Below are 122212 nucleotides of genomic sequence, written 5' to 3' on the forward strand. Positions count from 1 at the left end.
CAAGAATGTCTAAAAACCTGTTTTTGCTTTGTCATTATGGAGTATTGTGTGTAGATTGCAGATATTTGAAATATTTCATCAATTTTAGAATAAGGCTGTAATGTAACAAAATGTGGAAAAGTCAAGGGGTCTGAATACTTTCAGAAGGCACTGTACAAATATTCGATCATAAACTGGGTGGGGTCGAGCCCTGAAAGCTGATTGGCTGGAAGCCGTGGTATATCAGACTGTATACCATGGGTATGACAAAACATTTATTTTTACTGCTCTAATTACATTGGTAACCAGCTTATAATAGCAATAAGGCACCTCTGGGTATTGTGATATATGGCCAATATACCACAGCTAAGGGTTGTGTCCTAGCACTCTGTGTTGCGTCGTGCATAAGAACAGCCCTTAGCCATGGTATATTGGCCATATACCACACCCCCTCGGGCCTTATTGTTTAATTATAGTATGCTTTATGGGGAAATTGAGAAGAGTTCAAAGTTAAGAGACCATTTTCAAGTAATTTTTTATTTATTTCAAACAACTGGATGATGCGTCAATACAGCTATTACTGTCACTCATAACCATTATTGCTATTTGCTGTTATTACTACTGACATCACAACCAGCTACGTAGTCATTAGAGGCATATTATGATCGTTATGTCAAATGAAACCAGTGACACTCAACACATTGGCACACAACCATAAAAAAAAATAAAAAAAACATATTTTAAAAAAACAATTGTCCAAACCGCTAACCACTAGGGGTGTCCCCGGAAATAAAGGGGCAAAAAAATAATACTCTTATTATCGTCATTAATATACCATCATCTCTAAAACAATAAATGTCAAAAAAAGGAAGCAAGTGGAAATTCAGTTCATGTTAGGGGGCAGTGAAATCCCAAGAGGAATAAAAAGCGCTTGTAGTTTCCATGGGAGCAGTGATGTCAGATAGTGTGTGAAGAAGAAGAGTTCAGTTGTGGGTTGAAGGGAGTAAAGCACTGGCGCCTGTGTGCGTCTAGATTGCACAGATTAAGCACATTTTTCCAGTCAGTTTTTAAGTATCATCAAACACAAAATAAACTCCACACGGTCTCTTCCTCCTTTTGTCTAACTTATTGTGTTTGTACTGTAACTTTAAGGCAATAGAGGTTTCAAAACCTTGTCTCTTCCCTATATTGCTCTGTCGGTCTCCTTTTAAGAAGGACTTTTCTGGTCTGGAAGAGAATTGATCAGCTTGTTACAAGAAACATAGATATACATTCTATTACATATTAGGATGTATTTCTAGGTCTCTGTTACCTATCCACGCAACGTCGCCCCTCCCCACCTGTATCACTGAAGGCACTATTAAACAAATGTCTCACTCGTCCTCTCTTTCTCCCTCCCATTACACCCTTCCCAGCTTTATCTGTTCTCCGTGTCCGCCTGTCTCTTTCCCCTGGCTCTTTGGCCCAATTTAAAATATTTTATAAGAGTGCGCAGCGTTTCTTGGGCTTGGTCTCTGGCGGCTCCAGCGCGGCCAAGATGGCCTCATCAAACACGTTCTTCAGACCTCGCTGAGAGAGAGAGAGAGAGAGAGAGAAGTCAATTTACTCATTGATCCACTATTCTAGTTTCACAATATCCACAGTTGCACTATGAAAGGCTGTCGACAGTCGCCATCATCCGCTAGTAGTTCCTAGTGAGAAAGTATGACATCAAGACAACGAAGGACAGAGGTCGACAGAGTGAGAGGAAGTTACTTTTCAGAAACCATTCAAGTCACTTACACCTACCATTTCCTGTTTTGCCTGAATGAGGGCCAGAGACTTAGTAGATAGAGATTGTGTCTCTTGCCCACGTGTTTACACACACACACACACACACACACACCTGGGTGAGGGCGGAGCACTCGACGTATTTGACGGCCCGGAGGTCCCGGCACAGCTTGTCTCCGCTCTCAGGGGCCAGGGGCCGCTGCTTGTTCTTAGCCAGCTTCTCCACTGTGTTGCTGTCGTCCCTCAGGTCCATCTGGGTGCCCACCAGCAGGAAGGGTGTACGCGGACAGTGGTGGGAGATCTCTGGGACCCACTGTGGGAGAGGGGGGAGGGCATATTTGGGTCACACCCAGGTTTTGATCTTGGGATATATTATGTCCATTGAGTATGGGAGGGTTTCATGTTATATACAAAACCAAGAAAAACGACAGCATGACACATGAAGGTCAGTCAATCTAGAAAATGTCAAGAACTTTGAAAGTTTCTTCAAGTGTAGTCGCAAAAACCATCAAGCACTGATGAAACTGGCTCTCTTTCCACAGGAAAGGAAGACCCAGAGTTACCTCTGCTGCAGAGATACCAGCCTTAGAAATCGGCAATTAACTGCACCTCAGATTGCAGCCCAAATAAATAAATGCTTCACAGAGTTCAAGTAAAAGACATATCAACATCAACTGTTCCGAGGAGACTGCGTGAATCAGGCTTTCGAATTGCTGCAAAGACCCGCTGTGTCTTTGTGAGATGCGGAGTTGGTGAACGGATGATCTCCACATGTGTGGTTCCCACCTTGAAGCATGGAGGAGGTGATGTGATGGTGCTTTGCTGGTGACACTGTCAATGATTTATTTAGAATTCAAGGCACACTTAACCAGTATGGCTACCACAGCATTCTGCAGCGATACGCCATCCCATCTGGTTTGCTCTTAGTGGGACTATCATTTGTTTTTCAACAGGACAATGACACAACACACCTCCAGGCTGTGTAAGGGCTATTTGACCAAGAAGGAGACTGATGGAGTGCTGCATCAGATGACCTGGCTTCCACAATCACCCGACCTCAACCCAATTGAGATGGTCTGGGATGAGTTGGACTGAAGAGTGAAGGAAAAGCAGCCAACAAATACTAAGCATATATGGGAACTCCTTCAAGACTGTTAGAAAAGCATTCCAGGTGACTACCTCATGAAGCTGGTTGAGAGAATGCCAAGTGTGCACAAAGCTGTCATCAAGGCAAAGGGGAGAAAAAGAACATTAACCTCAACTAACAAAACACACACAATGCTATGTTTACAGAGAAACCTAGGTGTAAAGACATGGGCTTGAAAACAGAAGTCACACGTGTGTGTGTGTTGTGTTTTGGGGGTGTTGGGAAGGGCAGAAAACTAATTTATGTTCTAGCAAATGGACAATAAAGTTGTATTCCACACACACCTTCTCACGGACGTTCTCAAAAGAGGAAGGTGATACGACAGAGAAGCACACCAGGAAGACATCTGTCTGAGGGTAGCTGAGTGGTCGCAGTCTGTCATAGTCCTCCTGACCTGGGGAGGGCGACAGAGAGAGACAGCAACATTATTTGGGATTTTACATCAAGGATACCTTTCATATGCAAGGAAAAGTCTACATGATCTAGTTTATATTTGAGCTTGGTAGACTAACACAAGTAACCCAGACTAACCCACAAACACAAAAACTTGTTTAGACACGATGGTAAATGCTATAACTACATAGGCTAGTTACCCATGCAATGTTAAATGCTTAGATGCCTGGAGAGAAACACGATCCGTAAGCACCGTGTGAAAGTAAAACAGGCAGACCATGGTGAGTGAGAAGAAGGTATTACAAGTCGAGGCTCAAGACACTGTAGTTAGGAAGCGCTCACGTAGAGAGAGAGAGAGAGAGACAGAGAGCGGCCATTTTGTTTTACCTGCTGTATCGAACAGCCCTAGAGTGTAGGGCTCCCCTCCGATCATCACTGTCACTGCATAGTTATCAAACACCTGAGGAAGAGACAGATAGAGGATCAATCATTAGGGATTTCATAACATGTAGAGTTTTGATTTAAAATGTATTTGAGTATTTATTTATTTGAGTATTTATTTTCCAGTAAAAAATATATTTTTAAATCATACACAGCATAAAGTGACAGGGATATCACAAAAAAGTCAGACTTATTTCCATTGTAGTCCCTAAAAATATATATATGTATATTTTTAAAGGCGAATGAAAAGTCTCTCTAGTAGTCAGTTCCGGATAATGGTAAGGGAGTTGAGGCAGTGGGCTGGAAAGGCAGTATAGCTTGAGTGGAGGGCATGGATGGGCTATTTACAGATGAGCTATGTACAGGTGCAGTGATCTGTGAGCTGCTCTGACAGCTGGTGCTTACAGCTAGTGAGGGAGATATGAGTCTCCAGTTTCAGTGATTTTTGCAGGTCGTTCCAGTCATTGGCAGCAGAGTACTGGAAGGAAGGTGGCCGAAGGAGGAATTGGCTTTGGGGGTGACCAGTGAAATATACCTGCTGGAGCGCGTGCTACGAGTGGGTGCTGCTATGGTGACCAGTGAGCTGAGATAAGGCAGGGCTTTACCTAGAAACAACTTATTCATGACCTGGAGCCAGTGGGTTTGGTAACGGATATGAAGCGAGGGCCAGCCAACGAGAGCATACAGGTCGCAAAGGTGGGTAGGATATGGGGCTTTGGTGAAAAAACGGATGGGACTGTGATAGACTGCATCCAATTTGCTGGGTAGAGTAGATCGGTAGGATAGTCAGTTTTACGAGGGTATGTTTGGCAGCATGAGTGAAGGAAGCTTTGTTGCGAAATAGGAAGCCGATTCTAGATTTCATTTTGTATTGGAGATGCTTAATGTCAGTCTGGAAGGAGAGTTTACAGTCTAACCAGACACCTAGGTATTTGTAGTTGTCCACATATTCTAAGTCAGAACAGTCCAGAGTAGTGATGCTGGACGGGCAGGCAGGTGTGGGCAGCGATCGGTTGAAGAGCATGCATTTAGTTTAACTTGCATTTAAGAGCAGTTGGAGGTCACGGAAAGAGAGTTGTATGGCATTGAAGCTCGTCTGGAGGTTAGTTAACACAGTGTCCAAAAAAGGGCCAGAAGTGTACAGACTGGTGTCGTCTGTGTAGAGGTGGATCAGAGAATCACCTGCAGCAAGAGTGACATCATTGATGTATACAGAGAAGAGTCGGCCCGAGGATTGAACCCTGTGGCACCCCCATAGAGACTTAAATTAAAGAGCACAACTCTCCAGCGTGCCAGTGGCCATCGAAGGTGAGCATTTGCCCACTGAAGTTGCTTACGAAGTCGAACTGCAGTCAGGTCAAGACAATGAGCACGCAGATGAGCTTCCTTAAGACGGTTTCTGATAGTTTGTGCCAAAATTCATCGGTTGTGCAAACCCATAGTTTCATCAGCTGTCTGGGTGGCTGGTCTCAGACGATCCCGCAGGTGAAGAAGCCAGATGTGGAGGTCCTAGGCTGGCATGGTTAGATATGGTCTGCGGTTGTGAGGGCCGGTTGGACGTACTTCCAAATTCTCTAAAAAGACGTTGAAGGTGGCTTATGGTAGAGAAATGAACATTCAATTATCTGGCAACAGCTCTGGTGGACATTCCTGTAGTCAGCATGCCAATTGCACACTCCCTCAAAACTTGAGACATCTGTGGAATTGTGTTGTGTGACAAAACTGCAAATTTTATAGTGGCTTTTTATTGTCCCCAGGACAAGGTGCACCTGTGTAATGATCATGCTGTTTTAAATCAGCTTCTTGATATGCCACACCTGTCAGATGGTTGGACTCACAGTAGGCCTACATCAATTAATTGATTAGGATCTCCATTAGCTGACATAACGAAAAATACATTACCATCCCTGTACTTTAGATTTGTGTGTGCTTTTGTGAAATTGTTAGATATTACTGCACTGTTGGAGATATACACAAGCATTTCGCTACACCCGCAATAACATTTGCTAAACACGTGTATGTGACCATTTCAATTTGAATACAGACAAAAGACTTTACAATTTAAATACATTTACATGTAGTGTGTATGTATGTGTGTGTGTGTGTATATGTGTGTGTGTTGGTTTGGTTTACATCAAATCAAATTTTATTGGTCACATACACATGGTTAGCAGATGTTAATGCGAGTGTAGCGAAATGCTTGTGCTTCTAGTTCCGACCGAGCAGCAATATCTAACAAGTAATCTAACAATTTCACAACAACTACCTTACACACACGTGTGTAAAATAATGAATAAGAATATGAACATAATATATGGATGAGCGATGTGTGTGTGTGCATCCATCAGTTACAAATACATACACACAAGTAGGTCACATGGGGGAGAGGCGTTGTGCCATGAGGTGTTACTTTATTTGTTTCTTTTTAAAAACAGGTTTGCAGTTCACTTAAAATACTGTACGTTTCCTTGAATTTGTTCTGGGACTGGGGACTTTGAAAAGACCCCTGGTGGCATGTCTGGTGGGGTAAGTGTGTGAGTTAGTGCTGTGTGTAAGTTGACTATGCAAACAATTAGGAATTTCCAACACATTAATGTTTCTTATAAAAACCAGGAAGTCACGCAGTCAGTCGTTCCTCAACTCTCAGCCAAGAGAGACTGGCAGGCGTAGTATTTATATTAACCCTCTGATTACAATGAAGAGCAAGACGTTCTGGGCCAGCTGGAGCTTAACTATGTCTTTCTTTGTTGCACTTGACCATATGACTGGACAATAATCACGTTAAGACAAAACTAGAGCCTGCAGGACTTGCTTTTTGGAGTGTGGTGTCAAAAAAGCAGAGCACCTCTTTATTACGGACAGACCTCTCCCCATCTTTACAACTACTGAATCTATATGGCACAGGTGTGGATACAGGAATATGGTTATGCTGTTTCATAACCTATTTTCATAACTTATATCCCACTCACCCATGTCCTCTGGTCTGATGAAACAAAAATAGAAATGTTTGGCCATAATGACCATTGTTATGTTTGGAGGAAAAAGGGGGAGGCTTCCAAGCCGAAGAACACCATCCCAACCATGAAGCGCAGTGGTGGCAGCATCATATCGTGGGGGTGCTTTGCTGCAGGAGAGACTGGTGCACTTCACTAAAGAGACGGCATCATGAGAAAGGACAATTATGTGGATATATCTCATCTCAAGACATCAGTCAGCTTGGACGCAAATGGGTCTTCCCAAATGGACAATGACCCCAAGCATACTTCCAAAGTTGTGGCAAAATGGCTTAAGGACAACAAAGTCAAGGTATTGGGGTGGCCATCACAAAGCCCTGACCTCAATCCCATAGAAAATGTGTGGGCAGAACTGAAAAAGTGTGTGCATTCAAGGAGGCCTACAAACCTGACTCAGTTACACCAGCTCTGTCAGGAGGAATGGGCCAAAATTCACCAAACTTATTGTGGGAAGCTTGTGGAAGGCTACCTGAAACTTTTGACCCAAGTTAAACAATTTAAAGGCAATGCTACCAAATACTAATTAAGTGTATGTAAACTTCTGACTCACTGGGAATGTGATGAAAGAAATAAAATATGAAATAAATCATTCTCTCTACTATTACTCTGACATTTCACATTCTTAAAATAAAGTGGTGATCCTATCTGACCTAAGACAGTGAATTTTACTAGGATTAAATGTCAGGAATTGTGGAAAAACTGAGTTTAAATGTATTTGGCTGTGTATGTAAACTTCCGACATCAACTGTATGTACATACATACACATGAAAACCCCTCACTTTGGTTCCCTTGACAGAACAGTGTGTGGTACTTACAGTGGTAGGTGGTCAAAGGGAACCATGTCGTCAACTAAGTAAGCCCTGATTTATACCACATGTACGCATGGAAGAACTACAAGTAGCTGCACAACATGGTATTGCGTAGAGAAACTACTTAGACTCGTGCAGCCCAGTCATTCATAACTTGACACAATAATGCCGTTTTGCGTAGCGTGCTTGCGTACGTAGGGTATCAGAATGTTTCACAGCGATCTTGTTCCTCTTTAGGGGACTCCCCGTATAGACCAAGAAGCCACATACTGTTCAGTAAAAATGAGGAACTGTCTGACTCAGCTAATCTATAATGTGCTGATGAAACCACTGTGCTTCGTGCTGAATTGCATTGCCATTTCTCGTTTTTTTTGTCTCCGTCGCACAATTCTGCGTAGACAGTGACTACCGAAGGGCAGGTTCACGGGCGGTATCATTTTCAAGCTTTTTTTGTAGGTCAGAAAACTTTGAAGAAAAATTGTAACTCTGTGCTCAAAACACATCGTCTCTTTATCCCAACCGGTGTTTCTCCCACCATTACATAGGTGGGTTCAAGAAAGTGACAAATTGCTGTAGGGAGTTCTTGACGTTGCTTTGGAAAATGTAGAATAGCGTGAAACACTAAATCACTACTGCCATTTTTAGGTGTTCTATTTGAAAGGAGTCTCATGGCTGTCACCTGGGAATTAATAACGGTGTTAACTACTATTACTTTAGTGTACATGTTTGTCTTTGTAGTGTGGAGCTTGAGGGTCATTCCCTCATTTTGGGTGGGAGATTCCTGACATTCCTGCCTTGTGTAGTCACGAAACCACCAATTTACCTTCTTCCCTGGCTGTCCACTCCCTGTTTCATCTCAGGCCTCATCCTAGTCCATTCTTACCCTTGAGTTTGAGCCTCCCCGGGCAGCAAGGAGAGGAAGCTATTTCAGACCATTGAGATGCACCCACAAGTAGGGGTGTAATGGTTCACCAAACCCACCTGTTGCTGTTTTGGGGTCACGGTTCAGTTTTCGGTACAGCAGTAAAATAAAATTCCAACAGTTACTTTAGTTAGCAAAATTCAAAAGCACCCTATTTGTGGCACAGTTTCTGTGACATCATTCACAATGTTCCTGGCATTGTCTTTTAGCCATCAAGTAGAGGTCTAAAAAGTTGGACACGTTCCGAAATGGACCTGGGGCATTCCCACCAAGACAAATGTGCATAAATATATTTTTCAATACAGAGATCTTTTCCGAACAGACCCGAGGATGACCAGTTCTGTATAGACGTGGTCGGATCAGAGTGAGGGAAGCAGCAGAAAAGTCCACCTGTAAGCTATTTTATTAACCAGAGCTGATACAGCGTGAAGGAGAGTAGGCGGAGGACAGACCATGCGGTGTGTGTCCTGTGATCGGGAGCAAGGAAGTGAAACGGGAGCAAGGAAGGAGGGAGAGGCAGCAACCAACCGTGCTGACTTGCGCGAGTAGACCAACTTCTAGCTTGTCATAGATAGGTTATTTATCATCCAATATAATTACGAAGTACCTCTCGACTGCATCAAACCGAGAGAAGCTAGTTGGCTAAAATAGCTAGCTAAGAGCTAGCTAGGCTAATTGAGTCTGGAAGCACTTTCTTCCTGTCCTACAGTTAGTTACAAATAACACATAGCATATACTTCTCATTTAAACTAATTCCATCTTTCATTGATTAGATCATCTCCTAACTTGCTTTGCCACACACGGAGGCTCTATGACTTGGCGCTTTGATGACTTGTGATTGGCCGACAAAAGCAAGCTACACGCCCCACTCTGCATAGGCTATTCTCGTTGAGCAGTGGAGAACATAATATTAGCTTTTTATCCACAACTCTCTGTCCATCGCCATTGTAGTTGACTGTAAAGCCAACATGTTCCTAAACTGCAGATTTAAATTCTGGTTAATCGTTCCCACCACTCACCATACACAGAGTTCCCGGCTAAGATTAAAATTTTAATTACAACGTGCGCATAGGCTGTAGTTGTTTTAATGGAATTCCATACATTTTTCCCACTCAGATTTACTCACAAGTCAATGGCATACAACGCAGCATAGGCATAACCTAGAGTTTTAAAAAAATGATTTTAAGTTGGAATGCATTAATTCGGGTTCACAGTGCGTACCGAACAGAGGTCCCGGTACCTAACGGTTCGGTAGGAATATGTGTACCCTTACAGCCCTACCCACAAGTCATGCTTGCTAGAGTTGGGGTGCATCTCAATGGTCTAATATGTCTTTCTCTCCTTGTCACCTTTCCTTTAACTGCACTGAATATGATTGAACACTAGTGCTACACTGTATACCGAAACCTTTGTACTTTTTTGATACTAGAACATGAAAAGAGGTTCTACTGATTGAGAGAGGATCAAGTCTGTCTATCAGCGAAGCTGATGTCACCTTCTAGCGCGAGCGCACCGTGTCTGCTCCACTTAGTCATTGCTAGCTCTAGCCTGTCCTGAGGAATCCTTGCACTCGCTGGGAGTCTGGGCTGCATCATGTTAACTTCTGTGCAGCAAGTGTGTGGAGCTAACACACTTCAATAAAGCAACACGGCATGTAGAAATCTTGCAACTGTTAATTACTGTTCGCAAAACAAAGTTCATTCCAGGCTAGAACACGTCACAATGCAAGAAGATACCGGTAGCTTCCAGCTATTCAGAGCAACTTTTCTTGCTAGCTTACAGCTGAAGCTCACATCAATTCACTACCCTAGAACTTTGTTTGTGATATTACGCAAACCATAACACACAATATGCTTATTTCAAAGCTGATTGTCACCAAAAACCATACAGTCATATCCAAAAAACGTTATTCATTGGGCAAGTTTTTTTTGCATGGCCCGGTGCCCCGGGTTGGTGGAGATTTCTCCTCAGGATCAATGGGATGGTCGAAATGAGCAAACCTTGCCGAGCCAGGGCACCGGATGAAGTAAAAAAACAAAAATAAAAAAACGATTTACCCCTTCACTTCGTCTTCCTCGCCTCAGTCACTCTCTCTCACTGTTTGTGTGTGAATGATGTCATTAGGTCTTAAAGAGCACACTTTGATAAAATAAGAGATTGCTTCTTTTATGCCAATGTTGTTGATCAGTACAATATAAGTCCCAAATGGAAAGAAAACAGATTGTTTTTCCATCTGTGCACTTTGGCTAATATGCCGTCTCTTTTTGCTGTGGTATCGTTTTGGTATCGAGTATCGTGATGGTATTGATTATCGTGATACTGAACCTGGAATCGAAGTCAAATTTCTGGTATCGTGACAACACTATCGAATACTGCCTGAATATGAAAGAATTGGAGAGGTGAAAGCAATCTATCATAGGCTTATTTCTTTCACCTCTCGTGTGTTTTTATACACCAGCGCTGAAAGACGAAAGCGAGGAAGCCCCCTTCGACTATTAAGATGCAACCATGGACTTCAGTCTGCCACACACCATTGGTCTGCTTATCCGTTATTGGGTTGAGAAACCATGGGAGGCCGCGCTTTTAACGGGAAGTTCAAGTTTAGACATAAAAACAGTGAGGCGTTGGGGCATGCAGTGGAAAGGCGCGGCAGGCAGCACACATTGAAGAGCAACCAAGCAAAGTCAGAAACACATCTCTGATCACCATGACGATAATGTGTTTGGACAGAGCCAGGCCTAACACCACAGAGAATGGTGGGTAAAAAAAAAGAAAAGTAACTGCCTCTACAAGGGTGACTGTCCACACTACACCCATATTCAGATGTTTCAACTCCCAAATGCAGTAGTACAAGGACTGTATTCACCAATAAATGAAAGGTTCTAAGAATGCACTACATGGATCTAATATAAGAATACACTAGGCCATTGTAGGTCATCTCAGCCTATTTCTGTACATGTAAGATGTGTAAGAGTATTTCAATACCTACCAAATCAACCAGTAGCATTGTTTGAGTATGTTGAGTCATCTGCTTATAATTTTTTTTTAATTAAATTGCCACGTGATTCTTATGAGAAGAGTGCACTGTAGTGAGTATAGAAGGACGGAGAAACGTCACAGAGACAATTGGGTCTGTTTTACAGGCCAACATGAGGGGGCGTGCTTAGTCGAAGTTTCAACTTAATGTTGAGTTAGAATAGTAGAACACACAGGGTGCAATTTCTAAATTTGTTTGTGCATCAGCAGTTTATCTTGTTATGTCAGTCACTGATAGCTGATATGTGCTAATTGACTGACTAAAATGTTTTCGATTACTAAGTAACTTCGATTACTAAGTAACTTCCTCACCATTTTAGATAAGCATGCTCCGTTCAAAAAATGCAGAATTAAGAACAGATATAGCCCTTGGTTCACTCCAGACCTGACTGCCCTCGACCAGCACAAAAACATCCTGTGGCGGACTGCAATAGCATCGAATAGTCTCCACGATATGCAACTGTTCAGGGAAGTCAGGAACCAATACACACAGTCAGTCAGGAAAGCTAAGGCCAGCTTTTTCAGGCAGCAATTTGCATCCTGTAGCTCCAACTCCAAAAAGTTCTGGGACACTGTGAAGTCCATAGAGAACAAGCACCTCCTCCCAGCTGCCCACTGCACTGAGGCTAGGTAACACGGTCACCACCGATAAATCCATGATTATCGAAAACTTCAACAAGCATTTCTCAATGGCTGGCCATGCCTTCTGCCTGGCTACTCCAACCTCGGCCAACAGCTCCCCCCCCCCCCCCCCCCCCGCAACTACTCGCCCAAGCCTCTCCAGGTTCTCCTTTACCCAAATCCAGATAGCAGATGTTCTGAAAGAGCTGCAAACCCTGGACCCGTACAAATCAGCTGGGCTTGACAATCTGGACCCTCTATTTCTGAAACTATCTGCCGCCATTGTCGCAACCCCTATTACCAGCCTGTTCAACCTCTCTTTCATATCGTCTGAGATCCCCAAGGATTGGAAAGCTGCCGCAGTCATCCCCCTCTTCAAAGGGGGAGACACCCTGGACCCAAACTGTTACAGACCTATATCCATCCTGCCCTGCCTATCTAAGGTCTTCGAAAGCCAAGTCAACAAACAGGTCACTGACCATCTCGAATCCCACCGTACCTTCTCCGCTGTGCAATCTGGTTTCCGAGCCGGTCACGGGTGCACATCAGCCACGCTCAAGGTACTAAACAATATCATAACCGCCATCGATAAAAGACTACTGTGCAGCCGTCTTCATCGACCTTGCCAAGGCTTTCGACTCTGTCAATCACCATATTCTTATCGGCAGACTCAGTAGACAGAGTTCAGTGTGTCAGATCGGAGGGCATGCTGTCCGGTCCTCTGGCAGTCTCTATGGGGGTGCCACAGGGTTCAATTCTCGGGCCGACTCTTTTCTCTGTATATATCAATGATGTTGCTCTTGCTGCGGGCGATTCCCTGATCCACCTCTACGCAGACGACACCATTCTATATACTTCCGGCCCGTCCTTGGACACTGTGCTATCTAACCTCCAAACGAGCTTCAATGCCATACAACACTCCTTCCGTGACCTCCAACTGCTCTTAAACGCTAGTAAAACCAAATGCATGCTTTTCAACCGTTCGCTGCCTGCACCCGCACGCCTGACTAGCATCACCACCCTGGATGGTTCCGACCTTGAATATGTGGACATCTATAAGTACCTAGGTGTCTGGCTAGACTGTAAACTCTCCTTCCAGACTCATATCAAACATCTCCAATCGAAAATCAAATCTAGAGTCGGCTTTCTATTCCGCAACAAAGCCTCCTTCACTCACGCCGCCAAACTTACCCTAGTAAAACTGACTATCCTACCGATCCTCGACTTCGGCGATGTCATCTACAAAATTGCTTCCAACACTCTACTCAACAAACTGGATGCAGTTTATCACAGTGCCATCCGTTTTGTCACTAAAGCACCTTATACCACCCACCACTGCGACCTGTATGCTCTAGTCGGCTGGCCCTCGCTACATATTCGTCGCCAGACCCACTGGCTCCAGGTCATCTACAAGTCCATGCTAGGTAAAGCTCCGCCTTATCTGAGTTCACTGGTCACGATGGCAACACCCACCCGTAACACGCGCTCCAGCAGGTGTATCTCACTGATCATCCCTAAAGCCAACACCTCATTTGGCCGCCTTTTGTTCCGGTTCTCTGCTGCCTGTGACTGGAACGAATTGCAAAAATCGCTGAAGTTGGAGACTTTTATCTCCCTCACCAACTTCAAACATCTGCTATCTGAGCAGCTAACCGATCGCTGCAGCTGTACATAGTCTATCGGTAAATAGCCCACCCATTTTTACCTACCTCATCCCCATACTGTTTTTATTTATTTACTTTTCTGCTCTTTTGCACACCAATATCTCTACCTGTACATGACCATCTGATCATTTATCACTCCAGTGTTAATCTGCAAAATTCTTATTATTCGCCTACCTCCTCATGCCTTTTGCACACAATGTCTATAGACTTTCCTTTTTTTCTACTGTGTTATTGACTTGTTAATTGTTTACTCCATGTGTAACTCTGTGTTGTCTGTTCACACTGCTATGCTTTATCTTGGCCAGGTCGCAGTTGCAAATGAGAACTTGTTCTCAACTAGCCTACCTGGTTAAATAAAGGTGAAATAAAAAATAAATAAAATAAAAAAGTCAGTTTAGCGGCCAGCTACCTGGTTGCAAGTTCGAATCCCCGAGCTGACGAGGTACAAATCTGTCGTTCTGCCCCTGAACAAGGCAGTTGACCCGCTGTTCCTAGGCCGTCATTGAAAATACAAATTTGTTCTTAACGGACTTGCCTAGTTAAATAAAGCTAAAATAAAGGTGAAAAGGCTTGTAGCCCGACTGCTTTTTGGTCCATAACCTCTTCCATAAGAGTCTGGCTCTTCATCAAAGAGCTACTTTTCAGCTACAAAACAAATACCTTCTCTTATCAAAACCCATTCTATATGTGATTCTTTATGTGAGATTCTGCACAGATCAATAATTACAGACAGTGTGTGGAGGCTTTTGCTCCCGCCCAGCACTACACACACTGGATTCATTCAATAGCGGTTTAAATTTGATTAGTTGAAACAGAAATGTGTTAGAAAATGGTCTGGAAAAAAACGGCACAAACTGCAGCGGCTCCTGTTGCACACCCCCTAGTCTAGACACTTGACAAACCCTGACACTTGGCCATGCCCCGCTCAAAGACCTTTCTTGACAACACTCCAATCAGTGCCACTCACCGTGGGGACGTATTCCGAGGGGAACTTGTTGGTGGTGTAGGAGATCAACAGGCAGGTCTTTCCCACTGCACCGTCACCCACTACCACACACTTTATGGTCTGCATCTGGATGGATGGAGGGAGACAGACAGACAGAAACAGGGTTGAATGTACTGATTGATGCTGGTGAAACTTCAGACCAATCGGGGAAGACAAAAAATCTGCAAATGTCTTTTTGGCAGCTGTAGTCATAATTTAGATTAGAGGTATGTGTCATTGGTTTATCTCACTAAGTATAAAATATATTGAGAGAGAGAGAGGCAAGATAATACATCATGAGCGGGTGGGCACAAGAGTGAGAGCAGACACAACCATTGTATGACTCATTGGCCACAGACCCAATAACAAGTGGTAAGAATTCCAACCATCTAGATCGCTCAAGTGCACACAATAGGCTGTCAGACAGTAATACACCGTTCACAGCACAAGGCCCTGTGACCAGTATGTTGCTGAGCAACGACTCATATTGTTAAATGCGCTACATGGTCAATACGCTTTCTGCAATGGCCGTATAGCATTTACTTTAATGCGGCCTCCGCAGAAGTCAGGCCAAACATATTTTTTTGCGCGTCATGGAGCAGCGCAGAGCTGTTGTCAAGGAGGTGACTTTGTATTGATACAGGACCTCCCGCCCTCACCTAATCATGTCAATGCGGAGCAATACCGAGCCCTCCGCATTGTTACACAATTTGAGAGGCCAAGGCGATGCGGAACAGAGTGCCTCCAGAGGCCCAGGAATTGCGTCACACCACCCATACGGCTCCGCCGACCACACTTTCAGGACAAGCATAAATTGTCTCTTAGAGCAGAGACAAGACCATCTCGTCATTATATAGAGTATCTCTTATTTACATCACCATTTCATCAATGAGGGTCTTGTGATTATTTTGACGGTTGGGAGTATGACATAAGTAATTAACAACAATTCTAGTTCTAAATGCTTTCCAAAAAAAACATACGAAACAAAAAAAATGTAACAATGTATCAGACTTAACGTTAACTATCACACGAGGATTGCAGGCAAGCAAACACTGGGGAATAGGCTAACCAACCTCTAACGTTAAAGAAGCAAGTTATTTCCTAAAAAAATGTTATTTACTGTACCATAACATGCATGGATAATATGGGCACAATTATAGCTAGCTTACTAACCAACTTTTTTGTAGCACTTTCAAACCTTGCTAATTGCCACATTGTTGCTTACTAGCTACTGTTAGCTAGCTAACGTTAAGGTTACTGGCTGTCACTTCCGCATACAATGTTCGAGGTAAGGTGAAGGTAGCAAGCGAACTAGCCAATAAAAAAGGGGGGGGGGGACATGTAAAGTTTTGAATCATACTAAATCTCAACTAGAGCTTACCAAACCGACTAAACAGAGCGTTTTATATCTGGATAACGTTACCTATCATAGGTCGCTAGGCTAACGTTAGCTTGTTAGCTAGCTAAATCCCAGACGAGGCCTGTAAAACCGTTTCGCCTCAATCATTTTCAGTGCCATGTCATTTTTTTTAAAACAATGAAGTAAAAGTAAACAAAAACGAATGCTATTTTCCCAAGCTGCTATGTAGACACATAGCACGTAACGTTAACTAGTTAAAAACAACAAACAAAAGATAGCTAACGTTCTTAGCAGCTAACAAGCTAACAACACTTCTTAGCAAGCTGGTTAGCTAGGTGTCAACTGCTAATGCCGTTGTTTAAAAATAAATACATACACTAAGTTGTTCCAAATGTAAATATGTACTCTTTCTACATAATATACATTTCACGATTTATCTCAAATCAGACTTAGATTGCAAAAGTTTCGCTACCGTATCAATCCAACACAGGCGTTGTCACATCCGGGATTCATACACATGATCACTGTAAAGGAGGCGTTTCATTCAACACAGCCTCCAATATTCTTGAGGTTCATCTGTGGCTCATCATATGGCATTTAGTGAGTATATCTTCTACATTTGATCTACCCTCCCGTTTAGTTATATAAGAAAATCTAGAGAGCCAAAGAGAGAGACATCCTCCAAAGAGACTACATACATTGTCCTTGGCAAGTGGTGAGACAACCTTGAAAATCTTTTATTAGGGCAGGTAGGTGATCTTCAATGGAGAGGGATTGACATTGGCAAAACGTTTTTCACTAAACATAATTAATCAATCTGCAGTATTGATTTACTGATCAGTGCACATTGAGAGTCTGTAAACGTTCAGGTTCAGAGCAAGCCCGGAACTGAGTCATGCCACAGGAGATTTGAGCTAGGTGAGGCGAGTAAGCACGACTGAATGTTATTCTAGCAGAAGTGAATAACGCATTTTTTTAAACAGTGGGTTACTTGTGAGCATAGTGAATTTTGGGGAGGATCGCTTGCCTGGCAATCCAGATTCCTTGTTCCGGCCAAATGCTAGGCCACACCCACACAAGTAGTTTGGATCTCCCATAGAGATAGTTCATAGAGATAGATAGAGGACACATTTTTGTATCTGTGACATTATAGCATCTGTGACAGCATGGGCAGTGGCCGTTGAGGCTATCTCCATTTTAAAGTAGTTATTTTTCTTCTTAACTATTGGACCAACAAATCTTATTGGTCACATACACATGATTAGCAGATGTTATTGCGAGTGTAGCGAAATGCTTCTGCTTCTAGTTCCGACAGTGCAGTAACATCTAATAAGTAATATCTAACAATAACACAACAAATCTAAGTAAAGGAATGGAATAAGAATATATAAATATATGGATGAGCAATGATAGAGCGGCATAGGCTAAGATGTAATATAATACAGTATATACATATGAGATGAATAATGCAAGATAAGTAAACATTATTAAAGTGGCATTATTAAAGTGACTAGTGTTCCATTTATTAAAGTGGCCAATGATTTCAAATCTGTATGTAGGCAGCAGCATCTCTGTGTTTAGTGATGGCTGTTTATCAGTCTGATGGCCTTGAGATAGAAGCTGTTTTTCAGTCTCTCGGTCCCAGCTGTGATGCACCTGTACTGACCTCGCCTTCTGGATGGTAGCGGGGTTAATAGGCAGAGGCTCGGGTGGTTGTTGTCCTTGATGATCTTTTTGGCCTTCCTGTGACATCGGGTGCACTAGGTGTCCTGGAGGGCAGGTAGTTTGCCCCTGGTGATGCGTTGTGCAGACCGCACCACCCTCTGGAGAGCCCTGCGGTTGTGGGTGGTGCAGTTGACATACCTAGCGGTGATACAGCCCGACAGGATGCTCTCAATTGTGCATCTGTAAAAGTTTGTGAGGGTTTTAGGTGACAAGCCACATTTTTTCAGCCTCCTGAGGATGAAGAGGTGCTGTTGCGCCTTCTTCACCACACTGTCTGTGTGGGTGGACCATTTCAGTTTGTCTGTGATGTGTACGCAGAGGAACTTAACTTTCCACCTTCTCCACTGCTGTCCCATCGGTGTGGATAGGGGGGTGGTTCCTCTGCTGTTTCCTGAAATCCACGATCATCTCCTTTGTTTTGTGACATTGAGTGAGAGGTTATTTTCCTGACACCATACTCCGAGAGCCTCCACCACCTCCCTGTAGGCTGACTCGTCGTTGTTGGTAATCAAGCCTACTACTGTTGTGTCATCTGCAAACTTGATGATTGAGTTGGAGGTGTGCATGGCCACGCAGTCATGGGTGAAGAGGGAGTACAGGAGGGGGCTGAGCACGCACCCTTGTGGGGCCCCAGTGTCGAGGATCAAGCGAGGTGGAGATGTTGTTTCCTACCTTAACCACCTGGGGGGCAGCCCGTCAGAAAGTCCAGGACCCAATTGCACAGGGCGGGGTTGAGACCCAGGGCCTCAAGCTTAATGATGAGCTTGAAGGGTACTATGGTGTTGAATGCTGAGCTATGCAATGAACAGCATTCTTACATAGGTATTCCTATTGTCCAGATGGGATAGGGCAGTGTGTAGTGTGGTGTCGATTGCAAAGTCTGTGGACCTATTGGGGTGGTAAGCAAATTGAAGTGGGTCTAGGGTGACAGGTAAGGTGGAGGTGATATGATCATTGACTAGTCTCTAAAAGCACTAAATGATGACAGAAGTGAGTGCTACAGGACGATAGTCATTTAGTTCAGTTACCTTTGCATTCTTGGGTACAGGAACAATGATGGCCATCTTGAAGCATGTGGGGACAACAGACTGGGATAGGGAGAGATTGAATATGTCTGTAAACACACCAGCCAGCTGGTCTGCGCATGCTCTGAGGATGCGGCTGGGGATGCCATCTGGGCCGGCAGCCTTGTGAGGGTTAACACGTTTAAATGTCATACTCATGTCAGCCACGGAGAAAGAGAGCCCACAGTCCTTGGTAGCGGGCCGCGCTGGTGGCACTGTATTATCCTCAAAGCGGGCAAAGAAGGTGTTTAGTTTGTCTGGATGCAAGATGTCGGTGTCAATGACGTGGCTGGTTTTCCTTTTGTAGTCTGTGATTGTCTGTAGACCCTGCCACATAAGTAAATAATACATAAAAAAAGAAAAATACTGCAAAGTACTAGAAGGACTAGAAGCAAGGCAGCCCTCTCTGTCGGCGCCATCTTGAGCATGATGACCCGATTGGACATGATTCCAACCGGGTCATCTGGAGGGATCAGCCAATGAAGCTAGAAGTCCCACTCAGTTGACTACATTAAAATGGTGGAAGCCCTCAATGGCGCTGCTCTTACTAAAATAGCTTTTTGGCTACTAGAGGCCTCTATCATTCTCTATGGTAACCCCCAACACTTCACCAGAGGGGAAGAGGTGAAGTGAGAGGGATAAATGGACCCAAAATCTGTCTTTTGTTGGTCTTCTCCAGCAGGTGGGTTATTTTTTTTCGCTCACCATGCAAGGAGTTTTTGTATTGCAGTTGATGAGAGTCGAATTTGATCAACAACATGTTTTTTTCCTATACCCCGACTATTTCTACAATTTATCTTAAAGGTGCATTCGCCGTTTCCTGGTGGCTAAAATTCTAAGTTTGCCTAATTTCAGTTTTTGACAAAACAACCAATGTGTAGACAGTCATTGTACCATCTAAACCGCTCTAAAATATATTTTCAGTAACCAAAAATATTGTATTTCCAGCTGTTTGAAGATGACAAAATTGAATCTCAAGCGCAGGAAGCATAGAAATAGTGCACATAGAACAGCTCTACCGTGTCTTAGACTTGCTTTCAATGAGAATAACTCACATATCTATGTGTATTTGGTTGGTCACACCCAAAAAGTTACATATTGCAGCTTTAGAATGTGTTTTTAAACCTTACCCTAAACTTAACCACACTGCTAACCTTTTGCCTAACCCCAACCTTAAATTAAGATCATAAAGCACATTTTTGTTTTCATGAATTACTGAGATATAGCCCATTTTGGGACTTTGTGGCTGTGCTATCTAGTGGAAACCGGGTAAAGCGGCAGTATGAAAATTTGTCATAGGCTTTGATACTCTGATTGGTTAGAGACAATCCAATCTCTGATGACTTTGTTTTCTTACAACACCCTTCGTTCCCTTTCTCACCACCAACAACTTCAACGATGGCAGTCTCTGACTAAAGTATGTAGCGAACAAATTTAGTGTGAGTCATCAGGAGAATAGCAGGGATGGGGCATGAACTTGCAGCTACAAGACCTGTCCTGTACCTACCATAACATTCAGACCTCTTGATGCATTATAGAATAGATCTTTATTGTGCATTTTCTCAAGGGCACAATGGCAGTAGGTGGCACCTGAGGTCTAAATGCCATCTCTCTCTCTCTCTCCACTTTTTTTCTTGTCAGCCCTAGGATTCAAACCGGCAAGCCTTCGGGTACTGGCCCGACTTTCTAAGCTTGAGGCTACCCATGCCAACCCATACAGGATTGCTGACATACAGGGACGCTACATTAGGTTGGACTCTCTCAGGCAGCAATGGGAAGATGACCATAAGAGGGCACTGAAGTATGGGAAGCTGTGTGGTAGCAGCAAAGGGTGGGTACAACAGTCTCCAGACTACACACTGTCCAATAGTCAATAGTCTCTAAAGTGGTGTCCTAAGCTCTCCTTGTCACCTTTCCTACAGTGCCTTCGGAAAGTATTCAGACTCCTTGTTCTTTTCCACATTTTGTTACGTTACAGCTTTATTCTAAAATTGATTTAAAAAAAAAAATCCTTAGCAATCTACACACAATACCCCATTATGACAAAGTGAAAATAAGTTTTTAGAACTTTTTTACAAATGTATTACAAATAAAAAATATAAATACCTTATTTACAAAAGTATTAGGACCATTTGCTATGAGACTTGAAATTGAGCTCAGGTGCGTCCTGTTTCCATTGATCACCCTTGAGTTGTTTCTACAACTTGATTGGAGTCCACCAGTGGTAAATTCAATTGATTGGACATGATTTGGAAAGGCACACACCAGTCTATATAAGGTCCCACAGTTGACAGTCTATGTCAGAGCAAAAACCAAGCCATTATGTTGAAGGAATTGTCCGTAGCGCCCCGAGACAGGATTGTGTCGAGGCACAGATCTGGGGAAGGGCACCAAAACCTTTCTGCAGCATTGAAGGTCCCCAAGGACACAGTGGCCTCCATCGTTTTTAAATGGAAAAAGTTTGAAACCACCAAGACTCTTCCTAGAGCTGTCCGCCCGGCCAAAATGAACAATCGGGGAAGAAGGGCCTCGGTCAGGGAGGTGACCAAGAACCCGATGGTCACTCTGACAGAGCTCCAGAGTTCCTCTGTGGAGATGGGAGAACCTTCCAGAAGGACAACCATCTCTACAGCACTCCACCAATCAGGCCTTTATGGTAGAGTGGCCAGATGGAAGCCACTCTTCAGTAAAAGCCACATGACAGCCCGCTTGGAGATTGCCAAAAAGCAACTACAGGACTCTGACCATGAGAAACCACATTCAAACAACAAGATTCTTTGGTCTGATGAAATCAAGATTGAACTCTTTGGCCTGAATGTCAAGTGTCACGTCTGGAGGAAACCCGGCACCATCCCTACGGTGAAGCATGGTGGTGGCAGCATCATGCTGTGGGGATGTTTTTCAGCTGCATGGACTTGGAGACTAGTCAGGATCGAGTGAATGATGAACGGAGCAAAGTACAGAGATCCTTGATGAAAACCAGAGCGCTCAGGACTTCAGACTGGGCCGAAGATTCACCTTCCAACAGGACAACGACCCTAAGTACACAGCCAAAACAATGCAGGAGTGGCTTCGGGACAAGTCTCTGAATGTCCTTGAGTGGCCCAGCCAGAGCCCGGACTTGAGCCTGATCGAACATCACTGGAGAGACCTGAAAATAGCTGTGCAGCAACGCTCCCCATCCTACTTGACAGAGCTTGAGAGGATCTGCAGAGAGGAATGGGAGAAACTCCCCAAATACAGGTGTGCTAAGCTTGTAGCGTCATACCCAAGAAGACTCAAGGCTGTAATTGTTGCCAAAGGTGCTTCAACAAAGTACTGAGTAAATTGTCTGAATACAGAATTTCAGTTTTTTTTTTTTATAAATTAGCTAAAATTTCTAAAAACCTGGAGTGCTTGCTTTGTCATTATGGGGTATTGTGTGTAGACAAACACACCAAGACAGTCGTGAAGCTTTCAACAAAGCTTATCCTCGAAAAGTTGTACAGCTGCACCATCGAGAGCATCCTGACGGGTTGCATCACTGCCTGTTATGGCAACTGCTCGGCCTCCGACCGCAAGGCACTACAGAGGGTAGTGCGTACGGCCCAGTACTTCACTGGGGCCAAGCTTCCTGCCATCCAGGACCTCTATACCAGGCAGTGTCAGAGGAAGGCCCTAAAAATTGTCAAAGACTCCAGCCACCCTAGTCATAGACTGTTCTCTCTGCTACCGCACGGCAAGCGGTACCAGAGTGCCAAGTCTAGGTCCAAAAGGCTTCTTAACAGCTTCTACCCCCAAGCCATAAGACTGCTGAACAGCTAATCAAATGGCTACCCAGACTATTTGCATTGCCCCCCCCCCCCCCCCTTTACACTGCTGCTACTCTCTTTAATTATTTGTTACTTTTATTTTTTACTTACCTATCTTTTACTGAACACATATTTTTCTTAACTGCACTGTTGGTTAAGGGGCTCGTAAATAAGCATTTCACTGTAAGGTTTACACCTGTTGTATTCGGCGCATGTGACAGATAAACTTTGATTTGATGTGGGGGAAAAAAACTATTCAATCAATTATAGAATAAGGCTGTAACTTAACAAAATGTGGAAAAAGTCAAGGGGTCTGAATACTTTCCCGAAGGCACTGTATATCTGAACTGATTTAAAAGAACTAGACAAGCGACAGCCATTGGCTCATAGACCACATCCACCATATTGCTTTTATCAATCCAATTTCCAGATCACAACGAAGGATACAGAGACAGGAGGAGCAGGAAGCCGCTTTAGACCCCTGATATGAAGGCACAGTTCAAGACAGAAAACAAACGAGAAGGACATAAGACATCTGGACAATGTGGAGCTAGTGTAGTGTATCTGATAAATGAGGTAGTATAGGAATTCTGCAGTCCACACATTTTTCGATACACCTGCAACCAAATCTACCCATGCATAGGCCTACACACTGAACAGCTGTTGGCACACCCCTCTCGTCATCCAGAATCCACCTATAGAAAGTAATGTGTTCGTGAATCTCGACATGAATCTGGAAACGATAGAGGATGGTTAGAAGCTAGAGCGTTAAAACGCCAATGCATTAACACACACACACACACAATGCCCAAGGAGAGGAGTCCATGCAGACTCCCCTCACTGACACACTGGTTCTCTGTCCACTGGCCTCCCATACATCCCTGTGCCTCACCTGACATCTGCACCTACTCTGGCTCCCTCTCTCCTCACAAATGACAGACACACACACATACAGAACAACCCCACCCTCACATTCACACTCCCCACACAAACATTGCAATAGGAAATGAGAGGAAGGAGGATGGGACAGGAGCAGCTGTGTGGACTGAAACAGAGGTTGAAGAACCAGAGGTGTGACCAGAGGGCGGAGGAAATGTTGTCAATCAACCATGATTAAAATAGCAGTTGGATAGAGGCACTTTCCCTGTACAGTTCTCTCTCTTTCTGAGTGAGATGGGTGTCAAGGACATTGTTGTTGTTGTATTGCAAAGATAATCCCATTTTTACTTGGCCATTTAATTATATAATTATATATCTCTCACTCTCCTCTGTCTAGGCATACACACCCACACCACACCACACACACACACACACATATGCATGCACAGGAATGCACACACACACAAATGCACATACACAGGAATGCGCACACACGCACGTGCTCCCTAGTGGCGCAGCGGTCTAAAGCACTGCATCTCAGTGCAATAGGCATCACTACAGTCCCTGGTTCGATTCCAGGCTGTATCACATCCGGCCGGGATTGGGAGTTCCATAGGGCGACGGACAAGTCTGGCCGGGGTAGGCTGCCATTGTAAATAAGAATTTGTTCTTAATAGCTGACTTGGCTTGTTAAGTAAAGGTTTGATTAAAAAAAAAGAGTAAAAATAAATAAATACATGTGCACACAAACACCCACACTGCCTGTCTGTCTGTATAACCATCATGCAGTCCTAAAACATTCAACTCTTCCAGTACTCAACAAATTGCCATTTTGAAGGGCATTACTTTTCATGGATGGTTTTGAGTATAGGCACATCTTAAAGCAAAATACATTTGAAATGCGTTGGTATTTCTTACGTGTAATTGTTCTCTTACAGTTTACAAACATTTTTCAAACAACAAGATAATAGTAGTAATTTCGATATATGCTATAGAATGGGGAATACATTCAATGTTTCCAAATCCACTTTGATGCTGTAACAGTGCAACATTACCGTTCACTGTTTAGTGCCTATACAGTTAGTCATATATAAGGAGTGGTATATGCTGTAGGTGCATCATTGCTGAGCCAGTGTTTAGTATAGATGATGCAATGGTGTACAGTATATGAACGGTGCCTTGTATACCGACTACACAGCCTTTACAGCATCATGAAAGAAAGAGACAGATGAGAGGTAATGAGAGAGAGAGGTGAGAGGGACAGAGGGAAAGAGATATGAGAGTGGGAAAGAGAGATGAGAGAGACAGGTAGAGAGGAAAGAGAGATTAGAGGGAAAGAGACAGGTAGAGAGGAAAGAGATGAGAGCAGGAAAGAGAGCGAGAAGGGGGTAGACAGACCACTTCTTCCTTCCCCTCTATTTTTTACAGCTGATTTGCAGTTCAAAAGGCAGCACCCCATCTTTTTCTCTCCAATCCACCTCTCCTCCGTCCCTCTTTCTGTCTAATGAATCAACCCTCCCCACTCTCTTCCCTCTTTCTGTCTAATGAATCAACCCTCCCCACTCTCTTCCCTCTTTCTGTCTAATGAATCAACCCTCCCCACTCTCTTCCCTCTGTCTAATGAATCAATCCTCCACACTCTCTTCCCTCTTTCTGTCTAATGAATCAACCCTCCCCACTCTCTTCCCTCTTTCTGTCTAATGAATCAACCCTCCCCACTCTCTTCCCTCTTTCTGTCTAATGAATCGACCCTCCCCACTCTCTTCCCTCTGTCTAATGAATCAATCCTCCCCACTCTCTTCCCTCTTTCTGTCTAATGAATCAACCCTCCCCACTCTCTTCCCTCTTTCTGTCTAATGAATCAACCCTCCCCACTCTCTTCCCTCTTTCTGTCTAATGAATCAACCCTCCCCACTCTCTTCCCTCTTTCACTCCTCTTTTCTCAGCGTCTTTTTATGAGTCATCACGTCATCCCGTCATCCCCTCCCCCTTCTGTCACACATTTGACCCCCACCCTCTGTTTTCCTCCTCTCTCTTTCTCCCCCTCCCTCGCTCTGTTTCTCTCCCTCTCTCATCCGTCTCTCCAGTATTTTCTGGCTTTCCCTATTAGGCGGAAACACACAAAAGGCAGGTAAACGATGGAACATCCTCATTCTCTTCTATCCCTCTTCCACTCTCTTTTCTTCATTCTCCAGGCTGTCATCCCCTGTTTTATTATTCCTGCATCTTGTATTGATTGCCTCCCAGTAGCAGAGATGTGCTGGGTTGGAGTAGGTGGCGGTGATGATGATGGTGATGATGCTGCTCGCTTAGTTCTGTATGTGAGGCATTACGGTTGTGTATGCTAACTAATGTGCCAGCCCTGTCTGGCTCTGGGTTCGAGGTGTTATATTGATTCACTGTGAGTGTGTGTGTCAGTTTTGTATTAGAGCATTTGTGTCTGGGTTCTATGAAGTTGCCTCAGTGCATGATCTGTGTGTGTGTATGGAGAAAATGTGATTGTGTTTGAGCTAGTGTGTGTGTGTGTGAGTGTGAGAGGAAAAGAGAATGTATGTGTGCCCGAGAGACGGTGAAGGGGAGGGAGAGAACCTTGAATGTCTGTATCAGTATGTGTACAAATGTGTGTGTGTATATATGTACAGTGAATGTGTGAGAGAGAGGAAGAGGGATAGTGTCAGTGGGTCTGCAAAAGTGTGTGTGCCATGCGTTAGACTGCTCTCCATGCGTCTGTGTTGGCATGTGTGCAATCGGTGCCACTCCTGCGAAAATGATCCTTCTGCGTCCCTCTCTCTCTCCCCCTTCCTGCTCTCCTTTTTACTCAACCGTCCCTCTCTCCTCCTCCATCCCTCCATCTCCGAATCTCCTCTCTTCTTCAGCCAAAAGGAGGGATTTAAACCTCACCCCTCCCTCCCTCCCTCTTATCACGCTGTCCCTGGGTATTTGTGCTGAGCGCTGCAATCTTCAGGAGGTGCGGTGTGGACATGGGTGTCCTCATGCTGCACACTACTGGGAGGGAGGGGTTATATAACTTACAGCTGCATTCATATATATGAGCCACGATAACGGATGGTGCTGATTGGTTGAAAGTGGATAGGGATTTATGCATATTGTGGCACCATTAAATCACAAGCATTTAAATGAAGAACACAAGGTTAAATACATTCATAGTCGCTGAAAAGTACGGGGCTGAAAGGTACGTATACCACAAACACCACAAACATTTCAGTGCAAAACATACAGCGACATTCATACATTTTTTACACAGTAATGGCTGACAGAATGAGGGGGGTTGTCATGGAATAGAGCTGTAAGTGTACAAGGGCTTATTATTCAGTGCACAATATTTCAGTTGCCATTTCAGTTGCTGTAACATTTCAGTCTTTCAGGAAAGACCAGAGATTATATAGCTGTGCAGTTCTGTAGGGATCCATGTTATTTTGTTAAGTCAAATAAGTGAGCAATTAGCAACAAGGACTGTCAGAGACCTTGGACTATTAATAAGGGACATTATAATGACATCATATGGTACAGCATAGGGCAGGGATGGGCACTCGTCATGAGGAGTCGCGGGTCTGCGTACCCACATCCATACCAACACATAAATCCTGGCCTTTTAGCCTGTGGATTTCTGGGTAATGCTTGACACGGTGGGCGCCGACAGTCCAATCTTGACCAATGGCGGTGACGAATTCCCTGTGTCTCGTGGAGTCGTGGGCCAAGTGACTAGGAACCATGTCGTCGTTTTGCTCGAGTCACCGACCGTCCACAGATTCCACACCCGATAGCGACATAGTGTCTGAGTGAGCCATGTTTTAGCATCATGGGACTTAGTCTGGTCCTTTTATCGTGGTAATAGCTCCATCTGACCTCCTGGTACATGAAGCATTGTAAGATCTATTCAATTCCAACTTCACATGGGGAAACTCTTTCATATATCATGATGGTTTATAGCAACCGTAATGTCACTCTGCACACTTCGTTTGCACTCACATTATGCACTTCCTTACTGTATGTACAAATGCAATGGAAAAAATAGAGGCACTTGATCTCTCTCGCTTTCTCTCCCCCCCTTCTCTTTCTCTCCCCCTTCCCTCTCTCTCCCCCCTTCTCTCTCTCTCCCCCCTTCTCTCTCTCTCTCTCTCTCTTTCACAGGATGTCGATTGTCAGCATCGTTGCGAGGGAGATCCTAGACTCCCGGGGAAACCCCACTGTGGAGGTGGACCTGTGCACAGAGAAAGGTGACCCCTCTCAAGCCTGTCTACAAAGCGTAGTATCGCACTGTACAAAGAGCCTTAAGATTAGCCAAAAGCTACAATAAAATTCTTAAGAGCGTCGCCGTCCAAGGCCTCGTACGATTTCCCGGATCATTCCCCTCTAACGTCACTCTCTCTGTTGCCATCTCTTACACCTCCCTCCCTCCCTCCCTCTCTCTCTGTCTCTCTCAGGTCTTTTCAGGGCTGCAGTGCCCAGTGGAGCGTCCACAGGCATCTATGAGGCTCTAGAGCTGAGGGATGGAGACAAGAGCCGCTACAGGGGCAAAGGTTTGTTTGTGTGTGTGCGCACGTGCATCTAATGCTGGAGTAAACAGAATGATGTTTGTCCCTCCTTCCCCTTCTTCTCTCCCATCTGCCTTCTTTCTCTGCTCTAGGTGTGCTCAAGGCAGTGGGCCACATCAATGACACTCTGGCTCCTGCTCTCATAGCATCGGTGAGTTGGGGACTGTGATTTGGACGTGTTTTGTCAGCTAGGGTGACAGTCATCATGTTTTCGTGTGAGTGCATATTGATTTGCAGATGAGAGAGACATTGGGCTGCGGCTGTAGAACGTAGATATAGAAATAAGCTGGACATCTTGCAACTCAATGATGTTGTACCTCTGGTTCTATACAATCCAATTGGTTATATCTATGATATGTACTTTTGAGGGTTTGGCTCATAGGTGGCTGCAAATATGAGATATTTCTTGTGTGCAGATATGTCGCGGGTCATCCATCCATTTGTTGAATTAGAGAATTGGTCCTCGATGACTTACCAATATAATGAACGTTTTAATATGCTTATAAATGAGTTGTGTAAAAATGACGTGTCCCATAGGGTATCAGTGTTGTGGAGCAGGAGCAACTGGACAACACGATGATTGAAATGGATGGCACAGAGAACAAGTGTGAGTCTCCCGGTTCCTACCAAAGAAACAGATCAGATGTGTCAAGATGTATCCCCCCAATCAATTCAGGTCCACCATCAACTGAGAGAATGGGCTTTTGTCTGAACCCGGATTTTGGTAGACCTTTTTGAAATTTGTCACATTTCCTTCCTCGTCAACAGCTCAGTTTGGTGCTAATGCTATCCTGGGAGTCTCCCTGGCCATTTGCAAGGCTGGTGCAGCAGAAAAAGAGGTCCCCCTGTACCGTCACATCGCTGACCTGGCAGGAAACACAGAGCTGGTGCTGCCAGTTCCAGTAAGATACTACTTATATAACGGTTATACCAGAGAAGGTGTAGCAGTAGCATAATAACAATGATTCAACACTGAAACAGTCATTGTGTGAATGGTTTTACCATAATGGTATGTATGATAAAAATAACATATACTGTATATGGAAAATATATGGGAAATTAGAAACTGTACCAGTATCTGCCGAACATGGGTATTGGCCTAACTGCTAATTCCCCTTATCTCCTTCCCAGGCGTTCAACGTGATCAACGGAGGCTCCCACGCGGGCAACAAGCTAGCCATGCAGGAGTTCATGGTACTTCCTGTCGGGGCGGAGTCTTTCAGGGATGCGCTTCGGGTGGGCTCCGAGCTGTACCACACGCTCAGGGGGGTGATCCAGGAGAAGTACGGCCAGGACGCTACCAACGTGGGCGACGAGGGGGGGTTCGCCCCCAATATCCTGGAGAACAGTGAGGGTAAGTGCAGCAGAGTTCATTTAGAAACACAGTCTTGTGATCTGTAAGAGCAGTTGTCACCCTCGGTCTACAGGGATTTTATAGTTGATTTAATGGTTAAGCAAGACATCTCCGGTACAAATCCAACCATAGGATATCCATGGCACTTTACCTCTATCTTGGGTCATGTTCATTACGTACCAAACACAAGAAAGCAGTATGGACTACTCCGTTTTTGTTTTCTGTTTCAAAACATTTTGCTGTGTGCCCCATTGAACACGACTCTGGTAACACTTTAACCAGGGTTTAAATGATACATGCTCTTGGGGGTAGGACTGTTGCACCGTTTAGTCACGGTAATTAGGCATCTCCAAGCTCTAATGCTGTTGATGGTCATTAGTAACCCACCAAACTTGCTAACTGCCTGGTACTCAGCACTCTACTGTCCCTCTAATCACTCTGACATCAATGCAAATGTCATCGACTATCTAATCAAACACTTAATGAGAGCTCATGTTGCTCAACATTTCTATAGACTATGCAATTGCGCGAGTGATGGCCTCTATTAAAAAGAGGAGGATCCAATCAGCTAGGCCTACTATGTTTATTTCTCAACTTTCCTAATACTAAGCACCATTGCTTATCTTTACAACAGGAGTATAGCCTACCTAGATGGCATGAAAATGAATCAAGGCAAAAGCGGTCCTCCATTTGCTATTTAACAAAATTCACATATATATTATTTAGTATATGTAAAGACAAGATTAAATCAATAATATTCTGATGGGTGATATTAGCCTATCACTTGCGAATTACTGTAATAATTATATATTATCACTTGTGAATGATGCCCAGCGTAAGGCAAGAGACAATGCCCTTTTTTGTGCATCTTTTTAGAATCATAGTTGCACACCTCTTGTAACCTAGCCTATATGTTTTGACAAGGTTTGTATCACAACTAAAGTGGCCAAATAACTTCTTAAAATGAAGCACATTGATCTGCTTTATAAGGGGTGTAGAGCCTAACTGGCATACACGTAAGCAGCACGTGAGTTTCAAGTTTGGGGAAGATAATTTTCACCATAAAAATGCACCTTTATAATAAAAGCATTACATGCATAATCACATTTTGATAATGCTGTTTTCCCGCTAATGCTTATAGCCTACTGTCGTGTACACATTGCTGCGCTTATAATGTGAAGAAATAGCCAAATGTTTTTTATTTTATTTAACCTTTATTTAACTAGGCAACTCGGATAAGAACAAATTCTTATTTACAATGACGGCCTATCCAGGCCAAACTCGGACGACGCTGGGCCAATTGTGCGCTGCCCTATGGGACTCCCGATCACGGCCGGATGTGATTCAGCTGTGACCGCTGTTTATCAACATTTTAAGCTAAACGCTCTGATCTGTTGCATCAGCTACGAAGCTTAATTTTGGGGGGATATGCTAGTAGTTGTATAAATTTGTGATCTATCACATCCCACAACTATCGCAGACTATGTTTGGAATATTTATTACTCGCACAGAATAGAATAGGTCAACTTTTGTACTATGGGGGATAGTAGATTGACATAGGCTAGTGCTTTTGCTGTTCATTAGGCCTACTCATCTTGTTGGCTGATGAAAAGTAAATGTGGACAGTTCTACCAGTATCTTCAATATGCACCTCGGAATTGGATAAGGATGTGCACAGTTGCGTCTCCGATGTGTCTGTCTTCACTTGTAGCCTGTGAGAAACACTCGATCACATGATGGAGAGCCATGTGAGTGAGAGGTGCTTCGGAGTGTGCAGCACTCAGGGAGAAAGGCACAACACAGCACTCCGGGCCAAGGGCACAACGGCCACACAAAGGTGAGCTGTCGTGAAATTTGAGGCATTATCAAGTGCTTGTCAAATTGTGAATGAGAGACTTTACAGCCTGCGCAAAAAAAAGCAGAGCTCATATCTTTCAAGCGACTTTTTTCAAATCATAATTAGAGTCTCATCATGCAGTCTTACAATGTATTACCAATCAAAATGTTGGTAGACCAATTAAAGATACATTAATAACTCTAAATTAAGCATATAGGAGTACCTATTTCTTTGTTAACCGCTCAACAAAGAATAGTCGCGTCTGCGCACTCCCTCAAATCGTTTGGAGAAAATATCTTCCTCTTTTATTCAGCTTTGTTCAATTGTATTCTTCATACCATAACATAATGCCATGGAATTCTAAGAAAATCTTGTCTGCTAAATGAACTAATGTAGCCCACAGCCATTTGGCATAGCCAGATGAGGACCTAACATAAGGACAACTGCTATGCTATTCTGTTCTTCTGAAATAGATGAAATTGTCTTCATATTATGTTTCTTTAGACCTGTCTAAAGTGAATAATGGATTTATTGTGAAGGTGTAAGCTATATTACATGGCTTTATTAGACTTTTTAAAATGTAGATGTTCCAAACGTCTGCATCAGTGGCTTGTGGAAGCCAGGAGATAGTAAATGTGTTTATGTTAATTAACGGTCAATTACAGCGAAACCGACAGTTATTTCCTTGACAATCACCGGCTGACGAAATTCCGTGGCCACCACAGCCATAGTTGGGGGCACTGAAAATAGTGGACTGTACCAATATTAATATTTTGGTTGCCCACATTCTTGTATGGGCATTTACACCAATAGACAAATCGTTTCACCCACAATCTAGTCTTTGCTGCGATGTCTATGGGACAACAGCAGCCATAAATCTAAAATAGTGTTAGAGATAAAATCATAAATCCAAGGTGGTATGCTTTAATGAGTTTCCAACCTGCCTCTGGTACAGTGTCTGCCCATCTGTATGTTTGTCACAACGTGTCCTCCTCAAGGCTTTCTTCTCTCACATTTCCCAACAGCCAAGGCAATGTGTATCAGCTGATCTTTGAACTAAGTGTGTGTGTGTGTGTGTGTGTGTGTGAGCGTGTGAGCGTGTGAGCGAGTGAGCGTGTGAGTGAGCGTGTGAGTGAGCGTGTGAGTGAGCGTGTGAGTGAGCGAGTGAGGAGCGTGTGAGTGAGCGTGTGAGTGAGCGAGTGAGGAGCGTGTGAGTGAGCGAGTGAGGAGCGTGTGAGTGAGCGAGCGAGCGTGTGAGAGAAAAGAGATAACCCTGGGCCTTGGGGAAAAAGCGATGCCGCGATCCCACTATTGAAAAGGTAGCTAGGTGTGACAGTAAGTCGAAACCCTGGAAGATCAAAAAGAAGTGTGAAAAGCCTAAAGGACTGTCAGCTGTAGGCTCTTAGAATAGATTTTGCTCTGTAGTATCTCTCAAGCATCGAGAACAGAATGGTGTGTGTAGTCTTGCAACCTTTCTGACTCACTCTCGACCAACACTCTAGACTGGATACTTGACTATTTCTGCATTCAGCAACACAGCAGTATCATGTCACCAAACAAGCAACAAGACAAGTAGGCCAGAGCAGAAACAGTGGTTCACAGGCTAGGTAGAGTTTACCCGTACAGCCTTCGTCTCTCGTTCTCTACCTCCGCCCAACACTTATCATATTTCTTTCCTCCCATCTCTCCCCTCCCTCTTTCCGTCTCTCCCCTCAGCGTTGGAGCTGATAAAGACAGCCATCGAGAAAGCGGGCTTCACGGATAAGGTGGTGATCGGGATGGATGTGGCGGCGTCCGAGTTCTACCGCGAGGGGAAGTACGACCTGGACTTCAAGTCTCCTCCGGACTCTGACAGGCACATCAGCGGAGAGGAGCTGTCAGACATCTACCAAGGCTTCGTTAACGACTACCCAGGTAGGCAAACAGTCACTTGACATTAGGAACACCTATTGGATTCCTAATTCAATCTGACATGAATTTGATTTATTGATTCATTTTATTTGAGATACTAAAAAATACACAGAGTGCATAATTTTTAAAAAACTAGACAGGGATACCACAAAAAAAAGTAAATCGGGTCCCTCGACTGATTCAATTAATTTGTTTCAATTCAAATCCATTCAATTCAATTCAATTATAGAGGCAACTCTGTCACAGACGGACGCGACTGGGAGGTCCGTGGGGCGACGCACAATTGGCCTAGCGTCGTCCGGGTTAGGAAGGGTTTGGCCGGTAGGGATATCCTTGTCTCATCGCGCACCAGCGACTCCTGTGGCGGACCGGGTGCAGTGCACGCTAACCAAGGTCGCCAGGTGCACAGTGTTTCCTCTGACACATTGGTGCGGCTGGCTTCCGGGTTGGATGCGCGCTGTGTAAAGAAGCAGTGCGGCTTGGTTGGTTTGTGTTTCGGAGGACGCATGACTTTCGACCTTCGTCTCTCCCGAGCCCGTACGGGAGTTGTAGCGATGAGACAAGATAGTAACTACTAATAACTACTAATAATTGGATACTACGAAATTGGGGAGAAAAAGGGGGTGGGTGTATGGTTTATACCTGCGTATAGCCTACACTCACCAGTGTGGGCTATATAATTTCTATTTAAATTTTTTTCCCATAAATAGTGGGTATATTGTCCATACCTGCTACAATATACCCACTATTTATGGGATTTTTTTTAAAATAAAAATTATAGAGGCAACAGGCTGATCCTACATTTACATTCAAAAGAGAAGTTCAAGGTCATATCTACCTTCACGTTGAAAGATCCCACGACACATTTCCTCTTACAACACTATGGCTGTCTACGACTTTGCTCCCTATAGAAAAACCGTTCCAAACCACGACTGAGTACACGTCCTAACTGAGTGTGCACTCCACTAAACCCTTCTCTCCTTGTCCTCTTTGTAGTGGTGTCCATCGAGGACCCGTTTGATCAGGATGACTGGGCCGCCTGGTCCCGCCTCACGGCTTCCGTGGGCATCCAGGTTGTCGGGGACGACCTGACGGTGACCAATCCCAAGAGGATAGAGAAGGCTGCCGAGAAGAGGGCCTGCAACTGCCTACTGCTCAAAGTCAACCAGATCGGCTCTGTCACTGAAGCCATCCAGGCGTAAGTGACCCACATCACATGACCGGTCAATAAATCACTTTGATATATAGATGTCAATCATCAAGCCAATCTGTCAATCTCAGTCACTAGGCCAGGCTAAGTTGTCCTTGAAAAAGAGATTACCTGGTAATATATAGGAGAAACACTACGATGATCTATAACAAGGTTATGTAGCCCTTATGACGTAGGTAGGGTTCAAGTAAAGTGTGACGTCAGTCAGGCACATTTATGTAGCCGTCAGTCATCAAGTCTGTCTCTTGGCCAGGTTGGGAGTCCTTGAAAAAGAGATGCCAATCTCAATGGCAGTTACCTACTTAAATAAAAGATAATTGAATTAAGAAAATAATTAGCTTTATTTTTACATTCGTATAATCATCAATCAGCCATATTGAATATAGCTAACACTTTACTTCCATCTACAGTGGGGCAAAAAAGTATTTAGTCAGCCACCAATTGTGCAAGTTCTCCCACTTAAAAAGATGAGAGAGGCCTGTAATTTTCATCATAGGTACACTTCAACTATGACAGACAAAATGAGGAAAAAAAATCCAGAAAATCACATTGTAGGATTTTTTAATGAATTTATTTGCAAATTATGGTGGAAAATAAGTATTTGATCACCTACAAACAAGCAAGATTTCTGGTTCTCACAGACCTGTAACTTCTTCTTTAAGGGGCTCCTCTGTCCTCCACTCGTTACCTGTATTAATGGCACCTGTTTGAACTTGTTATCAGTATAAAAGACACCTGTCCACAACCTCAAACACTCACACTCCAAACTCCACTATGGCCAAGACCAAAGAGCTGTCAAAGGACACCAGAAACAAAATTGTAGACCTGCACCAGGCTGGGAAGACTGAATCTGCAATAGGTAAGCAGCTTGGTTTGAAGAAATCAACTGTGGGAGCAATTATTAGGAAATGGAAGACATACAAGACCACTGATAATCTCCCTCGATTTGGGGCTCCACGCAAGATCTCACCCCGTGGGGTCAAAATGATCACAAGAACTGTGAGCAAAAATCCCAGAACCACACGGGGGGACCTAGTGAATGACCTGCAGAGTGCTGGGACCAAAGTAACAAAGCCTACCATCAGCAAGGGCATTGAAGATGAAATGTGGCTGGGTCTTTCAGCATGACAATGATCCCAAACACACCGCCCGGGCAACGATCCAAAACTTTGGATCACTGCTATTCTAACTTCTGCGACGCATATAAGGCCCTGCCCCGCCCTCCTTTCGGAAAAGCTGACCACGAGTCCATTTTGTTGATCCCTGCCTACAGACAGAAACTAAAACAAGAAGCTCCCGCGCTGAGGTCTGTTCAACGCTGGTCCGACCAATCTGACTCCACACTCCAAGACTGCTTCCATCACGTGGACTGGGATATGTTTCGTATTGCGTCAGACAACAACATTGACGAATACGCTGATTCGGTGAGCGAGTTCATTAGAACGTGCGTTGAAGATGTCGTTCCCATAGCAATGATTAAAACATTCCCAAACCAGAAACCGTGGATTGATGGCAGCATTCGGGTGAAACAGAAAGCCGAACCACTGCTTTTAATCAGGGCAAGGTGACCGGAAACAGGACCGAATACAAACAGTGTAACTATTCCCTCCGCAAGGCAATCAAACAAGCTAAGCGTCAGTATAGAGACAAAGTAGAATCTCAATTCAACGGCTCAGACACAAGAGGTATGTGGCAGGGTCTACAGTCAATCACGGATTACAAAAAGAAAACCGGCCCGTCACGGACCACGATTGGTCTTGCTCCCAGGCAGACTAAATAACTTTTTTGCCCGCTTTGAGGACAATACAGTGCCACTGACACGGACCGCAACTAAAACATGCGGACTCTCCTTCACTGCAGCCGACATTTAAACGTGTCAACCCTCGCAAGGCTGCAGGCCCAGACGGCATCCCCAGCCGCGCCCTCAGAGCATGCGCAGACCAGCTGGCTGGTGTGTTTACGGACATATTCAATCAATCCCTAGTCTGTTGTTCCCACATGCTTCAAGAGGGCCACCATTGTTCCTGTTCCCAAGAAAGCTAAGGTAACTGAGCTAAATGACTGCCGCCCCGTAGCACTCACTTCCGTCATCATGAAGTGCTTTGAGAGACTAGTCAAGGACCATATCACCTCCACCCTACCTGACACCTTAGACCCACTCCAATTTGCTTACCGCCCAAATAGGTCCACAGACGATGCAATCTCAACCACACTGCACACTGCCCTAACCCATCTGGACAAGAGGAATACCTATGTGAGAATGCTGTTCATCGACTACAGCTCGGCATTTAACACCATAGTGCCCTCCAAGCTCGTCATCAAGCTCGAGACCCTGGGTCTCGACCCCGCCCTGTGCAACTGGGTACTGGACTTCTTGACGGGCCGCCCCCAGGTGGTGAGGGTAGGCAACAACATTTCCACCCCGCTGATCCTCAACACTGGGGCCCCACAAGGGTGCGTTCTGAGCCCTCTCCTGTACTCCCTGTTCACCCACGACTGCGTGGCCACGCACGCCTCCAACTCAATCATCAAGTTTGCGGACGACACAACAGTGGTAGGCTTGATTACCAACAACGACGAGACGGCCTACAGGGTGAGGGCCCTCGGAGTGTGGTGTCAGGAAAATAACCTCACACTCAACGTCAACAAAACTAAGGAGATGATTGTGGACTTCAGGAAACAGCAGAGGGAACACCCCCCTATCCACATCGATGGAACAGTAGTGGAGAGGGTAGTAAGTTTTAAGTTCCTCGGCGTACACATCACAAACTGAATTGGTCCACACACACAGACAGCATTGTGAAGAAGGCGCAGCAGCGCCTCTTCAACCTCAGGAGGCTGAAGAAATTTGGCTTGTCACCAAAAGCACTCACAAACTTCTACAGATGCACAATCGAGAGCATCCTGTCGGGCTGTATCACCGCCTGGTACGGCAACTGCTCCGCCCACAACCGTAAGGCTCTCCAGAGAGTAGTGAGGTCTGCACAACGCATCACCGGGGGCAAACTACCTGCCCTCCAGGACACCTACACCACACGATGTCACAGGAAGGCCATAAAGATCATCAAGGACAACAACCACCCGAGCCACTGCCTGTTCACCCCGCTATCATCCAGAAGGCGAGGTCAGTACAGGTGCATCAAAGCTGGGACCGAGAGACTGAAAAACAGCTTCTATCTCAAGGCCATCAGACTGTTAAACAGCCACCACTAACATTGAGTGGCTGCTGCCAACACACTGACTCAACTCCAGCCACTTTAATAATGGGAATTGATGGGAAATTATGTAAAATATATCACTAGCCACTTTACTGTATCTTGCCTATGCCGCTCTGTACCATCACTCATTCATATATCTTTATGTACATATTCTTTATCCCCTTACACTTGTCTATAAGGTAGTAGTTTTGGAATTGTTAGCTAGATTACTTGTTGATTATTACTGCATTGTCGGAACTAGAAGCACAAGCATTTCGCTACACTCGCATTAACATCTGCTAACCATGTGTATGTGACAAATAAAATTTGATTTGATTTGAAGGAGTGGCTTCGTAAGAAGCATTTCAAGGTCCTGGAGTGGCCTAGCCAGTCTCCAGATCTCAACCCCATAGAAAATCTTTGGAGGGAGTTGAAAGTCTGTGTTGCCCAGCAACAGCCCCAAAACATCACTCCTCTAGAGGAGATCTGCATGGAGGAATGGGCCAAAATACCAGCAACAGTGTGTGAAAACCTTGTGAAGACTTACAGAAAATGTTTGACCTCTGTCATTGCCAACAAAGGGTATATAACAAAGTATTGAGATAAACTTTTGTTATTGACCAAATACTTATTTTCCACCATAATTTACAAATAAATTAATTAAAAATCCTACAATGTGATTTTCTGGATTTTTATTCTAATTCTGTCTGTCATAGTTCAAGTGTACCTATGATTAAAATTACAGGCCTCTCATCTTTTTAAGTGGGAGAACTTGCACAATTGGTGGCTGACTAAATACTTTTTTGCCCCACTGTATATACTTGTCAAATGTTACCACACTCATAGCCATCAATCATTGACATTTTACAGCTATCCATCATCTATAACTGTTGTCATCAATCTTGGCCGTAAGTACAGCCAACAGTCATTCAAAGTCGTTCAATTAAAATGTATTAATATAGCCATCAACCATACATTTACTTTAATCTCCTTTTAGCACCCTCATGCTTATTCCACTCTCTCTCTCTCTCTCTCTCACTCACTCACTCACTCACTCACTCACTCACTCACTCACTCACTCACTCACTCACTCACTCACTCACACTCTCTCTCTCTCTCTCTCTCTCTCTCTCTCTCTCTCTCTCACTCACTCACTCAGGTGTAAGCTAGCCCAGGCCAATGGCTGGGGGGTGATGGTCAGTCACCGTTCAGGAGAGACAGAGGACACTTTCATCGCTGACCTGGTGGTGGGGCTCTGCACTGGACAGGTACACACTCACTCGCTCACTCAAAAAGACATGCGGAGCATCCCATACAGAAGACCCCAACCATTATACAAATCTGACCACAACATTGTATTGCTTTCACTAAATCTGTTCTAATTATGTCTCTCTCTCTCAGATTAAGACAGGAGCCCCATGTAGATCTGAAAGGCTGGCCAAGTACAACCAGCTCATGAGGTCAGTGGTCAAACATGATCCTCTTTAGCTATCCCTCCGAATTGTACTCAGTGGCTTCTATTGCTTCTTGTGAAAGCATACTGCACCTCAAAACCATAAATCATCATCTTTCCATAATAAATACTGCAACGGAAAGGAATGATAAAATATGTATTATTGCATGTACAGTTGAAGTCTGAAGTTTACATACACCTTAGCCAAATACATTTGAACTCGGTTTTTCACAATTCCTGACATTTAATCCTAGTAAAAATTCCCTGTCTTAGGTCAGTTAGGATCACCGCTTTATTTTAAGAATGTGAAATGTCAGAATATAAGTAGAGAGAATGATTTATTTAATATTTTATTTATTTCATCACATTCCCAGTGGGTAAGAAGTTTTACATATACAATTAGTATTTAGTAGCATTGCTTTTAAATGTTTTAACTTGGGTCAAACGTTTCGGGTAGCTTTCCACAAGCTTCTCACAAGTTGGGTGAATTTTGGCCCATTCCTCATGACAGAGCTGGTGTAACTGAGTCAGGTTTGTAGGCCTCCTTGCTCGCACACGCTTTTTAAGTTCTGCCCATAAATTGTCTATGGGATTGAGGTCAGGGCTTTGTGATGGCCACTCCAATACCTTGACTTTGTTGTCCTTAAGCCATTTTGCCACAACTTTGGAAGTATGCTTGGGGTCATTGTCCATTTGGAAGACCCATTTGCGACCAAGCAATTTACATTTTTTATTTAACCTTTATTTAACCAGGAAGGGCTAATTGAGATTTCAAATCTCTTTTTCAAGAGCGTCCTGGCCAAGATAGGTAGCACCAAGTCATTACAAAAATGACAGACGAACAACATGAAAAACTAGTATAAACCATAGAATGGGATCTTGAGATGTTAATTCAATATATCCACATAGTTTCCTGCCTCATGATGCCATCTATTTTGTGAAGTGCACCAGTCCCTCCTGCAGCAAAGCACCCCACAACATGATGCTGTCACCCCTGTGCTTCGCGGTTGGGATGATGTTCTTCGCCTTGCAAGCCGCCCCCTTTTTCCTCCAAATATAACGATGGTCATTATGGGCAAACCATTCTATTTTTGTTTCATCAGACCAGAGGACATTTCTCCAAAAAGTACGATCTTTGTCCCCATGTGCAGTTGCAAACCATAGTCTGGCTTTTTTATGGCGGTTTTGAAGCAGTGGCTTCTTCCTTGCTGAGCGGACTTTCAGGTTATGTCAATATAGGACTTGTTTTTACTGTGGATATAGATACTTTTGTACCTGTTTCCTCCAGCATCTTCACAAGATCTTTTGCTGTTGTTCTGGGATTGATTTGCATTTTCTGCACCAAAGTACGTTCATCTCTAGGAGACAGAACGCATCTCCTTCCTGAGCAGTATGATGGCCTGCTTGGTCCCATGGTGTTTATATTTGCGTACTATTGTTTGTACAGATGAACCTGGTACCTTCAGGCGTTTGGAAATTGCTCCCAAGGATGAACCAGATGTGTGGAGGTCTACAATTATTTTGAGGTCTTGGCTGATTTCTTTTCATTTTCCCATGATGTCAAGCAAAGAGGCACTGAGTTTGAAGGTAGACCTTGAACTACATCCACAGGTACATCTCCAATTGACTCAAATGATGTCAATTAGCCTATCAGAAGCTTCTAAAGCCATGACATCATTTTCTGGAATTTTCCAAGCCGTTTAAAGGCACAGTCAACTTAGTGTATGTAAACTTCTGAACTACTGGAATTGTGATACAGTGAAGTGAAATAATCTGTCTGTAAACAATTGTTGGAAAAATGACTTGTGTCATACACAAAGTAGATGTCCTAACCGACTTGCCAAAACTATAGTTTGTTAACAAGAAATTTGTGGAGTGGTTGAGAAACTAGTTTTAAGGACTCCAACCTAAGTGTATGTAAACTTCCGACTTCAACTGTAAGTGTAAAGGACGTCACTCTGCTTGCTTCGAGAGTACCACTTCCTCCCGATTCGGCCCATACCTGGCACGAACTCGGGACCTCTGCCTCACAAACACACGTGACCGTCCTCCCTCCAGCGTCTTAACGGATTGCTAAGGCGGCGCAAGCAGGACAGTTCAGACTGAGGAGTAGGTTTCACACATCCCCACATGCTACACAAGCATGCATGAACATGTACTATAGCTGTACTATGTAGAGACCAACGAGCTCCTGGTCAACAATCCTTAAAAGGAAGAATAGGAGTAGGACAACGTTGCCCCTAGACACTGATCTAAGATCAGTTTCACTTTCCACCCTCAATGGTTCAAGGTTAGTACTCAGTTACAGTAAACTGAATCTAGTCCTGTATCTACATACACTGCTCAAAAAAATAAAGGGAACACTAAAATAACACATCCTAGATCTGAATGAATGAAATATTCTTGTTAAATACTTTTTTCTTTACATAGTTGAATGTGCTGACAACAAAATCACACAAAAATGATCAATGGAAATCAAATTTATCAACCCACGGAGGTCTGGATTTGGAGTCACACTCAAAATTAAAGTGGTGAACCACACTACAGGCTTATCCAACTTTGATGTAATGTCCTTAAAACAAGTCAAAATGAGGCTCAGTAGTGTGTGTGGCCTCCACGTGCCTGTATGACCTCCCTACAACACCTGGGCATGCTCCTGATGAGGTGGCGGATGGTCTCCTGAGGGTCTCCTCCCAGACCTGGACTAAAGCATCAGCCAACTCCTGGACAGTCTGTGGTGCAACGTGGCGTTGGTGGATGGAGCGAGACATGATGTCCCAGATGTGCTCAATTGGATTCAGGTCTGGGGAACGGGCGGGCCAGTCCATAGCATCAATGCCTTTCTCTTGCAGGAACTGCTGTCATACTCCAGCCACATAAGGTCTAGCATTGTCTCGCAATGGGAGGAACCCAGGGCCAACCACACCAGCATATGGTCTCACAAGGGGTCTGAGGATCTCATCTCGGTGCCTAATGGCAGTCAAGCTACTTCTGGCGAGCCCAAAGAAATGCCACCCCACACCATGACTGACCCACCGCCAAACCGGTCATGCTGGAGGATGTTGCAGGCAGCCGAACGTTCTCCACGGCGTCTCCAGACTGTCACGTCTGTCACATGTGCTCAGTGTGAACCTGCTTTCATCTGTGAAGAGCACCGGGCGCCAGTGGCGAATTTGCCAATCTTGGTGTTCCCTGGCAAATGCCAAACGTCCTGCACGGTGTTGGGCTGTAAGCACAACCCCCACCTGTGGATGTCGGGCCCTCATACCACCCTCATGGAGTCTGTTTCTGACCGTTTCAGCAGACACATGCACATTTGTGGCCTGCTGGAGGTCATTTTGCAGGGCTCTGGCTACCACTAGAGTGAAAGCACCGCCAGCATTAAAAAGTGACCAAAACATCAGCCAGGAAGCATAGGAACTGAGAAGTGGTCTGTGGTCCCCACCTGCAGAACCACTCCTTTATTGGGGTGTCTTGTTAAATGCCTATAATTTCCACCTGTTGTCTATTCCATTTGCACAACAGCATGTGACATTTATTGTCAATCAGTGTTGCTTCCTAAGTGGACAGTTTGATTTCACAGAAGTGTGATTGACTTGGAGTTACATTGTGTTGTTTAAGTGTTCCCTTTATTTTTTTGAGCAGTGTATAAGACCCTAGCCCAGAGCGTAGCCAAGAGCATATTCCCACATATCCCATTCTAAACAAGCGTCGCCAAGCTAATTGCTGTGACGCGCATGCCACCCCATGTGTGAGAGCCAGTCCGAGCACGGAGAGCACCTGGGATCCGCTCAGTGTAATCCCATTGGGCTCTTAGCAGGACAGGGGAGGGAGGGCCTCTTACCCAATCACAGCACCATTAGCAGCCATTATAACACCCTGACCACTGGGTTAATGGTTCCAGTTAGGAGTTACAGATCTAGAATCAGATTGCATGACCCCCTAATAACAGCTCCCATAACCCATGATGATCACTGGGTTAATAGTTGCGGGTGGAGGTGTATGTAACCACAGATCTAGGATCTGATTGCCCACCCACAGCAGCATTAACAGCTACTATAACTCCTTGATCACTGGGTTTATAGCTGCAGGTAGAAGTCACCCCCTAACCTAACCACAGATCTAGGATCAGATTGCCTGGGCTTTTACCTTGAGCAAATGGATGTCAGATTCAAATTCTGTTCACATGCATTTACCTGTTTTTTCTTTTCCCTCCTTGTACATTCTGTTGGTCTCTTTAGGATTGAGGAGGAGTTGGGGGATCAAGCTCGCTTTGCAGGCTATAACTTCAGAAACCCCACTGCCCTGTGAGACCAGACAGACAGACACATCGCCGCCAACCAGATGCACAGTTACTTTGAGACACAAAGACAGATCAAGATATAAAGAGACCGACCGACACACTCAAACGTGCACATAGAGACACACAAGTGTAGATATGAAGCCTGAAGGGCACCTAAGAAAGACAGGTATGAGCTTCAAAGAGAAAATGAAACACAACACTGTATACAAAAAAAAAGCAACACTCTGACTGATGGCTGACAAGGACACACTAACTACAGGCTGACTGAGAATAAAAAGAACACACGTTGTATTTTGCAAGTTGTTTGCTCTCATTCACCCATGACAACACAAAACTGCGCTCTCCCTCCTTCCTCTTCTCCACTTTCCTTTCCTGGCTCTGCAGTCATCCCTCGTTTTTGTTTCTTGGTTACTTCAAAAGGCTCTCCTGGTGTTGCTATGTTTGCAGGAATTGGCCTGTTCCTCCATGCTTGTCCCCGTTTCCTCTTTGCCTACTTTCCTTTGGTTACCCTGGCAACAGAATTGCTGTGTTGAAAGACAGATCGCCTGTCACGAAAGGACATATGTGAAATAAAATGTTAATTTTCAGTTTCAACCACACTGACACTCTTTTTTTTGTATTAATATCAAAGTGTTTAACAAATTTACGATCGGCTTACAACCGCCCCCGCTTTTGTTATACAAAAATGACAGATCAGCATTTGGGGGCAATCTCTTCCTACATAATTACCTACACACAAATGTAAATTACTGATGTTAAAACCTTTTCTGGTTCTACAACCAATGCACATCTGTGTGCTGCACGTGTAGTTCCCAATTTACGTCGATGGATGCCACAGTATGCTCCCACTATCCCATACACACACAACATTTCCATGTAAATACAGAACAGATGACAAACACTTCCTGTAACACTATTTCATGTTTGGCAAGTGAATTGATTATACCATTTTGTAAACTATTTAGCTAGTGTAAAGTTACTGTAGCTTAGCTAACAATTCAAAAATATCAAGAAGGGATATTGCTGGATGTTGGCAATGAAGCCCTTTGTCATCTACTTCCCCAGTCAGATAAAAATGGTATCCACCAGTGTATGTCTCTGTATCCAGTTTGAAGGGAGTTTGGGCTGCCTGTGTAAATGCAGCCATGAGAGGTAGTTTCATGAGCTAATGCTAACTAGCGTTAGCGCAATGACGAAGTCTACAGGAACAGCTAGTGGTTCCCCAAAGACTTCCAGTCATTGCGCTAACCCTAGTTAGCAATTGTGCTACACTAGTTAGCAGCTTCCTTCAATCTGATTGAAAGAGACATAAAAATGGTATCCACGAGTTCACCTCTTTGGGGAAGTCGACAAAATTCTCAAAGTATCCCTTTAAAATTCGGTTGAATACACTTTCAGGATTACAAGACAACTTGCTAGTTACCTTGGAGGTTTCTCTGAGGAAGATATTTAACTTGTTACTCTGATCTTAAATGCAGCACACTGCTGATAAATGAACAGGGGAAACATTAAAATCCTGATTGTTTAGAATGGAAAGAAGTAGAGAGTGCTCAACCAGGTGAGTAGAGGTGCAGACAAAACGCAATCATTGTAAAGGTTCTGGAGGCCATTGATGGCTGAAACATCAAGCTTTTAAATTGTTTAAACAACAGAAATACATCTTAATAGTGAGTGATTGTTCCACCTTTTCCTTTTCAATCGTTTTGTTTATAAGAAAGTATTATCCAGTGTGCTTTTGGTGGATGGAAGGAGTCATTTCTACTAGAGTCATGCAGTAACTGGAGAGACTTCAGTTGGCTCTAATAAATTATGCAATGCCTCAAGGTCGACAACATGACAAAAATCCACAGAAACGGAAGACAGACTCAAAGGAGGGAGAACACAGGCAAGTTCACAGCACAGACTAAACCATTTATTCAAGTAGTCTTCAGCCTTGTGGGTTTGTCTTGACAGTCTTTTGCTGGAAAAAGTTATTGACATGTGCTTCAACCAATAGGAGAGAAAGGGCAGGACTAAACCAAGCGCGTGCATGACTGGGCTTCTAAGTTACAGTCACTAGCAATACACTAAGTACTGGTCCCTCTACAGTTGTGAGTGAACACATATCCAGTGTGGAACATCAAGTGCAGTGCTTATTAATATATCAGAAAAATATATTTTAGAATGTATACTGATATAGCAGTTGTTAGGAACTTGCATCCAAAGGGCCGTTCCAATGTAAAAAGTCCCACCCTCAACACATAGAATACCATCTGCATCAACCAATGGAGACTTTTACTGTGGCGGGCCCCTAAACTACAGTGTAGTACAAAGTGAGTCAAATAGTCCCTTGTTGACAGACACAAAAACACAGGTAAGACATTGTCACACAGAGACTCTGGGAAGAGGGACAGTCACAGGACACTACTAGCAGCAGGTTAGGTTGCTCTTATGCGCTCTAGGCACGCGCGTTGATGATGTCAACAAACTCTGGCTTGAGGGAGGCTCCGCCAACCAGGAAGCCGTCCACGTCATTTTGGGAGCCCAGCTCTTTGCAGTTGGCCCCTGTAACTGAGCCTGGAGGAGAAGGGAGGGACTTTGGTTAAACAAAATAACTTCACAAGCATGTGTCTGCACATATATTATAAAAAACTGATAATTCTTGCATATCAAAGGTTTAGGAACACCAATTAATATCATTCTCAAGATACCAATGTACATACCTACCAAAGTAATGTTATACATGCTCTAAACTGCATTTTATTGTCAGTGTTAACTGGCCCCAACTCTACTCAGCCTAATACATACTTGTTTACATTTCCATTAGGAACAGTGTCTCTGGGGATTGTCTCTTAGCTATCAGCAGCCTTGTAGAGAATGGAAAAGACCCTCTGATAAGATAAGGTTCCCAGCGCTGGGTTCAGGGTGTCCCCTACTGACCTCCGTAGATGATGCGGACGGAGTCGGCCACGGCCTCAGAGACGTTGGCCCTGATCCACTCCCTCAGTTTCTCATGCACCTCCTGGGCCTGGGGCGAGACGAGAAGTACACACACACACACACACAAATTTACAGTGTTTTTGGAAAGTATTCAGACCCCTGGACTTTTTCCACATTTTGTTACGTTACATTCTTATTCTAAAATCTATGACATGTTTTTCCTCATCAATCTACACACAATACCTCAATGACAAAGCAAAAGCAACATTTATTAAACATAAAAAACAAATAACCTATTTACATAAGTATTCAGACCCTTTGCTATGAGACTTGAAATTAAGCTCAGGTGCGTCCCGTTTCTATTGATCATCCTTGAGATGTTTCTACAACTTGATTGGAGTCCACCTGTGGTAAATTCAATTGATTGGACATGATTTGGAAAGACACACACCTGTCTATATAAAAGTCCCACAGTTGACAGTCCATGTCAGAGCAAAAACCAAGCCATGAGGTCGAAGGAATTGTCTGTAGAGCTCCGAGACAGGATTGTGTCGAGGCACCGATCTGGGGAAGGGTACCAAAAAAATGAATGCAGTATTGAAGGTCCCCAAGAACACAGTGGCCATCAACATTCTTAAATGGAAGAAGTTTGGAACCACCAAGACTCTTCCTAGAGCTGGCCGCCCGGCCAAACTGAGCAATCGGGGGAGAAGAGCCTTGGTCACGACCTTTGTCACTCTGACAGAGCTCCAGAGTTCCTCTGTGGACATGAGAACCTTCCAGAAGGACAACCATCTCGGCAGCACACCACCAATCATGCCTTAATGGTAGAGTGGCCAGACGGAAGCCACTCCTCTGTAAAAGGCACATAACAGCCCGCTTAGTTTGCAAAAAGGCACCTAAAGGACTCTCAGACAATGAGAAACAAGATTCTCTCGTCTGATGAAATCAAGATTCAACTGTCCTGAATGCCAAGCATCACGTTTGGAGGAAACCTGGCACCATCCCTACGGTGAAACATGGTGATGGCAGCATCATGCGGTGGAGATGTTTTTCAGCAGCAGGGACTGGGAGACTAGTCAGGATCGAGGGAAATATGAACAGAGCAACGTACAGAGAGAACCTGCTCCAGAGCACTCAGGAGCTCAGATTGGGGTCAAGGTTCACCTTCCAACAGATCAACGACCCTAAGCACACAGCCAAGGCAACGCATGAGTGGCTTTGGGACGAGTCTCAATGTCCTTGAGTGGCCAAGCCATAGCCCAGACTTGAACCCAATCGATCATCTCTGGAGAGACCTGAAAATAGCTGTGCAGCAACACTCCCCATCCAACCTGACAGAGCTTGAGAGGATCTGCAGATAAGAGAGAACCTCCCCAAATACAGATGTGCCAAGCTTGTTATGTCATACCCAAGAAGACTCAAGGCTGTAAACGCTGCCAAAGGTGCTTCAACAGAGTACTGAGTGAAGTGTGTGAATACTTATGTAAATGTGTTGAGTTGTGTAAAAAAAAAATATATTATAAATGTGCAAACATTTCTAAAAACCTATTTTCGCTTTGTCATTATGGGGTATTATGTGTAGATATACTTGAACCAGATCTCTCTTGGACCAGGGCTCTTGAAAAACAGATTCTCTGAGACTAGCCTGGATAATTAAAGATTAAAAAGGTCCAATGCAGCCATCTCAATATCAAATCATTCCTGGTTAACAATTAAGTACTTTACTGTGATCGTTTTTATTATTTTTTAAAATTAAAACATCTTCATAGCAAAGAGCAATTCCTCAAGCAATAATTTTTCTAGGACTGTCTGGGAGTGGTCTGAGTGGGGAGGGTAAAACCAATATGCATTCCCCCACAGAGCAGCTTGTAATTATTAAAAAACATAATAAAGTATGCACAATGTATGTAAATAAGTCAATATTGTTAAGAAACGGTGATGAGTCGTACCTGCTCGGGTGAGGCCGTCTTGCCGGTACCGATGGCCCACACAGGCTCATAAGCCAGCACCACTTTGCTCCAGTCCTTCACGTTGTCTACAACACAACAGCTTATTATCAAGATAATGGACGGCACTGTATGTAGATAATGGTAAGGTAAGATAATGATAAGGCAAGGTAGGTAAACCAATTTTTAGGTCTCAGGCAAGGGTTCCATTCATGCAACACCACCGTTTAAGTGAACTACTGCCAACCCCTTTGACTACCTCCTGAATAACAGGCACAAAATTCCCCCAAATTTCCCCTTTGAGACTAACATTTTCCACTTAAACCGAAATTGGAAGGTTTTGAAAAAAAAAATTGGAAGGTGTGCAACAGTGCTATGCGGAGCTGGCTAACTGAATCTAGAGTGGGTAGAAGAGATACAATTGAGCTTTCATGGACATTAAAAATAAAATAAATCCCACAGAATGATTCAGTGGAGAAAACAATGGGTATGTACTGTACATCATGTGCTGGTGTGGTGTATCACAAGAAAGATTACGGTGTTAGTCACAGGACTAACACAGTCTTGTGACGCACATCAGACCCAGGGTTCGATCCCAGCTGTTACCTGCGATGGCCTGGGTCTGGGCGTACACCACCTCCTCTGTGGTTCCAGCCTCCCTCTCCTCCAGCTTCTCTCCGATGCAGGCGATCACCCCCAGGTCACTCTCCAGGGCGTGGGCCACCTTCTGACCAATCAGCTCGTCGCTCTCCCCGAACACATGACGCCTCTCCGAGTGGCCCAGAATCACCCACTCCACGCCACAGTCCTTTATCATCGCAGGGCTGAGGAAGCGAGAGAGGGAGACTCAATACATCCACTAATAGTAGATTTAATTGAAAATAGCGCAAAATACATTTTTGGTATCTCATATTTTTCTGGCAATTCTCACAAACGTCATTGGGAGGAAGGATGTTTGAAATGCTTTATTACATTTGTATCAAACCATTTGTATTTTTTTTTTAAAATCATGATGAAAGTGGCCATTTTTTATTCTGAAATTACATTTTCACATTCATTTATTCAATGTGAGAATTGTCAACTACCCGTTTTGATTGTGTTAATTTTAAAAGGTATTGTTTGGAACAATACACTCTACAGGTACATCCCATTTCCAGTGCGGGCTCTCTGCTAAGTCTGAAGGTATGATCAATGTTATGTGCACCATCAACACAGTGAATGGGAAAATGGATTCAAAAAGGTAACTCCCTCTGCTGGTGACTTGCTGAATGTGCAACCCTAAAGGAGGGCTGTGAAACGAGTTTCACTAGCACCAGGCGTAGCCAGCCCAAAATAAAAAGTAGTGAGCCAGGCCTTCCCGGGCCAAATGACCTATATTTTGGTGGCCTCTGGTACATTCTAATGCCTCGATTCCATCTGAAAAACACTGCAAAATTGAATACATTATCAAATGTACCATCCAGATTGGAAACAGTTGTGGCATTGTGTGTAGAAGGACATGACTTTACCATTTAAATTACAGGAAATGTATGAATTCAGTGTGTTTGTAGTTATTTTGGATATTGCCTAGGCCTATATGATCAGGATTATTTTCTAAGTAAAAGCACATTAAACATTTAAAGCTGCAGTATGTCACTTTTTTGGCAACCAGACCAAATTCACATAGAAATGTAAATCTGTCATTTGCATTGAAAGCAAATCTAAGAAGCGGTAGATGTGTTCTAAGTGCGCCTTTTCCATGCTTCCCGTTCGTAAGTTTTTGCGTCTTTAACTTGCGGTTTTGTACACCAGCTTCAAACTGAAAATACAATATTTTGGGTTATGGAAAATATATTTCACAGCGGTTTAGATGGTACAATGATTCTCTGCATAATGAGAGCTTGTTTTTGTCACAAACTGAAATTAGGCAAACTATTTGGATTCTAGCAGCCAGAAAATGCCAGATCGATTTCTACATATTGCACCTTTAACCTGTCTACTCTTGAGATTGTCTTATTTACAGTTTTACTGCAAAATATGAATAGCCACAATGTCTGCTCTTCAAATTATGAATAACAACCTAGTGTATGAACAAAATAATGTAAATAGCCAAGCAACAAGGACAAAGTCACTTTAGTAGACTTTTGGGTAAATTCAACCAACTTCACTCAGTGTGCACAGCACCCCAGGCACTGTTGCTGCACGCCAGGTGGGATATATGGGACCCTACGTAGTTCCTGGCATAGAAATAAGAAACCAATCTTATTTCTATGGTTCTGTGTGAGATTAGCTACCACTTATGAAACAAACGGCAGAAATACTATGTTGTTATGAAATCATAACTATCACATGTGCTCATACTTTACTTCTTCAGTTCGCACACATATATTTTTAATAGTGTGAGTATAATGGTCGCACTGTAGAGCCCTCAAATTCACTAAACAGGTTGCAGGCAAACCATTTCATGCGGATTAATTACCTGACGCATGGGAAAAAAAGTCACGACTGGGCAGATGGAAACATGAAATGCCGTTACAATTTTAGAAATGCCAACAGACATGGTGGGATCTTGTTTCTGTCAAATAAAACGAGCGAGAAATGGAGGTGGATATGCCTTTTTGCGCAAATATTGATGTAAAAACCATCATGTCGAAGTAAACTTAAGAGTCAAGAGCTCCTCCCACTAGGACTCAGGAAAAAAACAACGTTTATTAGGTTACAGATGAAATAAGTTGTGATCAACTTCACAGCGTGGTGAAAGTGAACGGTGATGAGCATGATGCTCCTTTCCAATAAATATACAGGGTCTTATTCTGGTGACATGATGATCCATGCTTGGCTGGCATTTGACAAATAAAAATGATCTCGCTCATATCCATAATTAAATGTCATCATGTAGAGTAGCCTTCCCTCACTGTATCGGCCAGCTGTTGGCGAGAGAGCACATATCAAGACCAGAGTGGGCACATTCGCTACATAACGCAACATCTGTTGTGACGAAACCATCGGTTAGAGTTGAAAATGCCACGGAAACCCATTTAACTGGTATTTTTCCCAACGGCCAAAATGTTTATGTGCACTACGTGTTCACACACAGCCTTTTATCCGCAACAAGTCTGTTTGATGGAAACGCATCTCTGGTGGGAAAAGTAGCTGGGTGAAAATGAGTAATCGGCTGTTTAGCCGACAGTCGGCGCTAGTGGTTAACGACCTATAATGTCAATGTCTATGTATAAAATGTGTCATATCATTAGAAAGTACCAGAGAGCCCACTGTGGAAATATGACGTGTTTGAAGAATATTGTTAAAACCAAAATGTAAACCAAAAAAAAAAAAAACACACAGAAAGGGACATTTTGAGATGAATTTATCCAACATTAAAAATATTAATATGAAAATATGTATTTTTGAATCTAGACATACTCCATCTGTCTAAAACTACAAGGAATATAATAACGCCAAGATGTTGTCTGTATCATGTACGGTCCACAGAACATAGGATCTTATGGTTAGGTCTAAATAGGCCAATTTCATTATGATCATTTTTTTTTTAATACAAATTAAAAAAACATGTTCAACATCCTTCTTCCCAATGAAGTTCCTTTTACAGGAACAATCTGAGAACCAAAAAATAAATAAATCGCCCAATAAGGAGGCCATCTTTAACAAGTTCTGTCACAGATTCTGTCTCAAAGTGGAAGACGTGTCGTCATACGCAAGTGTGGAGCCTTACCTGATCTCGCCAGTGAAAGCCCCCTTGGCGACTTTGTAGCAGTTCTGTGCAGCCACACCGATCCTGGCATCCAGGTTCGAGCGGGCAAAGTCGAGGTAGACGGTGGGAGCGCCACACACCACCTCTGTGTGAGTGTATAAGAGGGAGAGGGAGACAAAGGTGGGGGTGAGGAGACAAGAGAGGGAGACAGTAGGAGGAGTTCGGAGAACATCAGAATAGTCACATCTAGGGTTGCAAAGGGTCGGAAACTCTCCGGTATATTTCTGGAATTTTTCCATGGGAAGTTAAGCCCGGGTATTTTGCTTAAATTCATAAAAGAAGTTTGCTTATAACAGTGAACCCTTTTTATGGGATACACTTAAAGCAATTCTAGGTCTTGTGGTATATTTTGGTTAAACTATCCCCAATTAAATGGAATTGCAACCCTCTGCATGCACAGTGCATTCTTCCATCACATGTGCAGTGCATTCTTCCATCACATGTACAGCTGATTCTCAAAATCTTGCACACTAATGAGATGCTATTGAGCCCACACTACTACACTGTCTGAGCCAAGGACCACATGGTTTCTGGTAAGTTTTGATTACAATACTGGGTGGGGTGAATATACACTGCTCAGAAAAATAAAGGGAACACTTAAACAACACAATGTAACTCCAAGTCGATCACACTTCTGTAAAATCAAACTGTCCACTTAGGAAGCAACACTGATTGGCAATAAATTTCACAATCTGTTGTGCAAATGGAATAGACAACAGGTGGAAATTATAGGCAAATAGCAAGACACCCCCAATAAAGGAGTGGTTCTGCAGGTGGGGACCACAGGCCACTTCTCAGTTCCTATGCTTCCTGGCTGATGTTTTGGTCACTTTTGAATGCTGGCGGTGCCTTCACTCTAGTGGTAGCATGAGACGGAGTCTTCAACCCACAAAAGTGGCTCAGGTAGTGCAGCTCATCCAGGATGGCACATCAATGTGAGCTGTCGCAAGAAGGTTTGCTGTGTCTGTCAGCGTAGTGTCCAGAGCATGGAGGCGCTACCAGGAGACAGGCCAGTACATCAGGAGACGTGGAGGAGGCTGTAGGAGGGCAACAACCCAGCAGCAGGACCGCTACCTCCGCCTTTGTGCAAGGAAGAGCAGGAGGAGTACTGCCAGAGCCTTGCAAAATGACCTCCAGTAGGCCACAAATGTGCATGTGTCTGCTCAAACGGTCAGAAACAGACTCCATGAGGGTGGTATGAGGGCCCGACGTCCACAGGTGGGAGTTGTGCTTACAGCCCAACACCGTGCAGGACGTTTGGCATTTGCCAGAGAACACCAAGATTGGCAAATTCGCCACTGGCTCTTCACAGATGAAAGCAGGTTAACACTGAGTACATGTGACAGACGTGACAGTCTGGAGACGCCGTGGAGAACGTTCTGCTGCCTGCAACATCCTCCAGCATGACCGGTTTGGCGGTGGGTCAGTCATGGTGTGGGGTGGCATTTCTTTGGGGGGCCGCACAGCCCTCCATGTGCTCGCCAGAGGTAGCCTGACTGCCATTAGGTACCGAGATGAGATCCTCAGACCCCTTGTGAGACCATATGCTGGTGCAGTTGGCCCTGGGTTCCTCCTAATGCAAGACAATGCTAGACCTCATGTGGCTGGAGTGTGTCAGCAGTTCCTGCAAGAGGAAGGCATTGATGCTATGGACTGCCCGTTCCCCAGACCTGAATCCAATTGAGCACATCTGGGACATCATGTCTCGCTCCATCCACCAACGCCACGTTGCACCACAGACTGTCCAGGAGTTGGATGATGCTTTAGTCCAGGTCTGGGAGGAGACCCTCAGGAGACCATCCGCCACCTCATCAGGAGCATGCCCAGGCGTTGTAGGGAGGTCATACAGGCACGTGGAGGCCACACACACTACTGAGCCTCATTTTGACTTGTTTTAAGGACATTACATCAAAGTTGGATCAGTCTGTAGTGTGGTTTTCCACTTTAAGTTTGAGTGTGACTCCAAATCCAGACCTCCATGGGTTGATAAATTTGATTTCCATTGATAATTTTTGTGTGATTTTGTTGTCAGCACATTCAACTATGTAAAGAAAAAAGTATTTAATAAGAATATTTCATTCATTCAGGTCTAGGATGTGTTATTTTAGTGTTCCCTTTATTTTTTTGAGCAGTGTATTTTATGATATTTTTAAATAGTAGCCTACAGAAAAGTGTGTTTAAATAATTTCTAACTTGTTAACAATTTCTGCTAGTTAATTTTTGCTACCATGTTGGTTTCAGCTTGCTTGAGCCTGCTAACCGAGGAGTGTAAATTCACCTGTTTCCATACATGTTTCATTTTAAAACATTTATCTTACAAAGGAGTTGTTTAATCTAACTGCTTAACTATTTATCTGTACACAGAATTGTGTAAATGTTTAAACTTTTTTTTCTAATGTTTACAGGAAAATTCCACGGGCACTATCTGATGTGGGGAGACATTTTACTGCAGCCAATGTAGAAGAAAAAGTTGTGTACATTTGCAAATACTGTGCCAAATCATATGTGAAGAATGCAACAAAGATGCAGAATCATCTGGCCAAGTGTATAAAGTTCCTTCAGCGCTCACAACAAGTAACCTTTGACAAAAGTCCCTCTACTTCTATTCGAGGTGAAAATTATTAATCATACACCTTATCGATAGCAACAGCTCATGGTCCTCCTGAAATCAGAAGGTTTTTTTTGACTCAATGGAGGAATGTAGTCAGATAAATACTAATGAATGTCTTGCTCAAGCTGTGTATGCAACTGCTTGACCTCTGATGCTCACAGGCAATGTGTATTGGAAGAGATTTCTTAATGTTCTTCGCCCAGGATGCACCCCTCCAATCAGACATGCTTTATATAGTATTTTGCTGGATGCAGAGTTCAAGTGAAGGTCAAGCAAATCATTGAGAAAGCAGACTATTGCAAAAACTGCAGTTCTGAAATGCATCAAAAAGTGTGAAGACTTCTGCCTGAAGTCCATACACACCGCAGCGTACATGTTGGACCCCAAGAATGCTGGCAAGAGCATCCTGTCTGGTGCATGGATAAACAAGACCTATGGTGTCATCACTACCGTGTCTCGCCACCTTGGCCTGGAAGAGGGCAAGTTTCTTGGCAGTCGGCGAAGTACACTTCCAACCAAGGGCTTTGGGATAGAGATGCAATATGGCAGTCGTGCCAACATATCTCATCAGCCACCTGGTGGAAGGGACTTTGTGAATCTTCGGCTCTTTCTCCTGTTGCCTCCATAATCCTCCAAATCCCACCAATATCAGCCACCTCAGAGTGCAACTAACTGGTCCTTATTTGGGAACACACACACCAAAGCATGCAACAGGCTGACCAATACAAGGGTTGAAAAATGTATGAAAAAGAAAGTGACAGTGAAGATGAGGCCTTAGAGTCTGATGTTCAAGAGGTAGACATTGAGGAGGTCCAGGGAGAAGACATGGAAGCCTGAGAGGAAGATAACCAAAGCTTTAGTTTCTAGACTATCATTTTATAGATGCATGTTGAAAACGTTTTTGGGAGATGCGTTGGATCATTGGGGATCATTCAATATTCCCTTTCTTTTGTTGTTCAGTGAAATCATCCCATGTGAAGAGTCAACTCATTTAATTAAAGTTCAATTCGTAACTAAATTGTTATTTATATTGGAAGGATTTAAACATTTACAATTATGTCTACTTAAGGTAAAAGGTTTATGTTTCTGTCTCTTTATGATATGGTAAATATATCCAATGCAAAATAAATCTACATTTAAAATGGTATTCATTTGCATTTATTACCATGGAAAGTCTCCACCTCTGAATATTCCCCAAAATGTGCAACCCCAGTGATGTCACAAAGTATTTGTATAAAGTTCAGCTTTCCCCAACTTTGGTCCAACCCAGTTCACGTCCCTTGCCCATGCTCGCATCGCCCAAACAGTCCTCCGCCCACTTCGCTTGGAAATGAAGGGCTTTCCATAGTTTCATCGCCCACATAGTCATCAGTTGAGAGGCACTGTAAAAGCCAATTCATGCTTGCCCCGGAAATGCAATCGCAGAGCCTCCGGAGGCCAAACGGAGCTCCGTACCACATCGCAGTGCGCTTCCCAAATGTTTTGACTATGTGGAGGGCACCTTATACCTCCGCATTGACATGACTGGTTGACGGTAGGTGGGGGCGGGAGGTCCTGTATAAACACAAACTCACTTTGACAACTTCTTTCACAGCTCTGCAAAGCTTTCTTCGTGTCCAACAAGTTTCTCTGCCCTTAACCTTGTTCTGAACACCTCCAAAACAAAGGTCATGTGGTTTGGTAAGAAGGATGCCCCTCTCTCCCCGCAGGTGTTATTACTACCTCTGAGGGTTTAGAGCTTGAGGTAGTCACCTCATACAAATACTTGGGAGTATGGCTACACGGTGCACTGTCCTTCTCTCAGCACATATCAAAGCTGCAGCCTAAAGTTCAATCTAGACTATGTTTCTTCTATCGTAATCGCTTCTCTTTAACCCCAGCTGCAAAACTAACCCTGATTCAGATGACCATCCTACCCATGCTAGATTATGGAGACGTAATTTGTAGATCGGCAGGTAAGGGTGCTCTAGATGTTCTTTACCATTTGGCAATCAGATTTGCCACCAATGCTCCTTATAGGACACATCACTGCACTCTATACGCTTCTGTAAACTGGTCATCTCTGTATACCCGTCACAAGACCAACTGGTTGTTGCTTATTTATAAAACCCTCTTAGGCCTCACTCCCCCCCTATCTGAGATATCTACCGCAGCCCTCATCCTCCACATAGACAAGCAACCCCGGGATGTGGGTGCTTCTGTTCTGCCAGTCACATTCTGTTAAAAGGTCCCCAAAGCACCCACATCCCGGGGTTGCTTGTCTATTCAGTTCGCTGCAGCTAGTGGCCGGAACAAGCTGCAACAAACACTCAAACGGGCCAGTTTTATCTCAATCTCTTCATTCAAAGACCCAATCTTGGACACTCTTACTGACAGTTGTGGCTGCTTTGCATGATGTACTTTTGTCTCTACCTTCTTGCCCTTTGTCTGTGCCCAACAATGTCTGTTTTGTGCTGCTACCATGTTGTGCTGCTACCATGTTGTGCTGCTACCATGTTGTCATGTTGTGCTGCTACCATGCTGTGTTGTCATGTGTTTCTGCCATGCTATGTTGCGGTCTAATGTCTCTCTTTATGTAGTGTTGCATTATCTCTTGTCGTGATGCGTTTTAAATAAAAAATATAGGACAAAAAAAGAGGCCTTTTGGTAGGCCGTCATTGTAAATAAGAATTTGTTCTTAACTGACCTGCCTAGTTAAGTTTTTTTTTTTTTTTTAAGTAGTATGAAAGCCCTGACTTCTGCAGAGGCTGTATATTCTGTACGGACACTTCTGTACGGGTGATGATTTAACAAAAGCGCATTTGCAAAAAAAGCACCATCATTGCACAAATGTACCTAACCATAAACATCAATGCCTTTCTTAAAATCAATACACAGAAGTATGTTTTTTTTTAAACCTTAAGAAATTCATGTTAGCAGGCAATATTAACTAGGGAAATTGTGTCTCTTCTCTTGCATTCAGTGCAAGCAGAGTCAGGGTATATGCGACCATTTCTTCCTAACAAAGACCGTAATTAATTTGCCAGATTTTTACATAATTATGACATAACATTGAAGGTTGTGCAATGTAACAGCAATATTTAGACTTAGGGTTGCCACCCGTTCGATAAGATACGGAACGTTTCCGTATTTCACTGAAAGAATAAACGTTTTGTTTTCGAAATTATAGTTTCCGGATTTGACCATATTAATGACCTAAGGCTCGTATTTCTGTGTTTATTATATTATAATTAAGTATATGATTTGATATGTGATAGCAGTCTGAGCAGTGATAGGCAGCAGCAGCAGGCTCATAAGCATTCATTCAAACAGCACTTTACTGCGTTTGCCAGCAGCGTTTAGCAATGCTTGAGGCACAGCTCTGTTTATGACTTCAAGCATATTAACTCCAGAGATTAGGCTGGCAATACTAAAGTGCCTATAAGAACATCCAATAGTCAAAGGTATATGAAATACAAATGGTATAGACAGAAATAGTCGACACGTCATAATTATTTTAATAACTTCAACCTAAAACTTCTTAACTGGGAATATTGAACCACCAGCTTTCATATGCTCTCACATTCTGAGCAAGGAACTTAAACGTTAGCTTTTTTACATGGCACATATTGCACTTTTACTTTCTTCTTCAACACTGTTTTTGCATTATTTAAAACAAATTGAACATGTTTCCTTATTTATTTGAGACTAAATAGATTTGATTTATGTATTATATTAAGTTTTTTTTTTAAAGTGTTCCTTGTTCATTCAGTATCGTTGTAATTGTCATTATTACAAATATATATATAAAAACAGTCAGATTAAATCGGTACCGGCTTTTTTTGGTCCTCAATAAACCGGTATCAGCATTAAAATCATAATCGGTCAACCTCTAGATTTTAGTCTTCATGTCCAACAATGACATAAAAAAAAAAAAAATCTGAAAACATGGGGACACATGAAAAACCACCCACGGGCCAAATTTGGCCCACCAGTTGGGGAACCCTGGCCTATCCCATAAACACTGGCCAAGCATAAGGTTTCTTTGCAAGTGACAGATGATTAGGACTGTGGTAAAATTGACTCAGGACCATGTTCAGCCATTCACTCTCAAGTCAAAAGGCATTGCAGACAAGCAGGCTTATTGGGATTCAAAGCCCAGGTGTCATCGATGCACTCAGATATGATAAACTATGCTCAGTCCAATGAGCACAGCTTGCGCTAGGCCAACAACCCTGCATGGATGGAGCGGTCAAAAGATGCATGTCACGAAACTACAATGTTATGGTGTCGTTTGACGCATAGTGTTAAAAAAATATTTCACATTTACTCTTTACATGCAAGTATTGGATATTGGTATCAGTCAGAATGAACTGTAAACAACATATTACGGTTAATTATAGACAAGATACTTTGAGACAAAAAAAACATTGTATACCGGTTTCATCGTGGAGGCTTGCGGTGTTCAGGGTCGTTATGAGGTCGCCCAGGCTTTTCTTGTCACCGTTCATCTTCCAGTTTCCTCCTACGAAAAATGTTCTGGACGACATGATGGCTGGGCGGTAGATGATACTAGAAAAACGATGACACGGGCCTAGGAGGTGATGCTTTTGATACGAACAGCGGGCAAACAGAAGCTGTCTTTTTCTTCTTCTTTGGGATTGGTTTGCGGATCGCATCCAATTTAAAGGTGCATACACCGCCACCTACTGTACCAAAGTGTGACGCAAGTCAAATTAATTTAATTATTCCTGTCCCTAAAAGGAAAAACTTGCACCAACAACTAACCCTACACCTAAATAACACTATTTCATAAAAATACAAATCGCCTCTTCTGCAATAAAATACTCACATGTAAACAGGTAGCCTATTTCACTGCAGCTACCACCTACACTAAAACCCACCACCCCCATTCCATTACTTTTACACTATCTGCTTCTGCACCATGCCAACGGGCTGGGAGGATGGGAAACTACCCCTCAACACACCTTGTAACTCTTCTGATGTCAAATCTCATATACTGCAGCTGCCACCACAACATATTTTCTCTGTGATTGCTATGAACGCTAAGAAGCCAACTTTACTGAAGCATAACTCACTCGTTACCCTATCCCTCAAATCTACTACTCAATAGGATCCCTCACCCTTGACCCATCCTGCTCTACTTTCTTCATTGCATCAGCAATCAACATCCTCTGCACTACTCTGACTCTGGCCACTTCAACCTTCCTCACTCGCACCGGACACTTTGGAACCCTAGCAACATGAGCACCCCTACCCCCGTCTTCTTCTTCTTCTTTTTCTTCTTCTTATTCTATGATATAATGGGGCTTTGCAAACAAACGTCAAAGGTGCCACCTAATGTGCTGGAGTGTGTGGTCAATCACGGTTGACAACACTTCTAACTCAGTACTTCTGAGAAAATAAAAAAGAGTCCTACTGACTTCTAATAGACCCTCCCCCATCCCCCATCCCCCAAATAATTTCCAACCCCTGTCCAACCTTGTCCAACCTCAATGACCCTACAGTTCAATCTTTCCCTCTCTTCAACAGGAGGTCAGAGGCCTGGCAGTGTGGTGCCAGGACAACAACCTCTCCCTCAATGTGAGCAAGACAAAGGAGCTGATCGCGGGCTACAGGAAAAGGCAGGCCTAACAGGCACCCATTAACATCGACGGGGCTGTAATGGAGCGGGTCGAGAGTTTCAAGTTCCTTGGAGTCCACATCACCAACAAACTATTCTGGTCCAAACACAACAAGACAGTCGTGAAGAGGGCATGACAACACCTTTTCCCCTCAGGAGACTGAAAAGATTTGGTATGGGTCCCCAGATCCTCAAAAAGTTCTACAGCTGCACCATCGAGAGCATCCTGACCGGTTGCATCACCGCCTGGTATGACACTTGCCTGTCCTGACTCCGAGCCCGCCTGCCTGACCACTCTGCCTGAGCCTGCCTGCCGATCTGTACCTTTGCCCCCCCCCCCCCCCCCCCCCGGATTACCCTGACCCTGAGCCTGCCTGCCGCCCAGTACCGTTGCCCCACCCAGTACCATTGCCCCACTGTTGGTTTACTGACCCCTGCCTGTCTTGACCTGTCTATTGCCTGCTCCTGTTGGAACGTTAAACTATTGTTCATTCGACGTGAACAAAACGTCTGCATTCATTCGACGTCTGCATCTGCGTCTTACCTGATAATATTCTTAATTCCATTCCTTTACTTTGGATTTGTGTGTATTGTTGTGAAATTGTTAGATATTAATTGTTAGATATTACTGCACTGTTAGAGCTAGAAACACAAGCATTTCGCTACACCCGCAATAACATCTGCTAAACACGTGTATGTGACCAATAAAATTTGATTTGGATTTGATTTCACCTCACCTCTACCCAGTGGAACAATTATATCTCGACTCAAAGCTCTTTTGACTAACTGGTCTACAATTTCATTCCCTTCCACACCCGAATGTTCTGGGATCCAGAAGAATTTCACTACTACACCCAGTCTCTCAATTCTCCACAATAACATGAATACCTCCAATAGTAGATCTCCTCCTGTCTTTTCTCTAAGCAACCACCCTATTCGACTCTTACGACAACAGTGAGGGAATTCGATTAAGCTGCCCAAAGTTGAACTGGCCTATGGCCAGTCACATGACCGGGCGAAAGCGGTGAGGGAGGCGCTCCCTGCTCGGTCATATAGTCAACAATGCAGTATGTTGCACTGTTCAGAAACGCACAAACTCGTTTTTATTGGGAAGGCAGATAAAGTGCTTTTATCCAAATCAATCACTTTTGGACATGAAAACACAGAACCCTGCTCATTACTTCACGTGCTTAAACTACATCACTTTTGTTTTGGGAGCCAGACCGGGGCACCTGGCTCACACCCGGTGGTCTGGTGAGTGGGCACTGTGCATATTCACTCATTATCATTGTTGGTTCAGTGCCAGTTAAAAGTTTGTATTTGGAAAGATGGACGTCATATTATATTTGTCTCCCCTTCTCACAGGCCTATTATACGGACAACAACGTTTTCATTGACCTTTGTCAGTGTTAACAGAGTGGGCCACCCTGTAATTGTACTATTCAAAAAATATTCTCCAGTCATATAAAGTGCAGTAGAATTGCGTGAAATGTGTTTTTCCACATGCAAAGAAAGAAGAAAAGTATCTGATAGAGCCGATAGCCCAGGTCTCTACACTATACAAGCTCAGCCATGCATTGCACAGTCTTTTTTTGTGAACAGTGATTGAGTTATATTGTTCAATTATGATTATCCAATCTACTCATTACATTACGAATAGTAGGCTATTTTACACATGTTTGCAAATGCAAAATCCATGGAATGCTCTATTATAAAGGTGCATTTTTAAGGTGAAAATGTGCTTCCCCAAACTTCAAACTCACACAATGCTTTTCTTCAATCCTCTTGTTGGCTGAGGAAAAGTTACTCTAACCAGTGGCGGTCAGTGCTGTTTAAGATGAGGGAGGACATTTTTTTTTAATGAGCATGGCCTTATTTCTATTACAGTATATCGGATGACTGTCATTCATATTCCATTCACCCAGCTCAATGTAACATGGATAGGTTTAGGCTACTACATGATACTCTAATTTTCCCTATACCCATCATGAGGTAGCTACAACCTAGCCTATGAATGAACGTTTACAATGTAGGTGCACACAGGTCGAGAGAAAAATTGGAGGTGACAGTGACACATGGACAGACAGTGACACATTCAATACCTCCTTGCACACTCTTGCCTGCATCTAGCTGATCTAGGGCGTAATCATTAGTCCAACAGTAGCAAATGAGAGTTTCTATTGGACAAATGCAGGTATGTTTATCCCCGTTTCATTCCGTTTGCTTCCATTTTAGAAACGTTTTTCAACAGAATCGGCAGAATGAATACACGCAAAAACACAGTTCACTTTCATAGCAGCCACATTGTATTCCTTCTCGCATCTCTGCGCTCTCTTCCTCTCACCTTTTCCCTTCACTTGTGGACTTCAAAACACAACGCATCATATAGAATAGTTTTATCTAAAAAATAATAACTTTTGAAATGTTTTAACATTTTTATGAAATTTAATGATTAGGATGGTCCTCCCCTTCCTCCTCTGAGGCGCCTCCACTGATTCTAACATCTTCAAAGTTCACGGTAAGGACACTCGTCGTTGCATCCTCGACTTGGCTGTTCTGTTAAGAGTGATTATCATAATCTAAATGTGATTTCTGTCATTCTGAGCACCGTGGGTGGACACACTAATCACGTTACGCACCAAATGCACATGGGTCCGGTAAATTGAAATGCTGCCGGTCAAATGTCCCATGCCACATTTACATAACGGAAACCCTGCTCTACATATACCTTGCAATAAACCAGACTTTAGTCAAGAGACATTTCAGCAACTCTTGGAGGACAGTGATGGGACTCGATTAATGCCCCGGGCACGTTTTTTTTTTACAATAAGTCCTTCAGCAAGAGGTTTGCAGATGACAAACTTTGAGACAAACTTCTTTCTAAATGGTTGACTGTCAAAGCACACATACACAGACATGGTGTTAATGCAGAAGTCAATGTTTATTAGAAAGGTTTTTCAACAAGCAATCCATTTTTTTTTACAGAGATACTGCAGATGTGTAAATGTGCTACAAAATGCAGTTGGGAGGGAATGTATTGGTATCTGATATGTAACACCTCAACAACTCTTTTTCCCTGAAGTATAATACAGGCGTTGCATTTTGTTTTTACATCATGGATTTGCCTGGTGATTGCAGCCATTTTGGGGCAAAGTAGGAGGGTGCTGCTGGTTAGCATGTGTCATCATAGGTCCAAAATGGCGATAGTCATATTCCTGTGGGACACATACAGTGCCTTGCGAAAGTATTCGACCCCCTTGAACTTTGCGACCTTTTGCCACATTTCAGGCTTCAAACATAAAGATATAAAACTGTATTTTTTTGTGAAGAATCAACAACAAGTGGGACACAATCATGAAGTGGAACGAAATTTATTGGATATTTCAAACTTTTTTAACAAATCAAAAACTGAAAAATTGGGCGTGCAAAATTATTCAGCCCCTTTACTTTCAGTGCAGCAAACTCTCTCCAGAAGTTCAGTGAGGATCTCTGAATGATCCAATGTTGACCTAAATGACTAATGATGATAAATACAATCCACCTGTGTGTAATCAAGTCTCCGTATAAAGGCACCTGTACTGTGATAGTCTCAGAGGTCCGTTAAAAGCACAGAGAGCATCATGAAGAACAAGGAACACACCATGCAGGTCCGAGATACTGTTGTGAAGAAGTTTAAAGCCGGATTTGGATACAAAAAGATTTCCCAAGCTTTAAACATCCCAAGGACCACTGTGCAAGCGATAATATTGAAATGGAAGGAGTATCAGACCACTGCAAATCTACCAAGACCTGGCCGTCCCTCTAAACTTTCAGCTCATACAAGGAGAAGACTGATCAGAGATGCAGCCAAGAGGCCCATGATCACTCTGGATGAACTGCAGAGATCTACAGCTGAGGTGGGAGACTCTGTCCATAGGACAACAATCAGTCGTATATTGCACAAATCTGGCCTTTATGGAAGAGTGGCAAGAAGAAAGCCATTTCTTAAAGATATCCATAAAAAGTGTTGTTTAAAGTTTGCCACAAGCCACCTGGGAGACACACCAAACATGTGGAAGAAGGTGCTCTGGTCAGATGAAACCAAAATTGAACTTTTTGGCAACAATGCAAAACGTTATGTTTGGCGTAAAAGCAACACAGCTCATCACCCTGAACACACCATCCCCACTGTCAAACATGGTGGTGGCAGCATCATGGTTTGGGCCTGCTTTTCTTCAGCAGGGACAGGGAAGATGGTTAAAATTGATGGGAAGATGGATGGAGCCAAATACAGGACCATTCTGGAAGAAAACCTGATGGAGTCTGCAAAAGACCTGAGACTGGGACGGAGATTTGTCTTCCAACAAGACAATGATCCAAAACATAAAGCAAAATCTACAATGGAATGGTTCAAAAATAAACATATCCAGGTGTTAGAATGGCCAAGTCAAAGTCCAGACCTGAATCCAATCGAGAATCTGTGGAAAGAACTGAAAACTGCTGTTCACAAATGCTCTCCATCCAACCTCACTGAGCTCGAGCTGTTTTTCAAGGAGGAATGGGAAAAATGTCAGTCTCTCGATGTGCAAAACTGATAGAGACACCCCAAGCGACTTACAGCTGTAATCGCAGCAAAAGGTGGCGCTACAAAGTATTAACTTAAGGGGGCTGAATAATTTTGCACGCCCAATTTTTCAGTTTTTGATTTGTTAAAAAAGTTTGAAATATCCAATAAATGTCGTTCCACTTCATGATTGTGTCCCACTTGTTGTTGATTCTTCACAAAAAAATACAGGTTTATATCTTTATGTTTGAAGCCTGAAATGTGGCAAAAGGTCGCAAAGTTCAAGGGGGCCGAATACTTTCGCAAGGCACTGTACATCGGATATGTATGACCAAACAGAAATCACACTGTACATCAACTATGCACTCTAATTAAATACCTACATGTAAATAAATGTACATATCAACTTTCAGCTACTATCTGCGGGCTTTATTAATCAAAGACAATCAAAATGTATCCGTAATACTAAATCGTTACTGATGTGCATTATATTTCTGCATTTATCTCACACGTTCTTATTGTCAAAAATCTATACGTGTAATTGTCATTCTCACCTTAGACACAAGTAGAGCATTTTTTTTATTTTTTTATTAATTCGTTATTTCAAGTAATTACTTCAAATATCCTATTTTTTGGTGTTTGTCATTGCCTAGATATTGATAGTGTCAACCATAACTTCAAAACTCTCGTGTACATGTAGCGGGACTGCATCTTGTGCTGTTGTCGAAGCCATTTATGTAGCATGTTCTATGAAGTCCCACTCACCACCTCCCACATTTGCGCACATAGCTGAGAAAGAGGGAGCAAGAGAAGGGAAGATCTAGCGGTTACAAATGACGTGAAATGGTACGGCAAACATCCTCCTCCTGGTATCTCCCCAATCCCAAAATGAGCAACCTTATTTCTCAGGCTTTTGTGATTCCCCCCTTCTCCTCTCCTCCTCTAGTTCCATCCATCCCCCCTTCTCCTCTCCTCCTCGAGTTCCATCCATCCCCCCTCTCCCTCTCCTAATGTCGCCTCTGGAGCACCAGCTCAGTTCCAGATCTTCAGGAAGCTATCCCAGGATCCTGTGCAGATACCCAAGCCATCATCTGGCACCCCAATGCAGCTCACTCTGTTGTCATGGCCAGAGAGAACACCTGAGAGAGAGAGAGAGAGAGAGAGAGAGAGAGAGAGAGAGAGAGAGAGAGAGAGAGAGAGGGGGAGAGAGAGAGCGAGAGAGAGAGGGGGAGAGAGAGAGAGAGAGAGAGAGAGAGAGAGAGGAGAGAGGGGGAGAGAGAGAGAGAGAGAGAGAGAGAGAGGGAGAGAGGGGGGAGAGAGAGAGAGAGAGAGAGGGAGAGAGAGGGAGAGAGAGAGAGAGAGAGAGAGAGAGAGAGAGGGGGAGAGAGAGAGAGAGAGAGAGAGAGGAGAGAGAGAGATGAGAGAAGTCATACACACTGATGCAAATGATGCAGTTCTAGTTTCTATTCCTTTTTCACCCGTATTTCTTTAATTGACTGCCTCCACAAACATCTCATCCAGACTTTTTTTTTTAACAATCCACTTTCTCCCTTTCATTGCCTCTGTTTCATCCACCCACTTATGCCATCTATCTCTTGGTCTGCCTCCCTCTGTTTACATTGACTGTTCTCCCTTCGGTTCTCTCTGCCTCTGCTCTCTTTTTCCCCCCACATATCCCCTCAGTCCCCTCCCCTCTCTCCCGCTCTTTTCTCTCCCACTTTTACTCACCGACTTTCTCGGCCTTCAGGGAATCCCAGATGTTGCAGTTGAAGTTGTCGTAGCCAGCGAAGATGAGGCGTCCAGAGCTGGAGAGGGAGACTGACGTGACGCCTGCATTCAACGCAGCGTCCTGGTAGCCATTGACCTCCTGGTCGGCACGGAGGTCATACATTTTGAGGGTGCAGTCATCGGATCCCGTGATAACTGCAGTGCCACTAGGGTAGAACTGGGGTAGGAGGGAAAAAGAAGAGGAGAGGGCTATTTCAGCATGTTTTGTTTTTTGTTTTGACATTTACTGAGCTTGAAGGTAAGTTGCCTGGTGAGTTGACTGAGTTTGCAGAGTACAGACTCCATGGAAAGAGCTGGTGTTGTGATGCTAAACTATGTTTTGATTTTGGATCGCACTGCTCATGTCTTGCTTATATTGTAGTCGGGGGGTAGTCTCAACCGGAGCTTGAACCCAGGATCTTGTAACTGCAACCCAACACCTTGATGAGGTCGCTAGTTGTTCGGTTAAGGTCACTCAAATTTTTAGAAAAAGAAGAGTCATTCTGATCAGGATTTATGTGCTCACCGCAATGGCGTTAATGTCACTCGTGTGGCCGATGAAGGTCTGCTTGCAGCCACCATCTCTTATGTCCCACAGCTTGGCGCTGGAGTCACAGGCCCCTGAGATGAAAGTGTTCTGGTCTGGTGACAAGGCCAGGCACATACAGTCACCCACGTGGCTCTTGTAGACCACCTTCTGCTTGCCAGTCTCCAGATCCCACAGGCAACAAGTGGTGTCACCGGATGCAGTGAGGATCTCGCTGTCGTTCAGGAAGCGGCTATGGGAAAGGTAGCCTGAGATGGAAGGAGTCGGACAGAGATTTTATTGTTTGTTCTACTTATTTCCTACATATTTTGAGGACATCCAATTTATGAACACCGTTTTCATGAATTCTCTGAATTGTAGTTGCTCACAGAGTTAACCATAACCCAGTTGGTCACAGAGTTGACCGTAACCCAGTTGGTCACAGAGTTGACCATAACCCAGTTGGTCACGAGTTGACCATAACCCAGTTGGTCATAGAGTTGACCTAAACCCAGTTGGTCACAGAGTTGACCATAACCCAGTTGGTCACAGAGTTGACCGTAACCCAGTTGGTCACAGAGTTGACCGTAACCCAGTTGGTCACGAGTTGACCGTAACCCAGTTGGTCACAGAGTTGACCGTAACCCAGTTGGTCACAGAGTTGACCGTAACCCAGTTGGTCACGAGTTGACCGTAACCCAGTTGGTCACAGAGTTGACCGTAATCCAGTTGGTCACAGAGTTGACCGTAACCCAGTTGGTCACAGAGTTGACCGTAACCCAGTTGGTCACGAGTTGACCGTAACCCAGTTGGTCACAGAGTTGACCATAACCCAGTTGGTCACGAGTTGACTATAACCCAGTTGGTCACAGAGTTGACCATAACCCAGTTGGTCACAGAGTTGACCATAACCCAGTTGGTCACAGAGTTGACCATAACCCAGTAGGTCAAAGAGTTGACCGTAACCCAGTTGGTCACAGAGTTGACCATAACCCAGTAGGTCACAGAGTTGACCGTAACCCAGTTGGTCACAGAGTTGACCATAACCCAGTTGGTCACAGAGTTGACCGTAACCCAGTAGGTCACAGAGTTGACCGTAACCCAGTTGGTCACAGAGTTGACCGTAACCCAGTTGGTCACAGAGTTGACCGTAAAACCCAGTTGGTCACAGAGTTGACCGTAAAACCCAGTTGGTCACAGAGTTGACCGTAACCCAGTTGATCACAGAGTTGACCATAACCCAGTTGGTCACAGAGTTAACCATAACCCAGTTGGTCACAGAGTTGACCGTAACCCAGTTGGTCACGGAGTAAACCATAACACGGGTGAAGCAGGGTAGCTACCTTCATGTGCGTCCAGCTCCCTTAGGGTCTTTGGGCTGGCAGCCTTGATGTTGACGATGGTGCACATGTTATCCAGACCTCCACTGGCCACCAGATTGCCAGAAGGGGCCATGGAGCAACTCATCACCCAGGAAGACTTGAGGGGGACGGCATATACCTGGAGGGCAGGGAGAAGAACACTTAACCACTCACTTTTTAGTTTGCTTTGTCTAAAGGTTAGAATACATAATATACCAAGCTAGCTGACTTTTACCATATAAATACATTCGTAGAGTGTGTAGTCAAAGTCAAGACAATCTGAAACAGAAGTCGATACTCCTTCTACACATCGGTGGTTGAAGGAGGGATCTACTCCATACACTGTAAACCAAGTGGAAAGCTCTCGATGTAAGTCCTATGCATTATTATGAAAACAGTTAGAACTGTGAAAATGATGACTGATCAGTGATCAGCCCTTACCTTGTTGCCGGTGTAGGCGTCCCAAATAAGAAGCTTGCCATCTTGTGAGGCACTGACCATGTGCCTGTTGGAGAGAGAAAGAGAGTTAAACAAGTGGTCAGTCAGTCTATCAAATTCTGTTTGAACCGGGTTCAGGCACGAGATCCAGTATGAATCTGGTTTAATGCAACATTTGAAACAATGAAGGCCTTTGAAAAGCCTTTTCACCGAACCCCATAACACTTGCATGTTAGAGTGGACACATTAAACAATGGGACTTTTCAATATCCGAGTCCACTTGGTTTCAGCGGTGCATCAGACAACCCCTCTTATCGACCTTCTCTACCCTGCGCAAAGTAGACCTTCTCTATGTTGTTCATAAGCCCCTATATCACACTGGCTCGTGGTAGTGGTGGGGTGTCTGTGGTGAGCTAGACTGTCCCTGACGCTATCCTGATTCTCAGCTATCTGGACAAGAAGTCTTTCTCGCCTGTTATCAGCAGACCAGTGCAAGCCGTAGATTTTGGCCAAGTGGCCCTTCAATGTCTTTCTGTTCTTCAGCTGGACACGGGGTGCAGCCGCCACACCAGATGCTACGGCAGCCATGGTGGTGTCATTGACCGCCTTGCGGGCAGCCTAGTGGTGTGACGGGGAGATACACATAGGAGAGGAATAAGATTAGTGAAGAGTAAAACAGTTGTCGAAAAATAAGCATATATACATTGAATGTTCTCCATACTTCTGGTGTTTTTCAATTTTTCAGGAACCAGACACAGCTTAAAATGTCTTCGAATAACTTTAGCTCAGTACCAGTTTTGGTATGTGGAGGAAACTCTATGTAGGCTATTCAATTATTGTGCGTTATTGTTACTGTGCTTCCAAGTGATTTATCTGATGATGAGACCTTTTTTAGACTGGAGGTGATATTGAATATCGTCACAGAAATGTGCTTGATGAGTATGTCTATTGTCATGGTGACCCCAACATCAATGCATGCTGCGACAGGAAGACTCACTTCAATCTGGCTCTTCAGGCCATCGGCTTCCTTTTTCAGCGTCTCCATTTCACCCATGGCAACGGCTGATAGGGGCTGTTACCGCCGGAGAAAGAAACTAGCAGACTAGAAGATAGGGAGAAAGAGAAAAGGATTATATGATTACAAACATATTTATGCAAATCAGGGCTTGGCAAAAATGCTGTCGTTATTGTACAATTAATACAATGTAGAACTCAATCATATAAGGAAGACCTTAAATAGAACTAAGAATGAACGTTCTCAAATATGTAACATAGTGGTACAGTGGCACCTGTTGAGGAGAACGTAAATGTTTGTTCCTGTAACCCCCCCCCCCCCACCCCCCCACCCATGGCCTCTGACCCCCTAAACTAAATCGCTCAGGTGCTTTCGTCATCTAGTCTGGTGCCAGAGCCTAGCTTGGCCTTCTTGAGTATGGTACGAGGTATAATCCCACATCCGCTGTCTAATAGTGATATATCCAAGCTCTACCTTCACCTATCTGAAGATTAGGGCTAAATTACTGGCCATCTTTTCTGTGACACAGACAGCCATTTTGGTTTTTATTATTCATTACAGAAGTGTTGCCTGTGTTTCGTGAGTACTTGTCTTTTTATTTAATTTTTTAGAATGACTGTTTTACCACAACTTTACAACGTGGCAACTTTACTTTATTACTTTCATTTTCCTATTCATGACTTCAATTATGTAAATGTTTTGTTACAATTAAAACAAGTTTAAGAGACAATTTGCCATGAACCTTCTTCTGTCAGCTCTCACTCTGACTTTCAATGCCTTTTAAGAGAGAATATTTAATGATCAAGACGTAATTAGTGCTTAGCTGTCTATGGCCCTAATACTCATAATTGGATGCTGACGTTTTCGTATTTGGAGGCCAATTACCAACGCACACCACTTTCTAAATTGTTTTAAAAAAAATGTGTCCAACTAACTACAGCACACATCCCTGCAAATACGGTGTTCAAAAAAACGTATTACTTTCACAGAAACAATTGTTCACGTGTTGACAAAGCATAGGCGTTCAGTAGTTTGACCTAGGACGAGAGCCAGGGAGACAGTGTGCGAGGAGGGGTGGGCACAACCCACTGGGCTCAAACTGGTTAAATCAACGATGTTTCCACGTCATCAAAAAAAACAAAACGTGATGAAGTTGAATCAATGTGCAAAACTGCAAACTTGCAAAAAGTCATCAACATAAAGAATTTCTGGAATTTGTGTCTTTTTTTTCACCCAACTTTCAACCTAAATCCAATGATAAGGTAAAAATGATTTGGATTTCTTGTTGATTTCTTGTTGAAAGGGGGAGTGGGGAGTGTGGGGGGGGGGGGGGGGGGCACATGGGCAGAGAGGATAGAGGGGGCAAGAATAGGCAAAGATAGGGGCCTATCAGGTATACATTTGAGTTTTCGTCAGTTTCCTGTTTGGTTATTTCCTTTGAATATATATCTGCACAAATGCACAGACAAGCCTCTATTCCTCTGTTCTAAAAGTACTCTAGAAGTGCACAGACAGGCCTCTATTCCTCTACTCTAAAAGTCCTCTAGAAGTGCACAGACAGGCCTCTATTCCTCTACTCTAAAAGTACTCTAGAAGTGCACAATTCTATTAGCAATATAATTATTATTACTATTATCTGTAAGACATTGCCACCTGCAAAAAAAATCATTTTGTCAAGTGAGAAACAACTGAGAAGGAAAGTTCTGCAGTTTGCTGCTCTCAGGCGTGATATTTTTTTTATACTGGAATCAATGTGGGAGGATTTGCCACCTTCATGATAATGCTGCTAATGCTTGTGCATCCTGCTGTTACCTAATAAAGGAGACTGATTCTGAGAAGAAAAGCCCTCGATGTCACTGTAACTACCTACTTCTCTCCGCCTCTCTCTTTCTCCCACTTGCACAGACATCAGTCAGTATCTTTTCCACGGACTACAGCACACTTGTTGCAGGCATGCCATTGGAGTTCATTTTGCGATGGAAATGAGCACCACTGAGAACTGCAAATCAGATGAAGTTCCATTCTTTTAACTGTGAAATCTTATCACGGATGAGAACACTGAGATAGGTAATGGGATACTTTCCAGGATTATGTGGATCCATGGTGGTAATCATCAGAGGAGTCAATGTAGTTCCACATAGTTCCATGTAAATGCCCAGAAGAATTTGCAACCAAAGTGGACAAAAATCACTCACCTTTTCCACACAAAATGTGATCCTTCTTATTTTTGGGCTTTTCCGCCTCAGTAGCCCTTTGGAGCAGCTTTTTATGTCCCACAATACTCAAGTCAGCCCTGCTATCCTTATCTTATATCTTATTCCTCTTACGCTTTCACCCACAGACTGGTTGCAGGCAATCCTGTGAAAACTCTCTCTCCCTTCCTCCTGTGAGGAACAGATGAGGATTGGAGGGATGAAGGAGATCAGGGATGAAGGGATAAGCCCGGAGATAGAAATAGAGAGAGGGAAAGAGAGAGAGCAGAGAGAGCAGGGAGCATGACAAGAGGAGGCAGGTAAACCGATCGGAGGAGGAAATCAGGTTATGAGGTCAAAAGTCAAGAGCAGGTAAAGAGAGGAGGAACGAAGGAAGAGAGGGAACAGGTGGAGGTTTAAATGTGAGAATATTAGAAAGTAGAGAGACACTGATAGTTAGAACATCCATGTCAATGGCTACTACATAAAGCTGGTAGAGGAACACATTTGATGTCTTCCACATTCAATCACTCATCATTCAACAGTATAATATTAAGGTCTGCAAAGAGAGCGTATTTGATTTTGCTGACCTGGACTGGCTCATGATTTATATCACCATTTATATCACCAACTTTGAGCCAATTGCATGGAAGCCCTACTGTGCACATCACTAGCGAGTGGTGTTTGGGTTCTTATCCAGGCTATCAATGGCAGCCTTAATTTCTAGTCATCTGATGCAGCAGTCAGAAATGATCAGACATCATCGTATTATTGTCTGACTGTATTGATGGGGCGGTTGAATTTTGTCTGGTTTCTGAGAGATTGGCAGGGGTTGAGGATGAAGGGGGTTGAATTCATTTGTCAGAGCTAATGAGCTGAGCCCAGTTAATCAGGATCCAATTGGAAATCCGGGGGAATCTGAAATCTCGTTAAGGAATTGGAGCAGTCCAACCAGAATGTGCGTCACAAGTGACACAAGATGGAAATGGATCAAGAAATCGAGGAATCGATTGTGGGTTAAAATAGAGATTTGGGTGTGAAGATGCCAGTGCAGTTACAGAATGAATTTGGGAATAAATGACAAGCCTTTGCAATTCTGGTAGATAAAGGGAGAATGTTACAGTGAGAGTTGATCGTCCTTTCTCAGCCATGGGACGTAAACTGACTTGTGACTCCGAGGGAGAGATTTCACAGATCCCACAAGATCGGGGAGGGGTTAAAGATCGGGATGGATGGGAACGAGAACTTGGGGGGGGGGTTGCTTGAAATGCCATTATTCGCTGCAAGGAATGCCAACAAACAAACCCTGTACATAGATGCACACAATATGGCCCAATACTGATATTCATAAACGGCGCCCATCCAATGATTACTTTATAGGTCGTATTAGACCCCATGTGAGGAGAAATCTTGTGAAAACACATCTATTCTATGCTATGCAACCCTCTGGTTGTTATGGTGAGTGAATGAGGACCCAAAAGCGAACTAACTTAAACAGAGCTTCTTTAATAACCAAACATAGGTAGGCTCAGATAGACCGGCAGATTCCGACAGGACAGGACAAGGTACAGCAAACATGACGATAGTCTGGCTCAGGCATGAAACACAAACAAGAATCCGACAAAGACAGGAGCAGAAACAGAGAGAGATATAGAGGACTAATCAGAGGGAAAAAGGGAACAGGTGGGAAAAGGGGTGACGAGGTAGTTAGGAGGAGACAAGGAACAGCTGGGGGAAAGAGGGGGAGAAAAGGTAACCTAACAACGACCAGCAGAGGGAGACAGGGTGAAGGGAAAGGACAGAGACAAGACACAACATGACAGTACCCCCCCACTCACCGAGCGCCTCCTGGCGCACTCGAGGAGGAAACCTGGCGGCAACGGAGGAAATCCTCGATCAGCGCACGGTCCAGCACGTCCCGAGAGGGAACCCAACTCCTCTCCTCAGGACCGTACCCCTCCCAATCGACAAGGTACTGGTGACCACGGCCCCGAGGACGCATGTCCAAAATCCTGCGGACCCTGTAGATGGGTGCGCCCTCGACAAGGATGGGGGGGGGGGGGGGGGGAAGACGAGCGGGGGCGCGAAGAACGGGCTTAATACAGGAGACATGGAAGACCGGGTGGACGCGACGAAGGTATCGCGGAAGAAGAAGTCGAACTGCGACAGGATTAATGACCCGAGAAATACGGAACGGACCAATGAACCGCGGGGTCAACTTGCGAGAAGCCGTCTTAAGGGGAAGGTTCTGAGTGGAGAGCCAAACTCTCTGACCGCGACAATATCTAGGACTCTTAGTTCTACGCTTATTAGCAGCCCTCACCGTCTGCGCCCTATAACGGCAAAGTGCAGACCTGACCCTCTTCCAGGTGCGCTCGCAACGTTGGACAAAAGCCTGAGCGGAGGGGACGCTGGACTCGGCGAACTGAGATGAGAACAGCGGAGGCTGGTACCCGAGGCTACTCTGAAAAGGAGATAGCCCGGTCGCAGACGAAGGAAGCGAGTTGTGGGCGTATTCTGCCCAGGGGAGCTGTTCTGACCAAGACGCAGGGTTGCGAAAAGAAAGACTGCGTAAGATGCGACCAATAGTCTGATTGGCCCGTTCTGCTTGACCGTTAGACTGGGGGTGAAAGCCGGAAGAGAGACTGACGGAAGCCCCAATCAAACGGCAAAACTCCCTCCAAAATTGAGACGTGAATTGCGGACCTCTGTCCGAAACGACGTCTGACGGAAGGCCATGAATTCTGAAAACATTCTCGATGATGATTTGTGCCGTCTCTTTAGCAGAAGGAAGCTTAGCAAGGGGAATGAAATGAGCCGCCTTAGAGAACCTATCGACAACCGTAAGAATAACAGTCTTCCCCGCTGACGAAGGCAGTCCGGTGACAAAATCTAAGGCGATGTGAGACCACGGTCGAGAGGGAATAGGAAGCGGCCTGAGACGGCCGGCAGGAGGAGAGTTACCGGACTTAGTCTGCGCGCAGACCGAACAAGCAGCCACGAAACGACGCGTGTCATGCTCCCGGGTGGGCCACCAAAAACGCTGGCGAATGGAAGCAAGCGTACCCCGAACGCCAGGGTGGCCGGCTAACTTGGCAGAGTGAGCCCACTGAAGAACGGCCAGACGAGTAGGAACGGGAACGAAAAGAAGGTTCCTAGGACAAGCGCGCGGCGACGGAGTGTGAGTGAGCGCTTGTTTTACCTGCCTCTCAATTCCCCAGACAGTCAACCCGACAACACGCCCCTCAGGGAGAATCCCCTCGGGGTCAGTGGAGGCTACTGAAGAACTGAAGAGACGAGACAAAGCATCAGGCTTGGTGTTCTTAGAGCCCGGACGATAAGAAATCACGAACTCGAAACGAGCGAAAAACAGCGCCCAACGCGCCTGACGCGCATTAAGTCGTTTGGCAGAACGGATGTACTCAAGGTTCCTATGGTCAGTCCAAACGACAAAAGGAACGGTCGCCCCCTCCAACCACTGTCGCCATTCGCCTAGGGCTAACCGGATGGCGAGCAGTTCGCGGTTACCCACATCATAGTTACGTTCCGACGGCGACAGGCGATGAGAAAAATACGCGCATGGGTGGACCTTGTCGTCAGAGAGGGAGCGCTGAGAAAGAATGGCTCCCACGCCCACCTCTGACGCGTCAACCTCGACAACGAACTGTCTAGAGACGTCAGGTGTAACAAGGATAGGAGCGGATGTAAAACGATTCTTGAGGAGATCAAAAGCTCCCTGGGCGGAAACGGACCACTTAAAGCACGTCTTGACAGAAGTAAGGGCTGTGAGAGGAGCTGCCACCTGACCGAAATTACGGATGAAACGACGATAGAAGTTCGCGAAGCCGAGAAAGCGCTGCAGCTCGACGCGTGACTTAGGGACGGGCCAATCAATGACAGCTTGGACCTTAGCGGGATCCATCTTAATGCCTTCAGCGGAAATAACAGAACCGAGAAATGTGACGGAGGAGGCATGAAAAGTGCACTTCTCAGCCTTCACAAAAAGACAATTCTCTAAAAGGCGCTGGAGGACACGTCGAACGTGCTGAACATGAATCTGGAGTGACGGTGAAAAAATCAGGATATCGTCAAGGTAAACGAAAACAAAGATGTTCAGCATGTCTCTCAGGACATCATTGACTAATGCCTGAAAGACAGCTGGAGCGTTAGCGAGGCCGAAAGGAAGAACCCGGTATTCAAAGTGCCCTAACGGAGTGTTAAACGCCGTCTTCCACTCGTCCCCCTCCCTGATGCGCACGAGATGGTAAGCGTTACGAAGGTCCAACTTAGTGAAAAACCTGGCTCCCTGCAGGATCTCGAAGGCTGAAGACATAAGAGGAAGCGGATAACGATTCTTCACTGTTATGTCATTCAGCCCTCGATAATCTATGCAGGGGCGCAGAGACCCGTCCTTCTTCTTGACAAAAAAAAACCCCGCTCCGGCGGGAGAGGAGGAGGGGACTATGGTACCGGCGTCAAGAGCTACAGACAAATAATCTTCGAGAGCCTTACGTTCGGGAGCCGACAGAGAGTATAGTCTACCCCGGGGGGGGGTGGTTCCCGGAAGGAGATCAATACTACAATCATACGACCGGTGTGGAGGAAGAGAGGTGGCCCTGGACCGACTGAACACCGTGCGCAGATCGTGATATTCCTCCGGCACCCCTGTCAAATCACCAGGCTCCTCCTGTGAAGAAGAGACAGAGGAAACAGGAGGGATAGCAGACATTAAACATTTCACATGACAAGAGACGTTCCAGGAGAGGATAGAATTACTAGACCAATTAATGGAAGGATTATGACAAACTAGCCAGGGATGGCCCAAAACAACAGGTGTAAAAGGTGAACGAAAAATTAAAAAAGAAATGGTTTCACTATGATTACCAGAAACAGTGAGGGTTAAAGGTAGCGTCTCACGCTGAATCCTGGGGAGAGGACTACCATCCAGGGCGAACAAGGCCGTGGGCTCCTTTAACTGTCTGAGAGGAATGTCATGTTCCCGAGCCCAGGTCTCGTCCATAAAACAGCCCTCCGCCCCAGAGTCTATTAAGGCACTGCAGGAAGCTGACGAACCGGTCCAGCGTAGATGGACCGACAAGGTAGTGCAGGATCTTGAAGGAGAGACAGGAGTAGTAGCGCTCACCAGTAGCCCTCCGCTTACTGACGAGCTCTGGCCTTTTACTGGACATGAAGTGACAAAATGACCAGCGGAACCGCAATAGAGACAGAGGCGGTTGGTGATTCTCCGTTCCCTCTCCTTAGTCGAGATGCGGATACCTCCCAGCTGCATGGGCTCAGCACCCGAGCCGGCAGAGGAAGATGGTAGTGATGCGGAGAGGGGGGCGACGGAGAGCGCGAGCTCCTTTCCACGAGCTCGGTGACGAAGATCAACCCGTCGCTCAATGCGAATAGCGAGTTCAATCAAGGAATCCACGCTGGAAGGAACCTCCCGGGAGAGAATCTCATCCTTTACCTCTGCGCGGAGACCCTCCAGAAGACGAGCGAGCAAGGCCGGCTCGTTCCAGCCACTGGAGACAGCAAGAGTGCGAAACTCAATAGAGTAGTCGGTTATGGATCGATTGCCTTGACATAGGGAAGACAGGGCCCTGGAAGCCTCCTCCCCAAAAACAGATCGATCAAAAACCCGTATCATCTCCTCCTTAAAGTCCTGATACTGGTTAGTACACTCAGCCCTTGCCTCCCAGATTGCCGTGCCCCACTCACGAGCCCGTCCAATAAGGAGAGATATGACGTAGGCGACACGAGCAGTGCTCCTGGAGTAAGTGTTGGGCTGGAGAGAAAACACAATATCACACTGGGTGAGGAACGAGCGGCATTCAGTGGGCTCCCCAGAGTAACACGGCGGGTTATTGATTCTGGGCTCCGGAGATTCGAAAGCCCTGGAAGTGGCCGGTGGATCGAGGCGGAGATGGTGAACCTGTTCTGTGAGGTTGGAGACTTGGGTGGCCAGGGTCTCAACGGCATGTCGAGCAGCAGACACTTCCTGCTCGTGTCTGCCTAGCATCGCTCCCTGGATCCCGACGGCTGAGTGGAGAGGGTCCGAAGTCGCTGGGTCCATTCTTGGTCGGATTCTTCTGTTATGGTGAGTGAATGAGGACCCAAAAGCAAACTAACTTAAACAGAGCTTCTTTAATAACCAAACATAGGTAGGCTCAGATAGACCGGCAGATTCCGACAGGACAGGACAAGGTACAGCAAACATGACGATAGTCTGGCTCAGGCATGAAACACAAACAAGAATCCGACAAAGACAGGAGCAGAAACAGAGAGAGATATAGAGGACTAATCAGAGGGAAAAAGGGAACAGGTGGGAAAAGGGGTGACGAGGTAGTTAGGAGGAGACAAGGAACAGCTGGGGGAAAGAGGGGGAGAAAAGGTAACCTAACAACGACCAGCAGAGGGAGACAGGGTGAAGGGAAAGGACAGAGACAAGACACAACATGACACTGGTATTAACGAGACAATGCACCTTAAACCCCTAGCAAAACAGTACAAGTGAAAACCTAAATGATCAGGAATTAAGATCCTAGTCACAATGTGCAGAAATAGTGAAAAGTAGCTGAATCCTCTTCAATGGAAAGCATGCAACAACAAAAAAGACTTAGATATGCAGTCAGGAGGTTATGCATTCGGTTGCACCGTAGAACCAACACTACCACTTATCTGGCCTATTTCCACTGGTTTCATATTGATGCGAAAAATCAATCACCCTGCATCGTGGCATGTCATGTTGGGCCAGAAATAGTTAAAGGTTGAGGTGACTGTTGGACACTCGGATTGGATTCACACCTTCACCAGTCAAAAGACCTTGATCTGTAATCCATTGATTTGACAGATGATGCACTGCTACCTGGCTACCACCAGGGGGCTGTGGACCACGAGGTCCCAATAAATACGTAGAGCCGCAACTATTTTCGCGAGGGAGGGAAGTGGCACTGATGGCCAAATTTGATATCTTTGAATATCCTCTGCATAAAATGCACAATCATTTCTTTATCTTTATTGTTCGGCATTGATAAAAGTTTCAGCAGGCATGAAACGCTTTCCCCTTGGCCCCCCCAACAGCCAATTGTGAATGTCATAATCTTTACCATAGAGTATGTTGCCTGAATATTTGGGAACAAGTTCTGACACCTTACAGACCTGTGCAAATGTGTATCAGTGCTTTATTCAGCTATTCTATCGGTTCCGTTGTACCACTCATAATCAATCAAACGCAGGTCAAGTATTTGAAAAGTGAAGTATTTGGCATTCGATCCAAGTTTTTAGAATCCATTTTAGAAGCTGTCCTGTGTCGATTTTATTCTGCAGTTGGCACTGAAAAGGTCTGCAAAGCCCCTTCGAAGCAGTGCAAGGGGGTGAAGCCTCAGATGCTTTCCTGTGATGTTGTTAGTTACTATGTTAAACCTGGCCATCGTCTCATCCCTTTTCCCTCAGTGTTTGTGCAAGGCTGTGCATTTATCAGGCCCCAGTAGGACACCTAGTATTACCCTCCCTCCCTCCCTCTCTCTCTCTCTCTCTCTCTCTCTCTCTCTCTCTCTCTCTCTCTCTCTCTCTCTCTCTCTCTCTCTCTCTCTCTCTCTCTCTCTCTCTCTCTCTCTCTCTCTCTCTCTCTCTCTCTCTCTCTCTGTCTCTCTCATTCAAATGGCTTTATTGGCATGGGAAACATGTGTTGACATTGCCAAAGCAAGTGAAATAAACAAAAAACAAAAGTGACAAGACACAACATCAACAACAAAACTCTCTCTCTCTCTCTCGCTTCTCTCTCTGCACACTCTCACCTCTCTCCCTCCTCTCTATTACCCAATTCAGACCGAAGACTTGGTATGTTAGCTGTAAAAAAATATTTTGGTTACGGGGTCTGTGAAAATGCAGGAATCTTTAGGTGGCTTTTATTTTTCCCATGTTATTCTGGTATAAAAATGCACGCATGGTAAATATGTTTCTCTCCCCGTCTCCCTCCCTCCCCTGTGGTGTATGTTCATATATTGTGTGTGGTAACACTTTGCATTGAAGCTGTCTGTCCGAAGCTATCATGTCTATTGAGAGCTTATGCCATGTTACATTACTAGTATGATGCCAGCCACAGTGTTAAGTAGGTCTCAGGACGGAAGGTCGAGGTAAAGTGTTAGTTTGCAGATTGAATCTATACCAGTCGAGGCAATTTCACATTTATCTGGGCAGAAGCTGACAAAGTACACAACCGGGCTGATGTAGGTCGGTCTAATACTGTCAAGGTCCATGTTTTCAGGGCAGCACTTTATGCAGAACAGTCCAACAGTGAGTCTTTGGGAACAAACATTTACTAGTATTAAATATATTGTTGTAAAACATTAGCTTAGCTATTATGTTGGTATGATAGTGTTCAGTATACTATGTGTTACAGTGCTTTTCTAACCATATCTGTTTTGTGAGGACTTTTGGAAATGTGTATTACAGGGACTGGAGCAGTTCTGTCTCACCTTTAGGTCTTTATAATGGGCCATTTCACACCTGTGACTTGTCATTACTTCAAGACATTCTGAATAACAATCCAAATATCCGCCATGTGGTGTCATATTAACATGAATAATGTATAAGAAATAGAATAATACCTCAAGTAAAAAAAATAATTTTCCAGTGCAAAAAAAAAGAAGAAGACATTTCTACACTATGTGGTTGAAATAACACTGACATTTTGAAAATTATGATTAATGCCCTTTTTGTGAAAAAAAGAAAGAAAAGATATATATGCCTGTTGGGGTGAGATGGAGTTTTTGGCACAGATCATGACATCACAATCTGATCTGACTACAGGTTGTTATCAATAAAACGTCACAATAAAGTGCAAGGCGTTCAATTTGCCTGCTTGGGGGCAAGGAAAACCACCAGCTCCTTTAAAACCCTTGACAACTGCGTGCCGCTTGCAAGGGACTGTAAAATAAACGTTAACATAGTCAGAACTACACATTTCCAGTGACGTCATCAGAGTTATACAGACAGTATTTGCATGCTTTTCACGACCAGGAAAGATCATTTCAGAGACATGAGGGTGGCCTCACAATAGCTCTCAATATTGGCCACCATAAATTGGATATTTGAGGGATATAATTAAGCATTAAGTAAGCATTTCACTGTAAGGTTTACGCCTGCTGGGTTCGGCGCATGTGACAAATGGAAATTTGTCATTTGGTGTAGAGTCCAAATTGAAGATTTTTGGTTCCAACCGCCATGTCTTTGTGAGACTCGGTGTGGGTGAACGGATGATCCCTGCATGTGTATTTCCCACCGTAAAGCATGGAGGAGGAGGTGTTATGGTGTGGGGGTGCTTTGCTGGTGACACTGTGTGTGATTTATTTAGAATTCAAGGCACACTTAACCAGCATGGCTACCACAGCAATCTGCAGTGAAATGCCATCCCATCTGGTTTTGGCTTAGTGGGACTATCATTTGTTTTTTAACAAGACAACAGGACAATGACCCACCTTCAGGCTGTGTAAAGGCTATTTTACCAAGGAGAGTGATGGAGCGCTGCATCAGATGACCTGGCCTCAACAATCCTCAGACCTCAAGCAAATTGAGATGGTTTGGCTTGAGTCGGATCGCAGAGTGAAGGAAAAGCAGCCAACAAGTGCTCAGCATATGTGGGAACTCCTTCAAGACTGTTGGAAAAGCATTCCAGGTGAAGCTGGTTGAGAGAATGCCACTAGTAAGCAAAGCTGTCATCAAGGCAAAGGGTGGCTATTTGAAGAATCTCAAATATAAAATATATTTTGATTTGTTTAATACTTTTTTGGTTACTACTTGATTCCATACGCGTTATTTCATAGTTGTGATGTCTTCACTATTATTCTACAATGTAGACCGGTTGTTAAGGGAATTTTTATCAATGATGACTAATTATGTATACATTTCAATCAGGACTGACTAGTCCAAATGTTATTACGTACTGTACATATATGAATTTTCTCTCTTGCTCCCATTCCCAATTGTGTATAATATAGTCAGGAGTTTAGTAACAATGATGGTCTGTTCCTTTGTACAAATGAATGAACTATCTCCAGATGGCAGGGACTGACTATCTCCAGACTGTCTAGAATGCTGATTTATACTGACTGACCTTGACTTCAGGCGAGGAAGGAAGGCTCGAGAACTATGGGGCCTCTCTACCGGTGTCATGAAAGAGATAGAACATTTAGAAAACGCTGACGTCATTTTCAGTTTATAACCTGTGGTAAAATGTGTATGTAGCCAGTACTCTCTTGAATTAAACGCTGTTACCTGACTTTTAAGACCGGGTCTCTGTCCATTTCTTATAAAAATATTGGGTCTTACAATCCCATAGAATGCATTGACAGAGTAATTAATTCTGATTGGGAAATCATACAGAGGAATTTAGAATTCCACTAACACCGGTAGTGTATGCTTTTCATCGTAACAGCAAAGTAATTCAGTTTTTGAAGTACCTGTAATAATTCTGAAAGCCCAATAAGCTGCAAAATCTTGTTAGATTGTCCTAAATCTTGTACCATTTTTCTAGAATGATTTCACTCCACAGTATTCAAATAGCTCACCACCCCACATGTAAATAGGCGAGGCAAAGCAATCATTTAGCAAACAAGTAACTTATACGCTAACTGTACACCTATATAACACCTATTCTGTTATTTCCTTTAGCGATTGACAGCCCCAAACACTAATCACCTAGAGAACAACACTGAAAAAGGACATACTCTATAACCACGTTGGTCTAGACAGATTACCTTCGACCTTCGACTGGATGATCCATTCCCAAAACTAACCGTAACCACTCAAAGTAAAAATGTGTGGTCCAACATAATCTGTCATAGTAAATAGGCTGAACTATTTTCCATTTTCAACATTTTTATTGACAAAACCAAAACAAATGCATTTGCATTGTTATGAATAGATCATTTGATCGTCTGTTTTATGAAAAACATTTACATAAATCTTTTTTTTTTTATATATATATTTTTTTCTTCTTCTATGAATCTAAATAACATGACCGTTGATTGACAGACATTGCTTTAGAAGGATTTTGAACTGTGGTGACCACTTCAATGACACAACAGTAACTATATAAGATCCTCCTGGAGTAAAAGTTTAATTGAAAAAGCAAATGAAAGTAGATACTATTAAAGTAAAGCATTGCTCTTCAGACCTGATAATGCTGTAAAAGTCAACGACAGGGGTGGCCAACCATCTTCCTGAAGAGCTACCGGTCTTGCTCTTTCCCTGCTCTAATACACCTGATTCTACTAATCAGCGGCTCATCCGAACCTTGGTTAGCTGAAACAGATGTGTTAGAGCAGGGTTGGAGCAAAAACCTGAATACCCAGTAGCTCTGCAGGTGAAGTGTTGGTCATCACTGGTCTATCACTATGGACGTTGACAGGGAGGAATTCTGGGTCCAACACGAGTCTGGTAAGTGCTTATCTCTAAGTAGCAGGTGCATAGGCCTACATCTCGATCTCACAGATGAAGGGCCAGTACATGGTGCACGGGGCGTCGTACCAGCTGCTCACCGCCTTGCGCTCCAGCTTGCGCGTCTTCACGATGTAGCCACAGTCTTCGTCAATGTGGTTGTTGGGCTCGCCTTCCTCCCAAAAGCTATAAAGGGAGAAAAATGGTTTCATTATTAAAAAAAACAACACATATTCAACCAAAACATCTCTTGGTATAACGTACATCATATACAAACAACATATATACACTAACGTTCAAAAGTTTGGGGTCACTTATAAATGTCCTTGCTTTTGAAAGAAAAGCACATTTTTTGTCCATTAAAATAACATCAAATTGATCAGACATACAGTGTAGACATGGCTAATGTTGTAAAGAACTATTGTAACTGGAAACGGCCGATTTTTTATGGAATATCTACATAGGTGTACAGAGGCACATTATCAGCAACCATCAGCAACCATCACTCCTGTGTTCCAATGGCACCTTGTGTTAGATAATGTGTGCGTATAATATATGTTTCACTAGAATAGCTGTTGGCCATTGGTGTGCGCTACTGAACTAGGTTATCTGCAGTGCCTCTACAGGTCTCTCTTTGTCTCAATGAGACAAACCGTTATAAAGGTGAGATAATGTAAAATAATGTACCATATTCTTCACTCTGTCACTGCCGTCTTAATTGCAGCAGTAGTAAGGAAAGACGAAGCAATGGAATATGTAAAAAAAAAAATATCTAAATATAAAGAAAGAAAAGAGGAAGAAATAAGGATGAAATGCTGAAGAATGGGAAGGAGGATAAGACAAGCAAAAAAAGGAGGAAGGAGAAGGGAATCTGAAGCAACACTAATATCTTTTGAAAACACATTAAGAATGAGGAAGAGAGATCATATGATGGCGACCAGGCTGACACAAATTTGAAGGAGGGAAGAAGAACATGGAGAAAACAAGTGAGTTTATGGGCCCATGAGGAAGGGAAACTGGGCCAAAGGGGAAAGGTTCTCTTTCAAAGTATGCATACCAAAACATGCCAGTAAATGTGTGTATACACAGACGGTCCTGTCCTATTTTACTGTAGATCAATACTGTTGCTGCCTGAGCACACAGTCCCAGAGGTCAGTGTCCATAGGAACCAGAGCTAGGTTGACAACAAGCTAAGTTAGTAGCTGTTTCTGTTTTCGGAGTGGCTGCAGATCCATATTCTCTGGAACTTTCTTTCCGGGGACTAAAGGTGCCAAAACCTCTGCGCATGTGCAGGATTCTCTACTTGCGAGCGTAAATGGACCGTAACTCCCCTTTGATGCAATTTTTTCTTGTCTATTCTGACCTTGAATTTAAGCATGAGAATAACACTTGCCCCCCCCCCCCCCCATACACGTGTAAATATTGGACTATAAATTATAGTCTTGCTAAAATGTGTATTCTATTCTACTGCCATTTACTTTATGATTATATTCTTATCTTTTATTATTTGTTATTGCTGCATTTGTCGCGAAAGAACCTGCTAGTTAAACATTTCCTAGGAGGATGTATACCATGAGTATCCCATTACATATGACTAACACGATGTGAAACTATTCACTCGCTATTCGCTTGGGGGTGGAGATCAAAGAAATGAAGATGTGGCGGAGGTGTGTCTACTTAATTCCCTCGTAATTCCACCCCCTTTACAATCAAATTAAGCAATGAATAACGTTAAGCAACCTGTTGGTTTCCAAGTGGAGCGACTTTATTTTTTATGATAGAAATAACATAATTCTCCATGTACTGTAATTTACAAATTGATAAGAGGCTGAGCTATTGATAAGAGCTGGGCAAATGAGTAAGTCGCTAGGATAAGGTGATTGTAAATATACATTATAATTGTTTTCGATCTATTTAACCGTATGATCGCTGGAGACAAATGTGAAACCAGTCATATGGAAGCAAACTGAAGCACATCAACCATTCTTCTCTCATGCGGCCACAACTCAACAGCATGCACCACTAGGCAAAATATCTGCTTTGATTGAAACAAAACACAGGTATGCTATAGTTTGTTTAACACTATCTGCTAAAAGATTTGCTCACTGTACAGGATTCGAAACAACACTGTACATAACTAAGAATAGTATAGTTTGAGATCAAATGGTTTGGCGTGCAGATGCTGCATGGACGTTTCACTGGTAAAGCTTAAAGGATTATCATACACGACTGACAGTGAGAAATGTGAAGGTAGGGTGACCACAAAAAAATGTATGTGTAAAGTAGAGGTAAAGAAAGACATGCGCGAAACGTGATACAGATCTTTCAAGGGGATTCAGGGGCGCGGGGGCGGGCCGGGGGAGGAACGTGCCGGTTATATGTTTCCGGAGCCGCAGCCTTCTCTTTTTCCCCTCTACCTGAGATATAGGGAGTTATTTGGACTCATAGAAATAGAACAACTAGAATGGTCAATAACATTCAAGTCAATGCTCTGTGATGGGTGGACCGGTGGCCATATTGAGTGTACCCATAGGAGTAAAGCAGGAAGTAATTTTATTTCTGGGGTCCGAACAGTAGTTTGTAATAGCCTATTTCTCCTGCATGTAGATCCATTGGGTTACACATTTTTGTTATTTTTCTGATTTATATTATTTCTTTATGGGGCACACAAAGCACAGTCATACATTTCACAAGTTTCGTTTAAGTACAGTCATGCAGTAGAGAATATAGAGGTCAATTAGTTATCCATCTTGCTATAGTTATCCATCTTGGTAATCTTCGTACTGTATTATGTACTAAACAGATCATATATCATCCATTACTATTTAAAATCCATTATCATAGTCCACTTAATAAGTTAAGTGGACGGAAGAACAAATAGGAATATCACACGCCTGATGAAAAACACAGTCAAATGTACCATAACATATTTGTATCTCAGATACAGATGGGAAACATAATGTAGAAACATAAATCCAATAATAACATATACCGTTTAGCAGATGCCTTTATCCAAAGCGACTAACAGTCATGTGTGCATACATGTTACGGTGGTCCCGGAATTCAAACCTACTAGCGTCGCAAGTGCCATTCTCTACCAGATGAGTTACGGAGGACCACAGAATGAATGAATGAATCTTGTAAAAGATTATAGCCAACTACATTATGGGCCAGTTTAAATAAATCCAGGTGAAGGCTTACAGTTGAAGGCGTAATTCTGGTTAAAAAAAAACAAGAATTTTGTTGGTAAACTATTGAATCTTAAATAATTTAAGCCATGTCTATGAATCCAAATGATTATTATTAGCATTGATTATATCTATATATCAATATAATCCTGGGGCAGACTATTTAACTCAACTCCGCATTACACGTTTAAATATACCAATGCGTAAGTCTCTGTGTAACACACCTGACTGATTGTTTCATCCACGCAACTCTGACAACCTTACAGCCTGTTGAGCCTTGAGCCAAATATCAGCAGCCCTCTGTCTGAAAACCGACTGACCAATACCCAGGTTTACAGTGGTGCCAAACGTGTACAGAGAGAGGACTGTGTAGAAGATATTTCTATTATTGTCAAAAGTTATAAAGAAAAAGTCCTTGAAGACATAAAAGATGAGCCACAGAAAGCAAATGACGTAGAGAATTCCCTGCAGGATCCCAGTAATGGTGGCCCTCATCTGACTGCGCAGGCGGGGCGCGGAGAAGGGGCTGCCGCTCTCTTTCATGCTCTTCATGTGTCTGTGCAAGTAGCGCACAGTGGCACAGCTCGACCCGACTACCACACAGAGTCCAAAAAAGATGTATAGAATTTTCAAAACAAGACGTGTCGTCTCAGTGTAAAACAGGGCACTTGGCGAGGCAGACGCAGTGCTGTTCATTGATGTGTAAGTGCCGTTTGCATTTCCAGAGGCACTGTTGAGTAAATCAACTATCGCTGGAATATGAAGAGAAATGTCAAACAAAAACAAGACCCTGTTGATAAACAGGACCCAGTAAATGATGATTTTGATGTTCCTCTTCACCCGGGTGAAGAGAGCTCGCCGAGCAGGGACGATCTGGGTGTAGTAGAAGAAATTCAGCCACACAGAGGTTGTCATACTAGTGGGGAAAGTGTACTCCACTAGCATACTAGCAGCGAGCCTGAGCTTCAGATGTTCCGTGAAGAGGAAATATTTTATTGCAATAACAGAAACCAAGAAAACAATGGTGCAGCAAACTAAAGATTCCAGTAGTGTCTTCATAGGCTGTTTGAGTCCCTCTCTGCCGCGCTGAGGACAGAGCAGGCAGAAGGCAAAAAATACGTTTGCAAATACGCTGATTGCAATGAAAGTCACATTGACGCTGACAAACGCCAGGTTGTCCATCCCGATGTGCTGATCCTGCAGTTCTGACAAGACAAGGTTTATGCTTGCAGTGACATCTTGTCTTTCCGACCTCTAGAAGCTCAAATGCCGCATTTGCATTGAACATGTGGAAACTGGGCCTAATAAGCTGCAAGTTACATTAGCCCAAAATGAGAATGCAAATATAGAACATTGACAACATTGGGGAGGAGGGGTTGGGCTGCAAGTATTTGACAAACCCACTGAAATGGAACATTTCATCTTGAATGAAAGTTGTGCTGGGTTGGGGGTGGGGCGGGGGGGGGGGGGGGGGGGGTATTCTTGGCCCAGAAGTTCCTTAGGCAGCATGTTGATAGTCTCATAACAGTATACAGACTCTCTGGTAATCTTTTGGGTGGCTCAGAGCGTGCAGAAGGCAAAACATGAATTTGTCAGACAGCTACAACACCAAAAAGGTCACATTTACAGCATATAAAAAGGCAGAGTCATCCATTGCGATCCTGTCCATCAATGCAAATGGGCAGGTGCTCAACTGCAGACGTGTAATGCTGGACAACCAAATGGGGTAGGGGCCTACAGAATAGCACACGCCTGGGTATGAAAAACACAGTCAAATGAACCATAAGCTGTTTGCATCACAGGTACCAACTGCGAAAACATAGGACTGAGTAAACAACAAAAATGTGAAAAACTACATTAATATGCTAATTTGTACAAGATAAAGCAGGCTTTCATATTACATTAGTGCCACAGACTCAAATTAAACAGGAGTTGCTGAATCCTGGTTTACAGACTTATCTCTGTGCTGTTGGGCTGTTTGTTGCTACTTGGCTATCTGCCAAACTTCTTGTTTTGAACTTTTAATACATTTACCAATGTCTTCGTTTTTTTCTCCACTCAACTTTTTCATTCAACTTTTACCCCGGATGCTTTATCTGGACAGGACCTCCACCAGCCGAAAAAGCTAAGTAGTAACATTAACATGAACACTATGCGCACAGATAGTGCAAATGATCATATTACTCCACTGCTAACCTACAAAGCATTATATGGGCTACCTATCTCTCCGATTTGGTCCTGCCGTACATACCTACACGTACAGATATGGTCACAAGATGCAGGCCTCCATATTGTCCCTAGAATTTCTAAGCAAACAGCTGGAGGCAGGGCTTTCTCTTATAGTGCTCAATATTTATGGAATGGTCTGCCTATCCATGTGAGAGACACAGACTCGGTCTCGACCTTTAAGTTTTTACTGTAGACTCATCTCGTCAGTAGGTCCTATGATTGAGTGTAGTCTGACGTAGGGGTGTGAAGGTGGTTATATATCCTGCCTGGTTGGTCCTGTCCGTGGGTATCCTCGGACGGGGCCACAGTGTCCCCCAACCCACCCCTGTCTCAGCCTCCAGTATCTATGCTGCAATAGTCTATGTGCTGGGGGGCTAGGGACAGTTTGTTGTATCTGGTGTCATTTTCCTGTCTTATTCTGTGTCCTGTGTGAATTTGAGCATGCTCCCTCATATTCTCTCTCCCTCTCTCCCTCCACACCCGGAGGACCTGAGCCCTAGGATCATGCCTCAGGACTACCTGGCTGACTCCTGGCTGTCCCCAGTTCACTTGGCCGTGCTGCTGCTCCAGTTTCGACTGTTCTGCCTGCAGCTATGGAACCCTGATCCTGTTCACTGGACGTGCTACCTTGTCCCGCACCTGCTGTTTCGATCTCTGAATGCTCGGCTATAAAAAGCCAACTGACATTTACTCCTGAGGTTCTGACCTGTAGCACCCTCTACAATCACTGCTGGTCATCTATGAATGTTTGAACATCTTAAAGAACAATCTGGCCTTAATGGTCATGTACTCTTATAATCTCCACCCGGCACAGCCAGAAGAGGACTGGCCACCTCTCAGAGCCTGGTTCCTCTCTAGGTTTCTTTCTAGGTTCCGGCCTTTCTAGGGAGTTTTTCCCTAGCCATTGTGATTCTACATCTGCATTGCTTGCTGTTTGGGGTTTTAGACTGGGTTTCTGTACAGCACTTTGCGACATCTGCTGATGTAAGAAGGGCTTTTCAAATACATTTGATTGATTGATTAATGAACATCCCCTAATCGTGGTTTACATGGTTAGTTAGACCTATGGTCTGTGATTTAATATGTTTTTAATGAACCACCACAGTCCAGAAATAATATAGGCCATGTGTATGTAGCCAATCATTTAGTGTTGATTGAATCCAATATAATCCTGGGGTAGATTTAGGGCTCTATTCAACCAGATCCGCTTTAGCAGACATAGTGGTTGTTTTGGTGGTGTCGGTGGTGGAACTGCTTTAGCTGTCCTGGCATTATACCTGAAGCGGGCATTGCTATTGGCTGCAGGGAGTCACATGAACAGAAATCCCATGTAGCCCTGTTAACAAGTTGGAACACTAGAATGTGAGATGTAATCTACACCTCCATTACGATGACAGAAACCCTTATTATTTTATTTCAGGATTTTTCAATTTGAGCGTCATTATTTCTATACAGCCTGCACTTTCTCGCTCTGAACTTCTAATCTGAGTAAGGTGGGGGTGACTTGTGACAATGATAGCAAGAGCAGCGATATGACGGCTCCAACGCAGTTCTACCTCTGACACTCCGCCAAAACATCCCCCCTGTGCGGGTGTCTGCTATCGCCAGTTAACGCCTGATCTGATTGAATCTAGGCATCCACGAAACCCGCCCACATTTTTGTTGTAGCCTAGCAAAGCCAAAAACTTACCCCCCGACCAATTTGGTTCCATCGACCCAAAGCCAGTCTGCCTCAGCCGTCTCGTCACTGATTCCAAACCAGTAGGCATTCCAGTGGCCCCGAGGTAACTGGTTCCACAGAAATGTCTATAGCAGGAGACATGATTACATTGGGATGTGACAATGTCTATAGCAGCAGACATGATTACATTGGAATGTGACAATGTCTACAGCAGGAGAAATGATTACATTGGGATGTGAATGATGACGTCTACAACAGGAGACATGATTACATTGGGATGTGAATGATGACGTTGATAACAGGAGACAAGATTACATTGGGATGTGAATTATGACGTCTACAACAGGAGACACGATTACATTGGGATGTGAATTATGACGTTGATAACAGGAGACATGATTACTTTGGGATGTGAATGATGACGTTGATAACAGGAGACATGATTACATTGGAATGTGACAATGTCTACAGCAGGAGAAATGATTACATTGGGATGTGAATGATGATGTCTACAACAGGAGACATAATTACATTGGGATGTGAATGATGACGTCTACAACAGGAGACATGATTACATTGGGATGTGAATGATGACGTCTACAACAGGAGACATGATTACATTGGGATGTGAATGATGACGTCTATAACAGGAGACATGATTACATTGGAATGTGAATGATGACGTCTGTAACAGGAGACAAGATTACATTGGGATGTGAATGATGACATCTACAACAGGAGACATGATTACATTGGGATGTGAATGATGACGTCTGTAACAGGAGACACGATTACATTGGGATGTGAATGATGACGTCTACAACAGGAGACATGATTACATTGGGATGTGAATGATGACGTACGTCTACAACAGGAAACACGATTACATTGGGATGTGAATGATGACGTCTACAACAGGAGACACGATTACATTGGGATGTGAATGATGACGTCTGTAACAGGAGACATGATTACATTGGGATGTGAATGATGACATCTACAACAGGAGACATGATTACATTGGGATGTGAATGATGACGTCTGTAACAGGAGACACGATTACATTGGGATGTGAATGATGACGTCTACAACAGGAGACATGATTACATTGGGATGTGAATGATGACGTACGTCTACAACAGGAAACACGATTACATTGGGATGTGAATGATGACGTCTACAACAGGAGACACGATTACATTGGGATGTGAATGATGACGTCTGTAACAGGAGACATGATTACATTGGGATGTGAATGATGATGTCTACAACAGGAGACACGATTACATTGGGATGTGAATGATGACGTCTGTAACAGGAGAAATGATTACATTGGGATGTGAATGATGACGTCTACAACAGGAGACAAGATTACATTGGGATGTGAATGATGACGTCTTCAACAGGAGACAAGATTACATTGGGATGTGAATGATGAAGTCTACAACAGGAGACATGATTACATTGGGATGTGAATGATGACGTCTACAACAGGAGACATGATTACATTGGGATGTGAATGATGACGTCTGTAACAGGAGACAAGATTACATTGGGATGTCAATGATGACGTCTACAACAGGAGACATGATTACATTGGGATGTGAATGATGACGTCTACAACAGGAGACATGATTAAAGAACATTCCCTCAATTACTCCATTCTACCAGGAGAAATTGGTTTAGACTAATTATCATGAACCCCAAAACTCGTTGACGTTGGGCTTTATCTTCCCTATTGATTGGTTATTTCCAGCCTTGCCAGATATTTGAGAAAATCAACAGTGTCTAATCCACCACATCCCTCCTCCTCTACTCTCTTTCCCACCCGCCTTTCTCCCTTTTCCTACCTCTCTTTCCATCTTTAACTCCACCCCCTTCTCTCTCTTCCCCCATCCCTGCCTCTCTCTCCCCTCTCTCTCACCTGTTCCTCAGCAGTGTGTATGATGGCCAGGTGTCCTATTTTCTCCTTGCACCAGGTCTGGCTGTCCGGCCAGGTCATACTCCTGGTGGAGATGTAGTAGCAGCTTCTGTTGAACACCAGCCAGTCCGGAGGACAGGTTAGTGGGGTTGAAGGGGGCAATGGGATTGACGGAGGTGACAGTGGAGATGGGAGTAATGTGGGTGATGTTTGCTCTGGTTCTGTCATACACAGCAGAGGGTAGGATTTAGATCGACAGCAAATGTTTGATTTACTTCAGCATCATGTCACGCAGGGGCGCAACTTTGGTTTTAGAAGTGGAGGGGACATATATGGGATCAATATCATACCAAATGTATTCACAAATGTAAATCACTTTCCAAAAATGTAAATCACCAATCCACAAATGTAAATCCCCAATCCACAAATGTAAATCACCAATCCACAAATGTAAATCACCATCCACAAATGTACATCACTTTCCACTAATGCAATTCACGATCCACAAACAAACACCTTTTGATTTGTATTTGTAAAACGAGGGCCTTAAGTAAAATCACTGCCATAAAGATTTTCACATAGGAGAGATATGCGCAAACATGACAGATCTGGCAAACCTGCAACTCCAGCGCTTAGGTCACCTGACTTTTGGCAGGGATTTGACGACAAGAAAAAGTTCTCATGCGTAGACAAGAAGTTCTCATGCGTAGACAAGAAGTTCTCACACAGAAAAAAGTTATCGCGGTAGAAAGTGATTTGTAGGTGTAGAAAAAAGGTTTGTACTCATAGAATGCGATTTCTATAAATTGCTGGCAGCCTTTCGTTCGGCCATGTTGATGCCTGCCTTTCAGGGCTGCAGAAATGTATAGTATGGTAACCATAATATGTTAACCACATGTGTAACCATAGTATGTCCAACGTAAATAATCGAAACCCTTGCCCTAGATTACTTTATATTTGCAACACTATTGTGGTGTATTTACATTTTTGGAAAGTGTGGATAGTAATTTTTGGAAATTTTGGAAATTTGTGGATAGTTATTTACATTTGTTGATTGGTGATTTACATTTTTGGAAAGTGATTTATATTTGTGGATTGGTGATTTACATTTACGAAGACATTTGGCATGATATTGATCCCATAGACATAACTTATTTTCTTTTTTTTATCCAGTCGGATAAACACTCCGAACAGCCTACCCAACTGCTAGGAGGCGTCCACATGGTCCTAAAGCACACCTTTGCCTCGATTTGAATCACATTCCAATGATAAAACTGGGGGGGACAAAAATGCAATTTCAGAATGTGGTGGAGGGGCATGTCCCCCCCGTCCCCAATGAAAGTTGCACCCCTGAAGTCATGACACACACACACACACACACACACACACACACACACACACACACACACACACACACACACACAGCTGACCTGATTTGGCCAACCTAGCCAGAAGTTCCTCTCTCTCCTTCACAAGGTCTTCTTTCTCCATCAGCAATTTTCTCAGGGCTTCAGTCAGGGTGGTCACATTGGTGGTCTGCCTCTGCATCTGGATTTGACCACCAGAGTCATTCTGAGGCAGAGGAGCCAGATGCTCATTGTGCAAGCTCTGATAAAGGTTCTTATCTGAGAGGAAGACAAGAAGCAGGGAAGCAGGAAAAACAACAAGTCTTTAAAGAATGGAAGGCAAAGACAAAGTATAAGATGAGTGTAGGGCAGATGTGGCGAGGTTCCTTTGAAAAGGCTAGTTGAACTTGGCAGCCATAAGTCATGGGAAGGTATCCCCCATGGAACAAAACACGCAAATGTCTATTCATTAACGAGCTGAGGATGAAATCGTCAACTGCGGCCCTAAGATTTGTTCAGGGTAAGATTTGTTCAGGAGCAGCAATCACTGACTCAACACTGCTTTTTGACCTCACATTTTGTCAGTGTGCACGTAGAGTTTCAAATCAGTTGTTTTATGCAGGTTGCATTTACTGGGATGACACATGTACTGGAGACAAAACATCTGATTTTAAAGCAATCCTTAACCACACTGCTAACCTTATGACTAACCCTTGGGACCGTTGAGATGTGGGAAATAAATGATACAACACAAATAAGTAACTGGTAGCACTTAAACTTTGTTGGCTGGGGAAGACATGTTTCACAATGTAATTCCCTGGCAGCCCAATACACTGTAATCAGATTCCATGAATCCACCCTCCCCTCCCCTCCCCTCATTGGGACACAATGGTACATCAGGAAGTGGTTTATGGAGGCACCATTGAAGCAACGTTGTGTGGTGGTTGTGTGTTTGATTACTCACAGTGGGTGCTCACAGCGATGACGGACAGCAGCAGGACAGCACAGAGTGTGGCTAGGCAGCCCGTGGCTAACCTGTAGGGCCCTTGGCCACTCTGTCTGGAGCCTGCTCTCAGTGAGGGAACAGACACTGTTATGGAGGACACAGAGAAGTACATGACACCAGTGTATTGAGCTCTGTTTCAGTTGAAAATGTTGGTGCTAATTGCCCTGTATGCAGTTTTTGGGGGCTTTTGTGCACCAGAAACACTTGATGGCACAATCAGATACTATACTACAGCCTACTGTCTGCAGGTTGGGGATGGACAACATGCTTACACTGAAATCTTCTCAGAATTTCAACTAATCCTACAGACAAAGAAACATATGTGTTTTTTTTAATAGACTTCATGAATCATTGTACAAAGTATGGAAAATAAGTATGAAATCAAAAACTATTAAGTATAATTGAAAGAGAGGTGCTATGACATGTCATTAGCAAGCCTAAATACACAAAGTATACAAAACTGACCAGGTGAATCCAGGGGAAAGCTATGATTCCTTACTGATGTCACTTGTTAAATCCACTTCAATCAGTGTAGATGAAATGGAGGAGACAAGTTAAAGAAGGATTTTTTTAAGCCTTGAGACAATTGAGACATGGATTGTGTATGTGTGCCATTGAGAGGGTGAATGGGCACGACAAAATATTTAAGTGCCTTTGAATGGGGTATGGTAGTAGGTGCCAGGTGCACTAAAATGACGTTGGAGGCAGCTTATGGTAGAGAAATAAGAAAATTATCTGGCAACAACTCTGGTGGACATTCCTGCAGTCAGCGTGCCAATTGCACACTCCCCCAAAACTTGAGACACTTGTGGCATTGTGTTGTGTGAAAAACATTTTAAAGTGGCCTTTTATTGTCACCAGCACAAGGTGCACCTGTGTAGAGGCTGATGCCCTAGACTTGGAATCATTGGCCACTTTAAAAATGGAACACAAGTCACTTTAATAATGTTTAAATAATGTTTACATGCTGCTTTACTTATCTCAAATGTATATATGTTCTATATATTCTATTCTACTGTATTTTAGTCAATGCCACTCTGACATTGATCAATCTAATATTAATATATTTCTTATTTCCATACTTTTACTTTTAGATTTGTGTGTATTGTTGTGAATTGTTAGATACTACTGCACTGTTGGAGTTAGGAACACAAGCATTTCACTACACCCGCAATAATATCTGCTAAATATGTGACCAATAAAATTTGATTTGGTATTTTATTAGGATCCCCATTAGCTGTTGCAAAAGCAGCAGCTACTCTTCCTGGGGTCCACACAAAACATGAAACATAATGACATAATACAGAACAACATTAGACAAGAACAGAACTACGTACATTTTTATAAAGGCACACGTAGCCTACATATCAATGCATACACACAAACTATCTAGGTCAAATAGGGGAGAGGCGTGGTGCCGCTAGGTGTTGCTTTCTGTTTTTTGAAACCAGGTTTGCTGTTTATTTGAGCAATATGAGATGGAAGTTCCATGCAATAAGGGCTCTACATAATACTGTACGTTTTCTTGAAATTTGTCTTGATTTGGGGACTATGAAAAGACCCCTGGTGGCATGGCTGGTGGAATAAGTGTGTGTGTCAGAGCTGTGTGGAAGTTGACTATGCAAACAACTTAGGATTTTCAACTAGAGATCGGCCGATTAATTGGAATGGCCGATTTCACGTTTTAATAACAATCGGAAATTGGTATTTTTGGGCTCCGATTTTGCCGATGTCAGCTCGGGGGATCCAATCTTGCAACCTTACAGTTAACTAGTCCAACGCTCTAACCACCTGCCTCTCATTGCACTCCACGAGGAGCCTGCCTGTTATGCGAATGCAGTAGAAGCCAAGGTAAGTTGCTAGCTAGCATTAAACTTATCTTATAAAAAACAATCAATCAATCATAATCACTAGTTATAACTACACATGATTGATGTTATTACTTGTTTATCTAGTGTGTCCTGCGTTGCATATAATCAATGCAACGCTGGGGGATGATTTAACAAAAGCGCATTTGTGAAAAAAGCACAATCGTTGGACGACTGTACCTAACCATAAACACCAATGCCTTTCTTAAAATCAATACACAGAAGTGTATATTTTTAAACCTACATATTTAGCTAAAAGAAATCCAGGTTAGCAGGCAATATTAACCAGGTGAAATTGTGTCATTTCTCTTGCGTTCATTGCACGCAGAGTCAGGGTATATGCAACAGCTTGGGCAGCCTGGCCAATTGCGAACTAATTTGCCAGAATTGTACGTAATTATGACATAACATTGAAGGCTGTGCAATGTAACAAGAATATTTAGACTTAGGGATGCCACCCATTAGATAAAATACAGAACGGTTCCATATTTCACTGAAATAATAAACGTTTTGTTTTCGAAATGATAGTTTCCGGATTCAACTATATTAATGACCAAAGGCTCGTATTTCTGTGTGGTATTATGTTAGAATTAAGTCTATGATTTGATAGAGCAGTCTGACTGAGCGACGGTAGGCAGCAGCAGGCTCGTAAGCATTCATTCAAACAGCACTTTAGTGTGATTTTGCCAGCAGCTCGTCGCAAGCACAGCTCTGTTTATGACTTCAAGCCTATCAGCCTAATGGCTGGTGTAACGATGTGAAATGAATAGCTAGTTAGCGGGGTGCGCGCTAATAGCGTTTCAAACGTCACTCGCTCTGAGACTTGGAGTAGTTATTCCCCTTGCTCTGCAAAGGCCGCGGCTTTTGTGGAGTGATGGGTAACGCTGCTTCGAGTGTGGCTGTTGTCGATGTGTTCCTGGTTCGAGCCCAGGTAGGGGCGAGGAGAGGGACGGAAGCTATACTGTTACACTGGCAATACTATAGTGCCTATAAGAACATCCAATAGTCAAAGGTATATGAAATACAAATGGTATAAAGAGAAATAGTCCTAGAAATACTATATTAACTACAACCTAAAACCTCTTACCTTGGAATATTGAAGTCTCGTGTTAAAAGGAACCACCAACTTTCATATGTTCTCATGTTCTGAGCAAGGAACTCAAACTCAAGCTTTTTTACATGGCACATATTGCACTTTTACTTCTCCAACACTTTGTTTCGGCATTATTTAAACCAAATTGAACATGTTTCATTATTTATTTGAGGCTAAATATATTTTTATTGATGTATAATATTAAGTTAAAATAAGTGTGCATTCAGTATTGTTGTAATTGTCATTATTACAAATAAATAACATTTAAAAATATATATATATATATATATATATATTATTAATTTATTATTATTATTATTTATTTTTTAATCGGCCGATTAATCGGTCTCGGCTTTTTTGGTCCTCGAATAATCGGTATCGGCGTTGAAAAATTATAATCGGTCGACCTCTATTTTCAACACATGAATGTTTCTTATAAAAAGAAGAAGTGATGCAGTCAGTTTCTCCTCATCTCTTAGCCAAGAGACTGGCATGCATAGTATTTATATCAGCCCTCTGACTACAATTAAAAGCAAAACGTGCCGCTCTGTTCTGGGCCAGCTGCAGCTTAACTAGGTCTTTCCTTGCAGCTTTTTGGAGTGTGGTGTCAAAAAAGCTGAGCATTTCTTTATTACGGCTAGACTTCTCCCTATCTTTGCAACCATTGAATCTATATGTTTTGACAATGACAATTTACAATCTAAGGTAACGTCTCCTCAACTTGTTCAACAGCCACACCATTCATTACCGGATTCAACTGAGGTCTAGCACTTAAGGAATGACTTGTACCAAATACAATGCTCTTAGTTTTAGAGATGTTCAGGACCAGCTAATTACTGGCCACCTATTCCAAAACAGACTGCAACTCTTTGTTAAGGGTTTCAGTGACTTCATTAGCTGTGGTTGCTGATGCGTATATGGTTGAATCATCAGCATACATGGACACACATGCTTTGTTTAAAGCCAGTGGCAGGTCATTGGTAAAAATAGAAAAGAGTAGAGGGCCTAGAAAGCTGCCCTGCGGTACACCACACTTTACATTTTTTACATTAGAGACGCTTCCATTAAAGAAAACCCTTTGAGTTATATTGGATAGATACCTCAGAATCCACGATCTGGCAGAGGTTGAAAAGCCATAAAACTTAGGTGCTTTTAACAACAGGTTATGGTCAATAATATCAAAGGCTGCTCTGAAATTTAACAGTACAGCTCCCACAATCTTCTTATTACCAATTTCTTTCAACCAATCATCAGTAATTTGTGTCAGTGCAGTACATGTTGATGTCACACCCTGATCAGTTTCACCTGTCCTCGTTATTGTCTCCACCCCCTCCTGGTGTCGCTTGTTTTCCCAGTGTATTTGTCCCTGTGTTTCCTGTCTCTCTGTGCCAGTTCGTCTTGTATGTTTCCAAGTCAACCAGCGGTTTTCCCGTTCTCGTGCTTTTTACATTCTCCTTTTTCTAGTCCTCCCAGTTTTGACCCTTGCCTGTTTCTGGACCTTGTACCCACCTGCCTGACCATTCTGCCTGCCTTGACAACAAGCCTGTCTGCCAATCTGTACCTCCTGGACTCTGATCTGGTTTTGACCTTTTGCCTGTCCATGACCATTCTCTTGCCTACCCCTTTGGATTAATAAACATTGTAAGACTCCAACCATCTGCCTCCTGTGTGCCCTTCTCTATAAGCATGCTGAAAATCATCTGTTGTTAATTTGTTTACAGAGAAATAGCATTGTATTTGGTTAAACATAATTTTTTCCAACAGCTTGCTAAGAGCTGGCAGCAAGCTTATAGGTCTGCTGTTAGAACCAGTAAAGGCCGCTTTACCACTCTCGGGTAGCGAAATTACTTTGGCTTCCCTCCAGGCCTGAGGACAAAGACTTTCCTCTAGGCTTAAAAATATGACAGATAGGAGTGGCTATAGAGTCAGCTACCATCCTCAGTAGCTTTCCATCTAAGTTGTCAATGCCAGGTGGTTTGGCATTATTGATCATTAACAATAATTTTCCACCTCTCCCACACTAACTTTACAAAACTCAAACTTGCACTGCTTTTATTTAATTATTAGTTTTTTATGCATGAATATAATTGCTCACTGTTTGTCGTGGGCATTTCCTGCATAAGTTTGCACACTTTGCCAATGAAATACTCATTAAAATAATTGGCAACATCAAATGGTTTTGTGATGAATAAGCCATATGACTCGATGAAAGATGTTGAAGAGTTGAATTTGTCTTTCTGCCCATAATTTAATATGAAGTAATCAAGTTTTCCTCCATCATTCTTTATATCATTGAGCTTGGCTTCATAATAAAGTTTATTCTTTTTGTTGAGTTTAGTCACATTTCTCAATTTGTAAGCCAGTCAGATGTACAGCCAGACTTATTAGCCACTCATTTTGCCCCATCTCTTTCAACCATACAGTTTTTAAATTCCTCATCAATTCATGGAGCCTTAACAATTCTAACAGTCAGTTTCTTAACAGGTGCATGTTTATCAATAATTGGAAGAAACAATTTCATAAATTGATCAAGTGCAACGTCTGGATGCTCCTCATTAATCACATCAGACCAACAAATATTTTTAACCTCACCCACATAAGAGTCACAGCAATTTTTTTTGTATGATCTCTTATACATTATTTTAGTCCCAGCTATTGGAACTTTGACTTTCCTGGATATAGCCACTATATTGTGATCACTGCATCCAATGGGTACGGACGGATACAGCTTTAGAACAAAGTTCTACAGTATTAGTAAAAATGTGATTGATACATGTGGATGATCTTGTTCCCTGTAGTGTTTGTAAACACCCTGGTAGGTTGATTAATAACCTGAACCAGATTACAGGACCTGGTTACGGTAAGAAGCTTCCTCTTGAGAGGACAGCTTGATGAAAACCAGTCAATATTCAGGTTCCCGAGAAAGTAGACCTCTCTGTTTACAACACATACACTATCAAGCATTTCACAGATATTATTTAGATACTGACTGTTCGAACATATTATTTAGATACTGACTGTTAGCACTTGACTGCAACACCCCACTATGAGCGTCACTGTAGCAATTGTGCAAAATGGGACACCGCATCATCTGGATATGTGCGCAACAAAAGTTCAACATTCACCTTCTGCAACCAATTCAACACATGCACCACACAGGACACACCGCAACTGCCTCTGCAACGCAATGCTGCAAGGCAAATGCAGCGTTCCATTGGGAAATGAATGTACTTCTGGTGTACCAAAATGCAATGACACTGTCGGTGTGATCGAGGCGTGAGTGTACTTCTGGTGTACCAAAATGCAATGACACGGTCGGTGTGATCAAGGCGTGAGTGTACTTCTGGTGTACCAAAATGCAATGACACGGTCGGTGTGATCGAGACGTGAGTGTACTTCTGGTGTACCAAAATGCAATGACATGGTCGGTGTGATCGAGGCGTGAGTGTACTTCTGGTGTACCAAAATGCAATGACACGGTCGGTGTGATCAAGGCATTATTTGTGCTTATTTGTTTGAACTCTGTTTACATGCAATTGTTAAGGCCAACAGTTTACACAGATCGACTTCAGCCATGTGAAAAACCTTCCTTAGCAAAATATAGATACCTTCCTTTTCTTGTACTTGCCTCTCATCCGACTGGTGTTAGCTAGCCACTAGTGCTGTTGCTGCGCAACCCAAGTGCTTTGGTCTGGTTTTAGAACTGAGATTCAGCTGAAAAGATGTTAGCATAGTCAGAAATGCTACAAAAAGGAAGCAGCACATCGTTGGTTCTTAATGGACAGAGATTTTCACGTGAGAGGATAAATTATACATGTTATCATAACTTTGCCCCTACAAACGTATTCAGTCCGAAAGGTGGTAAGTCTAATTGTCACTTTATGGACACTGTCATCTTGTTCTTATCCAACGTCTATGTTGAGCTAGGTCAGGGCAATAATTAAATTTTTCTTCTAACACGAAAATCCGCTATGTTGTTCTCGGTAACGGCCGGACGGCTGGGATGAAAGGCGGGGAATGTCTTGTGTACCTCCAATGAAGTTGATTTGCACATTTTAATCGACATTGATCTAAGCCAACATGACATATGATGATAGAGCGATTTTCATGTAACATTGAACTTCAACCAATGCATCGAGTATTGTGGGGGCGACTGCATTTTTTATGTGGTTTGCACAAAAAGAAAAAAGAGTTCAAATAAAATGAGAATTTTGTAATCCTTGAAATATAGCCCTAATGATTGGAATACACAATTGTTATTGTGGGTGCTTGATAAGGAAACATGCTACTGGCTACTATTCATTAGGTACTGTATATACCCTATCAATTTAATTCCGTACTTGTAGAATTGATGAAGAACTGTTGATTTGATGTTTGTTTGAGCCAACTGTTAAAATAGGAACAGAAGTTACGCAAAGAAGAAAACTCGTGACTATTCTGCTCTTCTGTGTTGCTAGTTGGCTACCTCTTGCTCCCCGATGATTCACAAAATGCCTGTTGTTGAATCACATCTCCCATCGTATTTGTAATGCAGGATTATGGTTGTTGATATTCCAGGTTGTGAAATTACACATGTCCACGCAAATGTGCAATCAGTACACGAAGAACATGTATCTTGCTGTTAAATGTCACGAGCTTGTTTGGACGAGTCGTTGCTACCGCACACCGAGGTAGGAGGAGGATTCCGGGAACACTACGTGGGCTGAATGGGAAGAGGGTGTAGCTTGTTAACCGTTTGGAGAAAATTCCCCATTTTATATGGGATTCCTGTAAATAATATTTCCTGTGGTGCACTGTATGCACTCAGTATTTTCACATCTGTTTCTCGGAGAACCCAGCTGTCGCACATTTTGTCATATTGCAGCAATGGCTTGGATATAAATTGACTAGTTGAATCAGGTATGCTAGTGCTGGAAGGCAACTGCTGGGGTGTGCCAGATGACCAGATTGACACATTTTGAAATTTAAATTATTTTTTACTTCGAAATATTAAAGACACAGCACGCAAATATATTTTTTCACATTAGATGCTAGATTTAATTGAACTAACATCTCTTGATAAAGAACTATTGATTTTCAGAACTTCTGATAGTTCTATAATATACGATTACATAATTATTTTACTTTTAGCTATGGTGTCAGATACGTGGAAGGAAGCATATTGAATATGAATTAGAAGCGGTGTCTATTCAATTGAGTTGATTGGACAAGAAGGTAATGATGAAAGACACGATATAGCAACCCTGAGATAACTTTATTTTGAATGCAATACACATCATGCCTGAGTGAACACTGAATAACCAAAATAACTCCCGAAACTTTACAATGTAAATCCTTCATATCAGGCTCTCTTTGCTGGAAATTATGCATATTGTTTTTGTCATATTGTAGTCATTTGAATTGTGTTCTTGTCCCACAAGCCATACATTTCAAAACCATGAAGGATATTTCCAATACCTGCTGCTTTCTTTACTGTAACATTTTAGATCATTTGTATAATTTCCCTAAATCAATTCCTTTGTACAGGAAACACTTTTTGATGTTCTTACCCGTGTGCACTTCAGGACCGCGCAGCTCTGAATCGTCCAAATATTGACTATCTTTGTCGATAAGTTTAGAATACATCCCATCGCATGCTGTTGATCCCATATCAACCATCTCGCCTCTCGCACGGTGATCCTCGTCAATAAGAAACTGATTCAGCAGCTAGAACTAGACTATTGTGATACCACCCCGTCACAAATTATGTGAATGCGAGGTGAAAATAAACAGAGAATTTAGCCAGAGGTGGGGAGCATGTTTTGTATTATAGCATGGACATTGGACAACAAGAAGAATGACGTTTCTGATCGTTCAACATTGCGCAGTTTCCTGTGCCTAGGGCAATTTGTTGATCAATGATATTATTACATAATAATGACATAAGTGCATTGCCATACATATGCATTTTTTTTGCATTTTTTATGACAATTCTGAAGAAGAAAAAACCTTTTACAAATATTTAAAAAAAAAGGTAATAACTGTACTAATTAATACACCATTAATTAACTATTGAAGTAGAATATAAGATTAGTAGCCTATGTATCGTTTTGTGTTTTTTTTATGTCTGTATTGTGGGACATTTAATAGGACTAATTTACACTGAACAAAATATAAATGCAACATGTAAAATGTGGGTCGCAGAAATTGTATTTCTCTAAAATGTTGTGCACAAATTTGTTTACATCCCTGTTAATGAGCATATCTCATTTGCCTAGATAATCCATCCACCTGACAGGTGTGGCATATCAAGAAACAATTTAAAGAACATTACACAGGTGGACCTTGTGCTGGGGGTCAATAAAAGGCCACTCTTAAATGTGAAGTTTTGTCACACAACATAATGCCACAGATGTCTCAAGTTTTGAGGGAGCGTGCAATTAACATGCTGACTGCAGGAATATCCACCAGAGCTGTTGCCAGAGAATTTAATGCTAATTTCTCTACCATAAGCCGCCTCCAATGTCATTTTAGATAATTTGGCAGTACGTCAAACCGGCCTCACAACCGCACACCACGTGTATGGCATCATGTGGTTGAGCGGTTTTCTGATGTCAACGTTGTGAACAGAGTGCCCCATGGTGGCAGTGGGGTTATGGTATGGGCAGGCATAAGCTACAGACAACGAACACAATTGCATTTTATCGATGGCAATTTGAATTCACAGAAATACTGTGACGAGATCCTGATGCTCATTGTGAGGCCCATTTTTTTTTAAGGTATCTGTAACCAACAGATGCATATCTGTATTCCCAGTCATGTGAAATTCATAGATTAGGGCCGAATTAATTTATTTCAATTTACTGATTTCCTTATATGAACTGTAACTCAGTGAAAATGTTGCATGTTGCGTTTATATTTTTGTTCAGTATATATACAGTGCAAGCAATATACTACAGATTATGATTAGCAGAGTGCACCACTCTTCTTGAAAATGATTTAAAATGGTTCCATGTAGGCTATTGTAAAAAAAAAATTAAAAGGGCGCATTTTTTTTCTGCAGTCATTTTCCTGTGATCAGCCACTAGAGTGCAACATTGTACAGCTACGGTAGTAATGCACTTCTGTAAACAGTTTTATTTTCATGACTGAGTCTGAGGTCAAATTTTTCCTGTAGGTGAACTACTGTCTATTTATTAAAAGTGTGTACAATTAATTGACTATTAGTTGACCGACAAATGTGGAAAGGGAGTTTGGCCTACATACACATTGCATACAAAAACGAAATTGATAAATCATTGTTTTTTCAACATTGATTCAAATCCGCAGGTCGTGGCGACCTTATGCTGTCCCACTTCTTGTGTGGTGTTTTCACTTTGGATGAGAAGGGGGTGGCGGGTGTATCAAAAGGAAAGTGGTTTGCATGTGGAAAGGAGTGGGCGTATAGAGAGGAGTGGATGTGTCGAAAACGCTCTGCTATAATTTCAACGGTTTTGATTAAGGAGTGCTTTTCTTCGTCCGTTTCTTACCACACAAGCTAATGTACCGCCAGAGTTTGGACTTCCGTTTTTAAGCCAAAAGATGAGTCTCTTAGTTTTACACAAATAATTGTACATATAATACTGACGATTGTTTATTTTATATTAACAGTATTTATGATGGGTGTACTGTCACCCTGATATTGGCTACTAGGTAGCTACTTCCCACGCAGTTGCCGGACCGTAGTGCTTGTCAAGCGGGAGCGAAGGGCACTTTGTCCCAGTGTTGCCATTCATGCCCTCCCTATAGAGTAGTAGACTTTATGTAGGCTATGTATCAAGGTGACATCTACAGTGCATTCGGAAAGTATTCAGACCCCTTGACTTTTTCCACATTTTGTTACATTACAGCCTTATTCTAAAATGGATTCAACATTTTTTTCCTCATCAATCTACACACAATACCCCATAATGACAAAGCAGAAACTTTTTTATTTTTTATTTTTGAAAACAACAACTGAAATATTACATTTACATAATAATTTAGACCCTTTACTCAGTACTTTGTTGAAGCACCTTTGGCAGCGATTACAGCCTTGAGTCTTCTTGGGTATGACGCTACAAGCTTGGCACACCTGTATTTGGGGAGTTTTTCCCTTTCTTCTCTGCAGATCCTCTCAGGCTCTGTCAGGTTGGAAGGGGAACGTCGCTGCACAACTATTTTCAGGTTTGTCCTGAGATGTTCGATCAGGTTCCAGTCCGGGCTCAGACTGGGCAACTCAAGGACATTCAGAGACTTATACCAAAGCCACTCCTGCGCTGTCTTGGCTGTGTGCTTAGGGTCGTTGTCCTGTTGGAAGGTGAATCTTCGCCCCAGTCTGAAGTCCTGAGTGCTCTGGAGCAGGTTTTCATCATGGATCTCTCTGTACTTTGCTCTGTTCATATTTCCCTCGATCCTGACTAGTCTCCCAGTCCCTGCTGCTGAAAAACATCTCCACCGCATGATGTTGCCACCACCATGTTTCACCGTAGGGATGGTGCCAGGTTTCCTCCAGATGTGACGCTTGGCATTCAGAGTTCAATGAGAGTCCTTTAGGTGCCCTTTGGCAAACTCCAAGCGGGCTGTCATGTGCCTTTTACTGAGGAATGGCTTCCGTCTGGCCACTCTACCATAAAGTCTTGATTGGTGGAGAGCTGCAGAGATGTTTATGATTCTTCTGGAAGGTTCTACAATCTCCACAAAGGAACTCTGGAGCTCTGTCGGAGTGACCATCGGTTTCTTCGTCACCTCCCTGACCAAGGCCTTCTCCCCCGATTGCTCAGTTTGGCCGTGCGACCAGCTCTAGGAAGAGTTTTGGTGGTTCCAAACTTCTTTCATTGAAGAATGATTGAGGCCACTGTGTTCTTGGGGACCTTCAATGATACAGAAGTGTTTTGGTACCCTTCCCCAGATCTGTGCCTTGATACAATATGTCTCAGAGCTCTACAGAAAATTCCTTTGACATCATGGCTCGGTTTTTGGTCTGACATGCACTGTCAACTGTGGGACCTTATATAGATAGGTGTGTGCCTTTCCAAATCATGTCCAATCAATTGAATTTACTACAGGTGGACTCCAATTACATTGTAGAAACATCTCAAGGATGATCAATGGAAAGAGGATGCCCCTGAGCTCAATTTTTTGAGTCTCATAACAAAATGTCTGAATACTTATGTAAATAAGGTATGTGTTTTATATTTTTAATACATTTGCAAAAGAATTCTACAAATCTGTTTTTGCTTTGTCATTATGGGGTATTGTGTGTAGATTGATGAGGACATAATTTAATTTAATCAATTTTAGAACAAGGCTGTAGTGTAACAAAATGTAAAAAATTATTGTATTTTTTGCTATTGGATTAAAGGTAGTTAGGACTAATAAATGACTAAATGATGATCCTATCACAAATGGTTCTCATGGTATTTCTCCAAAAAACTTTGCATGAAAGACTCAGGGGTGAAATATGTGTGGAACCCCAAATTAATGCAAAATCAATGGTTCTGAACATAACTAGTGTTATCAGTTTAGAGTTTTTAAAATTCAATACCTGCTTGTGGAAAAAGCACCAAAGCGATTAAAAAATACTGTAATGATGCAAATTCAATGTGTTTAGGTGCCCTTTGTGTTTGTGTGTGTGTGTGTGTGTGTGTGTACCTTTAATTTACATTGTGTAGGCTTACTGGATTACACATTACATATCACATTGAACCAGAAAGTATCAAACGGTTAACTCCCCTTTTATGTATATGTTACTGGGTCAATAAATCTTCTCAAATCAGAATGATGTGATACTCCCCTGGATTCATTCACTATCTGGAAGTTGGCCATGTCAAAATACATATGGGAAGTGGGTGACTCCTTTCAAGGGAATGCTGTTCTTGCTTACTTTAGGATGTCAAGTAATACTGTATGTATTTGGGGGTGGGGAAGCGATTGGGAAATGTCACGGTGTGTTCCTGGTACTATTATAAACCATTACAAGCCTGCCAGAATGTGTGTGTTCCAACTCCTGCTTTGAAGCAACTGATAGAATGCAGGGGAGTTACAGAGACACAGGGGGAAATTATTACCGTTAGGCTACACTACTTTAGGGCCTAGCTAGCTAGTCTGTCCAAGCATGACTGAAGCCAAGCAAACCTACAGTTGAAGTCAGAAGTTTACATACACCTTAGCCAAATACATTCAAACTTTAATTGTTCACAATTCCTGACATTTAATCCCTGTCTTAGGTCAGTTAGGATCACCACTTTATTTTAAGAATGTGAAATGTCAGAATAATAATAGAGATAATTATTTATTTCAGCTTGTATTTCTTTCATCACATTCCTAGTGGGTAAGAAGTTTACATACACTCAATTAGTATTTGGTAGCATTGCCATTAAATGGTTTAACTTGGGTCAAACGTTTCGGGAAGCCTTCCACAAGCTTCCCACAATAAGTTGGGTGAATTTTGGCCCATTTCTCCTGACAGAACTCCTGATTGATGTCTTGAGATGTTGCTTCAATATATCCACATCATTTTCCTCCTCATGATGCCAACTATTTTGTGATGTGCACCAGTCCCTCCTACAGCAAAGCACCCCCACAACATGATGCTGCCACCCCCGTGCTTCACGGTTGGGATGGTGTTCTTCGGCTTGATGCCTGATGCCTCCCCCCCTTTTCCTACGAACATAATGATGGTAATTATGACCAAACAGTACTATTTTGGTTCATCAGACCAGAGGACATTTCTCCAAAAAGTATGATCTTTGTCCCCATGTGCAGTTGCAAACCGTAGTCAGGCTTTTATGGCAATTTTTAAGCAGTGGCTTCTTCCTTGCTGAGCTGCCTTTCAGGTTATGTCGATATAGGACTCGTTTTAATGTGGATATAGTTACTTTTGTACCTGTTTCCTCCAGCATCTTCACAAGATCCTTTGCTGTTGTTCTGGGATTGATTTGCACTTTTCCAACCAAAGTACGTTCACCTCTAGGAGACACGTGTCTCCTTCCTGAGCGGTGTGATGGCTGTGTGGTCCCATGGTGTTTATACTTGCGTACTATTGTTTGTATACATGAACGTGGTACCTTCAGGAGTTTGGAAATTGCTCCCAAGGATGAACCAGACATGTGGAGGTCCACACTTTTTTTCTGAAGTCTTGGCTGATTTCTTTAGATTTTCCCATGATGTCAAGCAAAGAGGCACTGAGTTTGAAGGTAGGCCTTGAAATACATCCACAGGTACACTTTCAATTGACTCAAATGATGTCAATTAGCCTATCAGAAGCTTCTAAAGCCATGACATCGTTTTCAGTAATTTAAATAATTAAATGAACAGTCAACTTAGTTCATGTCAACTTCTGACCAACTGGAATTGTGATACAGTGAATTATAAGTGAAATAATCTGTCTGTAAACAATTATTGGAAAAATTACTTGTGTAATAGATGTCCTAACCGACTTGCCAAAACTATAGTTTGTTAACAATAAATTTGTGGAGTGGTTGAAAAACGAGTTTTAATGACTCCAACCTAAGTCTATGTAAACTTCCGACTTCAACTGTAACTACCAGCGTTGAATTCTGAGTTTGTTTTTGGTAAGGATATTATGATGTTGTGCAGGCATAGATAGATAGGCAGTTGCACCACTCCCTCTGTAGTGCCAAGACAAAAAGGGAGTAACATTCAAAAGTAATGTAGAAAGCAGTGTTAGGGTCAATTCCATTTCAATTCCAGTCAGTCACATTTGTAATTGTAATTGTAGTTTTGCTTACTTTCTGAACTGACTGAATTTTAAATGTAATTCACCCCAACCCTAGCAGAAACTGAGGATAACTCGATCTGCTCACAAAAAGGAGAGGAATATAAGGACCATCAGGTGGCACTACAGTCATTGTGATGCCCAGGCTGAAAGGCACAGCCTTAAAGGCCCAGTGCAGTCAAAAACTAGATTTTCTGTATTTTATATTTAGCTCCACACCAAGAGGGTGGAAAAAATATTGTGAAAATGATGATGATTCCCTTTTAGAGTTGAATTTTCAGCCTGTTTTGGTGGGATGGAGTTTTGGCCTGTCTGGTGACATCACCAGGCGATATATTGGTTAACAGACCAGTAGGAAAGTTCCAAACCTTTTTGCCAATAACAGCTAGTTTTCGGTTTTCCCCATTCAGATCTCTCCCAGACAGTCCTCGGGAAAATTCTTGCCTGAGAAATTGGTCTTGCTGAGAAGCTATTTTGGTAAAGAATTTTACAATTTTGATTGACAACAATCACAGTAAGATACTTAATTGTTACCCAGAAATGTTTTGATATTGGGATAAAACAGCTGCATTGGACCTTGACATTTCCCCCATTAATACCTTACTTATTCTTCTGTAGTAGACACAAACATGTTCATGTTTGCAAGTATGAAGGTGTGTGTCAATGCATTTGGTTTTGTGTATGTTTGTTAGTGTATGAACACTTGTGTGTACGTGTGTGTGTGTACGCATGTTTGTGTGTCTCTATTTGGGTTTCTGTCTGAGTGAGTTATTTTTTAGTGTCTGTCTGTGTGTGTGTTTGTGTGTGTGTGTGCTCAGCACCGTTCGGGGCATGGTGTTTCAGTCACAGAGGGACAAAGCTGGGGGAGGCGTTACTCCGCCCCAACGCCCCCAGGCGAGGCAGGACAGAGGTAACGTGATGGATGGCAGACAGATAGATTGCTCTATCCCATCATGCACCTGACCTGCGTCTCTGACTGACCGACTGAGTCAGGTACAGCAGACTTCCTCCAATGTGTACATTCCGTGTCATACACACCCTGTCACGAACCGCACGCACCCACACAACACATTAGCGCTCAGTTCCAGTAAGTATTTTTTAAAAAAGGTTATACCAGATGCTGTTCATCCTGACCAGAAGGGTTTTTAACCTGCACTATATGTTGGAAATAAAATATGACAATTAGCTGAAACAATTGAACATATTGAAACATTGAAGATACCAGGTCTGGTCTTCAGAGCAGATTTTGAAAAGGCGTTTGATAAAGTACGATTAGAATTTATATATAAATGCCTGGAATACTTTCATTTTGGTGAATCTCTTATACGATGGCTTAAAGTTATGTACAGCAACCCCAGATGTAAAATAGTAAAAAATGGTTACTTCTCAGAAAGTATTGAGCTTTTAAGAGGAGTTTAACAAGGCTGTCCATTGTCTCCATATCTATTTAGTATGGCCATTGAAATGCTTGCTATTAAAATTAGATCCAACAAGAACATCAAGGGGTTAGAAATCCAGGGGATAAAAACAAAAGTATCAATGTATGCTGATGATTGTAGTTTTTCTCAAGTCCTCAATCTGGATCTCTGCACAGTCTCATTAAAGATCTTGATCACTTTTCTAGCCTCACTGGATTAAAACCTAAATATGACAAATAAATATTAAATATTGGAGCATTAAAAAATACAATGTCTACATTACCTTGTAGTTTAACAATAAAATGGGTGGATGGTGAATTAGACATACTAGGTATTCACATCTCAAAAAATATAAATGAATTTACCACAATTCATTTCAATAGAAAGTTAGCAAAAATAGATGAGATTTTTTGACCATGGAGAGGTAAATACTCTATTTACGGAAATATTACACTGATTAACTCTTTGGTCCTATCACAGTTTACTTACTTACAAATGGCTTACTCCAGAAGATTCGTTTTTAAAATCAAATGAACAAAAAATATTTCATTTTATTTGGAATGCTAAGGCAGCCAAAATTAAACGTGCCTATTTGTATAATGAATATGAGTTTGGGGGTCTAAAATTATTCAATATTAAAGCTTTAAACCTCTCACTAAAAGATTCACTCATACACAAGTTATACTTAAACCCAAAATGGTTCTCCAATAGATTATCAAGAAAAGCTCATAATAATACTTGTAGGAAAGGTTTTCATCTTTAGCTCACAATCTGTGGATAATATACGATTAGAAAGATTCCAAAATTTTGTAAAACACAATGGAAAAATATATGTCACATGGAAACCAAACAAGGGTGGTCTATGGTGGTAGGTGACTGAGGGTTGGGATTAAAGAGTTTGTTTGGTAATGTATTGTTGTCATATATAAAAAAGTACCATGTATGTCAAATGTATATGTTAAATGTGTATTTAAAATGTATGTATATGTAGCATAAAAGCTGTAAAAAAAAACTACGATATTTGTCCTCCGGAGGGGTTAAATAAAATCATTTAAAAAATAAAATCATTAAAAACATTATCATGTTATCAGTTTCCATCTGAATGATAAAGTACATTGCATATGAATATGAATTCCAAAATATCATAATCAGATGCATCATTACAGTGGATAATGTTTTTTCTGAGTGTGGTGTTACTATTTCTTGGTTATTGCAACACTTTCCCACAATCAGTGAGTCATGAAGAATTGACCCCAAACTTGTACAATTAGAGGTCTCTTTTGGAAACCACGAAACAAATAGTTTTACAGGAAATCAACAATTTGTTTTGTTTTTTTGCGACACTTACAGCAATGTAAGCCTAATGTACGAAACAGTTTTAAACCGAAACAAACTTGATTTAAATGAACATCATATTCATCATAAATATTCAATTTGTAGTAAATACCTTTTAGGGTCAATGAAAAGTTGTGATGGTATAAAGAATCTCAAACATGTGGAATACCTGATGACATTTCCCTTACGTTTGTTAAGAGAGATCTGGACACAATTAAAGTAAGAACTCCCTCACATTGTTTAGTCTGGTGATTTTTGTTTGTTTTTCTGACCTCCCTTTGCACTCTGGCATACCAGGAAAAAGCCTGCCAGCCAAACCTGTACCTCCATTCTCTGAGCCACTTGGCACAAAGTCAGTGCTCAATCCAACTGTATCAAAACAGAAGGGCATACAGCATCACTGCTTAACGCTGCTAAGGAGTAATATGAATGACAGCTTGACATGTTTTTGGCTTCTGCAGACTGCTTTTGTGGTGTGTGACACTTCGAATGTCAGATTTTCGGGCCAAGTCTGTCACATACACTGAGTGTACAAAACATTAGGAGCACCTTCCTAATATTGAGTTGCACCCCATTTTGTACTCAGAACAGCCTCAATTCATCGGGCATGAACTCTACAAGGTGTCGCAAGCATTCCAAAGTGATGCTGGCCCATGTTGATTCCAATGCGTCCCACAGTTGTGGTAAGTTTGCTGGATGTCCTTTGGGTGGTGGACTATTCTTGATACACACGGGAAAATGTTGAGCGTGAAAAACCCAGCAGCTTTGTAGTTCTTGACACACTCAAACCGGTGCGGCTCATACCTACTACCATACCCTATTGAAAGGCACTTCAATCTTTTGTCTTGCCCATTCACCCTCTGAATGGCACACATACACAAATCAGGTCTCAATTGTCTTGAGGCTTAAAACTCCTTCTTTAACCCGTCTCTTTCCTTTCATCTGCATTGCTTTAAGTGGATTTAACAGGTGACATCAATAAAGGGATCATAGCTTTCCCTTTGATTATTAATGTTTTATACGTACAGTGTATGTCTCCATATATCCTATCTGTAATATCAGTTATGAAATACATGTCAGATGGGTCCACCTCCACTATGAACGCTAAAGAGGGGTCCGGATTCGCCAACACGGGCGCATTGGTGAACAGCTCCTTCAAACGACTGAAAGCTCTGCCCGCCTCTGCTGACCAACGCAAGCGCACCGGTCCTCCCTTCAGCAGTGAGGTGATGGGAGCAGCCACCTGACCAAAACCCCTGATAAACTTCCGGCTTTCACCGTGGTTGGAGTCGGCCAATTACGCATGGCTGTAACGCGGTCATCCTCCATCACCACCCCGGAGGTGGAAATACAATAACCCAGAAAGGAAACGGCCTGTTTGAAAAACTCACATTTCTCCGCCTTGCAATACAGGTCATGCTCCAGCAGTCGCCCAAGTACCTTACGCACCAGAGACACATGCGCCGCACGTGTGGCAGAATAGATTAAGATGTCATCGATGTACGCTACCACTCCCTGCCCGAGCAGGTCTCGGATAATCTAATCTACGAAGGATTGGAAGACGGCTGGAGCATTCTTCAACCCATATGGCATGACGCGGTACTCATAATGACCAGATGTAGTACTAAATGCGGTTTTCCACTCATCTCCTCCCCGGATACGTACCAGATTATACGCACTCCTCAGGTCCAGTTTTGTGAAGAAGCGCGCCCTGTGAAATGATTCCACCGCCGTAGCGATGAGAGGTAGTGGGTAACTAAACCCCACTGTGATGGAATTTAGACCTCTATAATCAATGCACGGACGCAGACCTCCATCCTTCTTCTTCACAAAAAATAAGCTTGAGGAGACGGGTGATGCGGAGGGCCGAATGTACCCCTGTCCCAGCGATTCAGCAACATATGTTTCCATCGCTACTCTCTCCTCCTGGGACAATGGATACACGTGTCTCCTAGGAAGTGCAGTGTTCTCCAGAAAGTTTATCGCTCAGTCCCCTCGACAATGGGGTGGTAATTTGGTCGCCCTTATTTTACTGAAGGCGACAGCCAAATCGGCATATTCAGAGGGAATACGCACGGTGGAAACCTGGTCTGGACTCTCCACCGTAGTCGCACCAACGGCAACTCCTATACACCTACCTGAACACTCCTCTGACCACCCATTAAGAGCCCCCTGTCGCCAGGAAATCACCGGGTTGTGCTGAGCTACCCAGGGAATGCCCAACACCACTGGAAACGCAGGTGAATCTATAAGGAACAAACTAATCTGCTCCTTATGACCCCCCTGCGTTACCATGTCCAGCGGCACCGTAGCCTCCCTAACTACTCCTGACCCTAATGGTCGGCTATCTAAGGAGTGCACGGGGAAAGGTAGGTCTAGCCTTAACACGAGCCCACGATCCATGAAATTCCCAGCTGCGCCTGAATCGACTAGCGCCTTATGCTGTAGAGAGGGAAGAAACCCAGGGAAAGAAGTTAACACATACATATGACCGACAGGAAGCTCAGGGTGAGTCTGGTTCTTACTCACCTGGGGTGATCGAGTGGTGCTCCGCCTGCCCTCCCGACTCCCAGATGAGTTCCTCCAGCACCGGTCGGCCGTGTGCCCTCGCCGACCACAACTGGTGCAGGAGGACACTCCTCCTCCGGTCCCCCTCGAAGCCGCGCCTCCTAACTCCATAGGGATAGGGGCAGTAGGGCTGGGAAGTGGAAACGACAGGACCTGATCCGAACCCCCGCGGGCAGCCAGCAGGTTGTCGAGACGGATAGCCATGTCAATGAGTTCATCCAGTCTGAGGGTGGTGTCCCGACATGCTAGCTCCCTGCGGACGTCCTCCCTGAGACTGCATCGGAAATGATCTATCAAGGCCCTGTCGTTCCACCCTGCTCCTGCGGCCAAGGTCCTGAACTCCAGGGCAAAGTCCTGCTCCTCGTCTCCTGACGCAGGTGGAACAGCCGTTCACCCGCCGCACGACCCTCTGGTGGATGGTCAAACACAGCTCGGAATCGGCGGGTGAACTCGGCGTAATGATCCCTCGCCGAGTCCGGACCGTTCCACACTGCGTTGGCCCACTCGAGAGCTCGCCCAGTCAAACAGGAGACGAGGGCGCTCATGCTCTCCTCTCCGGAGGGAGTAGGACGCACGGTAGCCAGGTACAGTTCCAGGTGTAGAAGGAAACCCTGGCACCCCGCCGCCATTCCATCATACTCCCGTGGTAGCGTCAGCCAAAGAGCCCCGGAGCCAGATGCGGTAGCAGGAAGTGCTGGAGGAGGGGGTGGTGGAGATGAGGTGGGAAGGCCACTCCTCTCCCATCGATCCATCCTCTCCATCATTTGGTCTATGGCCGAACCAATCCTATGGAGAACGCTGGTATGATGGAGGACCCTTTCCTCCATCGATGGGAGAGGAGATGCGGCTGCTCCTGCTGATTCCATGTTCGGGTGCGGGATTCTGTCACGCGGGACTAGGTGTGTGTGCAGGAATCAGATGCAGAGAGAGAGTAACGGAGTAAAGTGCTTTACTATTGCACACCCAACTGATAAGCCCAATACAATACAGGGCGCAGGACACTATACCAGACAACCCAAAACCACAGGGTGTCCAGTATAGAAAATAAAATACACTACGACCTAATATGTACACACGTAACAAAAGACAATCCCGCACAAAACAAGGGCGGTCAAACTACTACATATAGGGAAGCTAATTAAACCAACATACACACAGGTGAAACTAATAAGACAAAACCAACAGACAAACGAAAAAGGGATCGGTAGCGGCTAGTAGGACGGTGACGACGACCGCTGAGCACCGCCCGAACAGGCAGGGGAGCCAACTTCGACGGAAGTCGTGACAATATACTCAATCATAAGGTCAATGAGTTTTTACATTATTACATGTTATCACTGCTGTAATTCAGTGTTTTGTAAAAGGGGGGGAAATTATTGAAAGAAAGAGATACATTTAAGTTTACATTTCACAGACATGTTTTACTTTTAACAACAATTCACAATTATCAATTTCTCCTTGGCGAACAGTGACTTTAGATACCAGTGAAGCTGCAACGGCTGCTACTAGTTTGGGTTCTGCCTCAGCAGTTAGCTCATGAATCATCACAAAGGAACTTTTTTGGAAAAGATTGTCACCGACACCTCGCCCAGTCTACTATGGTGGCGGTAGTTCACTCTTGATCCTGCAGGTCCGGTTCATCAGGATTTCCTTCTAATTCTGCCGTCCATACACTACGCAAATGATGAATGCAAATACTTCTATATTATGTCTCTCGTTTGTAACAGACCTTGAACCCACAACCAGGATACAGTCTGGGCTCTATTTTAACAAACCTATTGCATTGGTTAATCTTAGCGCTGGTGGCAGTGTTTTAATAGTTTAGGGGTGTGACAGAAATATTTTTTCTAATTTCAAAACCGGAATTATAGGTGCAGTAGTGGGCAGCGGCGCAAAAGGGCTGGGATTTGATGAATTAGCAAGTTGTGGGTGTGTCTTGCTTGGCCCCTCACTGGCCAATCAGAACATGCTCAATGGCTAAATATGTGGTTGCCTTTAGTTGTGTATTTACGTTTTTTATGTATTGCATTGTTATCATCTTAAATTCTAATGTTAGCCCGTTATAGCCTAGTTTTTCAAATAGCCAACCCCATATATGCTAAATATGTTGTATTTGTTGCCGGAATTATTAGGGGTTCAGAAGCAAAGCTGGTGAAACCCTATTGTATTTGGTGCCGTTTATTGGTGAAAAAAAATGTGATTTCCTGTAAGACCTCAGAAGTTGCAACCTTGCTTGATGGTAAAGGGGCAAGGGCCACAACCTCTCATGCAATGTCATGCCAATTGGCCACATGGTGGCTCTATAACAAGCCATAGAAAATGCAAACTTTGAAAGCTCACGCCCCTCATCCCATTTGAACTGAAATTTGGTATACAGGTCCCTCTCCTCACAACAAACAAATATGCCTCAAAGACCCATAAGATCCACCATGATGGATTTTGAATTTTTGTGAAACACAACTCTAGTCCTCTGGTACTGAATGACCGATCTGCACAAAACTTGATACTTAGGATCTATGGACCAAGCTCTCACAAATTATGTTTATCCAGGATAGTATCTAAAAAAATAGTCCAATAAACATTCATGTGAGCGTGGTGTGGCACAGAAATACTGTACAAATGCTATATGTAAAATTTGGTGCCAATTGGTTCAGTGGTTCTGGAGAAGAAGACGTTTATTAAAGTAGTCAACCTCAGGGCCACGTCAAGGTCCTTTGTACTCTGGGAGTGGGACACTGTGGAGTTGTCAACTGTGATGGAGAGCTCTTGGAGCGGGCAGGCCTTCCCCGGGAGGAAGTGCAGTTCCGTCTTGTCGAGGTTGAGCTTGAGGTGGTGGGCCGACATCCACACGTCGCCACCTGGGTGTCTGAAGGGGGGAAGGAGAAAAGTACTTGAGCGTCATCCGCATAGCAATGATAGGAGAGACCATGTGAGGATATGACAGAGCCGAGTGACTTAGTGTATAGAGACAAGAGGAGAGGGCCGAGAACCGAGCCCTGGGGGACACCAGTAGTGAGCGCACGTGGTGCAGACACAGATCCTCTCCACATCACCTGATAGAAGCGGCCTGCCAGGTAGAATGTACAGTGCCTTCGGAAAGTATTGAGACCCCTTGAATTTTTCAGAATTTTGTTATGTTACAGCCTTATTCTAAAATTGATTAAATAGATTTTTTCCCTCAATCTACACATAATACCCCATAATGACAAAAGCAAAAAAACTGGTTTTCAGAAATGTTAGCAAATGTATTAAAAATAAAAACACTAAAATATCACATTTACATAAGTATTCAGACCCTTTACACAGTACTTTACACAGTACTTTGTTGAAGCACCTTACAGCAGCGATTACAGCCTCGAGTCTTCTTGGGTATGATAGTACAAGTTTGGCACACCTGTATTTGGGGAGTTTCGTCCATTTGTCCCTGCAGATCCTGACTAGTCTACCAGTCCCTGCCGCTGAAAAACATCCCCCACAGCATGATGCTGCCACCACAATGCTTCACTGTAGGGATGGTGACAGGTTTCCTCCAGACGTGATGCTTGGCATTCAGGCCCAAGAGTTCAATATTGGTTTCATCAGACCAGAGAATCTTGCTTCTCATGGTCTGAGAGCCTTTAGGTGCCTTTTGGCAAACTCCAAGGGCGCTGTCAAGTGCCTTTTACTGAGGAGTTGCCTGTCCACTCTATCATAAAGGCACGATTGGTGGATTGCTGCAGAGATGGCTGTGCTTCTGAAGGTTCTCCCATCTCCACAGAGGAACTCTGGAGCTCTGTCAGAGTGACCGTCGGCTTCTTGGTCACCTACCTGATCAAGGCCCTTCTCCCCCGATTGCTCAGTTTGGCTGGGCTGGCCAGCTCTAGGAAGAGTCTTGGTGGTTCCAAACTTCTTCCATTTAAGAATGATGGAGGCCACTGTTTTCTTGGGGACCTTCAATGCTGCAGACATTGTCAAAAAAAATAAAATTATGTTTTCACTTTGTCATTATGTGATATTGTGTGTAGATTGATGAGATTTTTTATGTATTTAATCCATTTTAGAATAAGGCTGGAACGTAACAAATTGTGGAAAAAGTCAAGGGGTCTGAATTCTTTACGAATATACTGTAGTCCAAGATGTGCAGAGCCTGAGACGCCCAGCCCAGAGAGGGTGGAGAGGAGGATCTGATGGTTCACGGTGTCAAAGGCAGCAAATAGATCTAGGAGGTTGAGAACAGAGGAGAGACAGTCAGGCTTGGCAGGACAGAGAGTCTCCTTTACACAGAGAAGAGCAGTCTGACTCGTCTTGAAGCCTGACTGGTTAGGGTCAAGAAGATAGTTCTGAGAGAGAGAGAGCGAGAGAGTTGGTCCAGGTTTGGTTGTTGTAGTACTTCTACAGTGCCTTGCGAAAGTATTCGGCCCCCTTGAACTTTGCGACCTTTTGCCACATTTCAGGCTTCAAACATAAAGATATAAAACTGTATTTTTTTGTGAAGAATCAACAACAAGTGGGACACAATCATGAAGTGGAACGACATTTATTGGATATTTCAAACTTTTTTAACAAATCAAAAACTGAAAAATTGGGCGTGCAAAATTATTCAGCCCCCTTAAGTTAATACTTTGTAGCGCCACCTTTTGCTGCGATTACAGCTGTAAGTCGCTTGGGGTATGTCTCTATCAGTTTTGCACATCGAGAGACTGACATTTTTTCCCATTCCTCCTTGCAAAACAGCTCGAGCGCAGTGAGGTTGGATGGAGAGCATTTGTGAACAGCAGTTTTCAGTTCTTTCCACAGATTCTCGATTGGATTCAGGTCTGGACTTTGACTTGGCCATTCTAACACCTGGATATGTTTATTTTTGAACCATTCCATTGTAGATTTTGCTTTATGTTTTGGATCATTGTCTTGTTGGAAGACAAATCTCCGTCCCAGTCTCAGGTCTTTTGCAGACTCCATCAGGTTTTCTTCCAGAATGGTCCTGTATTTGGCTCCATCCATCTTCCCATCAATTTTAACCATCTTCCCTGTCCCTGCTGAAGAACAGCAGGCCCAAACCATGATGCTGCCACCACCATGTTTGACAGTGGGGATGGTGTGTTCAGGGTGATGAGCTGTGTTGCTTTTACGCCAAACATAACATTTTGCATTGTTGCCAAAAAGTTAAATTTTGGTTTAATCTGACCAGAGCACCTTCTTCCACATGTTTGGTGTGTCTCCCAGGTGGCTTGTGGCAAACTTTAAACGACACCTTTTATGGATATCTTTAAGAAATGTCTTTCTTCTTGCCACTCTTCCATAAAGGCCAGATTTGTGCAATATACGACTGATTGTTGTCCTATGGACAGAGTCTCCCCCCACCTCAGCTGTAGATCTCTGCAGTTCATCCAGAGTGGTCATGGGCCTCTTGGCTGCATCTCTGATCAGTCTTCTCCTTGTATGAGCTGAAAGTTTAGAGGGATGGCCAGGTCTTGGTAGATTTGCAGTGGTCTGATACTCCTTCCATTTCAATATTATCGCTTGCACAGTGCTCCTTGGGATGTTTAAAGCTTGGGAAATCTTTTTGTATCCAAATCCGGCTTTAAACTTCTTCACAACAGTATCTCGGACCTGCCTGGTGTGTTCCTTGTTCTTCATGATGCTCTCTGCGCTTTTAACGGACCTCTGAGACTATCACAGTGCAGGTGCATTTATACGGAGACTTGATTACACACAGGTGGATTGTATTTATCATCATTAGTCATTTAGGTCAACATTGGATCATTCAGAGATCCTCACTGAACTTCTGGAGAGAGTTTGCTGCACTGAAAGTAAAGGGGCTGAATCATTTTGCACGCCCAATTTTTCAGTTTTTGATTTGTTAAAAAAGTTTGAAATATCCAATAAATGTCGTTCCACTTCATGATTGTGTCCCACTTGTTGTTGATTCTTCACAAAAAATACAGTTTTATACCTTTATTTTTGAAGCCTGAAATGTGGCAAAAGGTCGCAAAGTTCAAGGGGGCCGAATACTTTCGCAAGGCACTGTATGTAATACAGAAGCACACACCACACCTGCTGTAAACACACGTAACTGAAAATTACAATGACACTGCGCAAAGAAAATGGACATGTCAACCAACATACAGTACATGACACGGTGGTAGACATACATACACACCCCAACACATATGAACACACACAACGCACATTCCATGAGTATTTTCAGACTGACGAAGCCTCAAAACACCTGATAAGGGGAAGGAGGGCATAGTGCAGGAGTTGCACAATCTCACTACTTCAAGTTTCACTGCTAAACTTACTCTCCACGTTTCCATGGAAACTGAACCCCCACAGGATCCTGACCCCTGGTGTCACTAATAGTGACCCTGTCCCTGGGTGTAGGCTAGGCTACTCAATCTGCTATGCGCATTGTGACTATGAGCGAGGTCAGAGTTATAGGGGCTTATTCGAGCTGTCATTTGTGACCGAGACTTGTAAACGTGTGCTTTAAACAATGTACATTTGTCAATTGCTAGGCACACAAATAAGATGATTTCTTATTTAATTTGAAACGAGGTCTATTTGTTGCTGCAACCGGACTAGTTTGTGAATGACGGAATGTATGGCTGGACTGTCATGAGGGTGATAAGTAGCCTGACGACTCTTCCGATGCTCTGTCATTCACTACAGACTTCTTTTCCTTCTCTTTATGGAGAAGAAACTAATGTCCGTGGGCTTGGCGTAGCCGGAACAAGTAGTCTAGATAGCCAGGCAAGGTGGTAAGCGAACTGCAGCCCCCCCACACGATTCGTTCTTGTGTTCGAGTCTGCTGAGCATAGGCTGTGTATGTTTTGGTTCTACAAAGCTGCTTACATCATAGTTGTACAGTCGTCTCAAATAAAACTGTGAAGGACCTCGGCTTTACTCTGGACCCTGATCTCTCTTTTGACGAACATATTTCAAGGACAGCTTTTTGCCATCTTCGTAACGTTGCAAAAAAATCTGAAACCTTTTGTCCAAAAATGATACAGAAAGCTAATCCAGGCTTTTGTCACTTCTAGATTAGACTACTGCAATGCTCTACTTTCCGTCTACCCGGATAAAGCACCAAATAAACTTAAGTTAGTGCTAAACACGGCTGGTAGAATCTTGACTAGAACCAAAAAATTTGATCATATTACTCCAGTGCTAGCCACTCTACCTACACCGGCTTCCTGTTAAGGCTAGGTTTGATTTCAATGTTTTACTGCTAACCTACAAAGCATAACATGGGCTTGCTCCTAACTATCTCTCCGATTT

General features: G+C 43.3%; 6 protein-coding genes across 15 annotated transcripts; 1 reads left to right on the forward strand and 5 right to left on the reverse strand.

Moving 5' to 3' along the window:
• Positions 1-489: 489 nt before the first annotated feature.
• Positions 490-16859, reverse strand: LOC139373462 (cell division control protein 42 homolog). 3 transcript variants are annotated; one of them, XM_071113997.1, is made up of 6 exons: positions 16615-16859; positions 14765-14869; positions 3677-3749; positions 3181-3290; positions 1865-2062; positions 490-1548 (listed from the first exon to the last, which is right to left on the reverse strand). In XM_071113997.1, exons 2-6 carry the CDS (start codon positions 14867-14869, stop codon positions 1459-1461), a joined length of 576 nt encoding a protein of 191 aa, XP_070970098.1. In that variant the 5' UTR covers positions 16615-16859; the 3' UTR covers positions 490-1458. The 3 variants fall into 3 exon arrangements, with proteins under 3 accessions (XP_070970098.1, XP_070970099.1, XP_070970100.1); XM_071113998.1 differs by having other exon boundaries at positions 16519-16657; XM_071113999.1 differs by having other exon boundaries at positions 493-1548; positions 16206-16634.
• LOC139373457 (gamma-enolase-like) lies at positions 15796-44021 on the forward strand. Of its 7 annotated transcripts, XM_071113986.1 has the most exons (14): positions 16689-16742; positions 20573-20762; positions 23153-23298; positions 27754-27839; positions 28047-28142; positions 28250-28308; positions 28695-28764; positions 28926-29059; positions 29289-29511; positions 33065-33262; positions 34256-34457; positions 38826-38934; positions 39068-39126; positions 43361-44021. In XM_071113986.1, the coding sequence occupies exons 3-14, from the start codon at positions 23294-23296 to the stop codon at positions 43428-43430; spliced, it is 1311 nt and encodes a 436-aa protein (XP_070970087.1). In that variant the 5' UTR covers positions 16689-16742; positions 20573-20762; positions 23153-23293; the 3' UTR covers positions 43431-44021. The 7 variants fall into 7 exon arrangements, with proteins under 7 accessions (XP_070970086.1, XP_070970090.1, XP_070970084.1 ...); XM_071113985.1 differs by lacking the exons at positions 16689-16742; positions 23153-23298 and adding an exon at positions 15796-15823; XM_071113989.1 differs by lacking the exons at positions 16689-16742; positions 23153-23298 and adding an exon at positions 16060-16070.
• A 1291-nt stretch (positions 44022-45312) lies between these two features.
• Positions 45313-59310, reverse strand: LOC139373461 (triosephosphate isomerase A-like). Its single transcript, XM_071113996.1, has 6 exons — positions 59070-59310; positions 52003-52126; positions 48897-49114; positions 48294-48379; positions 46342-46429; positions 45313-45978 (listed from the first exon to the last, which is right to left on the reverse strand). Exons 1-6 carry the CDS (start codon positions 59308-59310, stop codon positions 45860-45862), a joined length of 876 nt encoding a protein of 291 aa, XP_070970097.1. The 3' UTR covers positions 45313-45859.
• A 5762-nt stretch (positions 59311-65072) lies between these two features.
• On the reverse strand, positions 65073-73561 carry LOC139373458 (guanine nucleotide-binding protein G(I)/G(S)/G(T) subunit beta-3-like). Of its 2 annotated transcripts, XM_071113990.1 has the most exons (8): positions 72121-73561; positions 69908-70012; positions 69383-69528; positions 68914-68977; positions 68455-68611; positions 67112-67380; positions 66547-66763; positions 65073-65957 (listed from the first exon to the last, which is right to left on the reverse strand). In XM_071113990.1, exons 2-8 carry the CDS (start codon positions 69962-69964, stop codon positions 65851-65853), a joined length of 1017 nt encoding a protein of 338 aa, XP_070970091.1. In that variant the 5' UTR covers positions 69965-70012; positions 72121-73561; the 3' UTR covers positions 65073-65850. The 2 variants fall into 2 exon arrangements, with proteins under 2 accessions (XP_070970091.1, XP_070970093.1); XM_071113992.1 differs by lacking the exon at positions 72121-73561 and having other exon boundaries at positions 69908-70218.
• Positions 73562-82976: 9415 nt separating this feature from the next.
• LOC139373460 (collectin-12-like) lies at positions 82977-103727 on the reverse strand. The gene is made up of 6 exons (XM_071113994.1): positions 103444-103727; positions 94892-95017; positions 94012-94206; positions 92585-92802; positions 90670-90785; positions 82977-83748 (listed from the first exon to the last, which is right to left on the reverse strand). Exons 1-6 carry the CDS (start codon positions 103550-103552, stop codon positions 83598-83600), a joined length of 915 nt encoding a protein of 304 aa, XP_070970095.1. The 5' UTR covers positions 103553-103727; the 3' UTR covers positions 82977-83597.
• Positions 85026-88194, reverse strand: LOC139373459 (uncharacterized). The gene has a single exon (XM_071113993.1). The coding sequence runs from the start codon at positions 87930-87932 to the stop codon at positions 86988-86990; it is 945 nt and encodes a 314-aa protein (XP_070970094.1). The 5' UTR covers positions 87933-88194; the 3' UTR covers positions 85026-86987.
• Positions 103728-122212: the final 18485 nt, after the last annotated feature.

Source organism: Oncorhynchus clarkii, chromosome 18 (assembly GCF_045791955.1).
Source record: "Oncorhynchus clarkii lewisi isolate Uvic-CL-2024 chromosome 18, UVic_Ocla_1.0, whole genome shotgun sequence".
Classification (NCBI taxonomy): Eukaryota; Metazoa; Chordata; class Actinopteri; order Salmoniformes; family Salmonidae; genus Oncorhynchus; species Oncorhynchus clarkii.

What these genes read in the sequence shown, in the direction of transcription:
- LOC139373462 (XM_071113997.1), bottom strand. Translation starts at nt 14,869, where the DNA reads ATGCAGACCATAAAGTGTGTGGTAGTGGGTGACGGTGCAGTGGGAAAG. An exon ending in AGGGCTGTTCGATACAGCAG is followed by an intron (nt 3,291 to 3,676) that starts GTAAAACAAAAT and finishes CGCCCTCCCCAG; the next exon opens with GTCAGGAGGACTATGACAGA. An exon ending in TTGAGAACGTCCGTGAGAAG is followed by an intron (nt 2,063 to 3,180) that starts GTGTGTGTGGAA and finishes CCTCTCCCACAG; the next exon opens with TGGGTCCCAGAGATCTCCCA.
- LOC139373457 (XM_071113983.1), top strand. An exon ending in GAGCCGCTACAGGGGCAAAG is followed by an intron (nt 28,143 to 28,249) that starts GTTTGTTTGTGT and finishes TCTCTGCTCTAG; the next exon opens with GTGTGCTCAAGGCAGTGGGC. An exon ending in CTTCGTTAACGACTACCCAG is followed by an intron (nt 33,263 to 34,255) that starts GTAGGCAAACAG and finishes TCCTCTTTGTAG; the next exon opens with TGGTGTCCATCGAGGACCCG.
- LOC139373461 (XM_071113996.1), bottom strand. Translation starts at nt 59,310, where the DNA reads ATGCGATCCGCAAACCAATCCCAAAGAAGAAGAAAAAGACAGCTTCTG. An exon ending in GCTTTCACTGGCGAGATCAG is followed by an intron (nt 49,115 to 52,002) that starts GTAAGGCTCCAC and finishes TCGCTTCCTCAG; the next exon opens with CCCTGCGATGATAAAGGACT. An exon ending in CGTCCGCATCATCTACGGAG is followed by an intron (nt 45,979 to 46,341) that starts GTCAGTAGGGGA and finishes CTTCTCCTCCAG; the next exon opens with GCTCAGTTACAGGGGCCAAC.
- LOC139373458 (XM_071113990.1), bottom strand. Translation starts at nt 69,964, where the DNA reads ATGGGTGAAATGGAGACGCTGAAAAAGGAAGCCGATGGCCTGAAGAGC. An exon ending in ACGCCTACACCGGCAACAAG is followed by an intron (nt 68,612 to 68,913) that starts GTAAGGGCTGAT and finishes CCTGCCCTCCAG; the next exon opens with GTATATGCCGTCCCCCTCAA. An exon ending in GGAGCTGGACGCACATGAAG is followed by an intron (nt 67,381 to 68,454) that starts GTAGCTACCCTG and finishes CTTCCATCTCAG; the next exon opens with GCTACCTTTCCCATAGCCGC.
- LOC139373459 (XM_071113993.1), bottom strand. Translation starts at nt 87,932, where the DNA reads ATGGACAACCTGGCGTTTGTCAGCGTCAATGTGACTTTCATTGCAATC.
- LOC139373460 (XM_071113994.1), bottom strand. Translation starts at nt 103,552, where the DNA reads ATGGTTGATATGGGATCAACAGCATGCGATGGGATGTATTCTAAACTT. An exon ending in TACACACTGCTGAGGAACAG is followed by an intron (nt 90,786 to 92,584) that starts GTGAGAGAGAGG and finishes CTCCTGCTATAG; the next exon opens with ACATTTCTGTGGAACCAGTT. An exon ending in GGAACCAAATTGGTCGGGGG is followed by an intron (nt 83,749 to 90,669) that starts GTAAGTTTTTGG and finishes CTCCCTTTATAG; the next exon opens with CTTTTGGGAGGAAGGCGAGC.